The following is a 137,980-nucleotide window of genomic DNA, read 5'->3' as shown; positions in this document are numbered from 1 at the left end:
ACAGCCATTAATGAACAATGTCTGTTTTGTAAATCTAAAGAACATGCTAGTGTGAACTGTGACGGAACTTTGACTTTACAACGAAAAAAGGACATTTTAAAAGCGAATAATCGGTGTTTTAGGTGCACAAAAGCAAACCATAATTCTCGTGTCTGTCGAACAAAGATAGTATGTTCAAAATGTAAAAATAAACATGCTACTTCTATGTGTGACCCGAACTATATAAAAGCAAAGAGCAGCACCAACGATGTACCAAGTAACGTTAACGAATATACAGCATCTACGTCTACCAATTTGTTTACTAATGAAAAAGTGAGCAATATTTACCTTCAGACTGCTTGTGCACGTATCGTGTTGGGAAGCTGCGAGAATAAAGGTGATGATGTATCTGTACGGTTAGTCTTAGACGGAGGCAGTCAGCTGACTTTTATAAAAGAGTGCGTGTCGAGGGAACTGAACTTACCGGTGATAGGAACTCACAAAATCGCGATTATGACATTCGGAAAAAATGAAATGGCACCCGCGCGGTTGTGCAAACGAGTGGCCTTGACGTTGCAAGGGCTTTATGACAATAGTGAACCCATCAAAATGAGCGCTGTGGAGGTACCGGAAATTTGTTTTGACTCCCTGGTAGCACCTTCTACGTCGGATCCCCTTCTGCAAAATTTCAGTAGACAGCATCAGCTGGCAGACGCGTGTTCAAGTGATTCGGATGTTTTACCAGGCATATCCATATTAGTAGGAGCTGACGCGTATTGGAAGATTGTGACTGGAGAAGTGAAAAGGCTCTCAGCGTCATTAACGGCTACTAATACGAAATTTGGCTGGAGTATTCATGGTGGTAGTAACGAGTATACATTTGCAGCAAATATGGTCAACATACTTCATGTACAGGTTGATTCATGTGATAATAGTGACTTTGACATAAGGAAATTCTGGGAATTGGAGACTATCGGAATAAAGCAACCTGCAGATCAAATAGAATTTAATACAGACAAATTTATAAATGAAAATATAACATTCAAGAATAGTCGTTATACAGTAAACTTACCGTGGATCGAAAAAGTTAGGAAACTTGATTCGAATTATATTGGTGCTTTGAACCGAGTCAAATCCTTAACAAAGAAGCTTATCCGAAATGAGACATTGCTAGAATATGACCGAGTGATAGGAGAATATTTGAAAAATGACTGTTCAGAACTAGCACCCTTATTAACTAAAGAAAGCGAAGCTTACTATATGCCTCATAGACCTGTCTATAGAGATGACAAGGAGACAACTCGTATTCGTTGTGTATATGACGCCTCTGCACATATGCCAGGTTTTCCGTCATTGAATAATTTGTTGTGCACCGGTGAAAATTTAGTACCATTGCTTCTAACGATTTTAATCAATTTTAGAATTGGAAAAATAGGCCTTACAGCTGATATAGAGAAGGCTTTCCTGCAAATTGAATTAAATGAATCCGAACGCAATTATCACAGATTTCTGTGGTATGATAAACCCGTGACTGACTCGTCAAAATTACCGAATCTGACAGAGTATCGTATAAAAAGAGTAACGTTTGGCGTTACATGCAGTCCCTTCCTACTAGCGGCAACTTTGAGAAAGCATTTAACGACACAACCTGTAGAATTCCAACAAGTGACTGACATTCTCTTGAAATCATTTTACGTCGATGATTTAATAGTATCAGCTGACAATATAGATTCTGCTTGTCAAATTTATGAGCAAGGAAAGCTAATTATGTCTAAAGCTAATATGAACCTACGGAAATGGTCGACTAACGATATTAAGTTAAGAGAAAAAATCGAAGATGAACTAACGGCTAATAAGATGACACAAAAGGTACTTGGACTCCTATGGTACGTCGATCTGGATGAAATAGGAATAGATACTTCTATATTGAAATGTATTCAAGATGGCGGACAAGGACCTGCATCGAAACGTAATATGCTGAAGATAGTGTCCAAGGTATATGACCCACTGGGTTTTGCATCACCATATGTCATAAGAGCACAAATTCTACTGCAGAAAGTTTGGAAATTAAACTACGGCTGGAATGATGTGCTACCGGAAAATCTGGCTAGTGAATGGAATGAATGGGTTCATGAAATACAGGAACTATGGAATCTGACAATACCGAGATGTTTAGGTCAGAAAGCTTCGGCCTCTTTCACCGAACTTCTTGTATTTTCCGATGCTAGTCCTCTCGCTTATGGAGCAGTGGCATATCTTAAAACGCTTATTGAAAATAACGAAGTAATGTGCAACATTTTAGTAGCAAAAAGCAGAGTGGCTCCGATAAATAAAAGGGGTGATAAAACATTAACACTGCNGGCTGGAATGATGTGCTACCGGAAAATCTTGCTAGTGAATCGAATGAATGGGTTCATTAAATACAGGAACTATGGAATCTGACAATACCGAGATGTTTAGGTCAGAAAGCTTCGGCCTCTTTCACCGAACTTCTTGTATTTTCCGATGCTAGTCCTCTCGCTTATGGAGCAGTGGCATATCTTAAAACGCTTATTGAAAATAACGAAGTAATGTGCAACATTTTAGTAGCAAAAAGCAGAGTGGCTCCGATAAATAAAAGGGGTGATAAAACATTAACACTACCCAGACTAGAGTTGACAGCAGCTCTTTGTGCAGCTATATTGCAGAATTTCATCTTAAAAAGTCTGAATATTGACGTGAAATCTTGTATTCTATGGACAGACTCCAAAATTACGTTACACTAGATAAATGGAAGAGCCAGCAAATGGAAACCTTACGTTTGTCATCGTGTAACCGAAATTCAAAATTTGACTGTTGGCGAGTGGAGACACTGCCCTGGGTCCGAAAATCCAGCAGACTTATTGACAAGAGGACTTAAAGTAAGGGTTCTTACCGAATTAAAGTTTTGGCAATACGGACCTACCTGGTTAGTAAAAGATAGAAGCGAATGGCCCCTCAACGATAGTGACGTGTCATCAGAGCAAGTATCAGTCTTTGCAGTGCAGGCAAATATTAAGGAGGATCAAGAAACAATATTTCCAATAGAACATTATAGTGATTTTGGAAAAATATGTAGGATAAACTTCTTACGTATTAAGATTTATAAAACGTTTAAAGAAATCTGAAGAATTATTCATTGATAAAGATGTAAAAGCAAAAGAACTACAAGAAAGTGAAGAATATTGGATACAAGTTACGCAGAACCAGAAATTTGATGATGTTCTTAAACAGTGGAAGCTACGAAACAAGCTTGTTAGAAAATTTTGGGATAGATGGTCCACCGATTATCTTCAGTCGTTGAGATCTGCACATACCAATCTTAACGTGAAATTTTCATCTTTTAAAATCGGTGACATAGCTCTTTTGCATGACCAAAACGTACCTCGTTTAGTATGGAAGATGGTTAGGATAACCCAAGTATTTCCTGGAAGAGATGAAAAAATACGAGCATGCGAAGTTATGTTGCCAAATAGGACGCTCCTAAGAAGACCGATTCAACTTCTTCATCTTTGAAAGTCACGGCCGCCGGGGAGGATGTGGAAAAAGCATGCCCAGATACTGCAAAGGCGATGGCAGTGCAGGTGGTCAATGATAGATTTTGAAACGGACGTGAATCTTCGTCATCGCTTGACCTGAGATAAAAAAATGAAGTAATTTTGACAACTACTGTCAAGTTGTTTTTTACTGTTACAAAATATTAATGTTTAGATGTTCTTACAGTAAAGAGTACATACGAACCGGGTGTCTTTATTTTAACGATTAACATATAATAAATAACATTCCCCTCACAAACAAAATCCACGTTCTTCAGCATTTTTTTGACAAGATCAAAGGCCACACTGTATATATGCTTATAGATAATGTAAAGAGTGTAGTTATCAGAAGGCAAAGGATGTATCACTTTTTCTTTGAATAAAATTACATAAAAGAGAACCAGGGACGAATTTCAAAATTATGCGACCTGGGGGAATATGCCCCCCCTGTGCCTGTTACTAAACGTAAAATGTCAGCAAAAAAAACGGGTAATCGCCCCCTACGCCCTTAGGAAAATGCGTCTCTGAAGAGAACCCGACCTACAGCCAACCCTGTAACACATTGTAAAGAAAAAGAATGACCTATATTTACGTCACTGCAAGCAATTGAAACAGAGAATTACTTACATTGAAATATAAAAAAATTCAAAACCTTGAAGTTTTTGCATGAATTTCTCGTTGGATGTTAATTGCACTTTTTTTTTGTCCCCTAGAAAAGTCAATAAAAGAACAGAAACGAATTATTTTTGGTATGGAAAAATTTATACAAAAATAAATAATACAATAAATAAATAAATAAATATTACAGTGTTAGGGGACCACTAGTTGATGAGCTTGACGAAGACGTTCCTGGATAATATGCTGAATATGCTAAACTTTGAGGATCACCGTTGGAAACAGACCAAACTCTTTGGTACGGCCCACCTTGATTCGGTTCCCATCCGGGTTCGTATGAACTTGGTGGAGCAGTAGATGGATTTGGTGCCCCATACAGTGGCGCCGGGGGTTCAGCAGGAGCAGGCATCATTGACAAAGGCATTGGCATTCCTGAAAATTGATATTCGTGTACTTAATATAACATAAATTTTTAAAATGAAATTTTATAAATTTGTCATAAAATATAACGTTAAAGAAATGAAAGAAAAAACGTATTTAAAGTCGAATATACAGAGAGCGAGTGAAGAGTAACGAACGAATTCGTACCCTTCATATGTATCTACATCGTAATAAGTAACTACGTGGTTCATATTTTTTTCAGCGTTTACAAAATTCAGAGTAAACATCATATCCTCAACAGTTTAATTCTTCAAATGAACCATGGCGAATTTTTTTTGTGACGTTCTTTACAACCTGCACATTGAGCGAATTTGTTTTTTACTCACTTTAAAATTTAACAAAACCATTACTAAATTGTTTATTCTGGACAATTTCGATTACTTTTGATCTTAGATACTGCTATAAAAGGGTACAGAAATGGTAACATTACATACTGTAAATATGTAACCCATTTCATTATGACCAAAATGTGAATGCCATAAATAAATAAATATTCGATAAGTTTTTTTTTGTGGAAAAACATTGTCTTTATTTTTATTCGAGTAGTTTTTATAATGATTTTATGTATACAAAATGATCTATGTAGGAGTTATGACATGAGCGATTACTTTTTTAAAGCAAACTTATGGTTTTCAATATTTTATTCTTTCAACAAATCTACGTACTGAACCTTTTCCTTTAGCTTTTTTTTAATTATTCTATAAAAAAATCTTGGTTTTTATTTCAATAAATTCTGCCAGTCAATGACAGTGACGAATCAGTGTCTATTACCACAGATCATACACACAGTTGGTCATCTTAACGTCTGCTCCTTTGATCTCGTTCCAGATTTCGGTTTTTTTAGACCACTCCAAAATTTAGAGCCCGACGAAAATTGTAGCACTAGTACGCTCTACTGATTTTACTGGGTGGGCCATTAGTGTGAGAAAGTAAAATAACTCCCTTGTTCCTCATACTACAGAAAAAAGTTTATATAAAAGTTATACAGACTCAAGAAACCTAAATTACAAAATTAATTTGATACATACAGGGAGATGAGTAAAAACGGGACACGCCAAATATTACAATTTTTAATTGGAACATATATTTTTAAACATATGGATTTCCGAAAAAATTCTATATATGGCAATATAAATAGTTTATCATTTTAGTGCGGGGTTGCCAAGTTATGTAGAAAATTCTTCGAATTTTGGAAAAAACATGACCTCGAAGAAGTTGTATTAACTTTCAGCTACTAACACTTGGAACAAAATAATTAGACAGAGTTATAGGCAAATGTTAGACAAAATCTATATTACATAATATCGATATTTTATACAGGGCATTTTTTATAATACGTATATATAATATCATTTTTAGAAAGTTTAAACTTGATTTTCTAAAATTTTTCAAATGGAGCACCCTGTATTAAAATACAGGATGCTTGTTCTATTTTATGCACATATCGGTCCACTTCAACTTTTATTAAGCATGTTCTAAAATTGTTAGTTTTTAAGATATAGCAACATTTCTGAAAAAAACTTAATTTTTATTATTTTATAGAATACCATAAATAAATATTAACTAATAAAATTCACTCAAAATGGAATGATAAATTATGAACTGACAAGTTGACACAGTGTGACAGTTTTTTCCAGTCATTTCGTGTGACCGAAAATAATAAAATTTTGTTTTTTCCAGAAATGTTGTTATATCTTAAAAACTAACAACTTTAGGTGTAGAATATATTTAAAAATGTTGAAGTCGACTGATGTGAATAAAATAGAACAACAAAGTACAGCGTGTTCCATTTGAAAAATTTTTATAAAATCTACTTTAAACGTTCTTAAAATGATGGTATTATAAAAAATTGCCTATAACTACAAGTGTTTTTTACCATTTTTTCCATGTTTCTTTCCTAAATTCGAAGAATAACATGGCAATCCCCCACTAAAATGTTACACTGATTATATTGCCATATATAGAATTTTCTCAGAAATCCATGTTAAAAAATATACAGGGTGTTCCATTTAAAAATGTAATAATTGGCGTGTCCCGTTTTTACTCATCACCCTGTGTATGTCAAATTAATTTTGTCCTTTAGGTTTTTTAACTCTGTACAACTTTTATACAGGGTCGGAAAGTCCCCATGGTTCATCGGCCGTTACATGAGAGCGATAAAGTAAGTCATAGAAATCCGTGCGATAGAGAAAAATGGCTATAATGAAGGCGTCTAATAGTCCCCGCCCATTTTGCCCTTCCACAAATAAAATCCACTTCTTATTTGTGGAAGGGCGAAATGGGCGGTGACTATTAGACGCCTTCATTATAGCCATCTTTCTCTATCGCACGGATTTCTTTATGGCTCTCACGTAACTGCCGATGAACCATGGGGACTTTCCGACCCTTTTTTCTGTATTATGAATAACAAGGGAGTTATTTTTCTTTCTCACACTAATGTACCACCCTGTACCTATATTATTTAACACGTTCGGGTATATGATTTTATAGTAAATGAAAATTTTTTACAGTAAATGATAGCGCTAGTAGTAGACCTGTGCGATTCGTCAAAAAAATCGATTCGTTTCAATTAATAGAAATGTGTAATTATTATATTTGAATCGAATCGAATCGATTAATCCTGTGCAGTCGATATATGGATTTGAATTAATTTGTTTGGATTTTTGAATCGATCCATCGATTCGATACTCCGATTCTGCGAATCTATCAATCGATTCAAATATAAAATCGATTCGGATCTGTATACCGATTTTTTGCCCAGGCACTAATTTTGTCTAGAATTTCGATATAAATTTTGTAAAAATTAGATATGGCGTTTTAAAAATTGACTTTCGTAAATCTGTCTGATTTTAAAAAAATATTGTTATTACAATGACGCCATTAGAATTCATACAAACGATTGTTGTCATAACTGCTATATATACAGGGTGTTTTCAAAATGGTACAGATGAATCTATAGCTAAAAAGAATAAGTTGTGCATAAACATTACCTTATTAAAATGTTCACATTTTAGACAAATTTTCTACTAATGCATATGCAATTTCTCAGTAATTTTTCAAAAACTTCTTATTTCTTTTTTGCTGCAACTTTTTTGCTTGACAAAAATTGAATATTCAAAAATACGTATCAGATAGCCTGGTTTATTTAAAAAAATTGCTTTTCTCACTTTTTTGCTTTAAAACTAATCGTTTATTAACAGAAAAATTAAATTCATTATCATTCGCATTACAACTAGCACGATTGGAACTAAAAAATTGACGGGTGTCAGGCTAATTTCTGTCATTAGAACATTTGTGACTTTTGCAAGTGCTTCCTTTCATCTGCTACGCAATAATTTAATTTTGTTGTACTATAACTTGGGAAGAATTATGGCAAATAACTTTACTACATGACAATGACAATGATAAGAGTGGCATGCTGTATGTATTATATTTTTTGAATGTAGGAAAAACTGTGCCGCAGCAAGAATAATGTAAGTACCACCAGAGGCATCCAAATCGTCCAGTTCCCCACAGACAGCCTTTTTCAGAAATAGACAGTGATCTTCGAGAAACTAGGAATATACAGCCTCATCGCGAGGGGAGCACTCGTAAAAGTTACAAAAGATCTAATGACAGAACTTAGCATGACAATCGCCTACTAAAATATTTCCCAGTTGCAATCGTATGAGTTGTAATGCGAATGATATTGAATTTATTTTTTTTTTTTATTAACGGTTTGTTTTTAAGGCAAACAAGTGAGAGAGATAAAAGTTTTGAAATAAACCAGGCTATCTGAAACGTATTTTTTAATATTCAATTTTTCTCAAACAGAAAAGTTGTAGCAAAAAATAAGTGAGGGGATGCTTATTTCAACCCCTTCTAAGGAGCAGAAAGTGTCGAAAAATTGTTAAGAAATTGCATGTGCATTAGTAGAAAATTTATGTAAAATTTGACTGTTATACCTTTTTTGATTTTCAAATTACAGCCGCTATTCCATATTTTTTTGGAAACTTAGAGTGACCGTATACCTTAAGGAATGAACATTTTACTAAGGTAATTTTTAGTCAAAACGTCTTCTATTTAGATATAGATTAACTTGTATCATTTGTGCTACTTCTTTTAAAAACACCCTGTATAACATGAACCCATATAAGAAATAGTTTTGACGCGCCCTTTCTATCTAACTAATTACAAAATGCAGAATGTTCTATTTTAAGATAATACCGATAAATCATACTAACAACAGACATAAGTAAAAAATTATGAATATGTAAATAAAAAGTGCAAATTTTTTTTCTGAAAGAAGTTACCCGAATTTAGAACACGCCTTTTACGATGTAACCTCCATTTCCTTATTATAAACAAAATAATGGATACTTACCGGCTTTACCCAATAACTGATAGGCTATAAATCCAACAACTATAATAATAGCCAATTTACTCAACACTAAGGCTTTCATAGCTTTCAGTCCAATAATAGCAACAAATATTGGCATCAGTAGCTTCATTTTGAGTTTTAATAATAGAAGAAGTGGAAACAATAATTTTTTCTTCAATCCTATCACTCGAGCTGAAAATAAATTATAACATTATTTCTATAGAATATTATTTTCTATAAGTTTAAGTACTTACATTCTTCTGCAGGTGATGATATGTCCCAACCAGATCTTGGATCATAAACCACCTCTGTTTGGTCAAAAACTGCGGTGGGTAACTGAAACTTTATTCTGTACGTTTGCAAAACTTTAGCCACCCTTTTCATTATTGATGTATCAATATTCTGTAATGAGAAAACTCAATAAAATTCACAGCATTTTTAGACAACAATTAAACAACCTTCGCATTTCTTGCATCACTTTGAAGATTCAATAAATTATTTAGATACAACAGTACATTTTGTTTTATACATGTCATTTCTACACAATTGTTCAGAACAGTTGTCACCAGTTCATCCCCTGATCTAGGGTTGGGGGTGTGACCAGTGACACAGATCACCATAATCACGCTAATTATTGTGTGTCTCCACATCTTCAATGAAAAGTTTAAACGTCAATTAGTGCAAAGTCTCGCGTGGGCGCGGTTATATAGCATGCATGAATTATGGGGGTCAGGCGAGCACTTGTGACTGAATTTTTAATGCATACCCAAATTCCTTCTTTGATTTGTGTTTGGTGTAGTTCCGCTATTGAAACCGCTGCTTTAAAGAAAATAATCGAACGAAATATTATATAAAAACTCTAAATATCATTTAAAAAAATATTTAAAATGCACTTGTAACAGAGAAACATCATTTGTTTATTCAAACTTGTAGAACATTAAATATCTCCGTGTTCTTATCCGAGAAAGAAGTATTCATTTTTTTTCCGGGGAAAAAGTAATTTCATAAATAGCGGCATTTCGTTACCTGTCAAGAGAGATAATAATTATGTCAAAGTTTATCCCGTCACAGAAAAAAAATATATTTTTGTCAAATCTAGATCCAATAGTATACTAAATCAATGATTTTTGCCCTTCGCAGATTAACAGTATCCTTAATACAGGGTGTTCTCAAAGTTGAGTCATTTATTTTAACAGCTGGTAGAACTCATAAAAAGAAGTGAATTTACGAAAAATCGTTTATATAAAAGTGGTCAAATAAAGCAATTATTAACAATTATTTAAAAAAGTTTCAATTTAAAAACTTTCTAATACAAACCTGATTTATTGTCATTTTCGACCACTCCGTTGTAAAAACATAAATTGTTTGTTTACTACTGATACTGGGTATGTCTTTTTTTTTTGTAGTTGCACGGTTTTGAGTACGCTTTTCGATTTGACAGTGCTAAATAATTCGTACAGTAGTGCGTGATATTATTTTTGATCTGTGGATGTTATAACTAAATTTACGAACATCCACGAAGCCGGATGATTTTGTAAAGGAAACCTTTCCGCATAAAGCGACATGCCGCGGCTGCACTTTGTTGACACACCCTGTAAGATAATATTATGTCCACTAGTTCATTGTGTTCACATTGTAAACATGTGCCATTTTTATTGCACAAAACACCCACAAATCAAAAATAATATCACGCACTATTGTACGAATTATTTAGTACCGTCAAATCAAAAAGCGTATTCAAAACCGTGCAACTACAAAAAAAGAGACATACTCAGTACCAGTATTAAACAAACAATTTATGTTTTTACAACGGAGTGGTCGAAAATGACAATAAATCAGGTTTGTATTACAGTTTTTACATTTAAATTTTTGTAAATAATTGTTAATAATTGCTTTATTTGGCCATTTTTATATAAACGATTTTTGGTATATCGGTTTTTTTTTATGAATTCTACCAGCTGTTAAAATAAATGACTCAACTTTGAGAACACCCTGTATATTTGAATATCTATTAGGCTGTGCTAAGATTCAATTAAATATATCTTATTAACCAATTTTGTTAAAATAGTTCAGATTTCGAAATTAAAAACGTGTTACACAGACGTGTTAATAGGTTAATAAAAACTTTTTGTTTCTGCACCTTTTTCTCTAAAATGCCTGCTCGTGGAGTTACAGTTGTTTTTAACCAATTTTGAACATTAAAATGCGTATAACTCCTCAAGAATGCGTTTTAGAGAAAAAAGTGCACGAATGAAAAGTTTTTATTTTAACCCAATTTAAGTATATGCGACAAGGAGAGGAATCTGATAGTGAAAGTGGAAATAATAGCGAACGCGGTGGTAGTGATGAGGATTATATTATAAATGCTAAAAAGAACACCAGAACAATGGGCACAACAAAAACTTACATATGTAATTACCTTATTCGTAATCTGAATTTACCTAATGATGTTGTTGAATATTTAGCTGCACAGCACATGAAGAAAAAAAAATCAATCCAACTAAAGGTACCTACAAAGAGTACTGTATACCAAAAACAGAAATACGAGATTCAAAAATATTTTTCTTGGGAAAAACATTCATTAGTATATTGCAGATTCATTCAAGGACTGATGAATGAACTGAATACAGATTTTTATAAGAGAGAAGAATGGAGACTGTTTATAGATTCCTCTAAACGAAGTCTAAAGGGGGTGCTTCTCCATAATACGAATAAGTTCGCTTCTATTCCTATAGCACATTCAGTAACGCTAAAAGAGGGGTACGATAATATGAAATCAAAATCTTAACTATTTTAACAAAATGTTCAGATTTCCACTGATTTTAAGTATTTTTTGAGGTTAGGGAAAAATCCTGACATGATGAAATAATTCTGATGGCTCCATCGTCTTCTGCGGGTCAAAATACAGAGGTTACCATACCCTATTAAAAAGTATATGATTTTTTTTGTGTGCCTGTGTAATCCTTATTTGTCGTTACGATCCTATATTTAGATGAACTTTTAATCTTAAAATAATTTCTTAAAATTTCTAAAGTTTATATAAGTAATATCTAATTTACCTTTAATCCTTTTAAAGGGTAGTCATCATGGTCAGGAATTCCAGATGCTAATGTAGAATTTCTCAAAAGAGTGTCTATAAATGTAACTGTATACTTTATAAATGAATAAAAAATTTACAATTTTTAATTAAAAACCTGTTTTCTATCAAAATTATCTCTTGCGTGAATTTTGGGACACTCTTTATTTTAATAGTTGCCAAATTATCCTGACAATCAATTTAACTGCATTAGTCAATGTTCGTTTGTTTTTCTTGAGGTTAGTTTCCATGGTTCTGATTTCTGGACTGTCGATTCGAATTTCGCTCATTAGAGCATTTTTAGTTTTCATTGTGCGTAGACCGTGATAGGTTTCTTTTCTTATGTACTTGTCTTGAAATCTCAACTTGTTACCCTGACCTGTTGTATTATTCCCACTTTAAAATATAATGCATTATATAATATACAGGGTGGGCCACCTCGGTCGCTAGGGACCAGACGGCAAATGTTATAGAAACCTGTTTAGGTGGGTATGTGTAGGTTGATTAAAGCTACATTTTAAAAATACTATTTTCAAATTTATAGGGTGTCCAGGAAAAGCCTACCATGTCAAAGTTATGTATTTTTAAATGGAACACTCTGTTTTTTACTGAATTTTGGAAAGCAGCGGTGACAACATTTTTAACATTAACATTTTCGCATCGTATTAGCTATAGGATACAGGGATGGTCAAAAGTACGGAATAAAATTCATATCTTTTGAATGAGTTAATTTTTTTAAAAAACGCCGAAACACGTTAACTGATTTTGATTTTTTCCCGTCTTTCGGTTATATAATAATTAATTTTTCTTCAACCCCCTAACCCCCAGCTACCTCTACTTTTTTTTCAAATGGAAACATAAGGCATGAGGGGGCTCGTTGAAAAGCTTATAGAAAACCGAATCCAACCATACCAAATAAACAAGAAAATCACAGCTAGAGCAGGTATCAGGTCAAATGTTCGGAAATCCAGGTAGCGTGCGGCAGTTTATACAACTCTAAAAACCTTGCTATTGAAAAAATAAAACTTGTTTATTTGGTATGGCTGGATTCGGTTTTCTATAAGCTTTTCAACGAGCCCCCTCATGCCTTATGTTTCCATTTGAAAGAAAAAAGTAGGGGTAGCTGGGGGTTAGGGGGTTGAAGAAAAATTAATTATTATATAACCGAAAGATGGGGAAAAATTAAAATCAGTTAACGTGTTTCGGCGTTTTAAAAAAAAAATTAACTCATTCAAAAGATATGAATTTTATTCCGTACTTTTGGCCATCCCTGTATAATTTCTTTTCTTAACACGTGGCACCTCTAAAACCTGTAGGTAAAATAAATTAAAATTTAACTTCAGCGAAAGTTATGAAAATCTTTTGAAAATACCCTAGAAACGAGTTATATAATTAGTTCCTATAGGTACACTGGTGTGTGTAAAGAAACAATAAAATTAGTTTAATTTCTTATAACTATCTATGTATTGTAAATATTTACTTTTATGTTTATCTATATAAAATCATATTTGGCTGAAGACAGAATCGGAATAACAATGAAATATATTGAACAGTGCATCAGTTAAATGGTGAACAACCTAGTGAATAGGTGAATAACGAAAGAAAATTTATAACTCTTTTTAATTAGATAATAAAAATTACTTTTCAAAATATTTATAAGCCTCTTGGACCTTTTGAGTTTCCTTAACGTATGGTATTTATTATGTCTTTTATCATTGTACAAATTATAAATGTCCAACTTTAACTATTTTTCTTTAAATTTCTTCAAGCTCATACATATGAATATTATTATACAATTTATAATTGTATAGCAGACACGTTCTCAAAAAATTTTTTAAAATTTTGTATGCCTTTTTAATCCCCTTAGCCTCGAACATTTTTCCTTTCCTTAATGTATGAGTTTTATTATGTCTTCTTAAATCATTGTACGAATTATAAATGTGTATCAGACTCGGTCCTAATTTTTGCTATTTTTTCTCTCAAATTTATACAGGGTGTCCCTGAAAAGAATGGACAACGCTTGACTACAGGTTCCTAATAAGACTATTTAGCCTAACTTACCTATATACAAAAATGCACGCCTACTGAGATATAGCCTTCTAAATATAAAACAGATAACTTAGTTTTTTTCGAATAATTTGAAAACTGTTTTTCTTAGAAACTTCAAAGATATGCATATTTTTTTATATAAGGGCAATGTAAATATAGAATTTGGTGATAATACATATACAGGATGTTCTCTTTCTAGTGCCTGTGCGCCACTGGCTATCCCGTAACTTTTTGTGTGTGCGTCAATGACGACAGAAAAATAAGCACTATTTTAGAAGATTTTTTGCCTCTTACAAAATTTTGATATCGTTTATGGATTTCGAGTAAAATTGGCATTTTTTACACATTCAATAATATAAAAGTAGTTTAAGATAAATAGAATAGTCTAGTACGAGGTGCCGTATAACAAAGAAACAAATTCATAACAATAATTAAAAGGTTCATTATCAAGCTAGCTGTGATTTAATTTTAGTTTACCTTGTTTTTTATTGCAATTTATACTTTTGCTGAACAAACTGTTATGTTATTAGTTTTGGGTTATTGTGATGGAAATTGTTGTGCTACTGTTCGAACATATGCTGAGTTTTCTTAATCGAAGAATTCCAAATCACAACTTTTAACTGTAACATTAAATCGTGGATAATGTACGGCCGGAACTAATCAGCTGGAGGAACAAATTTTGGAAAGGGTCGAAAAAATTCCTCAAGTAAAAAAAGGCGTTTAGCAGCAGAGGTTGTCTTTCAAAGTGTTCCGTTAATAGAGTATTAGAAGACCAGTTATTAGAGGTTACTATACTAACAGGTGGATAGGTGTAGGAAATAATGCCCCTTTAAAATGACCACCTCGATCCCCGGACCTAAACCCATGTAATTATTTCCTTTGGGGAGCGTTGCGGACCACAGTTTATAACTTTTCAGTAAATACAGAAAACGAATAATGGGAAAGAATACAACATGAAATTAGTGTTATGAGAGGTAATGCACAATTATTGGGTAAAATTCATTTTAATTTTCGAAAAACTAATGCTTGCGTTTAAGAACAAGGAAGTAACTTTGAGCATTTACTATAATATTATTTTAATGTGATTACAAATATCAATTTAGGTTTATTTAAAATGTTAATGTTGACTTTCTTACGTTATTAGTTGATACTGTTTATTTAAAATATTAGTGTTGATTTTTATTTTATTGATTGATAATACCTACTAATACTAAAAATGTGTAGTTATTTTTTTTATGTGACGTTTTTTCATTATTATTCCCTGCTATGAGGCTGCAGTTATAAATTATTTTTTACAAATCGGAATGTTTGCCTATATTTAATGTATAAAAAATGCCTTTATTCGAAATCCATAAACGATATCAAAATTTTGTAAAAGCAAAAAAATCGTCGTCATTGGCGCACACACAAAAGAGTTACGGGATAGCCAGTGACGCACAGGCACTAGAAAGAGAACATAAGTTTAAGACGTTTTACTCTATATATTTTATTTATTTTAAAATATATGTCGAGATATATGAAAAAGTGAGGCGCAGACGGGGTCGGCGCACAGTGGAGTGCCCGAGCGGCGCGGCGCGCTAGTCAAAATGTATATTGTTAATAGGTAAAATAATACGCTTTGCAATGTAATTACACCAAATAACTCCTCCGTATTTTGTCAAGGTTTGTTTAAAGATTACTTTTAAATTTTAGTAACATCAAAAACTTGATTTTTTGTTATTGTTTTTGAGTCTTGAAAATGACCGTTTTTGCATTTTTTCGTACATTAAATTGTTTATAACTCGGAAACCGTTAATTTTAGGAGCATAGTATTTGCAACTATTTTGTTTAGAATACCCCAAAATACCTAAAATAACTTTTTCCGGAGCAAAACAAGTTATTTTTGCAATTTGTTTAAAAAAAAAATAGTTTAAAAAAATTGTGACCAGGTTACCGGTTGGTAACATTTTGATCCTCATTCAGGGACATCTCACGGAGGTGATTATGCAAAAAAATCGAATCCACTAATTTTTTCATACGAAGCCGCCGATTTTGCCTTGTCTATATGTCTTCTTTTATAATCTTACAAATTATAAATATATAAAAGTATCATTTTAAGAAATATACATGTGTAGCAAACTCTTTCTTAATTTTCGCTATTTTTTTCTTTATGCTCTTTATCCCCCTGAGCCCCAGATGTGTTTCCTTTTCTTAATACGTTATATTTATTATTAATTCCTTTACTAATTTATGAGGTAAGAAAGTATAGCAACTTCTCCCTAATTTCTACGATTTTTTAAATTTCTTTATGCCCCCTTAGCTCAGGATTTTTAACATTACAATATTTATGGGGCCTTTTTTATTATAAAAAGGAGTTTTTGTTATCTAATTAAAAGGAATTATACATTTTCTATACGTTTGTGTTCACTATTTAACTGGTCCATTGTAATGTTTAATTTTTCGTTTCCGATTCTGATTCGATACTACTATCGATAATATCGATACTACACTTTACTTATACCAATGAGGTAAACATTTGCACGCAGCCATGGCGAATTTAGGAAAGTAAAACTGATTTTTTGAGCAACAACAATGGAACTAGCCTTGCACCGTTTTCTATTTAGACACCTCTTTCTCCAGTTGCAAGGAGTCAAAAATGTATCAAAAAATTTTTTTTAATCACTATCTTGTTTTTTAAGATATTCAGTTGAAATGCGAATGGAGTATTTCCCCTACGTTTTTAAGCACTCTTATGATACAAATGTATTGTTGTTTAGACCAAGTTTTCCTATATTTTAGTCTTTAGCACAAAATATGTGGTTTGTGTTTGACAATTGCGAAAACTAAATGCAGCGGGTTAAACTACAGTTTTAATATTTTTTTTATATTCGGTTTTCTTTATGTAATACAGGATGTTTCTCAAATAAATGCATTCCTTGAAATGGGTGAGAGGGCACGAATGAGTAACTTTTATTAAGCAACTGATGGTCTAATAGATTACGTTTTAAAATGAAAAAATTTAAATTTTGTGTTCGAAAATGAATTACTTATCTATTCTCATTCTCTACAAAAATTGTTCAAAGTTGTTTCCATATGCTAATGAACATGCTTCCAAGCGACGTTCAAAATTCTGTCACCAAAAACACCACACCAAACATTCACTGAAAACAGGAAGCAAGAAGTATAACGTGAAGATTTGCATCACATCAATAGTGAATGTTGTGAAAATTTAGTATGCCACCTCTAGTAAAACAACATTGATCCGTAAAAAGCACTTTGTTTGTAAAATCCGGATCTTATGCTATTTGATGTCGAAACTACTGACAAAATTCCACGTGGCTGAAAATCATTGTTATATAATGCCTGAACCCTTTGTATATGATAGGGGTGTAATAATTGTTCCCGTAGTACACGCCACACGATACAGTTAGGTACACCCACTTCTCGGCCAATGTCACGAGTACTACGCCTTGGATCTTCCTCAACGAAGTTTATGATGTTTTCTTCGTTGTCGAAAATATGTTGCGGCCTTTGCCGTCCACGACCTTCATACCTCAGGTGAACATTCCCGCTATCCCCGAACCTTTCAAGTGCCTTTTCCATTGTCCTACTGTTAGGTTGTGGTCTGTTACGCTAACGAACCGCATACAAACGACAAGTCTCATCATTTAGACTGTACTGATATTCTCCGTACATTAGCACCATATCTGGTAGTTCTTGAACAGAAAACATTTTATACGCCGAGTAAGTAAAACTGCAACACACAACTAAAGAATACAAGACAGACTGACTTACCATTAAATTTGCTTGATTGTGGAAGTCAGGTAGAACGTCAGCCAATTAGAGAAGCGCTTCATGTATGTAGCGAGTCCGAAGCATTCTGACCGTGCACGTGCACAAGATGCACGTACACTTTTGGTGAATATAGAGTCTTATTTCTGTTCTTCAGTGTTTTAGTGTACGTTTCTTTACAATGTATTGTTCTAATGCGAAAATAGCTTCAACTTAAATTATGTTTACTTTGTATTCAAGTTAGCTCATAAATAGAAGTCTCTGAAACTAAAATGTGTTAATCCTAGTGGTTATTCTTTTTTCATTAAAAGAAATTCGTTATTCAAAAACACTTTTCCTTCATCTTGATAGTTTAGTTAATCGACAAAAATTGTCGCATTTAGGGTTCAGAAAATCCACAAATGATGAATGTAGACGACATGTGGTTTCAACAAGACGGCGCCATATTATGCCATATAACCCGAGGAATAATTCAATTACTACATGAGTCATTTTCTGGTCCTGTAATTTCCCGTTTTGGTTATCAGAATTGGCCGCCCAGATCATGCGGTTTAACGCCGTTGAACTTTTTTCTTTGGTTTTTTTTTAAATCTAAGGTTTATGCCAACAATCCTACAATCACTCATGCCTTGAATGAAGAAATTGAGTGCTGTATCAACGAAATTCAAGCAGCATTTATGCGAAACGGTGATGCAAAATTTCGACAAAAAATGCGTATGCGCCAGCAAAACCGTGGTGGCCATTTATGCTCTTCGATATACAACTTTATACTGTATATTTTACGGATCAATAAAAAATCTACAATTTCTATCAAAATTACTTTTTCAGTTTGACCTTACTAGAGAATTACAAGAAATTAAGTGTTGTTTTATGAAACATAGTTGCAAAATGTAACTCTTGAAAAATGACATTCTGCAAATTGTTACCATGACCATTCTCCCTCTTCATGCAGCTTCGTAACATATTCAATTTATTACTCAAATTCAAGATCAAGATCTTTTGGACAATTTTCTTTTATTCCTATTTGTCTTTAACTAGAAAAGCTAAACAATATTTGTTTAGCTTTCAATAGTTCCTTTGTCCTATTTTGTTCACAGTTATTCTCCAAATTAGTTGCAAATATGTCTACAACTTGTGCTACTAACTTCAGGATGCACGCATTAATTATTCATGGCTGCTATAAGTATGAATTCGTTTTTCACTTTCTAATCAAATAACTGGTCACGTCGCGTCACGTACTTTATAGGAGTATAAATAATGTGCCCTCTTATTAAATTTAAATCACTAATTATTTATTTCTCATAAGAACCACACATTACCATGCGACATTCAATTTTATTTCTTATGTTTGCAACAGCGCTTGCCTCCCCAAAAATTAAGTACGAAGATCTTTCTTCAGAACTGAAACAGGTAAATAAATTTTCTTATCTTTAAAATATATGTATAGATTTCCTAATAACATGCTATTAATTAATTTCAGTTGGAAGATGCTAAAACAACGGGTAACGACTTTACTGAAAATGTCAGTTCTCTGGAAGATAACATAGAGGACTATCTAAAAACGTCTAACTTTTCCTTTAAAGTTCCTATCATTGATTCTACTATTCTCTTGGATGCAAGGAAATTAGATAGCGACGAATTAAATTTGAAATTTGATTTCGGCAGTTCCGGTGATGTTGAAGGTTAGTTATAAACAATATCATAATATATACAGAGTGTTTTGTTAACATCGAAAACTTAATTTTGAAGTGTCTAATAGATCTTAAAGGTATAGCGAGTGTCCCAAAATTCACACAAGAAATAATTTTGATAGAAGACACAGGTTTTTAATTAAAAATTGTGAATTTTTTTATTGATTCATTATATTACTATGTTTGGAATAGCATATCGGGTAAATGACCTACATGGCTTTGTTGGCACATATACACTCTTTTGTTGAAATTCTCCATGACCTTTTTGCATAAATGCGGTTGAATTTCGTTGATATAACGCTCAATTTCGTCCCATATTCGAAGAAGATGATGCCTCCAGCCCAAATTCCGCACTAAACAGTGACAGGCTGTAGATGCATTTGTTTCTCAACAATCACTCGTGGATTTTCTGAACCACAAATGCGACAATTTTGTTGATTAACAAAGCCATTAAAATTAAAATGAGCCTCATCACTGAAGATGATTTAGTTCGAAAAATCAACATCCACTTGTTCCATAATCAATTCAACAAACTCTCTTCACTCTGCGTGATCAGTAGGTGTCAGAACTTTATAAGCATGAAGATATAAATCTTTCGTGAAAATACACTGTAGAGAACTTCTCGAAATGTCCAATTCTTGACCACGGTACCGAATTGAAGTTCCTAGACTCTCAGCAACACTCCCACGAACTGATTCGATGTTTTGTTGATAAAGTTAAATCACTATTCCGACCATATTTTGTACGAAACTTGCGAATGGTAGCTTCCAAACCTTCACTATTCTTAAAATATTGCTCAACAATGAAAACGCGTTGTTCTTTCATGTGGCGCTCCAATTTTATTAACCCTGAACTGTCAGCTGTCGCACTGTCTTTTTATTTTCGTTGGCAACACTTTACTGCATAAATGGCGCAAAATTCAAATCTTGCGTGATTTTTGGGACACCCGATATGTTCACATAAAAAGACAAATTTCCAGTTTTCCGTCTTATAAATCACAACCACTCTTCTTAGTTATAAACTAAATAGCTCTCAAATACTCTATTCAGTAATGTATCTATCACAACTTGTTATTTGATTACCAAATAGCAGCGGAAAAGCGAACTTTGTCCTGCGTTACTTTGAGGTTTATCTAATGTCTCTTTTAAAATTGGCAATTACTATTTAAAGTGTTTGTCAAAATGTTGAAATCAATAATTTTTTCTTGTTCATCGCAAGTTACATTAACCTATCGCAAAATATGCCACCTAAGAGATGTAAAATAAAATACAAATCAACCAAATTATTTTTCTTATTTCAAAATATTTAAGAAAATAACATTCAGCAAATTTAAAATGGCGTCTTATTAAATCGACAAAACCGACTATATATTATTATTATTATTATTATTATTTATTGGTGTTTAAATACATAATAAAATGCTTAAATAAAAAATTGCAACTCAGCAATTTAATCACCTCAAAATTCAAAATTTTATCTTTGGCAAAATTTACAGGGTATTGTTCTCGGGAATATTTTTGGGATCATTTTAAACCAAAAAATTTTATGTTTCCAAAATAGAGCGCGTTGAAATTACAAAAAAAATATATAACAATTTTTCAAGTGCCTATATCTGATGATGTTTTACGTAAATTTATAAAACTTAAACTAGTGCTTTAACTAATTAAAAAATATCACTAAATTTATACAGGGTGATTCACAGCTTATTCAAAATAAAAATTCTGGATGTACAGGGGACTCTTACAAATACAATTTTGTAAAGAAAAAATCAAAAAGGGCAGTTCAAAAATAATTTAAAAGTACACTTCTGCACGGTACAGGAAACTGGTCCACTGTAAAACCTGACCTGGCACAATGGTAGTTTTAGGTATTTTTAATATTTTGTGTCTAAATATTCTGTGTACCAGATTCTTAGTGTAAATAAAATAATTTAATTATTAAACTTATCTCTATTCAAAATTACTTTATTTAACGACTACAGTGTCAAAGTTGGCAATTATTTTTTCGAATAATTCCAACACGCTTTGTCTGATTTAAACATAATATGGTATTCGGGTATTTGTGTAGATGTTACTATTTGAAGGGGAATGAATGGGAAAATATTTCCACCCCTAAACAAATACGAACATATTTTTTTCTGGCGACCTTACAACTTCAGTTCCTCACAAAGGTAGAGGCATTTTCAAGTTTTTTTTCTCTCTTTCAAACTTTTTGTATTCTTAACGGTTTTCGCGTAATTAATTGGTCATCATCATTATCAATACAAACATGATTTAATTGTCATTAACGACTTGATTTATCTAAATATAAAATAATAATTCGTGAAGTACAAAAAGTTGTGATCGATTATACTTACATGAAATTTATTTGAAATTAAATTATTTAAATTGTTACTATCAAATTTGAATCTCTGTGGTTATTTTATTTGAAGAGTATTAAATGGATGAATTGCAGAAAAATGGAAACTGAAATAAATGCAAAATTTTTTTTTCTTCATTGTGTTACTGAAAATGTATACTATTTACTCTTATTTTCGAGAAAAAACCATTTCATTATAAGTCTCTTTGCTCCATGAACTATGATTTAGTTTTTATTACGAAATATGTCAATTTTTTTACAATTTATAATGAGATTTATATCAAAACCTCGTTTTTAATGACTAATAAAATAATTAATTACAAGATAACTATTAGAAATACAATGAAATTGCGAGGGACAAGTTATAGCAATTATTTCGGTTACTATGTCAAAAAGTAACAACTATACATAAATACTGATATATCATACATCTGAGAAAGTGTTTAATTTAAAAAACTAAAATTTTTGGATACAACTTTAATATCTCCGAGCAGTTAAATAAAGCAAATCTAGGTCACTAAGACACGATTTTTAGGTCTAAAATGATCCAAGGAACACATCCCTAATATTATGATATTGACTTCAAATAAACAAAACGAAGCCGTTGTCACACAAACGAAAAATTTTTGTAGAAATTTGTGTGAAGTTTTCTCGATAAAAGGTACAAATAGAAGCTTTAATTAAAAATTTTGTACTGATAATTGACGATTACTTTTCTAAAATTAAACAATATATCTGTGTTCAAGACTTACTGTTTTGTAAAAAAAAGATTAGAAAATATGAATAGCAATATTAACAATAAAATCATAGGGTGTCCACAATTCACGCAAACAGAGGTTTTTAATTAAAAGTTTTTTACTGATTCGTAAAGTATAATAGGGTTATTTATGGAATAGCATATCGGGTAAATGGCTTCCACGGCTTTAGTGGTACATACACACTCATTTGTCGAAATTTTCCATGATCGCTTTGAATAAATGCTGCTGAATTTCGTTGATACAGCGCCCAATTTCCCCCTTCAAGACGTAGGTGGTCGTGAGCTTTTGCCAATTTTGATCATCAAAATAAAACATGAATTCGATTATTATTCTTTTTCTCCTAAACGGTTTATTTTATCGACAATAAACAAAAATACCTTTTTTAGTCTAAGGTTGAAGCTATCCAGGTTTATTATTTTAAAGTCTTTATCATACAGGGTGTTAAAAATGTAGGCACTAAGTTGTAAAGCTTAACCCGCGCCTGGTAAACTAAAAAAGCTAAACATGTTTCAAGGACACTATTTTAAGAGGTCCTTACTAGTGTCTATCACATAAAATTTTTATTAAATTATATTAAGTTATTCAAGAAAAACCGATTTCGAGCGGCGTCCTTCAGGGACACAATATCTGTACGAAAAATTTGTATAGGAACTTGTCATCTTATTTTTTCATGTTCTATCTGCACTCGAGAGATTTCCCACATTTTCCCGGACACCCTGTATACAAATACACATTTACATTTAATATACATTCATTTAATTTAATACATTTCAACACAAGCAAATTTTTTTAACAAAAAGTGACTTTTCATTTTGTATTTTTTAGCTCGCAAAAAATCCAAGATTAAGAAAGTTTTTGTTCCCATATTGGTGTTCATCCTTCTTAAAGCAATGGTCCTTGTGCCACTAGCTTTAGGTATACTTGGAATTAAAACCTGGAACGCTATTCAACTGTCCTTTATTTCATTTGTATCTGCGCTAGTTTTGGCAATTTGGAAGTTGTGTTCCAAAGTTAATCATGACCATCCACCTGCCATCATTCACAACGCTTGGGACCCATACCATCATGATAGATCTGATGCAGCTCAGCAAATGGCGTACTCCAATTACGCTCCATCATAGTTCCTGTGGGGTATATGTTGTTATTTATTGTTATTTATTTCAAACAATTGTGAAAATCAAATATAGAACATACTACAAACATGAATAAATTTTTATTATTAGAATTAGGAAGGTACCTGAAAAATTCGTCTACCAAGGACGAACACATTAAGTTATTTGTATCCATTTTTATATTTCTTAAAAAAATATATATATAAAAAATGTTCAAATCTACAACAATAAGCTTCCCTGTTTTAAATGAAACACCCTTTATATTTACATTTACATAAATTGTAGGCTCAATTCCCATGTAATATAATGTAATACAAGGAGACACGGAAGCATCGCCACTATCAAGACAATAGACCGGGAGATATTAGACTGAAGTTCGACGACGTCTTTCTCGTTTATGCCTCTGAGAGTACTGAAAGGTAACCGAGAGACAAGTTCAATAAACTAAATTTAAAAGATGGGCTGCGGGACACCTTCATGAAAATTCAATTTTCCTATTCAAAAAAATAATGTGTACAGCGACGTATTTCTCACTTATGCCATGTTCGTAAGTCGAAGAGAAGTATCGATTTTATCACGAAATTTTTTTGGCATAAGTGTCGCAAGAGACCTAAATATTGAAAACTTTGTAAGAAAATGTGGAAAAACATCTTTATTTGTCTACCAATTTCTCATTAATGCCAATTAGAAATATGACATTATTATATTCGAAAAGCTCATAAAAAACATTGGCATAAGTCCTACTAAGGACTAAAGAAAATAGGGCTTTGGAAAAGCTGCGGAAAATTTNAAAGGTTACGTTTCAATAACACGTAAAGCTTCTTTAAAGTACGTTTGTAGCGAAAGTTTTGATGTTTTTGTACAATAAGAATACTAAATAAGGATTTAATTGGACGAAACCGTTTCTTTCACAGGTTTCAAAAGTTTATCTAATCAAATACAAAATTCTTATTACTATTTTTATTCCCATGGAAACTACATAAAATCTACCTAATATCTTATAAATATATTAATAATATAATATTTATTATGTATTTTTATATAAATACTTAGTACCTAGTATTTGTATAATATTCACAAAAAAACAATGGAAAACACAAGTGAATAGTGTTTCTACAGGATACCTACAAACGTATTTATTACATACCTAAATTACGCAGGGTAGTTTTGTTGCTTTCAAAATAAGTCAAATAAAAGATATTAAAAAAACAAATTAAAGTAGAGACTAATAGACCACTGATTTTAAAACCGCACGACAGAAATACGGGGACATTATTATTTTCTTAGGCGTCTTCACACTAGTACTCTCACACTGGGGAACAATACAATATTAGTAATTTTTTTCTGTTCTATGTCTTCCATATTGCTAACAAAATTCGGTATCTTAACGTACTCAATCGAAACTTAACAGGCAACTAAAACCCGACTACGCGACTCACTGACAACACACGCAAGCATACGACATCGGTTTCCCATGCGGTGACGTCACACCCGCCGCGCATCGGTTCAGCGGATACTCGGGGCGTCAGTTTACAATTTCTTTTGGATGAGTTATAGGCAATATAAAATTCTAATTTTTTGCAGAGAACTTTAAAAATGCAATATCTATCCATTAAGCAAAAAAAATAAAAAAATGCTGAATGAGCCCATTATATTTTATTCAGTTGTCAACCCGTCTTAAGTGAGTTGTTTTGCTCGGGTATGTATTTTATTAGAATTTATTCCTGCAGTCAGGAGTAGTGAACTCTTATTTGTAGGAAATTAGGACTCACTTAGTGTAACTGTGGCCTCACTTAAGTATTTCTGGTATAAACCCGAATTTGTCTCAGTTCGCATGCATGTATGTCGACCGTTTACTGCCACTGTCCTGCAGCTAAAAGGGTTTTAGTGCACATGTTGTATAAGTACCTAGTGCGTGCAGCAATTAATTTTCTATTGCCGATTTCCATATCTTAGTCAACACACATCAATGAAGCTGTACCCCAGCGTCTTTAATATACAGGATATTCATATTAAAACTTCCCTCCTGGAAAATATCGGAATTAAAACAAAAAACAAAAAAAAAAAATAAGACACGTCGATTTTCTTTTCAAGGGGGACACGTGATGGCGTAAGTTTTAGTATCTTGGAAGCTACCCCTTAAGCAGAAGTGTAAAAAAAACTTAAATTTTAAGAGGCTGAGAGAATGTTGAGTGACACCTCATTTTTAAGCTTTTTCAATTCTGCCCATGAAAACATATGACTTTTTTAATGTTAGTTTGGATATGGCAATAAAATCATCACTTAAAAAATAAAATGAAATATGAAATGATAAAAAAAATGAATGAAAAAATGTTATTTTATTAAATGTGCAAATTGATTTCCCTCCGCTTCCATACAATAATAAAATATTTGCTCCACTTCCGAACTAACATTTCGAAGCCATTCGTCAACAATTCGCCTACGAAGCTGCTCAAGCGAGTTCGGTCGTGTCGCATAAATTTTCGACTCTAATTGTCCCCATAGAGAAAAGTCTAAGGGCGTTAGATCTAGCGATCTGGGAAGCCACTCAACTGAACCTCTGCGTTCTATTCAGTTCTGATTAAGAAAATCACGCACAGCTACGGCATAATGTGGTGGAGCATCATCCTGCTGAAACTACACATCCTTCTCTGGCAAAGCGTAATTTTCCAATTCTTCCACAATCTTCGGGTAGATATTCGTTTCCAGTAAATTCAGATACATGTTTCCATCCAGATTTCCCGATAGGACCCTATGAGGTGGTCTCCCAGTATGCCTACCCAAACATTCAATTTCCTCGGATGCTGCGTATTAGTTTCATGAAAAATGCGTGGATTTTCACTCCAGTAGCGGCCACTATGGCGGTTGACTCGACCATCCAGTGGGAACGTACATTCATCGGAAAACAGAATGAGTATAAAAAATTTAGATTCCTTCGAGCACGATCACTCGTTTCTTCATAGAACTGCAAGCAGCGATTAGGAGCGTCTTCATTAATTTCTTATACCAAATTAATTTTGTATGGGTGACAGTTATGAATTTTTAACATATGGCAGCAACTAGGTACCGAAATTCCTGAAGTACTTGCAAGTTTCCTGAGACTCAAATTTAGTTCCATTGCAATATGACTCAGGACAGCTACCTGATTACCCTCATTACGTACGACCTGTTCACGTTGATGCTTTCTGTTTGCAACCGATCCACTTTCCGAAAATTTATGTACTAGGTCCAGAATGTACCGATGCGATCACTAAAAATCGTGCAGTCATTATTCTTGTAGAACAAGCTAATTATTTCCTATTTTTCAGCAATTGTATAAACCATTTTCACGAATTGGAATTCAATCTACTTTGTTATTATTTTACAGGATATTGTCTTGACAAGACAAGATGTGACAATCTTGTCTCGTTTAAAGTAAAACAGGTAAAAAAGTTGAGCTGATAGAGTATGAAGTTTTTGTATTGACATATAAACGAAAAATCAAAACAAATTAAAAATGTTGTTGAGGTGTTACTCAAGATAGGGTGACATTTAAAGTGTAAGATTTTTTACGCCTCTGAATGAGGGGTAGCTTCCAACACACTAAAACTTACGTCATCATGTGCCCCCTTTGAAACGAAAATCGACATGGCTCAGGTTTTCTTTGTTTTTTAATTCCGATATTTTACAGGTAAGAACTTGTAATGTATAATAATTTGTCGCTAAACTACAGCTAACAATTAATCGCCAAATGTTAACACTTGTGTCAGAGTCGTTGACTCAAAAATCCGGATCGCTACTATAAAGCTGATGTAAATCTTTGGACTCTATGCCATTACAACGTGAATCTTGAAACGCTAGTCGATCACTCCATGTTTCTATGAGAATGGGAGCTTAAAATGAGGTTATATAGATTATGATGCTACAAATCGCATAATTAAATTCAATATTTCATATCTAATATCTAGTAAGTAATAGCTTATTTAAAACTTATTTAAAATTGACTGAAAGAAAATATTTTTACAATGTTGTTATTTGTTTTCATTAATATAATTTCTATACACTAGATATTTTTATAGATATTAGCAGCCATCTAATGTTTCACTAAATTTTTTTCATTTTCTTAAAAAATTTCGTCATTGTGAATAAGTGATAAACTACACTTATTGTTTAAAGTTTATTTACAAAATAAATATAAAATAAATAATCGCATTATTCTACCTAATTAACATATGCAGAATATGCCATTTTATTAGCGTCCTCGTTGAAATTTCTAGCAGCCACAGCTTCCCATCCTGCGGGTGCGGCAGCTATGTGGGCGTGGGCGCTATCTGCAGCAAGTTTCTGACACATTTGGAAAATGGCTAAGCCTGTAGAGATTATAAAGGAAAAGAATGCAAGCTGAAGACCATTCCATGCTTTTAGTCCAAGAACACCAATGGCAAAAGGTACTAAAGTTATGGCTTTAAGCAGGATGAATACCAAAATTGGAATAAAAATCTTCTTCAACTTGGATTTCTTGCGAGCTGGAAATACAAACAGTAAATATTTTATAATTTACTTTATAGGAGAAAATAACAAAACGGAAATTCATTCAAAATCACTATTTGACACCATTTTTTTTACTGGTGTCTATATTTAAAAATAATTAAGTAAAATTTCTAAAATCATTACAAAATTAAGTATTGTTATATATAAATATATTACCTTATTATTATTTATTTATTTGATGCATTAACCAATAGCCAAAGGCAGGTTGATAAGACAATACATTGTTATAAAATGTCACAATGATAATAAATACAAGCAACACAAAGTAAATAAATTTCAGTACAAGAAAATATGTCAATGTCATCCTGCAAATTATCGTAATTGGTAAGATACAGAATAAAAATTAAAGATTATTTTAAAAAGTTAGTATCTGAGTTTGGAAGATGTAATGTATTGCTAGACCTTTAATTGCTTCAATTCTAAATACCTGATGAATATACAATACAAAATGACATAGATTGTTACTTATTCATTAAAATAAGTAATAAAAACCTTGTGAGAAGAAACTTTACAAATCCTCTCTAGCAAATTTAACTAGTATATCCGACTTTAGATTTTATAAGAGCTAAACAGGCTAAATGAAAAATGTTACTGAGCAAAGCCTTGTGTTTTTTATAACAAACCCTAGATTTTTAGAAGCCGTACTATCTTTTTAACATGTTCGGCAAATGTTAATTTATGATCAAAGGTCACACTCGGAGCACAAAAGTATCCGGGACGAGCGAGAGTTGTTCTGTTTAGTTTACAGTCTAATTTAAAGGCAATGATTCCTTCGATGATAACAATTAATATTTGGCGGAAGTTTGTTGCTGAAATATAATTCTTGGATTTCATACAAGTTATTCTAAATTCTAACTTATTGACTCTATTTGCCAATATTGTTTCGTATAATCTGCAAATAGCGAACAGTGCACACCCAGATCAACAAGAGTGTCAATAAAAAATTATAAACAAAAAAAGGGTCCATCTTGAAGAACTCCAGAACTGCCGATATTTCAACGGATGTCAGTCCTATGAGTTCTACATACTGTTTTCTTCCACACAGATGAGTTAAAAGAAAAGGTGAGGTTGACGAATTGATTTACACTAGAACCGTTTTAAGATTGTCATTACGTCACGAGTGTGTCCTAATATCAAAGACAATCGTTGGTTACGTGAAACGCACCAAAAAAAGATACAATTATGGTATAAATGTCTTCATAGTCTCAATCTATCACAGACAATCGTTCCAATATTTTATGTGTATTAGAGTGAAAGAAAATGGTGAACGTTTGTTGGGTATTAATTTGAGACTGTAGTTTGACTGCTGCAGTTAAAACAAAGCAGAGCAGACACTCAGGTTAAAAATTTGACAGTTGTTTTGAGCGTCGAAATTTCATAATTAGTAATACGTGTTAAAATTTGATGAGATATCCAGATCAAGACATTTCAATTATATGAAAATAGTGACTAATTTGACTAGGATTTTTTGCCTTAGTTCATAAGAATATTGCTTGTGACGCAATGGAATACATACCTAATAGATACAGCGGTTTTAGTGGAACTTACTAATGAGCAGGCAATGACAATATTTTTACGTCAGAGTTTTTAAGGATGTGCAAAAATATTAACAGTCAAAATTAAGTAGTTTTTTTTTAAATATACCTACAGGACTTTCGAAAAGTAATAGATAATTTCGATCAAAAATTAAGTAGTTTATTTTTAGAAAAAACACTCCAAACACGTCAATTTTTATTTTTAACGTACAATTTTTATATAACGCAGTATACCAATATCTGTGGAGAGAGTGGACAAGGAAGAAAATATTTTTATTTTTCGTTTCACGGAAAAAGCAGCTCTGAATAATTTTTCGTTGTTTTTATAGTAAATGGAGAATTTTAAGTTTGTATGTCCAGTGAAAATTTTAATTTACAGTTAAATCAATAATTGTTTGGAAATAAAAAAGACACTGTGTAAAATTAAAAGTTCAAGAAAAATAAAAAAGTTAATTAGTATGAGACAAAACGATTATACTTGATTCGTCATTTCTCTGCAGTGCAATATAATATAATCCAAAATTATCGGTCAGAAGATGATCTGAGTATTTACAAGTTGTGAAAAAAATCAAAATATTTACAAACTAAACCAGAAAAAAACTTTAATTTTAAACTGCTTTCATTAATAGTATTACTTTTTATGCAGATAAAAATAAGGACAATTTACTCTGGCATCATCTTCAATTTTTTTCATTTCTAGAATGCACTGTATATGTAAACCTAAAAGTATTCTAGTTGGCAATCTTATATTAAAAACTAGGGAAATTATTTTATCAAGACTAATTTTTTGGTCTAAAAGGTAAATGTTTTCTCTCTTGAGCACTTTACATGTAAATACTATGAAGTCATCAATGATTTTGTAAAATGATAAATGGTCGTTACTTTCGAAAAGCTACCTTAAAGAGCTTTTCGATGAAAATATATACTGGACATTTTTCTTCAGAATATTTTTATCTATTCGCTTTAAAAAATTAAGACATCGATCACGGTAGTTAAGTTTAATTAATAAATTGGGTTCTGTATTAGATGGCAATTAAATTAGAAACGAAATTTATTCCATTACTAATTTTTTTAATAGATACCTTGCACATTTATAAGGCATCTTTAGTAAAATCCGAAAAAGTCAGATACATTTTTAGATACGAATAAAAAAAATTGGAAGAAAACAGGAAGTTATTCGAAAAAAAAATAGACAAAAGCGATCACGTATTTGTACTTTTAAATTGAAATTCAATTGACGTGTTCAAAAGTTTTTCCAAAAACAAAACAGTTTTATTGAATTTACTTGTTATTTTATGAGTATATATGTTTAATGATAAATGTAATTAATGACTTATTACCTTCAACAGCTCTTCCAGAATTAAAATTCAGTTTCAAATCGATTTCTTCATTATCCAAACCTCTTGAATCAAGTGTCAAATCGCCAATTGCTGGTAAACTAATTTTAACATTATGGCTTTTAATAAATTCCTCCAATGCTTCTTCGAGAGAATTGTCTGATCTTCCAAGTATTTCATTAGAACGATAATTGTTACGAGTCACCTCTATATTTTCAGTCAACTGTAATCAAGAAACAAAAGAAAAAAGTTATTAAACCTCTTTACGATTATTTAATTTTGCAAATTATTACATGAAACTGATCCCTCTGGAGTATAGTATCCAAAAATGAAAAAGCCTTATACTGGAAGCAAGCAATAGAATCATCTTCTTCACAAGAAGACCTCATCCTTTCTACCACTGAATCCAAAGGAGTTCCTTTCCAAAATGCAGGCTTTAGTGGCGTAGCACCGGCTAAAAAAATAAAACTTAAAGCTAAGCACACTCTAAAAGTCATTGTGTATTCCGAACAAAAGTAGACTACCGAATGATTAACTTCCATTCGGTGCTTTGCTTTTAATAGCAAAGCAATCGAAAGTTCAGATAAAAATAAATATTAATGATGCGTACAATATTTTTCTGTACTTGGTTTTGTAGTATATCCTGCTAGTGCCGTGCAGTTATTTTTGTATTAGGTCACCAAATAAGTATTAATATTCTACTATTATGCGTCCCCTTGCTAAATTTTCTACGTAATGTAACATATTCACTTTATCTTGTTCTAATTATTACTTAAATCGAAATACGGCACAATTTTATTTCTACAATGTAATTAGTAAATAAAGTAAATAAAAAGATACGTATAACTTGTTCTCTATGTATATGAGAATTTTTCGACATTTAATTTTTTTTAATTAATAAATTTAATCCTCGAATCAAAAAATCGGTCAAGGGTTATTTTTCTGGGATTATTTCTGTCTCACACCAAAAAAGCATACCTATATAAATAAAAAAACCAGAAACATTTAAGTATATCGTTTGGTAGTACGTTAATATGTATTTATTTTTTTCATAAATAACGAAATACCTACATAATTGTAAAAATCTAAAATTGTGCAGCAAATAAATAATTTAAGACAGTGTGTACCTACCTATAATAACTCGATTGAAGAAAATGGGTAGATATTTCTTACTTCTAGCAGCTTTTTTATATTATTATCGCAAAACTTTTAAAATAAACAGTCATACAGAACATAAAGCACAATAAATTGATTAGAGTTTTGAGAAAGAAAACAGTGTAGTAATGAACAAGTATCTACTTTCTCAGTATAATATTTTGTAGGCAAATTTAAATTTAAAAGGTATCCCAAAATTTACGTAAGAAGTAATTTTGATAGAAAACACAGGGTTTTAATTAAAAATTGTATTTTTTTTTATTGATTCATGGTATAGCGTCATATATGAAATAGCATATGGGGTAAATGGCCTCCAAGGCTTTGCTGGCACATACGTATTCTTTTGTTGAAATTTTCCATGACCGTTTTGTATAAATGCGGCTGAATTTCGTTATTACAGCGCTCAATTTTCTCCTTCAAGGCTTGGATAGTCGTAGCCTTGTTGACATAAATCTTAGACTTCAGTAAACCCCAAATAAAAAGGTTCAACGTTCAACGACAATAAATTGCATGATTTGGAAGGCCAATTTGGATCACCACATGTATACATCCATATCTTGCCATTTAAGCACAAAAAACTGGATTATCATGTTACGATAGCGAGCACTATTGACTGTAATTTACTGACTAGACGCATTTTCGAGGAAAAATGGTCCGATGACGCCTCCAGCCCAAAATCCGCACCAAAGAGTGACACGTTATGAATTTCTTTCTCAACAACCACTAGTGGATTTTCTAAACCCCAAATGTGACAATTGTGTCGATTAAAGGAGCCTTCAAGATGAAAATGAGCCTCACCGTTGAAGATGATCAGCATCCACTTATTGTTCTATTTATCGAATTTTCTTCGCTCTGCGTAGTCAGTATAGGCTTCACCTCTTGAGTCAATTGAACTTTGTAAATGTGAAGATGCATATCTTTAGTGGGAATACGCTGTAGAGAGCTTCTTGTCCAATTCTTGACCACGGTGCCGACTTGATGTCCCTTCTCAGCAACACTCTCACGAACTGCTTCGATGTTTTGTGTTGAAAATTCAAACCTTGTTCGAATTTTGGGACATCCGATATACTTAAATTCAAGATGAAGCAAAAGTAAATACCTATATCTGAACTTGCTTTTAATAATTTAAATAAATAAAAATCAGTTATATTTATTTTATTTTTACCTTGACCTTTAACCTTTCTTACATTATTAATTTGAGTATAATATGGGTCAAATCCTCTAGTGTGTTCGTTTGACTAACAATTTGGCAGTTTTATCTGTCAATCCCTGCAGACTGTTAAGTTAAATAATTTTTGAGATAGGTTTCGCACGGTTTATGTCGTAGGTATATTACAATATAAAATTATATTTTACATAAACTGAAAACGTATCGTTTTTGAGAAAAATGCAATTATCTGTCTCAGTCAACCAACGTCTACATCGTAATATACAGAGTGTTTGGAAATGAATAAGCCATACTTTAAGGGTAGCTTCATTGGATGAAAATAAACAAGATTAGATGAAGTAAGTATTAAAATTTGTTTTATCGCCTACAACTCTTTAAGCAAGACTGTATTAGGGTAACAATCTAAATCGGTTTATTTTCATTCCATGAAGTTATCCTTGAAGTGACCATCTATTCCCGGATAAGGTGTATATTAAAGAACAGTAGCTAATTGACTTTGGAACAGGTATTGGCGCCTTTCTCAAAAATGGTACATTTTCAGATATTTCAACAGTTTTCCGTTTCTTAGAAATTATATGGCCAAAATTTGGTTAAAAAAACTTAACGTTAAAAAACTTTAAGAGATGACATAAATAAACAATTATTGAGAGGTTTGTTTATAATAAATGTATAAATGCTACAAAAAGGAATAATTCTCCGTTTCCCCGAAACCGTTCATTTGCGGACCCATGTTCATTAAGATATCTCTTTATATTTCAGGTGATCCCTCTTTCCAAGTTTGTCACACACATAGACCTAATAAACTACAGGTCTGTGGTCACACAACAGCACTTTTGACATTTTCTTCAAAAATAATGTCAAGTCAAATTTGACGAAAATAGGAAACCATCCATCCATCCATCCTTATGTGTAGGTACCTTAATCCTTAAGTTGGCGTAATTTTTCAAGCATAAACGATTGGCAGAGTGATATTTAAGAAAATCAATTCATCAGAAATATTTCGATATAATGCATGTCAATGAATTTTCACAAATTCTCTTAGAATATACAGGGTGATTTCACTTTAAACACAGAAATTGCAGGAATAGTTGCCAAAAAATTAGAGTTTGCTCTATAAACTTTTTTCCTGTGGAACGTGGTATTCGAGATACAGGGTGTTAAAGTTTTCAAAAAAATATATTTTCTGCCTGTCTTCATAATGCGCTGAACGATTTAAATGAAATTTACTACAGCATATTCACTTAATTAGACCTTTTATTGAATTAACTTCGTGGCATTAACCAGTGGTGTGCTATTGGAGGTGCCGCTCCGTTTTCCCTAGAAAAAAATACGCCACTGGTGTTTTTTTTTTTTGTAGAAATAAATGTTAAATTAATTGGGAGGAAAATTATAATCTCCTCAGGGACAATCATGCCATGATAAGTTCCTGTTTAGAAGTGTCAAAAGTGTATGGATGCGGAAGGATTTCCTTTTAAACAATTATTGTAGGACTCGTTACTTAATTACTATTTGCTAATGTTATTTTATTATCTAGTTTCATATCTTTTCCAGAAATAAAATTATATCTACAAAAAAACCGCCAGTGGCGTATCCTCTTCTTGGGAAAAGTTGGAGGGCGCTTTAGTGACTGGTTAAAATCAGTAGTTTTTCATCAAATAAACGGATTAATTTATTAGGAAAATTCAATAAAACGTAAAAAACCCAAATATCTCCCAAACGGCTGCTACTATTAAAAACCAACACAAAACATTTTTCATTCATTTAACGTAACAGTACCTGAATGTAACAATTTCTATAAAAAAAACGTCAGTGGCGTATTTTTTTCTTGAGAAGATGGGTCGACACCTCCAGTAGCACGCCACTGACTGGTTAAAGCCACAATGTTGATATTACATTCAGTAAAAGGTCTAATTAAGTGAATACGCTTTCAATTCCGTCAGCACATTATGACGATATAGCAGAAAAAATATTATTTTTTTTGTAAACTTTGACACCCTGTATTTCGAAAACCGGGACGCGCAGGAAAAAAGTTTATAGAGCAAATTCTACTTATTTTTTGGTAATGAATCTAATCCTGCAGTTTATGTATTTAAAGTGAAATCACCCTGTATTGCTTCTGACTATTAAAATAAGGTAGTGTACCTTATATCCATATCAAATACAATTAATTATTTTGAATAAATAGTAGATAATAACTAATTGAGAATGATTATTTATTTAATTTTAAATACATATTCAATTTTATATATTTTTCAATTTTCAAAATTATCATATATAAAAAGTTTCTGTAAAAATTTGAAAGATATTGCCAATCTGTGCTAGACACAAATTTTGTTCAGTTGGAATGGGAACTTTTCTTAAAATTTAATTTTCAAATATTTAACCGTTTCTAAAATATACAATTAATAATAATTCTGGTTTTAATCATTATCTTTTGGAGATTTTTTAAATATATGTATTTTCACTTTCAAACACTCTGTATGTATGCACGTATGTCGACGGTCTAGAACATCTTCCCAATTACAAGCATAACCAAATTTTGCAAGAGCACTGCCCTGGTTAATTGACCTAATCACTACTGACCCAGTAAATTATTTTTATATTTCATTGACGTAGAATATGATTGCAGAATGATGAGTGAGCGTAGCATAGTATGAGCACAAGAATAAATAATAATTTATTCTTTAAGGCATATAAAGAAGATTAGAGCTTGGTGCAGATCAGATACTCTGATCACATTACTTTGAGGTTTTGTACTGATGTTTAAATGTATTTCAATAGCGACATATGTTGAGGTTATTCTGGATCGATTTTGCCCAATTGCAACTACCTTATAATTAAAGAAATAGAAATTAAATATGACAAATATATTGAAAATTGTAAGTAAGTACCTCAGTCGAATTAGACCATATAGCTTGAAAACTAAAAAAAATTATTAGTATACATTTTAGAGCACTTTATGACGGGGAAGGGTGTGCAGAATAATAATATCAAAAAAAGTAACTCGAAAGAAGTGACGCAAAGTTGGCAAATTGCAAGTAAGTGGCAAATTTACATGCTTTTTCCTTTTTTTTTTACTGCCCACAAAAATCTAGACGACCAGCAATTAAATTACCTACAATTTAAGGTACCTAGAGTAATTTTTCACTAATTTGTTAACTGTAATATAAAGGTCAAACACGGACATATCAGTTTTCGAAAATTGCATATTATCATTGCAAAAAGCTATGGATTTGATTAAATTTCTGGAAAAGACAGTCAATTCAAGGACCAACACGTGTGCTAAACACCGATTCAATTGACCGTGAAATTGTTGCTCCAGCTATCGGTTAATTAATTTCGTTTGCTAAGTCGTAGATGTAGGTTCTAATTATTGATCTAAAGAAACGTATCGAAAAAGAAAATTTTCAAAAATTTGAAATTAACTTGCCCTTAACAACTAACAAAGTAGAATGTGCAAAACAGCGTTATAAACAAATTGTCCCAGGGTCAGGCAAAAGCCGCTCGGGAATTCGCTCTTTATGTATTAATTAGAGTTTATTTTTACTGTAATTTAATAACAGTAGAGAAATCACCTACGCCTTTTTTTATTCACAAATTGTTGCTTTACCTTATCGTCACTATTTAACCCTATTTTAGGGGATATTTTAGCGTTTTATTAAAAAACGTTAACAATTTGTCATGTGTTAATAGTGTAATCGGGAACAATTAAAATTGTCTACTTTCTTATTGTGAAATAGTTATCTTATTGACTACTCCTCTTCTCGCAACAGTTAATCATTTAATTTTTTATCGTTATGACGATAGTATGATATATATATGTATGATAGTATAAGTATGACAGAAGTACCCAATAATTATAAACAATAGTTTTTATAATATACTGTACTAAAACATTCTATTAGGGGGATTAAATAATAAACACCGACTGATTAACACACTGACTGTTATCTGGGAATGTCAGATATTAGAATACCAGGTGTGTCGTGATCAGAATAATAGTCATTTACTATTCACTCTGGCTACTCAGGTTATTGCCTCTACATTTAGTATTTGTATGGTTTTAGACGGAGATAATAACATTTTAAAATCACTAGCAGTTAATCATTTTATTAATTAAAGAACATATTTTAAAAATTTTAATTTATATTTTAATTTATATCTAGAATAAGCTAACTTCCCAAACTTAGTTTCATCCTATGACTGGTTGCTCTGGGTAACAACTTCACAAGTTCATACACTGCAAATGAATACATGTCATATATCCACATTATTATAAAATGAACAGTATCGATAATTCCAAATTAACCAGAAGTCATCCAGTGGACATCTAAAATCATTACCTAAACGTTTAACCAATTTTAATAATATAGAGTTTTGAGTTTTAATTTTGAGAGAGGCATCGGCCTATAATCAATACATTCATACAAAGAAGAATTTCTGAATGCCGATAACTAAACTAGTAGAACTTGTAGAATAAAATTGAAGATTGTTTAGTATTCATTTCGTTGATTGTAGTTATTTATTCGCAAATAGATTCCAGGAAAAGCTGACTAGCAAATGTTCCAATAAGGAAATATCCCTACCGACTATCACGCTATCGCCAATACTACCCTTTCCAGTGTAGGTTTACATAACTAAGTTTATTTGGTTTATTTCTTTGACAACTTTGTTTTCCGTCCGAGCCGATACCAGCCAGATCAGTGTAGCGTCGTGGGTTTTGATTGGCCCGTCGCATTGGCCTATCAACATTAGCCCTTAGCATTTTTAAAGGGTCGTAGACTCTCATTATAGGTTTCTTGTTTTTGCTTGCAGTGCTGGGTGGTTAATTGCCAGGGTAATCGGGCGTCACCTAAATATTTGGGCACTTGCATTGGGCTTTAGTTTAAGAGTTTATGAAAGTTTTGTATGTTTATATTTTTTGTACTAATTTCTTTTATGGAGCTCAGTCGAGTATGATACTCTAGTCTCTGGTTTTCACTATATTTTTGCGTGCTGAGCATGTGTGTACGGGCCTCCTTAAAGTGCCAGTATAGAAGGCTTTAGGAGCTCTATTATGTATGGCAGCTTTAGGATCTGTAACCACTTGAGAGCCTTCACCTCAGGTAGGAGGTACCTGGGTGGGTTGCTTTAAGAGCAAGTGGAAGAAGCATTGAGCTGGAGGTGCTATTTTAGAGAAATGTAACTCATTATTTTGAAAAAAGTGTGAGATATTGATAATAAATAAATGTAACAATTTGCATATGGAAGTGCAAAAGAAAATTTTGTTCGTCAACATGTATTAGCCGGGTTCCTAACGTTGGTAATTAGATCGCAGGGTTCTTGGGCTGACGTCCGCATACGGTTGATGTGGGCTCTAGATGGCGGCCTGGTGTGTGGTCCAGTCTGGTACTAGAAATTTAGCATTTTTGAAAACTGCGCTTTCGTTGATTGACATCGCCTCCGAGGGGTCGGAATTCTGAAAATTACTGTGGTTATTATTGAAGCTGAGGTCGCTTTGAGGTGCGAGTTTGAAGTTTTCCAGTTTTCGTAATTTACGCCATTTTTCGAAAGTATGGTGAAAATTTTAGCGTGGTCTTGGGCTGTTGGTGACTTCTCTGCGTTGATGAGCATGTTGTTTGGTACAACAGGGGACTTTGGCGGCAATCATGGCATCTTAGCGTCTTGGCTCATCAATGAAAAAGTGTTTTCCGCCCAGCGTCCTCGAATTTGTGTAACAGGTCGTCTGCGATTATTTGTCTGTGGATTCCTATTACTTGGTGGGAACTGCACCTTGCGCGAGGAATCTTCTTGAAAGATTGACGAAAATTTTTTAAACATGGGTGAAAATCGCAAGCACTCATCCTGAGCAATACGACAGTAGATCAAGCTTTAGTTTGTTCCTTGTTGATCATTTTTATTCGATTAAGATTTCTTTTTATTTTAAAATATACATTGGAGAATAATTAACGATTAACGTTTTCTCTCTCATCTATTTTTTTAATATAATTTGAGTTATGTTAACAAAAAAAATAAAAATTAGGCAGATTTTGAAATAAACTATTGAAGTTAGATAAATCAACTAACGAACTTGAGTTACCTAATCATTTTAATTTTTATTAAAAAAGAATATACAGAGTGAGTCATTAATAATCGTACACAGCTTAATGGCATATTGTTACCATCAAAACTAGTGATTAAGCCAAACATGCCTTAATCAATTATTGCTCTGTTTCGTTCTACAGGGTGTTAACGTTGAAAAAATATTTTCCTTTTTTATCTATATTTTAAGTATGTATGGACCGATTGTTTTGAAAATTTGTAGTTTTACGTTTTTTGAGGAGGCAAATACGAATATGCAAACAGTGTTGGGGTCACGTCTAGAGGGCGCTAGTTATACTGTCCTATCAATGTAAAAATCTGTCTAACTTTTTTATTTTACAATTTAGAATTTTTTAATTACAAATTATTGAACTACGTTCAATTCTAAATAAAAAAGGTGTACTAGTTACAAATCGATAAACTAAACCGTTTTCGAGATACAGACGTTTCAAGTTTTTGAGATTCGGCGGGAATTAAATTAGAAAATTAGCAGGTCTTAAGATACCAAGCCTGAATTAAGAATTAAGACAAACATTACAGCAATTAAAGATTTTATTATGCATATCTTAACAAATTATTAACTACCAGCAACTTCAATGCACTTTCTTAGCCTTTTATTAAGATATTCTCTTCTCTAAAAAATAACGACAAGGAAAAAATTACTTCTTAATCAAATTCAGTAGAAAACAATATGGTATTGTAGTGAAAACTGTCAATTTATTATGTCCATGCCTACTACTTTGGAAAAAATAATTTTCTAATTTAATTCCCGTCGAATCTTAAAAACTTAAAATGTCTGGATCTCGAAAACAGTTGAGTTTATCGATTTGTAAAAAGTATACATTTTTTATTTAGAATTGGACATAGTTCAACAATTTCTACTTAAAAAATTCAAAATTGGAAAATATAAAAAGTTAGACATATTTTTACATTGACAGGACAGTACAAATAGCGCCCTCTAGACGTGACCCCAACACTATTTGCATATTCGTATTTGCCACCTCAAAAAACGTAAAATTACAAATTTTCATAACAATCGATCTATACATACTTAAAATATAGATAAAAAAAGAAAATATCTTTTCAACTTTAACACCCTGTAGAACGAAAATGAGCAACAATTGATTAAGGCATGTTTGGCTCAATCGCTATATTTTGACGTTAACAATCTGCCATTAAGCTGTGTACCATTATTAATGACTCACCCTGTATTTAAATTAATATTTAGTACAAAATTTAGGAACATTTGTGGTGTGACGTGGCCATAAAACTAAAAAATAAATAATATGCTTTTCCAAATTTTGAGGAATAACGTGGTTTTCAATATTTAAAAGAAATGTCAAATTTTACAAACAAAATTCACGTAAATGCTTACGTGTACATTATTTGACGGTATTTTGCAAGCAAAAACAATTGGCGAAGTAAATTTTTTTGTAAATATATTGAAGAGATTTCTCCGCAGTTATATAGGTACCTACCTACGTTATTGGCGAAAATGTATACCTATACATAGGTACATATTTTTTGATGATGTTAAAATAGTTATTTGGGAAAAAAGTTTTATCGGCACGCGATATGAAATGACAGAAAGTAGTACCTATATTTCACAACAAAAGATGTAAAAACGTTTTTTTTTTCATGAGTAAACAAATTGTATAGGTTCACGAACAAAAAAGTAGGTACTTCATCTTTGAAATTATGTATATTTTTTCTATTTATTGTAATTGTCTGATTTAAGTTCTCTGATAATGTTTTACGCAGTTACTTTAAAAACAATATTCAAGAGTTATTCTATGCATTAGTTTATATAAAAAAAGTTCCTATCAACATAATATGCCCAAATATGTCTCCTTCCCATAATATAGGGCATTGAAGTTTAACATTGTTTCGTTTTTTTTATATCTCAATAATGAAATGTTTTCATTTTCTTCAACTTTAGATAATTATCTAGACTGCTCATTACAGAGAATATTTTAGTGTAATCTAAAATTTAATCACCTCACCAGGGCGCCAGTGTAGATCATAGTATCCAATTACATATTTTAAAATCTAATATGCATTTTCAATTTTATGAATATTTTTTGTAATCGTCGTTCATTACCTACCTGACAAAATACGTCGTTAGCACTTTTTGAAGTTTTAGTTCTGGAGAAAAATGTCATTTTGTTAAAAATAATATAATAACCCATGATCAATAAATTAATAAAATAGCATTTTTCTCCAAAACTAGATTTCAATTGCTAAGAAACATTTTATGTAGGTAATGAAGATTACAAAAAAATCATAACATTAAAAATATGCAGTGACGTGTACCTACTATTATTTTTTAAAATAATCGCCTACACGCACGCACCTGGTTTTTGGATATGTTAATGTAAATATAAAAGAAAAATAAATAAAGAAGGATAGACAGACTAGTCATGTATAACAGTAACGAATGTATTTAATAATTTAAATAAATAAGTAACAAAAAAGTCATCATTACTCAAATTAATTCAAGTAATTATTGTAAGCCATTTCATTTCCGGTTAAGAGACGTCCATAGCCCGGATGCTCCCATCCAGTCGTTGGAGGATGTTCCACATGATGCTCAATTTGTTGAGGGTAATGAATTACCTCATAATTGACAACCTAGTATTAAGAAATGTAATATTAAAATCATTTTCAATAAAATAAATATCCATGTACCTTAGGTTTGGCGAGTCTGAAAATGAGTAGTGCTCCTGTGAGAACCAAAGACAATAATCCCAAGGTTAGAGCTTTCCAGGTTTTTAAAGCAATTAATGCTAATGCAAGGGGTACTAGGATAGCTGTCTTAAATTTCAGACCCAATAAAAATGGAACGATCACTTTTTTGACTAGTTTTGATGATCGACCTAAAATATAATAAGTTGTAATACTTTCATTAATATATTAATACTGTTGATTCATAAACTTTACCTGTGGCAGCTAATGGAACTCTGATATCTTCAGGTTGAAATGATCTCGGTACTAATGCTCCTAACGGTCCCGATGGGCTGAGGATTAATGGAGCTTTAGCCACTAAATCGTGATTTTGCAAGAAATTTTCAAAGTTGTCAAAAATATCCTCCTGTGAGAAGTCCCGCTTCACCTTGAAATTAAAGCAATTTTAGTTTTTCTCCGAATAAATTTAAAATATTTATACACAACACACACCTCTTTACCACTATTCTTATTCTTCACAATAAGTAAGTCTTCTGTAATTTTTATTTTTTCATTATCGGAAACAGAACCTAACCATTGCAAAGCTTTAGGTTTTACACAATGGACCGAGAAACTACTAATGCAAGAATGATAAATATCTTGAACAACATCTACCGCTGAAAATTCTGCATACGCACTGGAAATAATAGCAGCTAGAATAAACGATACTGGGCCCATCGCAGCTATTATTTAATAAAAGCGAAACACGAATGACAATATAAAAAACACTGAATGAGTTTTATACATTCATTAACGGAAATAGAAACCAAACGAGGAATTAGGACTAAACGTGACTGAAATGAAAATAATAGTTATTCAATTTAAATGAAATTAATGAGGAAAATTAGGTCTTATGCTAATATGCAGCCACAGTAACCGTAATAAAAAATCGTATATTTTATACTTAGTTATAGGTACAATCTCACACACATATACAAGGTATTTCAAATTCACTTAGCACTATATTACTCTGTTACTCCTAGAAACACAAAATCGATTAAATTACAAAAGTGGTGTGCAAGTGCACTACCACTATAGTAACATACACCAAAGGAAAAATTATCGAAAATTGACTTTTTAAGATATTTATTAAAATTATATTTTTTAATTGAAATACCTTGTATATTATATCATATTTAAATATATCTTTTCAGGATTAAATTGCACAATAAATATATCTCTAACGAACGGTGAAGGTCATATGACCATTAAAGAAGAATATGATACAATCCGGTTTGGGGAAGAATGGTGAAAAAAACAAAAATTCAACAATGTTTAGTTGACTATAAATTTCTCAGAGCTAAAGTTAAGAGGGATATAAAACGATCTTACAGTGACTATATTATGAGTTTAGAACGTGATATACAACAGGATCCGTGTAAATTTTGGCATTATGTAAAATCTAAGAGGAACAGCAGCACAACTGGCACAAGCTTACTATTAGAAATGCATTTAGATGGAGCAATAGTATCAGATGGACAATCAATTACCCAGGCATTTGCTGATAACTTTCAGTCGGTGTATGAAAAGGAAAATAAAATTGAAACGCAGTTAGATATACCATCAGAAATTCATTTTAATAACAATAGTTTTGTAAATATAGGATTTGTTTCTGAACAAGATATAATAAAAGCAATTGATAAATTAAAACAAACAAAAAAAAACAACGGGGCATGATTGTATACCATATTATGTTATTACGGAATGTAAAGATATATTAATTTATCCTTTTAAAATGTTATTCAACTTAGCTCTAAATTCAAAAACATTTCCTGACTCTTTAAAAGTTACTAAAATTATACCTATATACAAATCAGATAAGAACAATAATATACGTAACTATAGACTAATAGCAATTTTGTCAAATATCTCTAAGGTACTAGAAACAATAATATTTGCTTACATTTATGATAAGGTTAGAAACAATATTTCACTCTCACAGTATGGTTTTCAACCTGGTAGATCGACCTGTGGTAACTTAATTGTTTTTGTAGATAATGTAGTTAATGCCTATACTAATAAATATCAACTTGATGTTGTTTATACAGATTTTGCGAAGGCATTTGATAAAGTTGATCATCGAGTATTGCTCCAGAAGTTAAGAATGTACTCTTTCTCTGAAAACTTATTATTATTTCTGATGACATATTTGGTAAACAGAAAACAATATGTTTCTATTAACAATTTTAGATCTGATTCATACATTGCCATCTCAAGAGTCTCGCAAGATTCTAACTTGGGATCGTTGCTGTTCTTACTGTTTGTGGATGATTTAGCTAGTGTTGTGCATAAGAGTTCTACATTATTGTTTGCTGATGACTTGAAAATATTTAAAGAAGTAGAAAATTTAACAGATTGTATACAGTTGCAAGAAGATTTAAATAATGTTTTTAACTGGTCAGTAAGAAATAAATTATTCTTTAACATAAACAAATATAAGTAAATGGCATACACATTGCAAAAGAATCCTATTAACTTTTTGTACAGCATAGATGGTGTTCATCTGCAGGCGGTTGAGGAGGCAAGGGATCTAGGTGTACTATTTGATTCGAAATTATCCTTCAATAAACATGTTATTAGTATTGTTAATCAGGCAGTAAAAAATTTAGGTTTTATCATGAAAAACTCGCAAAATTTCACGTCGATGAAAACTTTAATATCGCTCTTCAATTGCTATGTCAGGTCAAAGCTGGAATACTGCTCAGTGGTATGAAACCCATATTATGCCAAATATATTCAGTTAATTGAAAATGTACAAAAAAGATTTATTAAACATGCAACATATATAACTACTGGGCAGTATAGCAGAGGTCATAATTATCATCAAAATTTAATTAATAACAATTTATTAACTTTACATAATAGGCGCTCCTTTCAACAAATACTGTAATATAAACTTGTAAACAACATTACAAAAGATGATGTATGACTGGGTAAAATTAATATATCTATCCCCTGTCAAAAAACAAGGCAATATCGTACGTTTCATTGTGAGATTGTTAGAACAAATTACACAGGACCACAAAAAGAATCGACGAAAGGTCTTCTCGGCCAAACTTATCGTATTATATGTTTTTTGGGTCGCTGAAACCGAATCTGCAACTCATTTGGTCCCATCACGTCAGAGTTTTTTTCTAACCTCAAAAAATAGCTGAAAATGGTAGAATTCAACTAAATCAACCCTGCAACCTGTTAAAACCTTATAACTCCACATCCTTATGATCCCGAACGGGCTCGACAAGCCGTAAATTGATAACTCGCAACCGTAAAAATACATAACCTAAACCCTTTTAACCTAAAACCCCGAAACCCCATAACTTGAAAACACGACAAGGCCTCAATCTGAAACCTCAAAACCCCGAAGCTGAATAACTCTAAAACCCCAAAACTTCAAAACCAGGGCCGGCATTAATAATGGTGAAGGTGCGGTTTCGGTGGTGCGTTTGGCGGCTGCGGCTCGCGACTGCGACTGAGCGTAGCTGCTAGTCGCGCGGTGTTTACAGCGGAGCGTCTAGAAAAGCGCGACTCACATGTTAAAGTGCGGTTTCGGTGGTGCGTCTGGCGGTTGCGGCTCGCGACTGCGACTGAGCGCAGCTGCTAGTCGCGCGAGGTGGGTGTTTACAGTGGAGCGTCTAGAAAAGCGCGACTCATTTGTTAGTCTACGTCTGGTGGTTAATATAATAGGTTCTCATTGTTTTATTTATTTGTTTTAAATAGGGAAAATGAATGAGAAAGATCTTATATATTTAATCTAAGAAAATTATGAAGAACAGTTGTTAAAACAAACGTTATTGCACAAGAGGTGTGACGCCCATAATATATACAAACAACGTAAGAGGGAAGGATATTTCAATCTCCTTATTAATGCTCATTTAAAAGAAGATGAAATAAAGTTTAGGGATTTTTTCGTGGATTAAATCCTAAACAGTTTAATTTTGTTTGGGGAGTACTTCATAATTAAAAAGAGAGAGACATTTTGGAAGTTCTTCAACTAATATTTCATCTTCATGTGCAGAAAAACGCGCCATTTCTCCACTGCGACTGCGGCTAGACTGGTCACATAGGCAGTCGAGTCGCCGACGTTGCGACTCGATCGCCAGCGTTCGCGGCTGCAACGCCTCAAGGTGCGGTTTCGGTGGTGCGTCTGGCGGCCGCGACTAGCGACTGCGACTGGTCGCAAATTACTGCTTTTTAAAACTGTATTTTTTTGCCAGCTATCCATTGCATCTATTTTCGGTGAGATAGCATAAATAGCAACAATGTTATTCAAATTGTTTATAAGCGAAAAACGAACGGTTTTTTAATGCACAATTTGAGAATGTTAATGTCAAAAAAACGGTGATATTTATTAATAGGCCGCTTAATTGCGTCTTTAAGATTACAATGACGCTTTCAGAATCATGTTTGATTGAAAATTAACGCCGCCTGCACAGAGGCTTAAAGTTCATAACTTTTGGAGCCTCCGCTATAAACAAATAGAATTGTGCGAAAACTATTGCACCTACAGCGCCCACTTTTGGCACACTTTTAAAGTATGACAAAACCCTCAACTTGTCATAGGTTTTATAAAATTTTAACAATAAATCGATAGTTATAAACAAATGAAAAAGTGGGCACTTTTCTTGTTTTTTTGCAATAACTTTTTTGTTTATTAACCGATTTTAATTTAACTAGTCTCATTTTGTAGATAATTTTACTCCCTATAAGCTGTCTGAGAGTCACTTTTCGCTAAAATTGATGGGTTTCCATGCAAAGTGAAAAAACTGTTTTTCTCACTTATTTGTTTAAATAGAAAAGTTAGCTAATAAAAGTTTTTGACTCACGAGACGAGAGATGTCTTGTATTATGTTCCTTTAGACAATTTTACAATAATCTAGCGGATATGACTTTTTTCGATTTTCTCTTTTATTTTCGCTAATTTTCCTGGTGTACTTAAGTGTAGAAACCTGGTAGATCATCAACCATTTAACTTCGCCATCTGGAGTTGATTGTAGATCCACAAGATCTATTTGCCCTCTGTGATCACTATTCCTTTTTTCGATTGTTGTTTTTTTTTCAGCACACCTGCAGTATTTAACAAATGGTACTACAAATGTGATTTCATCATCTTTATTAGACCTTTTCTTTACAACTGCTTTTTCTCTACCTATTTCCATAGTTTCATAAATACACGAATAGTAGGCAATGCTGGTCATTGAATCTGCTATCGTCTCTTCCTTTTGCCAATCTACTACTTAATAAAATTTCAGTAATTCATTAACACAGAAAAATTTCTCTAATAAAAGTTTATTAGAAAAAAGAGAGCTTTTTAACAGAAAAAAAATTGGGTATGTTTCTGGAAAAGATAAAATTGATGACGTCATTAGTCGTTTCTGTCAGATCCCAAAGATAATACTTTCGATTAAAAATGGAGCTCACCTCATCCCATTTAACACCACGTGTCCCATACTATCGAGTTTGAGACACCCTGTACCGCCGTTACTGTTTTTTAGCAGATAAAACCTTTTTGCATTTAACGTACGTTATGTTAAATTCACTAGTTTTGTTTTCGGCTACTGACTACCTTTTAATGTGCCTTTTTCAAGAAAATCTATGGGGATATAACTATATATCACCTCAAATAATTTTATTGAATGTCACATTAAAATAATTTCACTAAATGCTGAAAATTATGATTTTATGTCAAATTAATTGACAAAATGAAATAGGTACCTAAGTGATAATAATTCAAGTAATATATGACGTCTTTATCTCCTAAAGTAAGATAGCTATCGGAAAATCATGACATAAATATTTTAAGATTTCTTTAAATCTATTACAATAAAGAGAAATTAAGTATATAGGATCAGTCAAAAAGTCATGGCGAAACAAGGTTGATTTTTCTTTAATGGAACATCCTGTACAGCGCCGGACTGGGAGAAAAAAGCGGCCCGGGAATTTTTCAAACTAGCGGCCTTAAGAAATTCTAAATTGACTTGGCTTGCCGTAGTAAAAAGTAAACGGGTTTTTCTAGTGTACAGTTTTGAAATAGTCGTTATTTATGTCGAATTTTCCAAAGTTTTATCCATCAATTAGTTTATGATTTCTTATATTTTTTTCAGTTGATAATTTTACATTCGACTACTTTTAAACGCTTTACTCGATAACTTTTTACTAGAGACATTTATAAATCCATCAAGCTTGAACCATAGAATACGATTTTGTATTCTAGATTAAATAAGACATGAAAATATGAGAGCTGTAATCTAAGAAATTAATTCTAGAATAAACCACAATTATTTGTACGAAAATAGAACCAAGGAAAGCGTATTGTTAAATCATATGTATTAACCTAATAATAGTATGCAAAAGAATTACTTCCATGTGAAACTTAATTTTAATCATTTCAGCAATTCCGATTAAAATCTGACAAATCTCAAAATAATATTAAGTATAGTAAAAGCTTATTTCTAAAACTTGGATGCTTTGAAGTTAGTAAGTCAATTACTGCGTCAATTTTGTTTAAAATATCTTTTATCTTTTTAAGAGTTCATAAGTATAAAGGCTTCTAATTTTTCTTGTCCGATGGAATTTCGCAACCGATTTTTGATCAATTTTAAAATACTAAACGATCGCTCACAAGCCACCTGCATAAAAGAAAGAGTTAGAAGATATTTGTATGCTAAACTAAGCGTTGGATAATTGCCTGCCAGACGATTATACTTGTTTAAAATTCTATAGCAGCACACAGCACAGTCTTTGCAAGATTTTTATTTGTTTTTCTTTACTTTGATTGTCTTTAATATTCGAAGCAATTTCATCATCATCTATGTCACCATTCTGACTAACATCGTCATCATCGTCATTACCGGTTTAAAGCTCAATATCACTATTATCCACGTCGTCATTTTGTTCGTATTCGTCCAAAGGTGACGATTTAATTTTCACCAATTATTTGTTAAATGTAGCACTTCTTCTCTTGCTCTTCGGCAGAAGTGTCTGGATTAAAAAATTGCAATTTTTCGCAGAGTTCTTCAAAGGCACGTGATTTAAAACTTTTATTTTTTATATCGTCAAAGCTTCGAGGATCTAAGAGCTCAATGTCAGCATAAAATTTATTATTAACTGTGTCAAAACGATTGTTTAGCGCAGAAATGTATGTATCTACAATAACATTAAAGGTATCAACTCGTATTAATTTAACTGGATCTTCACTTACTATATCATTTGAGATTTCACCTGGCAGTAGCTTCTTCTTTTTAGATCTTTTTGCAGGAATACCGGTTTGAATTTAAGCATCCACATTTTGCAGTTCTAATATAAAGTTTAAAAAGCGACTAAATGTTTGAATTTTTTTTTGCTTTCCATTCTAAAAAAGTTTCAGATTTTTTCAATATGTCTAATTAAATGTTCATCGGGAGTTTTCCTTTTTTTCCCTATGGCCAGTCCGGCGCTGATCCTGTATATTATTCCATATTTCAGTTCTTCTCGAAATTCTAATCAAAATTCATATAGCACATCATGTACCTAAACTTAACCGTTTTCGAGATATCGAACTTGAAAGTAACTTTTTACTACTCTGAAAATGAAAGAAAATGGCCTCCAAATTATGGATATTTATTTTGACAATAACACAAGGTAGAATATGGACATGATTTAATTTTATTATTAGTTTTTTACAGAAAATAAAGAAGCATAATAGTTCAGGGTTGATAAAAATGCATGAAACGAAAAAATGTATTTTTAATGAATGTCCTAGATATTTAAATTTTATGAAAACAGTTATGCCAGAATAAAAAAAGAGAGAAAACAAGTTTTAATAAACAACAAATATTATCTTGCTCAAAGTGTTCACCATTTACCTCCTGACAGTAATGAATTCGCTGAACAAAATTTTGTAGTGAATCTAAAAGAGTGTTGGGAGGAATATTGTAAATTTCATGCCTTATCCTTTCCTGAACTTTTCGATATTTTGCTGCCTATTTTTGTATCCTACATTTTTTATGTGACCCACAGAAAAAAGTCGGGACACCCAGCTGGCCATTCAATTGCCCTTCTGCGTCCAATCCGTTTATCAGGAAAAGTTTCATTTAGATATGGCCGTACCACACGTCCAAAATGTGAAGGAGCCCCATCATATTGAAACCATATTTGTTCTGCCGGTAAATTGGGATTGTTATTGTTCAGGATCGTCTAAGCTATGGAATAATATGTTGCAAAAGTAATAAATATCGTTCAGAGGTCAAATTTCCATTTATAAAATAGCGTTCTATGACGTGTCCATCAAACATTTGTTTTCTGTGGTCGTTTGGTGAGAACTTCTTCCATCCCATGTGGATTTTGGTCTAACCAATATCTACAGTCGTGTCGGTTTAGTTTTTGTAACAAATGAATTTTATATGGTTGTAATTTATCCCGTTTGCAATTTTTTTTAAATGGAATATCGACTAATTTTATGATCTGTTCTGTTGTATTTATTAGATTTTTCATCACATCCAACATGACATTCAAAGAATTTACTTCATTTCACTTACTGGTTTCGTCGATCTGTAACATCTCAAGTTTCATGAAAACGCTGCAATGTTTTTGAAACGGTTGATTTAGCAATTCGTTCCCGATCAGGATGCAATTCATGAAAAATAGACACTACTTCGTCACAACTTCGTCTTCTATCACGATATTCTATGATTATTAAAACTTCAATGCGCTCGGTTTCACTTACCATTTTTGCAATAAAATTATTAATACAAAATGTATTTTTGACATGTGTTGTCAAGATAATCACTATTAAACAAAAGAATGACCCGGCGCGGCGTTGTTATGGAACTAACGAGCGTTCAAATAAAAACGTGGTCGAAGTTGGCTGTGACACATTGGACGTAGGGAGTAGCTTATAGCGACCAACTTAACCTCATTTCTCAACGAGCTGTATAGCAGCTGTCAGTTTCAATAACGTTAATGACTATATAACTTTATTTTAAAGAATAATCGTGATAACAATAACAAACAATTAAAGGAGCTGCGGAAAGTGTCCCCCTCCTTGTTATAACAATAAATTAAAGCAGCTGCTGAAAGTGTCCCCCTCCTTGTTCCAAGCACTTTTCACACCTGTTCCTCAAAGAATTAAAGACATTTTCTAAGATGCTCGGGGTATTGTTAATTTCACGAATCTTGTCTATAAGTCGAGCCTGCAGATGGTTTAAATCAGGAATAGGCAGTTCAAAAATAGTGTTTTTAAGGTAAGGCCACAAAAAGAAATCACACGGCGTAATATCACATGACCTCGGTGGAAATTCATGTTCAGCATTGAGACTTATTAGTCGATTTTGGAAAACTTCCCTCAACATATTCATCGTCTCGCCTGCCGTATGTGCCCTTGCGCCATCTTGTTGAAAGTAAAAGTTTGTAATTTCGTTTTCTTCCAGCTGGTTAACAAAAGGAGCGATAATTTCTTCTCTATACCTTTGCGCAGTAAGAGTACCATTAAAAAAAATAGGTCCATAAATCCTCCTTCGATTGAGAGCACACCAAACTCCAATTTTTTGAGCGTGTAGAGGGCCCTCGACAAAAAAGTTATCTGGTTTTTCAGAAGACCACATTCTCATATTCTGTGAGTTTACGTAACCACTTAAATGAAACCAGGCTTCATCAGAAAAAAAGGTGATATTATGAAGTTCACCGTAGTTGTTTAAAAACCATTCACAAAATACAGCCCGTCGCGGAAAATCAACTTCATGAAGTTCTTGCTGACAAGTTAAACGATAGGAGAACAAACGCAAATCTTTTTTTAACACTGTGTGGCAGGTACCGACTGATACTCCCACCATTTGTGATAAAACACGTACAGAAGTTCTTGGCGCATTTTCCATTATTTGTTGGACATTTTCTTTTAATTCTTCAGTCCGCTTTTTAGGTCGGCCGCTTCCTTCTTTTCTTGTTACACTGCCCGTTTCACGAAAAACATTAACACAACGCTGAACTGCACTTTGAAAAATTTTGTACTCAACAACGCCGGGAAATTGATTTTGAAATTCTATGAAACATTCCTCAATAGAATACTTCCATATTCCATCAATCTTGCGTCCATTTCTAAAGTAGGACTCTATGATAAACACTTTTTGTTCTTGAGAAAACACCATTTTAAACGCTTTTTAAAACGAAAATATTCAAATTGATAGCGGCGATATAGCGCTTTGACAGATGACGTTTAAGTTCATTTGCTATACGCTACGCCCTACGTCCAAATTTTCAGAACCAACTTGACCACGTTTTTATTTGAACGCTCGTTATAAACTTTCAAAGGTAACTTGATGGACTATAAACTTAATGGACTAAAATATTTTTGTATAATTTATAAGAAAATGATTTTCAAAGATCCATATCTTGAGAACGGTTAAATTTAGGTACATGATTTGCTATATGAATTTAGTTTAGAATTTCGAGACGAACTGAAATATGGAACAGGATTAAACAAAAAGCAACTTTGTTTCGTCATGACTTTCTGACAAATCCTGTATACTTAATTTTTCTTTATTGTAATATATTTAACAAAAAACCTAAAACGTTTGCGTCTTATGATTTTTCGATAGCTATCTTACTTTAGGAGATAATCGACCGTTTCCATACATATCAGCGACTCTGTATATGATTTACACGTCTGCGTTAAAACAACTAGAAATGCTTCCGTAGTCAAATCAGATACCAATCCAGTATGAATTACTTTTGTCGACAAATATTAAATTTGCTTGAAAAAGTCCAGTATACCTAAAGACAAAATGCATTTGGCGACATTCTTGGATTGGGCAAGTAAATGTTGAAAATACAGAGCACCTAGAGTGTTTCCTATCCCAAAGCACGGGAACCGATGAAGCCAAATTGCGGGGAAGTGGAGCGTGCGAGGTAATCTGAGCGCGCATACTTTGAACAGGTCCGGATTAAGCAATATTGTTACACTGATGACAAATATTCATTTTTCAAGTTTGGAATTCAGAAAATAATATATTTTAATGTCTTGCTTAAATAAACCTACAAAATAATTTAAATATATTTATTGTCCTTTAAGTAATGTTGGTTTATTTAATATTTGTCTTTTAGTAGATTTCACTAAATTAAATATTTTAACTGCATGATTTATTATCACATCGATATACTATCCACATTAGTCATAAAAATAGTGGTCAAATAATGAAAATTCCGACAGAGCTAAATTTTGGTGGAGACCTTGGGTACACTATTAGAAATAAAGTATCAAAACCATCGATCCCATGTGTGCTAAAAAAGTTATTCGGGGTCAAAGGTTAAAATTTGAGGTTTTTTGGATTTTTTTGAAAAGTTTTATCAAAAAAGTAGCTCGGACATAAATTATAGATCCTAAAATTATCTACAAAAATGGTCCTTATACTTTTCTAAGAAACACTATTCCTGAGATATCGCGATTCTAAAAGTTGAAGGAGTCACGTTCTACATGATATGCACATATATGCCACGTATATACATAGTCAGGCACTTAATACAAGTAAAAATGCCTATTTGTATCTCTTATGTGTATAAACTATACCATTCTGAGAATATACACTCAAAAGAAACTCAGTCCCTTAGTCAAAATGACGCGAATGTCCTTATAATTGAAACAGCAATAGAACTATTTAACGCAACAAATACAACTATTGTAGTTAATGAAGATGTTGACTTATTAATACTACTGACTGCAAGGACTCCAGTTGATACAATTATATACTTTTTAAAACCTGGAAAGGCTCAACAGCGAACAGAAATATATTCTTCAAAAAGTTTATCTGCTTATCCAAAATGCGAAAACCATATCTTATTTTTACATGCGATAACCGGCTGCGATTCTACATCAGCAATGTTCAGAAGTGGTAAAACATCAATATTAAAAATATTATTTGAAAAAAAAAAGATTTGATTGATTGCGCTAAAACATTTACAGAAATTGATTCTTCACCTCAAACAATAATCACAAAAGGAATTCGCTTTCTCCTTGTTGTTTATGGAGCTCCAAAAAAAATTGATTATATAGATAAATATAGATATTTAACTTATCAACACTTGTATCGAGTATACTATCAAGTTCAGACATGGATGGCTAGGCAATCAACTGAACCCAGAAGATTGGGGTGGGAAATTAACAGATAATACTTTGGAACCGATTCAAACTTTACTCCCACCTGCTCCGGAAAAACTCCTAAACGCTATTTTTTGCAATTGCAAAAAATGTGGCTATAGAAGAGTAGGGTTACTGTGTTCTCCAGCGTGTACTAATTGCCAAAGCCAGTCTTGCTCAAATGTCCAATTGACTACAACNTCGGCTTCTGCTAATCAACACTTGTATCGAGTATACTATCAAGTTCAGACATGGATGGCTAGGCAATCAACTGAACCCAGAAGATTGGGGTGGGAAATTAACAGATAATACTTTGGAACCGATTCAAACTTTACTCCCACCTGCTCCGGAAAAACTCCTAAACGCTATTTTTTGCAATTGCAAAAAATGTGGCTATAGAAGAGTAGGGTTACTGTGTTCTCCAGCGTGTACTAATTGCCAAAGCCAGTCTTGCTCAAATGTCCAATTGACTACAACAGACGAAGATTTATGTGATTTCGATGAAGAGACAGCTGATTCATCTTTATTTGAACAATTTATGAACATCCAGCAAGAAGAAGAGGAAGAGGAAGAAGAAGAAGAAATCGAAAAAGACATGACTGTTGAAGTCAACTTTGAAGAGTATGAAACAGATTAAAATATCAAAAGAAATCAGAACTACTGTTAAAGTCAATAACCAATAACAATATCAATAATCATCATGCAGTTAAAAGAGTATTGTCCCTGAAAATTCCGTCATAACAGTTCGTGGCATAGGCCTACCGGGGAAACACGTTAAAAAACGCGCTAAAGTACACTATCTCACAGGTGGTGTGGAAATTTGTGCATATCATGTAGAACGTGACTCCTTCAACTATTAGAATCACGATATCTCAGGAATATCGGTCGATAGCCGCACGGTTTAAGGCGTCAGTACTTAAATCGATGTGTGCTATCTGCCCGGGTTTCGAATCCCGCGGCCGGTAGACCGTAGATTAGCTATGCTTGTACTAAGGATTGGTACCCTCTGTGCAGGTATAGTAGAGTGGAAGAATGTTGGCTTGGGTCAATGTGAGAGATTGACACCGGTTGGCATTTGACCACCCCCCTAATTAATGGGGTTTTCCAGGTTTCCCTCATTCCTGCACTGAATGGTGGTTAGGGCCTACCAACATAAGCCGTTCCTGGGCGCAAATGCGGCCTGCTTAATAATAATATGCCGCCTCCTCTCCCGCACAAGTCTCCGACTTCTAGGCTAATTCTCGTAGTTAGAATGAGGAGTAGAGATATTATTATTATATTATTATTATTATTAATGGTGATTCTTAGAAAAAAAAGTATAAGGACCATTTTTGTATATAATTTTAAGATCTATAATTTTTGTCAGGGCTACTTTTTTTGATAAAACTTACCGTTTTCGAAAAAAATCCAAAAAACCTCAAATTTTGACCTTCGACCCCGAATAACTTTTTTAGCACACATGGGATCAATGGGGACTTTTGACACTGTATTTCTAATAGTGTACCCAAAGTCTTCACCAAAATTTATCTCAGTCGGAATTTTCGTTATTTGAAATGTCTATTTTGACCAGACTACATACAGTCCTCACAAGTTCTTATCCATATTTTTTAAACAAGTTCACATTCAAAAAGTGTTTTAATACATGATACACAATTGTATTTTTCTGTAGCTTAGGTGTTATTTTTATAAGAGTTATTAAAAACATATATTATTANCTATAGAAGAGTAGGGTTACTGTGTTCTCCAGCGTGTACTAATTGCCAAAGCCAGTCTTGCTCAAATGTCCAATTGACTACAACAAACGAAGATTTATGTGATTTCGATGAAGAGACAGCTGATTCATCTTTATTTGAACAATTTATGAACATCCAGCAAGAAGAAGGGGAAGAAGAAGAAGAAATCGAAAAAGACATGACTGTTGAAGTCAACTTTGAAGAGTATGAAACAGATTAAAATATCAAAAGAAATCAGAACTACAGTTAAAGTCAATAACCAATAACAATATCAATAATCATCATGCAGTTAAAAGAGTATTGTCCCTGAAAATTCCGTCATAATAGTTCGTGGAATAGGCCTACCGGGGAAACACGTTAAAAAAAACGCGCTAAAGTACACTATCTCACAGGTGGTGTGGAAATTTGTGCATATCATGTAGAACGTGACTCCTTCAACTATTAGAATCACGATATCTCAGGAGTATCGGTCGATAGCCGCACGATTTAAGGCGTCAGTACTTAAATCGATGTGTGCTATCTGCCCGGGTTTCGAATCCCGCGGCCGGTAGACCGTAGATTAGCTATGCTTGTACGAAGGATTGGTACCCTCTGTGCAGGTATGGTAGGGTGGAAGAATGTTGGGTCAATGTGAGAGATTGGCACCGGTTGGCATTTGACCACCCCCCTAATTAATGGGGTTTTCCAGGTTTCCCTCATTTCTGCACTGAATGGTGGTTAGGGCCTACCAACATAAGCCGTTCCTGGGCGCAAATGCGGCCTGCTTAATAATAATATGCCGCCTCCTCTCCCCACAAGTCTCCGACTTCTGGGCTAATTCTCGTAGTTAGAATGAGGAGTAGAGATATTATTATTATATTATTATTATTATTAATGGTGATTCTTAGAAAAAAAAAGTATAAGGACCATTTTTGTAGATAATTTTAAGATCTATAATTTTTGTCAGGGCTACTTTTTTGATAAAACTTACCGTTTTCGAAAAAAATCCAAAAAACCTCAAATTTTGACCTTCGACCCCGAATAACTTTTTTAGCACACATGGGATCGATGGGGGCTTTTGACACTGTATTTCTAATAGTGTACCCAAAGTTTTCACCAAAATTTATCTCAGTCGGAGTTTTCGTTATTTGAAATGTCTATTTTGACCAGACTACATACAGTCCTCACAAGTTCTTATCCATATTTTTTAAATAAGTTCACATTCAAAAAGTGTTTTAATACAGGATACACAATTGTATTTTTCTGTAGGTTAGGTGTTATTTTTATAAGAGTTATTAAAAACATATATTATTATTTCCATTTCTTAAATTGTCATTTTTCTTTTTTAAATGACAGTTTGCTTATCACTCTTGGCAAGTTTAAAGTTGGCACTGCATTTTTGGATAAATTTCTAACGCCGTTTTTATTAATAATAATAAACTTCTCTTGAAAATGTAAAGAACATGTTACAGATGATTTCCCAATCTTTTTTCTTAATGGCATTGACCCATTCCAATTTCATTTCCACCAACTTTAGGAAATCTGAGAATAAGAACAAGAAAATGGGTACCTAATACAATTTTATTCAGTAACTAATCACCTGTAATTGAACATTAATGTATGTTTATTATTGCAATTATATGTTGAGGGTTCAATATTTACCATTATTTTTAATAGCCATCATGAAAATAAACACTAATTGTGACAAAAAACTAATTGTAAATAGCCGGTTGATAATATGAGCCTGTATGTTTACATCAGTTAATAACGTGGTACTAAAAACATGAAGTTAACACTGGAAATAAGTGCATGTGAGATGGAGAATGCTGCGCAAAGCCGTCGAAATGGCATAAAATATTTTTATGTTATTACTTACCTAAAGAATGAAATTTCAGCACTATTGTGATCAGATCTGCTATTATAATCGTCAATGAGACACTGCCCCATAATTGCACAAATAAAAACAGTATATTTAATAAAATATTAACAATGTTAACACAGCGAATGTCTAACAACGACTGAGAGCGTGAGGTTGGCTGGGCTGAGGTTGGGCTGACAGTTGGCTACACCGGCTTGCCTCTATAGTTCAGTCTATTTTGTCTATGATCTGTAGTTGCCAACTGCGTGCACTAAACAAACTCGATTAAAATATGGAACAAAATGAAATGAAACTTACCATTCCTAGAGAAAATGTTGAGATTGATTCCCATTAGCGCGGATACAGGCATGGCACCGACGCACCCAATTTTGACGAATATTTTCCNATCTGTAGTTGCCAACTGCGTGCACTAAACAAACTCGATTAAAATATGGAACAAAATGAAATGAAACTTACCATTCCTAGAGAAAATGTTGAGATTGATTCCCATTAGCGCGGATACAGGCATGGCACCGACGCACCCAATTTTGACGAATATTTTCCCAAATTCTAGGTATTCCCCTAATAGTGTCAGCAGCTTCAAGCATACGGTTTCGCAATTATTCCACCGTAGCAATTGGAGTATTGTAAACCAATGACTTCAAGTGACTCCAAAGATAAAAGTCCATTGGAGTTAGATAGGGTGACCGAGGTGGCCACGGCACAGGATCAAAGCGTTCAATCTATTGCTGACGAAACATTTCATTCAAAAGTGTCGTGACTTGAAGATAAAACATGCGTGCCCGAACTTGTAATGCCACATCGTCCAATAATTCAGGCAACCGGTTCTCCAAAAAGTCAGCATATGTTGGTCCGTTTAGTCGTCCTTCAAAGAAATAGGGACCCACAAGTACATCGCCTATTATGCCAGCCCAAACATTTACCGAGAACCGACGTTGAAAATGAGTTTCCTTAATCGCGTGAGGATTTTCATCGGCCCATATGTACATATTATGGAAATTCACTTCATCACGGGTAAATGTTACACAAACATAAGCAGGAAAGTCTACTTGATTGACACATTGCCGTAAAAACCAAAAACGCATTCGTTAATCACAATGCGGGGGTAAAACCTGTTCAACTGGCTGCAGATGATAGGAGTGCAATAGCTGGCGCCTTAAGATGCGATGTATGGTACCAGATGAGGTTCCGACTTGCTGTGCGAGTCGTCGAGTACTAATTGTGGGGACTTCGTTGAGATTTTACAACACTGCATTTTCAACATTAAGGTTCACTTGCTGACCACGNGATGATAGGAGTGCAATAGCTGGCGCCTTAAGATGCGATGTATGGTACCAGATGAGGTTCCGACTTGCTGTGCGAGTCGTCGAGTACTAATTGTGGGGACTTCGTTGAGATTTTACAACACTGCATTTTCAACATTAAGGTTCACTTGCTGACCACGTCCTTCTCCTCGAGGAATAAGACTTCTCATATATCGCAGCCGCTGAACGCACTGTAGGATTGTATTTGCACATAGGAGTGACATCGTGGCCATCGTCCCCGGTACAACCTAGTCCCCGCGAACGCATTTTCTCCGGCTGCACCATACACTAACACCATAACGACACGTTCGGAAATAGTAAATGCATTGTTTTATCGGTTCATTATAATACTAGTTTGTGCACAAACTAAAAAATTAAGCAAAGTAAGAATCTCGTTTTTAATGTTATCGGCACGCTGTTCTTATCTTTTACTTCTTTACAAAAATTACACTGTCATCGAGGAATTACAAAATAAATCCATTTGTGTGAAATCTTTCAATTTTTAACACTGATGGGTCGATGAACGATGCTTAATATTTAATAATTAAGTGAATAATGAATTCAATAAAAATACAAAATCAGTTGACTGCACAAATTTTTTTCAATGTAAAACCTTCTACCTTCTTTTAGTACCTATTACTAGTATAATTACAGTATATTAGATTATATACAGGGTGATTCAGAACTTATCCCAAAAAAAAATTCCGGATGTACAGGGAACCCTTACAAATACAACTTTGTAAAGAAAAAATCAAAAAGGGCAGTTCGAAAATGATTTAAAAATACACTTCTGCACGGCACTGGAAACTGGTCCACTGTAAAACCTGACCTCGCACAATGCGACCGGCATGGCGGTGTGATAAAAACGGACAAAAACTTTCGCAAGGAAAGAAATATGTAAATAGAATTTTATCGCACCTATTTTATATCGGCAAATTCAACTGCTTTTGCCTTTATTAATTAATAAAATTAATTTGTGTTTTTAAATAATAAAATCATTTGACATACCCGATGTTACAACAATTGTTCAAAATTTTATCCACCAATGTGTAAACACATTTGGGTCCGTTGTACTCAGTTTCTACGAACTAACACAAATGTTGTCTTGTTTCACCATAACACAAATGCTTCACCATAAATTAAAACGATATCCATCAACTCCGAGTACACGCAAACCATTTTTGACACTAACTACCCATTTTTGACACTAACTACTAAAAACATATTGTAAACACCACAGATAACAGGTAAATATCGCAACGACGATTGCAAAATCCGAATTCAGTATTCGGAGTCGCTGAGGCACGTGGCGAATGACGCTAGAGACTACAGTTGTCCAGCTATGTAGTGGTTGAATGTACTATAACTTCAATATTTTTTTTCTCGGAAAGATAAGGATTTTACAAAAAATTTTTTTTTACGATATTGATTCCATTTCTCATGCTGCATCTATTCCCAAATTTTTTTGGATAAGTTGTGAATCACCCTGTATAAATTATAAAGTTGCATCTCGGGTCGCATAAAAACATTTCCAAAGTTTTTAGTAAATAACACAGGGCCGGTCTTCACATTTTCGTTGAATAAATGAACTTTAATTTAGAAAAAAAAACGCAAAGATAGAACTTTTTCGTATAAGAGTTTTCTATTACAAACATCATCAGGAAGCTGTATTTTAATTTTTATAGATTATACACGCCACACCCTGTATAGTTTCTGTTTTATAACAAAACGGGACCAGATTTTGAATGACCCTCGTATAGCGTATAACGTCTACGAAAGGTGAACGTAAGAAAAACATTCAACGTAATAGAATAATAATTGAGATCATACCTACTAAGAATGTAAGCGGTAACTTTCATTGTCATTCAAGAGTCTATTAAGCAGGCACTTCTATTTACATAAACCTGTATGTTATCCATCCGGCCCCTCATTTTAAAAAATATGACTGCAAAAAAATATATACGTTAAGAAATAGAAACAATAAATTAATATGGTCAAGTAACATAACAATTCATTCCCAGAAAGCGCTGAAATCCTCGGTACTTACATGAATGAAATTGAACATGAATTTTTATATATTTACCTATGTTATTAAAAAAAAGTAAATATTGTGTAACTGAAATGTTTGCTCAAACTTTCATGGCAAATTCTGCATCACAAATTAACAAATAAATTAAAAAACTGCTTGTGGTTTGACTCACAATTATCGTTATGTAGGTAAGTAGTTTTAATTTTTGATTGTTCACAAACCTACATATAATTAGGTATGCGTGATACAGATCTTTTGCATATGGTCCGTAGGCACAGCAGTAAACATTATAATTATTGTTGGTAATTGTTTTTTTATTAAAAATTATTTTATATTTGACAAATATCTATTAGTTTCGAACACTCTCTGTATCCAAAACGGTAAGTCTCCGGACACATGGTTATAGGAACTTTTTTTGATAATTTGTGTCGAGGAATACGCCATTACGTAGGATATTCCAAGATGGAATATCCTACGTAAGTGAAAGCCATTAAATTTGTTTACAGTAATTATTAAATATCAGAAAAAGCATGTGGCACAAGAATAAAAGTAGAGCGGTCAAACAGGTCACATTTAAATATGATATACATATACAGTGATGACATCAATGAATAAATACATTGAACATAATTTCATTAAAAACGTTTATTTTATTTTACCTCTACAGCAATGTTCAAAAAATTTAATTTATGAGTTAATGCTCTAACATGAAAGTAAAATGTATAAATCCAGAGAAATGAGAGTTTTAAAAGGTATCAATTAATAATTTGTATTTTTCAATGATAAAATATACTTAGTAATTTCAATAAATCTTGTTTCGTCTGTTATTAATGTAAATTTTTGTAATGGTTTTGTGTTTCTTATAGCTAAGCTACAACTTCCTTATATTTTCTTAAACTTAAAAATGAAAACGTTAAGATGCGAAAACATTTATAAAATAGTACTTCTACCAAAGACTTATATACAGGGTGTCCCACCGGGACCTGCGTCGATCGATATCTAGGAAAGTAGGTACTGCTTCGAAAATTTTGAAAATTTGGCAACATGGCATTGTCCCTAGGACGAACACAACTAAAATATCTAGAACTCTCCAGCACTTCCGGTTATACCGGAAGTCGCCACCAACTTCGTTATTTTAAATGGGACACCCTATATATTATTGCATTTTCGTATTCTACGTGAAATTTGAGGGTCACTTTATTAAATATTCCCTATACCTAGGAGTTATAGATTTTGGGATATTAATTTTTAAAGAAAAAATTTGACAGCTGCAAGGGTCCGCGGAGATGCTAGTAACTCTTTTCAGGAGCGTGATATCAAGCGGATTGTTGGTACCGGTAACGCTAAATTATGGTATACCAACAAATTAAAACATTTAATACTAGGTGTTTCATTTTGGCTGTTACATTTTGATAACATCAAACAACTATATAACTTTGTTAACTTAAATGGAACACCCTATATTTTTTAATCTGTCGTATGCAGATTGAAATTTCCTTACAAGTCATATAATCATTGTTAGGATTACCTTACTACTTTTAGAGATATTTGCAATTTTCTAATTTTTTGACAGTTTTTCTCGTATCAGACCTGTTGTCAAATTGGCCTTGACCAGAAACACAAAATACCCTGTTTATTTTGTCTTTTTTGGTGTAATAAGTATGATAATTATACTAGTCAACAAAAAAAAAGTGAGATTCATTAATAATGGGACAGAGCTTAAGGACATGTTGCTGACCTCAATATAGAGCGATTAAGCCAAGTATGACTTATCCGAATGTTGCTCCTTTTCGATCTACAGGGTGTTAAATTTGAAAAAATATTTTCGATTTTTTTAAGTATCTTGAGCATCTTTGAATGGATTGTCTTGAAAGTTTGTACACCTATGTTTTCTGAGGTGGTAATTACGGAAATGGTAACTATTTTGCAATCACATCTAGGACGCACTAGTTATAGTGTTCCGTCGGAATAAACATATGTCAAACTTTTTTGTCCTTCAAAAATCTGAATTTCCAATAAGAAATTATTAAACTACTTTCAATTCTAAATAAAAAATATATGCCTGTTAAAAATCGATAAATTTAATCGTTTTCGAAATAAGAACGATTTACTATTTCCTTACAAAATTATTTGTTTGAACGTTGAATATACAGGGTGTCAGTATAATTTTGTTAAATATTATCGGCCTTAAAAGAATATGTTTCATTTTTTAGGACAATTCCATCATTTCACGTCACAGGATCACCAGTGCTCCCAAAAATTTGGATTCACCGATCGAGACGTATGGGGTCTTAAAATGTTCGTCTAGGCAAGAACTTTCGAGAAAATGATGGCCCTCTGAAAAATACAACATGGCGCATCAAATACTACGTCCGAAATTTCAAAATCTTGCTAAAATAGATTAAAAGAGGTTTGTGCCCGCCATATTGGATCCGTCATTTTGAAATTTCGATGCTGAAGTAAGGCTCAGAGACCCAAATACCCCCACGCCGGTACTTTAAATTGGTAATATCCGCCATATTGGATCTACTATTGTGGAATTTCGAATCATAATGGTAGATTCATAATTAATGGTCTTAGAATCACTATTACACGCATTTTAGATGCATATTTTACAAAATCCAAAACTTTTACAATATGCCATGACAAAAGTCATTATGATGAATGTCCTTTAAATGAATTAAATGAATACGAATGGGTTTTCGATCGAATATGACTTGGAAACATGAAAGTATATTCAAAAATGTTTTAACGTTTTTTTTGTTGGTTGAGATTTTGAGGAAACGCATATGTTTTCACCATTCACCATTTTATTTACTTTAAATAATGCATATTTGTTGCATGTAATGTTTCACAGAAAAATTTATTTTATTGCAGTCATTAGTTGATTATCGTGAGGTTGAATATCTTTTACATACCTGTCTGGTGTCAAAAAACATTGTTTGATTTCATATTAGCTTAATATCTTTACAAAAGAGTAAAAACTTGTGACAGCTAATAATAGAATATATGTATTTTTGAAATATTTAATTTAGTTGCAAATGTAGAAGAAAAACTGTAACTGAAGACTGAAGTAAAAAATTTAAGTCCATCTGAAATGCCGCAATTCATCAACATGAAAAAAGTATGACTTTTTAAATAAAGTGGCACTACAAGAAACATCTGCATTTTCTAAAAATCTCTACCAACAAAAAATATGGCAAAAAAGACTGTTAAGGTGTTCTAAGCAACATTTATAATTTAAGTAAAAAATGAGCTCATATTTCCATTAGGCTTCCCAAAAAATCCCCCACATCTCATTTTATTGATACATAAGTCTAATTTTATTGATATCTATATCTAAAAGTGAGGTAATTATTTAGAATAAAGTGAAATGAAAAAAAAAATGAAGGATAATAACTTTTTAAGGAAACAGAATTGCAATAAAGTAACTTCATTTTTATTCAAGGAAACTACCCTTAAAGTTTTCGCTTCCGGACACCCTGTACAAAAGATAAGATGTCCACCTTATCGGGGACGTGCCGTAAAATGAGCCATTTGCATATCTTTATAGACATCAATAACAGTCAGCACCAAATAACTGATACTTAATGATAATTTAGCTGCATGCACTGTTAAAATATTATAATTCTCCTGAGTAAAAATTTGGGAGTATCTATTTTTCGAAATTTTTTAAAACTTATTCTGTAACGAGAATTGGTCGATACCTTAGCGGAAGGGGACGTCTTAAGTGTGCCAGCAAGGTGATGGCCGAGTCAGGTATTTGTAATTCGTATTCACTTCGTGCCAGTTACTAAAAGAGCATCAAATGTATCCCAGTTGTGCGGTCCAGTTTATAATGTGATACACGCATTTGACAGACGATGTGGCAGTGGTTTAAATGAAAGTGCACAAGTGAGATTTCTTTAAAAGCATAAACTGATTACCAAAGAAATGTGCCGAATATACTACCTCATATTAATTACGATAACACATAACTTTATTTACGTGAACAGTTCGTCTAGCAATACAGTAAATGGAATACCTGAAACTTTCTCAAATTTAACGTCAGGAAATGAGTTGTGGTCAAGTCTTGTCAAGGACTGTATGCCACCGACCTTTAGTTGTATTAAAAACAAAATATATGAATATATGAAACATACTTTAGATTACCAAAATGATATACAGTTTACAAGCTTTCTAAAGTTTCCTAAAAATTCCGTGAATTATATTAAACCCACACTGTTCGAAGAGATCGTAAATGAAACGAATGATTCTTCAACAACGCTTGATGATAGTACACCCATAGAAGAGATGTCAAGGTCGTTAACCGAAAACACTATAAAATTCTTCATGACTCACGATCTCGAACTGCAACTTCCCGAAAACTTTTTCATGGGAACCACTGTAAAAATTTCACCAAAATCGTTTGAAGAAAATGGAGCAATGGTAAAATTTGAAATAGTGCCAAAATCGATCAAAGATTCGGTTGGAGAAGGCAGATTATTTTTTAAAAGAATTAGTAAGTATATGAATGAAATAAGTTACTTATTATAACACATATAGGGTAAATCAGACCCTCGGGTCCGTCATTAAATCTGAGGGATAGATAAAGCTTTTAAAATTAAATTAAAAAGTCCCTTGACTTTTTTACTTATCTGTCACAGTAGAACGGTAAATGTTATTTTTTATTTCTCGTTAAATTTACCGGACTTGTTACTCTACTGAATTTATTAATAGTTCGGTATTTTCATTTAATTCGAACTTTTCAGTATCCGCCATTTTCACATAAACATTTTTCAATAAGCAAATTCTGACATCCCTCGATTTAAATTTTGTTACACTAATTTCGAGACACACTGTAGATTAACTGTTGAAAGCCATTTCTGGTAGTAAACTAAATTTTCCCACCTTGAATAAATAATCTGGGACATTTAATCACTTTCCCTTTTACAAAAAAAAAATCGTTGGAAATTATTTGTCATGGAGAGTTTCTGGCCCTTAAAACTCATCCATACCTCACTCATGACATAATACATAAATGATAACAAGCCAGATGACCAGTTTTGAACAGTAATTTTATTTCCTTCAGGTTGGCAATTAAATTTCGTATAAAATTAAAACACAATAATGTGGTGTTCCACCGGCTGGTGATTGGTGAAACATTTCATTCAACCAATCGGCGATCCGATTGTCTCGAGCGTAAACGTAACTCTTTGTCATTGTTTATTGTGAACGAACCATTAATATTGGCGACACTAAGATTTAGGGATTTTTAGTAGACAGTACCCAGCCGTGCAATGTTGGTTTCATAAACTCGGCTTGTAATCATTTATGAAGGCTCTGTACAAATATTAACTCACAAATTATCTTATAATTCACAGAATATATTTTGGCAACATTTTGAAATTAATCATTAATAGTGTAGGAACTGACTTGTTTTCGTTAATGGCTATTCTGGTATAGAACTTTCATACATGATTACAAACCACGTTACCAGTAATTTTGTATCGAACAATAACTTTATTTCCTTCACGCTGGCAATTAAATTTCGGTAAAACTAAATCAATAAGGTTAACATGACATTGAAACAACATTCTGTTTCAACGGGTGGTGATTGGTGTATTTTTTTACCAAATTTTATTTAACGAATCAGCGATTACATTATCTCGAACGTAGATGTAACGGTTTGTCATTGTTCATTGTAAACGAATCATTATTATTGATGACGCTAATATTTAGGGATTTTTAGTTAACATACCTACCGTGCAATGTTGGGTTGCCTAAGCTCGGCGGTCACGTGGTTTGTAATCATTCTCAGGCTCCCTACATTAAATCTGAAATATTCGAACAAACTCGATTTGCTTGAGGGGGTAAAAATTACACAGCCACACACAAAAAAGTCGTCTGTACTTTTCATGCGAAATATGTTATCCGTAGTATTTTTGCCTCCTGATCACGAATCCAGAATTGAGCTATCACATCACAGGAATTTCCTAACCTCAAAAAACAGGTCAAAAATAGCAAAAATTCACGAAAAAGTGCTAGGAAACATACGAAAATTCTTTTTTCTATATTCAAATATTCATTTATATGGTTAAGACCCCGTTGAACGTAAATCCGCGATCAGAATTGATGACGAATTTTCAAAAAATAACAGATTCGCGCCAAATTTGGTACGCGGGGGTTATTGTGGTCGCTGATCACGGATCCGAGGTCAATTTTATAAAATTCAAGATGGCGGATCCAAGATGGCTGACCAATTTTTCAAAAAATAAGACATTCGCGCCAAATTTGGTATAAGGGGATTCGCGGCGTCGCTGATCATGAATTTGAGGTAAATTTTGAAAAATTCAAGATGGCGAATCCAAGATGGCCGACCAAATTTTCAAAAACTAATATATTACCGCCAAATTTGGTATACGGGGGTTTTCGGAATCACTGATCACGAATCCGAGATCAGATTTACAATATTCGCATTTAAAAATTTAATCAATTACCTATGTACTTTATTACCTGAGATTAGGTAGAAAACCCGTGAATAGATCTTTTACAGAAAAAAGAACAAGATGTAGCCGAAAAAAAGAAGGTTAAAACATGATTGGATACTCAGATTATAAAGTAAACAAAAATATTACAAAATGAATTTCGTAATTCGCCACCATTAAATTAGGTGATCAGGTGATAACATTTTTCTTTTAGATTAATGTCTCATGTCTAAGGCTGTCAGAGAGAGCCGCAATTCAATGACGTGTCAACCGAGTTGGAATGCTTTTCACGTTCATGTCACGTTAGTATACTGTTGGATTTGTTAACGTGCGGATGATGCGTAGTTAATTCCATACCTTTGGTGTTATTGTGGTGTATTGTGGACAATTGCTTTTTAATAAATAATGCGTACGTCCTACTCATGTCACATAATATAAATCGATATGGTTAAGTGTCTCAGAAAAATATTTGAGAAAATGTCATTTGTAGAGATAACTAAAAAGAAAAAGTCATATCGTCTATACAGTTAGCTAGTTAACGTTTTTATATCGCAACTATACAGTAAAGGGTTCTATTTGGCATAAAAATATTTTTATTTCTATAATTTCATGTAGAAGATGTTATTTGCAAATATATTTTGAGTTCCCTGAAACAAAAAATTTAGGAGCATCGTAAATGATTACAAGTCGCGTGACCATTAATCTTGTTTGAAACAGTAATTTTTTTCCTTCATGTTGGCAATTAAATTTAGGTGAAATAAAAATTATTAGAACAATAAAATCAAATTTCTGTTAAAACACAACATTCTGTTTCACCGGCTGTGATTGGTGAATTTTTCATGAAATTCTGTTCAACCAATCAGCGATCGCATTATCTCGAGTGTAATGGTTTGTCATTATTCATTGTAATCGAATCATTAATATTGGTGACGCCAATATGTAGGGAAGTTTAGTTACCAGTACCAGCCATGCAACGTGGGTTTCTTAAGCTCGGCGGTCACGTGGCTTGTAAACATTTATGAGGCTCTTTAGATAGTAAAGTATGCTTATTCCGTAAAATTAACCAATATTTATAAAAATAATGCAGTCTATAACTTTTTAAATGCAGGTTTTTGATAAATTTTTATTTGACGCTGGCAAAGAACAAAAAACAAGTTGTCTGGCATCTTCAGATTCAAGGGATGTGCATTCAATTATGTGGTTCTAAATAAGATGCCTTACAAATTATGACCTAACTTCACTAATAAAAGTACGAAGCAAAAAACGTTCTTAAAGATTTCTTTATTTGTTTTGTCTTAAACGCAAGAAATTGGAAGTCAAGATGTATTCGCTATAAATGACTTAATACCATTTCTTTTTCGAAGAAGTCTAATCCTCAAGATAAACCTATATATTTTTAGACCAAATTACCAAAAAAGAAATGTATTAATTTCAAATTCTGGTTCAGCCGGAAAGTGTGAGAATTTTATTAATACCCATTTACAAAATATCATTAATTAAATATTTGCGAAATAATATTATTTTTCTTACGAATTTAAATACGGTTATTTACTTTATATAATTCCGTAGGCCTATAACTCCAGTACAAATAAAAAAATAGACCTACCGCAGTGGCATACCTAGAACTTTTGCCGTCCGGGGTGGTCTCCAATTTGCCGCCCTTTCTAAGTGAATCAAATGCTGGTTTTTATAAATTAATAAACATAAATAAATAATTGCAAATGAGACAAATTATAGGTGGGGAACTTTTTTACCATTGGTTGGCATATTTAAATTAGGTAGTCATAAAGGAGGCCGCATAAGTTGATATACCTATAAATACAACTTTTATAAAAATACAAGATAATTTTTTTAAGACCACAAGAAACTTACGGGGGGTCGCAGGTTCCCCACCTATGGGACAAAACATATACCTACTTTACAAAAAAAAATGTATAAATAAATACATTCCTTTTGGATAAACAAACAAATTATACTCATATGTGTATGTAAACATATTTATATATTTACTCTTCTAACTTTCATAGTAGAAAAATCGTGTATAATGCTCTCAAAATTTATATTATTTGTACTTTCTTGTTCTATGGACAATATTGCAAGATTTTGTAGTCTTAAACCTCAATTTGGATATGCTCCTTTCGCAACACACCGATAGCAATTATTGTTAAAAATATTCTTAGCAAAATTACAATGTTGGATGCAGAATTTTCCAATCTATACTGTTGAATAATTTTAGTAGATCAAGAGGGCCTTCCCCTCCCCGTTTTTCCAACGTTTGACCACTTCTTGCAGTGCAGGTACAGCCATAAAAAATTTTTAGAGATAATATTTTCAACATTGACTGACGATGAGGAAAAATATTCGAAATCATACAGTAGTTCATAATTCGTAGAAATCGAATAGCAAACTTATGAAGTGAACAAGTTGTTTTTTACAACTAAAACTAAATATAGAAAGTGCTGCCCCAAAATATGTGCCCCTAGATACACCACTGACCTACCGCTCTTTTTTTGTTTTTGTCTACTTTAAGCTCCCAAAAGTATTTAGCTGGATGGTGGATAAGCATGAAGAGTCGGCCCCCAAATGACAACCTAGATATATCGACATGTGTACGAATCGAGTTTTGATGCCGCACTCCGCTGAACCTTGATATACAGGGTGTTAGTAAATAAGTGCGACAAATTTCAGGGGGTGATTCTACATGAGAAAATAATGGCAGTTTGCTTATAAACGTATGTCCGCAAATGATTCGTTTTCCGAGATACGGGGTGTCAAAGTTTTTCTTAAAAACTGACGATTTAATTTATTGCTCTGAAACCGGTCGAGATGTGCAAATGAAATTTGGTGGGTTTTAAGAGGTAGTTATTGCGCATTTTTTGACACGCAATTAAGAATTTTATGTTCATCATTGGCGCGCGTACGGATAATAATCTCAATTTTTTTAAAGAAAAAAATGGTACGCCACTGAGATATTACAAATTAAAAACATTTTTGGATTCCTCGTTCAATTTGTGACAAAAAATCTCTCTTGCCTTTGCTTCGTATGGGGCGCCGTTTTGATGCAAAAAAATAAAACAGCTAGAAAGGTAAAACCAACCCGAAGTTTTGGATAACCTTAAAGAGCATATTTTTTTTTTTTTTGATTTTTCGAATAATTAGGCACATTCAAAAATAAATAAAAATATGAATATTATTCTTTCAGTGTTTTCTATGAGTTACAATCACTGAAATAATACGAGTAACAACCGGGAACTGCGTCGATCGATATCCAGGAAAGTAGGTACTGCTACGAAAAATTCGAAAAGTTGGCAACATGGCAATGTTCTGGAGCAAACCCAACTAATATATCTAGAACTCTCCATTACTTCCGGTTATATCGGAAGTCGACACCAACTTCGTTATTTTAAATGGGACACTATATATTATTGCATTTTCGGATTCTACGTGAATTTTCAGGGTCACTTTATTAAATATTTCCTATACCTAGGAGTTATAGAATTTGAGATATTAATATTTAAAGAAAAAATTTAACAGATCCAAGGGTCCGCGGACATGCTAGTAACTCTTTTCAGGAGCGTGAGTGATATCAAGTGGATTTTTGGTACCTGTAATAGGTAACACTAAGATGTGGTATACCAAAAAGTTAAAACATTTAATACTAGGTGTTTCATTTCTGCCGTTACCTTTTGATAACTTCAAACGGCTATAACTTAGTTAACTTCAACACCCTATATTTTTTACTCTATCGTATGCAGATTGAAATTTTCTTTCGAGCCATATAATCATTGTTAGGGTTGCCGTACTACTTTTAGAGATATTTACAATTTTCAATTTTTTGGACAGTTTTTGTCGTATCAGACCTGCTGTCAAATTGACCATGACCAGAAACGCTCCTAAACAATTAAAATAACTTGACATTTTTCAAGTCACATTGGCAAGATAGTTGGCAAATTATTGTTATGTCTGTAATAATTTTTGTTGAAAATTTAAATATAAATGCCTGGGGATCGTTTAAATTATACTTATGAGGATTATTTTAATTGGTTTGTTGGCATTAAATTTCTACCACCCTGTATGAAATTAAGTCATTTTGAAATTATGGCAGGGAAACTTAGAGTTTTAGTTATGTCCCCTATAAATTGTATGGCTCTAACTTTATTATTGTTATATTATTTTTATTTTTATTTTTTTTTGAAAAAAATTAAATACCTATATCGAAAGCGATTAACTTTACGAATAGGAAATCTTTATGAAAGTTCAGCTAAAAATTGACGTAGAATCCAAAATTGTAATAATATAAAGGGTGTTTCATTTAAAATAACGAAGCGTTCGGTGGACGTTGAGAAGGGCATGCCCGAATACACTATTGCAAAATTTTCAAAATTAAAATTGAAGTAGTCTCTGAAATATGTCTAATGTCTCGTCACCGTGGGACACCCTGTATTTATGCATGATAAGTTTGTATGCTTATATGATGTGGTGCACGTTGAATTTTATTTTTTTTCAGTGTTGCATCAACTTTTTTTAATGATTTTTTTTTAAGTATACATCAATCCAGAGAATCCAGAAATAATAATTATTTTATTTCTATTTATTTTTTATGATGATGTGTGTAATTATTCTAAATATTTAAAAGAAGTAAAATATGCCCTTTAAGGTTACCTAAAATCTCACGTTGATTTTATCTTTCTAGCTCAATTAGTATCCGAGATAAATCTGTTTGAATGATAGTTATGAGTACGTTCATTTTTTTCCATATCTCAATTAGGCCTGGGTAAAAAATCAATATATCAATCGCAGCATCGATTCGCAGAAAAAATCGAATCGGATCGAGATATCGCATCGAATCGAATTGTCGAATCGAATCAACATGTCGAATAGAATCGGTAGTAGGCCTGAAAATCGGTATATCGATTAGTATCCATTTATCGAAAAATCGAATCTGGACATTTATGTGTAGCTCAAAATTGCTCGATTATTTTCTCTAATGTTTCCGTTTATTAAATCATCTTCGGAAACTACATGATACATTTTCATAACATTTAGTAGTTACGAGTATTGTGTCTATTGAAAACTTTTTAATTTTACCGCAATTTGGTAAAATATAATTTAAATATGTATTATATCTATCTGATCATTATACATATGTAATAATATTCTAGTGTGAGATCAGGCCCTTTTGCACAAGCATACCTTATCTATCTTGAGGGTGTGAGAAACTGTATCGTGTGGTCACCAAGCGTCTTAAATCTTGGAGTAAAGACACGATACAGTTTCTCACACAGCAGTCTATCACCTAACTTAACCTAACCTACCTACTGTGTTACGAATTTAGGCAAATAAGTATCTCACAATATATTTGGTAGTGAACTCGGTATCATACACAGCAATTATTACAAACAAATTTTTGTCCAACTCAATTATTTTATCCCCTTTGCATATAATTAACAAAAATAAATAAATTTTCAATAATTGAAAATAAAGGAATAAAACAAAAAACATTAATAGAAGATGAAATCATCACTAGATTATTTGCCTAACTGCCGATTCAAATAAATTTAACTCGACAATTACATGTTCTGATTTAATTTAGTTTGATTCGAATTGACTAGCCATTCGATATTTCGATTTGATTTTTTCGATGCATCGATTAAAAAATACAAATGAATTGGAATTGATATATTACAGAAATAAGATCCGAATCGATTCGATTCAAATAAAATTATACAATTCGATTGATTGATACGAATCGATTTTTTTGACGAATCGAAAATCGATTCTGTACTTCGCGATGGCACAGGCCTAATCTCAAGGTTAAAGCGAATTGCGGCGGCAAAACACATATGAATCGCGTTCGTACATCAAGTCGATATTAAAACATGAGATTCGATATATGTATGTAGGTTGTCATTTGGGGCCGACTATACTCCGCGGTCGAAATTATAGAGAGTGGCTCATAATATAAAAACACTATTACCATAACGCGTATAAAATATAAAATGATTTTTATAACAGTTCAATATTATTTATCTTTGTGCCGCTCGCTACGCACATCGATAGAATCTATAATCGTCTATAGACTGTGTTACACTGAACGTCGATCTATCTCTGTCTTTTGCACTTGGTAGGGAATAAGGAAATGCTTTTTTAGTGGGTGTAAACGGACTTGATTTACCCGTCCTGAAAAACGTCATAACATAGGGTAGACGAGGGGTCTAATTCCGTGGCTATAATAAATTTATAAATTAAAAAACACAACTGGGACGTTTTAAAATGCTGTAATAATTAAAATGGATCAAAGTGCCGGTTATAGCAAAGCTTAAAAAAATATTAGATGTTATGTTTTATTATCTTTTTTAAATATTTTCTATATCTTGTTGCCTTTTAAACAGACACGCCAATGGATTTTCGTTCCCGGCACGCTTCATCCCCCTCAATAGTCCAAAAGCTAGCGATGAGTCACCCTCTATAATTTCGACCGCGGAGTATAGTCATACGTATCCAGCTAAACCCTTTGGGCGTAACATATTTGGTTATTTTTTTTGTAACAAATTCATCTTGCCACTAATTTAACTTTATTACAACGAACATAAAATATTGTGATCTGCACTTTAAATAATAAAATTTTCATTCTTCAGTAGACATGAAGACGGGATATCTAGATACTAAAAATAAAAATATGATGGGTTTTTTAAATATTCGTAGGCGTAAAAAACGAGGGTAAAGGAGTAACCTTAGAAAAAATTATGGAGAAAAATAAAATATCCTTAATTCATATCAGAAATGTTTTTGTTATTTTTAATGTTAAATTGTAGGTTAGTAGGCTACGGAACAAATAAATCAAGAGAGAAACTAAAAAGCAGGTAAATCACAAAATCTCACGCTAAAATTTAAAAAAAAATCGATAGGAACATATTAACATGCGAGGATATTGAATACATGCAAATACCTACAGGGTGTTTCTGAAATGAGTGCGTTCCTTCAAACAATAAATTATTTTAGACAAAAAGTTTCATATATCGCAATTTCTGAGGATGTTTGTTTATGTAATGATGAAACTTGGACCACCGATTTTTCTAAGTAGAAGTAAAAATCTGCTATAAATACGTCAGTAACGAAGATACGAGTATCACTAGAAGAATTTAAGATCTTCCAATGAGTTAAATATGTGATTCAAATTTTGACTTTTATTTCTGAGCCACCTATGTATATAAAGTTATAAATTAATATATTAAACACCTCTTAACAATTAACAAAATAATTGCATTTATATTATAGGCTTTCACAAATTTAATATATAAAATAAAATTTAGTATCCTATTTATTACATATAAAAATATGAATGTCCAACTTTTAAAAAATATAGATCTAGCTATTATCTTCATTGATGCTTATCTGTTTTTATAATATAGAAAAGTAGAGCACGATGGATAAAACATTATCGACACTCCTTTTAAGTGAAACGAACTTGAATTTAATTGTGTCATATAAAAAGAAAGAATTTAATTTCTCAAATGCATTAAATTCACTATTGTACCATTCACCACTTTTTATTTCTAAAATTATAACGGTAATGTCAGTCAGAATTAGAAATATATTAAGCTAATTCAAACAAACTGAAATAAATAATTTTTAAAAGTCTTATCAAATGTAGTCAAACTGTTCGAGCTATTCGGCACCAGAAATCTAGGTGTCGAAGAAGATTGTTTGATAAGATCTTTAAAAATTATTTTTTTCAATTTGTTTGAATTAACTTAATTCCTTTATACTCCAGTCAAATTAAATTTTGAAAATGAAAAAAATTTTTAGTAGACATTTTATTACACTTGCGCAGACTGATAATATCAAAAAAGCAACTCGAAAGAAGTGACGCTAAGTTGGCAAATTTACGTGTTTTCTTCACTTTTTTTCTGCCCACGAAAATCTAACGACCTATATTAGTCATGTTGTAGGCAATTAAGTTACCTACAATTTAAGGTATCTAAAGTCGCATATTTCACCAATATTTTTAACAGAATTAGAAAATTGCAAGAAAAATATTACATGATTTTATTGATTTTTTGTACATTTAGAGAAGAAAATATTTAAAGCAGAAAACAATATTTTTTATTAATTTACAGTGATTGTGCGTCAACAGAACAAACTTTTTTATTTTCGATTTCTTTTAATTGTTGTCACAATATTGATTGATATTGAATTTTACGTGTCTATAAGAATCGACAAACAACTTTTATTATTAATGACTTTTTTCAAAAAATAAATTAAAAATAAAAAAGTCTCTGATCTCCCAGACGTATCCTTTATACTACCCTCCACTACCTATTCGTAATACTATTGTTTTTCTTTCCAGGAAAGTTTATAAGTCAGCGGTTAATCTATGCGCTTCTGGCTATTCTTCTGGTAATAAAATTGTTGGCAGTAAAAGTTCTCTTCGTTTTACCCACCATTGTGGGAGTCGCAGCAGCAAAAAAGTTGCTGCTGAAGGTGCTCCTATTTCTGTTCCCAGCTTTGCATCATCTATTCAAATTGTGTGCCTATGTGCCCTACGGCGCCAAACATCACATTCATAAACATCAGATATCTCATATTCATGAAATAAGTCAGCATCCTCACTACCATGGATCAAATCACAAACGTAAAGGATATGTCGAAGCTGATTCATCACAAGAAACGTCACCATTACATCACTTTTCGGACCCACACAGAGATTATCATAAACCACATGAAATAGTTGGTCATGTTCACCCAAAAATACCTTATTTCGAAAAAGAGTGAGTATACATTATTTCGATTTTATTTTTATTTTATTATAAATAAGATGACTTCAGAAGGAGCAGTAAATATTTTGATGGACTGCAACATCGATTAATTGAAGTAAACTTATACGACTTTCAAAATATTGAAAATACTCAGTGGCATCGAAGTTCTAGGGTTCTTAATGACTGTATTTCCCAGTATTTTTACGGCAGGTTGACTTTGTGTATTATTAGCAAACGAAGGAAAGTCGAGAGGATGAAATACATAAATATCTATATATTAATAACACAATAGTGATAGAAAAACAACCACCTGCTCCATGATAATTATTTAAGCTTTGTGTAAATTAAAAAAAAAGTAGTCGAATTAGAGTTTGAACGTGAAAAAATTATTTGTAGACATTTTATTACACTTAATACAATATCAAAAAACTCAAAAGAATGACGCTAAATTGGCAAATTGCAAATAAGTTGCAAAATTACATGTTTTTTTCAATTTTTTTACTGTCCATGAAAATCTAGACGACATATCGGAAAATTAATTGTTTTATGTTGTAGGCAATTAAATTACCTACAATTTAAGGAGGTTTATCTGATATGGAATTGACAAACAAATATTCATAAAAAAATTAATACTTATAAGCTTATTTATATGAAGAAAATCCTCAAAAAAATTATGACTAGTTTGGATACCTTTCCACTTAGAATGCGCAACAATTGACGAACAGTTTCCACAGCAACTTGCAGTAGCGTAACCCAAAAGATCTGTCCCGCGATTTTTATCATAGCTGTAGCCGCTGGCGCACGAATGGACCTCGGCATGAGTCAAAATTCCTAAAGGGACAGGTTGCCTGACTTTCTACGTCACTGGGTATGCCGATCGCATCGCGTACTAAACTTGATAAATGCAGCACGGTCTGTCATAATTTGTGTTGAGATTAGAGTCTGTACTTGGTAGTCTGTGCTGTACATGTTTTGTGGTTATGCATTTTGATTTTTGCTATTTTCTGTTGTGATTTTTGGGATATTTTTTGTGATAAGAGTCTGAAAATGTTTAGTTCCTTTTTTTATGTGATACAAAGTTTTTTTATATCTATGAGTACACTTTTATTTTAAGTTACCAAATATTAAACAATTTATATACTATAAAAAACAGTATACTATAAATACAGGGTATCCCACCACGAACTCCATTGATGGATAACTGGGAAACCGCTCTAAGAATTTTTTTGAAAATGGGATGGTGTGACCATGAGGCCTACCAAGCTAAAATATTTTGAAGTTCATCATACTTCTGGTTATACCGCAAGTCGATACTAACTTTCTTATTTTGAATGGAACCCCCTGTATATTATTGCATTTTTGGAAAGAACATCTATTTTTAAGTTGAAAACATATAACACACTCCATACTTAGGATTGACCGTTTCCTAGATATTTTGATTTTTAAGCAAAAATTAACAAATTCATACTGTCAGCAAAATTTAGTTTTCTCGGAAACATAGGTTAATTTTTTGTGCAAATTGGACATTTTGTAGAGGAAGACCTAATTTATCAAATTTGACATGACCATTTTAATTTTTATACAGGGTTGTCAAATTTTTTTTATCGAATATGAAGTTCAGAAAATGTGGAAAACTCTAAATTAATAAATGTTCAAAATATCTTCCTTCAACTTCTAAACATTTTTCAAACCTTCGAAATAGTTCCTTGTGAGTCGCTGCTCTAATAGAATCCGGTGATAGATGCTCAAATGTTTGCCTTACTCTACGCATACAATTTTCCTTTATTGTTACTGGAGTACTATACTCACTATTTTTTAGTGTCTCAAATAAAATAGCATATATCACCGGATTCTATTAGAGCAGCGACCCACAAGGAACCAAATAAATTTGACACCGGTGACAGTTATCATGTTGATTGTTACTTACCTGTCACGGCCAACCTAAAATATGCGAAAGAAATGGAAACATCATATTAAGAAAATGGAAATGTTTATTCGTACATAAAATGAAAACCACTGGGTTTAGGTATAGGGAAACTTTAACAAAGTTATACTAAATTTTAGTGCAGAATTCGAATAAGTTAAAATAATTAGGGGTTTCCATATAAAAATTTCGAGCTTTTCACATTTTCTGAACTTCATCTTATATATAAAATTCTCGTGTCACAATGTTCGTTCCCGTACTCCTCCGAAACGGCTTGACCGATTCTCATGAAATTTTGTGAGCATATTGAGTAGGTCTGAGAATCGGCCAACATCTATTTTTCATACCCCTAAATGTTAAGGTTGGTCCACCCCAAAATTTTTTTTTTAATTTTTTGGACAAAATTTTTTATTTTTATTTTTTTATGATGTGGCTTTAAAAAATACATACAATCCTAAATTTTCACCCTTCTACCATCAACCCCTATTTTTTAATAGCGATATTAGTAATTCAATAATTTTCAACCCCGGTCGATAACTGATCAATTATCACTTGATCATTTTTTTATCCCCGCCAGGCGTCGACCGGTGTCACTTCTGACCCAGTAAACAGAACGGAGTAGGGATGAGATCTCTCTCACACAATAAGCCGTTTCTCACTCTCTACAGTTTTCGGCCATTATTATTATTGTTTGTGCATCAATCGTAATAGTGACGTTTACTATTAACATTAATAAAAAAAATATACACGATATACACTGAATAACACTAAATATAATATAGATGGTAGAAGTGAAATTTCTTTATGAAAAATCTACTAAAATAATCCTAGGAATAATTTATATGGCAAAACAACGTTTGCCGGGTCTTTCTAGTATTCTATAAAAAAATTTATCAGTCTGAATAAAAACTGTAAAGTTTTCATGTCAAATTCGATAAATTAGGTCTTCCTCTACAACATGTTCAATTTGCACACAAAAACGGGAAAACTAACTTTTGCTGACAGTCTGCATCTGTCAATTCTTGCTTAAAAATCAAAATATCTCGGAAACGGTCAATCGTAAGTATAAAGTGTGTTATATATTTTCAACTTAAAAGTAGATGCTCTTTCCAAAAATGTAATAATATACATTTAAAATAAGAATGTTAGTATTCACTTTCGGTATAACGGGAAATATTTGAAAATATTTGCTTGGTAGGCCCTACGGTCTGTATCACACCATCATAATTTCAAAAAAATCGTTCGAGCGGTTTCCCAGATTTCCATCGATGGAGTACGTGGTGGGACGCCCTGTATAAGCAACTTTTATAACTAATAAACTTATAAATTAAAGAATTGTTTTAAACCCCCCCCCCCCAACCAACTTTACATTCTGGTTACGCCACTGGCAACTTGTATAAATAGGAAACCGATATCTAAGAAACCGTTTGACAGCTCGTAGAAATCGATAAGGTACTTGTAAGATACATAAAGATACATAACTTATATAATAATTCTCCTTCAAATTGCTGTCGTTGAGTAACTTAACCCCCATTATGCCTAAAAGCGGCAACGCCGCGGTTCTCGGCGTAGCGTATTATTTGAAATTCGCATATGTGACATATGGATGTATATTTCAAGCTTAGGCATCTAAACAAACAGAATGATCGAACGCGAGCGAACGAACGCCGAGCTGAGCGCGCCAGCCAAGTGCAACGTTGCCAAATCTAAGGGCTCACTACTTTAGTCACCAGCGAATCTACAGAAACTCTCATTTGACTTTAATTACTGTAAAATAAAGGTCGAACACGGAAAAATCAGTTTTCGAAAATTGCGCATAATTATTGCAAAAAGCGATGGATGTTGATGAAATTTATGGAAAAGACGATTAATCCAATGATCAACATGTGTGCCAAAGGCCGATTAGATTGAAATTATTGCTCCAACTATTTGTTAATTAATTTCTTTCGATTTTTTGCAACTACATAATTATTCAATTACCTTATCGTAGGCATAGATTCTAATTTATAATTGAGGGTCACGCAAAAGCCAATCGGGAATTCTCTCTTTTTGCATTAAATAGAGCTTATTTTTACGGTAATTTTTAAAAAGAAATAAATCACCTACGCCTTTTTGTTCACAATATAATTTTTTTATAACGTTAATTGTTAATTAACTATTGAACGTATCGGAACGGGATTTTAGAGACAGTTAAAGAAAGGTTTAACCTTTTATTTTCAAAGAGTTTTACATTGATAGTTCATGTACTAAACGCGTTAACGTTAATGAATGGCATGTACACGAAAGAATGAGCGCCGGACACACGCACGCGCGTGAGCGCCGCGCCGCTATCGGTGCAGTGGCGAACTATATTTTTGCCTTCAATATTTCAAATTCGGTTGAGACTCTATCTCGAGAACCGCTAATTCACTTTTGAATCTCAAATGCATTAGTAATAATCCCATAAAAAAATTAATTAACCCAAAACTATTACAAATAAAAAAATTTACAGGATGGAAAAATGTTTAATAAAACAAAAAGAAATAGAAAGACCTTCGATATAATTATGAGTAGATTTCCAGGCCCTGTTAATTTAATCCAAATACTTCGTTTATACTATGTCATACAGTGACATATGTAAGTGTATATGAAAATATAAGTGTAATTTCAATATAGTCTTACTTAGATATTTCGAAGTTATTTAAAAAAAAACATTTTTTTATGTCAACGTTGACGCTCTGTAGCGCCTAAACGAAGCAAGGATACAAGCAAGTTTATTTCAATCACAGCAAACTGCGGTAGGGACACCTTGTGTATGGAAAAATTTAAAATAAATCATTTTTGATGCCCTATATCTCCAAAATTGAGAATTTTACTCGTAGATACATATATGAAATATGATATGATATATGATATATAAGGTATACGAAATTTTATAAAAGTAAAGAAGACAATTTGCATTTATATCCATATTACATCCAATTTTACTAATTTAACAGTTATTATTAACAAATTTAAGCAAAGGTCGTAAAGAATTATTGAACAAGTGTATTTGCCGTGTGAATAAAAACAGCAAAATTATTTAACATTTTATTGATTTAATTAATTTATTTATTATACTATAAGTTACTTAAATCGTTTACGAAAAACAAAAATTGTTAAAAAATAAAATTTTCCAGAAATCTTTACAGGTATCTTACTTAGCAGATGCGTAATGAAATTTTGAATAAAAAGTAGCTGAGATTTTGTTAAATTTGACTTCTTCCATCGAAATATTAATAAGTAGGTTGTGATAATCGAAAATATATTCAAATGATGACTTAATAGAGTTCTCTTAAAAGAAATTGGATAATAAATGACTTTCTAATAGGAGTGTTTCCATCTACTCACTATCATAAGAAGTCGTAAACTGCATAATTATGTTGAAAATTGTAGTGGTAGTGTATAAGAGGGTCAGGAGGTCTTCTAAAGAAAAATTAAGTTGCTAACAATGAGCAGGAGGTGACATATAACATCATCAACGGTAACTTGATGATAAACAAAGTGGTTTATTTAATTTTATGTACAGAGTGATTCTTTATAAGTTTACAAAATGCAAAGATGTTCAATTTTGGGTGAGATATAACAAAGTTTTTTACTCCTTAAAACTTAGGTCGATCTGTATCTAATGATTCTACTGACGAAAGAGACATATTACCTAACTGTTTGCCAGATATTGTGGGTGTAATTCAATGGTGGTCTGGGTATTAACCAGCAGCACGATAACATTTAATCAATAATCCCAAATAAATATACAATAATAAGTATATCAATAGGTATATGTATCACGTACTACTAGAAATTTGTAAAAAATTATTGTTTTTAAGAATATATTCATCTTTTACTGTCGAGACTGTACATTTAAGTATGGTAGCTATGGGAAAACCTTTCTTCAAGACATGTTTCAACTAATTAAAACCGAATATTCAGTCATAACTAGATAAAAAATTAATATATTTTCAAATTGTGAATGCAATTGCTATTTTACCGTTTATTGGCAATAATTTGTGTATTATCTTTGTAGAAAGAGTGAAATTTTTAAAAATATTGTAAGGCTTTTCTATTATAATAGTCGAAAGTGAGTGTTGTGCTTCAACTTCCAAAAAAAAATGAATATAATATTTTAAGAAATACATAGAGACACGAAAGGTTAAGTGTATAGAAAATTTGTTGGTAAAGTATATAAATGCCTTCAATGAGAATGTTATTGACCATTTCGCATCTCAAAGGGATTAGATGATCGATTTGTAATACAAATCATTTAAGGTATATTAACTGTTCAAAATTGGTCTCCTTATTTCTGGATCCACGAACCGCCACTACGACATAGAAATATTTATAAAATATTTAATGTAATAAATTGTACTGAAACAATGTTATAAACATTTTGTTTGTTTGAATCTAGAAAATTAATACAGGAAAACAAATTATAAATAATAATAAAAATTTTTAATTTTTTTTCATTTGACGAAATTTTTATTCTGCTTTGGAAATAAAGTAGGTATTAAGGTATATGCAATACGAGTGCAATTTATAGGTATATCTTACTGCATCAATACGACACTGGAAATTGATGTCTAATAACTATCTAACCTAAGACAATATTTATTTATTTATTTAATACTAGAAGAGGTACAACATAATTTTACACATCTTTTGATTACAGGATGCCCTTAAGACTGTGTTCTATGTATATACTGCAATTAAATAATATTAAATTGTTAACTAATTATTATATTAACAAAGTAACATTAATAAAATAATGAAAACATGTAAAACACGGTGTAAAAGCATTGCGACGTACAATGGGAATCGAACTCTAAAACAAATTAGTCCCTATTTATTTGGTATTTTGCCACCTGTGAACAAATTTAAAAATTAGGGAAATATACTCTTGTGCCAAAAGAATCAGTTAAGCGTTATTTTTATGAAAATAGTTTTGCCTAACAAAAAATCTCAAACTGAAAAAAGCAATCAAATACAAAATATAGTATTTTTTCAGTGTGAGATGAATTGGTTTATTTCACTAATTTTAAAATTTTTTCACAGGTTGCAAAATACCCAAAAAATTAAGAGAAAAGAAACGCCAACTATGCTTCAAATAACTTCAGGCAATGACAAATAAATTAATATAACAAACTAGTCTGATAGAAATAATCGTTGTAATGACCTAAGTCCTTAAATTACAAAGTTTCAGGTATTTGCAATGTTAATAAGAAAGTGTGATCAAATTGTTCGTGTACACTTTCGTTTTCAAGTTATAACATAAACTTCAAGTTTTTTAAACTTAAACCATAGTTAGCTATGAGCTCGAAAAAAATGTCTTTTTTATGCTTTCCAACGATATAATATTTGGTATGGTTATTTTGAAACATGGGAGAACTGTAGTCGTTTTTAACTTTTCAATTGCTCGTTGACGTAGATGGCTGTTAAAATTATACGCAGTAAACCATGTACAAAATTCTAAACTGTTTTCAGAGTCACCATTGTACAACGTCTGTGATACTGATAGTTTGTTTGGGTGAAATTTTTGTTTTCTTAGTACTTTCACGACAGTTCTCTGCGACGTACCTGCTTCTAATGCAATTTGCCGTGTTGAAATTGAGGGATTTTGTGTAACACCAGCTACAGTACATTTACTTCCGCAGCTTCATTTATGTTGTTTTCTCTGCTTTTGGGTCCCAAATTGTCATACTGTTTTCTGAATGTAGGTAGACTAGGCTGTCGACGATCGAAATATTGTTCGAAGTATTGCTGTGCAGCTCGAACACAGTGTTTATTACAATGAATATAACACTCAATATCACGCTTTTCCTCGTTTGAAAAATTCATTGTCATTGGCAATTGAAACGCCTTTTAAGATTTTAAGAAAGAAAAGTAACTGTCAAATAATGCTACAGTAATTAAAAGCCTTGTAAGTAAACATTTCGATTGTTTTCACAGCCAACTACGTCGGCGAGCAATTGAAAAGTTAAAAACGGCTGCAGTTCTCCCATTTTTTCAAGATAACCATACCAAATATTATATCGTTGGAAAGCATAAAAAATACATTTTGTCTAGCTAATAGCTAACTATGGTTTACATTTAAAAAACCTGAAGTTTATGCAGGCCCGGTCTCTCCCAAGGAAAACTGTCATATCTCACATTTGAATGAATTACTACAGTTTTCGTCGTCAAAATTTTTATTGAGAAACAACTTGCTACACTAATAAGGTACAGAAAAATTAAACATTTTCTATTTTTAGATAAAAAAATGATTGTTAATAATCAATAATGACAAAAGGAACATTTATTACGATTCAGAGTCATAGTCATCTTCCTGGTCAATATTACTTTCTTCCTGGTGGTCAGTCTTACTAGCAGGCCGAAGGGAGTTGTAAAATCCATGATACAGCGGTGGTATCAAATTAGCCTTACACAGACCCAAAAGACCGCTTAATTTTTTATCAATTGGCAACAAACCTTGAATTAATATTCTTCGCGGTTGCGTGTATTTTTTGTTTATAAGTCTAGTTCTTTATGATTTTCTCCAAAATTATACACAAAAAATACTTTAATGGGAGACTATGGATTGCAGTGGATTTCTCTGATTTTGCTGATTTTTACAGCCTCTCCAGTAATATCTTTTTCCAGTTTTGTTTCTTTACTATTGGTTTAAAAGTTATAAAATCTTCTTGAGACATTTCTTTTGCTTTGTACTGTGGGGCAGTAACTTTGGCCATTTTATTAGACTGATCCACTGATCAGGACTATCAGGAGTGTACATAGCAGAGTGACGTTTTTTTTAAATTTCAATCACAGCATGCATGCTGTCATTTTATTCTGCGTGTGGCCAATTTCAAGAAAATGGTGTGTTATTTCCAAATACAAAGTCATTGGTGCATAAGCAAACATCGCAAAAACAAAACGATCACTGTTTTGACCACCGCAATTGTCGGAATAAAGAATAACCTTTCGTATGCCATTTTCTTTAACACTTTGTAAAAAGATCCATAAACAACTTCCAATTTCATCCGGTTCTCTCTTCGATATTTGCTCATGCCATACATAGCAATAGCCTTGACTGCTCCCTAAATAATATATTGTACAGTTGTATGTTGCGATTTTACTTTTATAATAAAAATCGCTGACTTTTGACTTGGGCGTTACTAACACCTTCTGCAAATTAAAGCATGCTGTTATTAGAGATTTATCATTTTTCGAAAATTTTTATCAATGTCTCAGATTTCGAACCGCAATTTTGTTTAAATTATGATTATTACAATCATCTTCCATTTTTTCTGTTCTCTTCTCGGGATCTGTATTCTTATAGGCACTACACACGGAACACTGATCTTTTTTGGCTTAAAGAAAGCTATATTAAATTTCGAATTAAAAGTATCCCTGTATTGTCTGAGTGTAGCTACTGCATCCCATTTTTGTTGTTTTGCATATTCTAAATACATTCTGTGCATTCGTGAAATACTCAAAACTTCTTCCAAGTACATTCGTTTTGAGTTTTTTCTTGTATAATGAGAAGGCATAAGTGGAAAAAGTTTTATTTGTTCCATAATGTTTTTTATTAGAGCATCCGGGTTCTTATGCGGTCTAGAGTTGTGTTTTCTTCTTCTGTCCCGTTCTACAGTACCATCTTCACCAATTTTTTGCAAAGCGGTGCTTACAACTGTTTCAGAAATTGTAAGCGTATTTAAGAACATCGTTTTGCAAATTTATTTCTCATTATTGTCATTGACAATCTTATAATTGCGAGAGAAATTCCTTCTGGAATATTTATTATGTACAGTAACCTGCTTTTTTTCTCGTTGTGTCACGCACCTTACAAGAAAATCCCACTGCCGAGTTTGATCTCCAGTGTTCCAAAATTCGTCAAAACTGACTTTTCTAGCTTCTTCATTTATTATTTTATTGCATTTATACCTGCAAGTTTCTTTACAAGGTGATTACCTTTGCAAAAATAAGTTTGGCTTTACGATTTTTATGTAATAAAAATTTCATTCAAATTTTAATTTATAAATTGATTATGTCTCACTCACGCAGCGTGCAACGCGCAAACGCGGCAGACATGACAGAAGCTATTTACATGTTGTCATCTGGATCGAGCTTGCAAGGCAAACTCTTCTATCTATTTGCAGCTCAAATTAAAGCAAAGTTATTTCAAGCACCATCTTTAAAATATTAAAAATATACTTTAAATATTCTTACCCATGCAGTACTTCTTCCGTTTTTAAATATTTATTTTTAACAGAAAACAACTCATTGGGATAGGTGACTTTGAATTGTCATTTCTCCGGCTCCAGTGCAATCTACGAATATCTAATTGCAGTTCAAATTAAAGCTCATTTCAAGCGCTATGCCGCTATCTGTAGGAATATACTTACCACTGCAATACTCATGCCGTTTTCACAGATTTTATTTACGCTATAGCTCTATAGGCTACGTTCAAACTATTATTGGTTTTAAAATTAATAAATAAAAATAATAATAAAAATAAATAAAATTATATGAATATAGGTAATAAACTTAAACCTATCGACCCAGGATACAAGATACTGGAAATCAATAATAGTTTGGACATAGTCCGAGGGCTTTAAAAAATTTTAAAGCTCTCGGTTATTATTTCTATTCTCATTTTTTCTTCCGAGCACATAACTTACCTATACGGCTATATGGTAAAAGGAGTTATTAGTTTAAAGGGCTTGCGGTTTGGAATATATATTTATTTCTCTCTTTCTATCTTGTTGTATTTTTTTGACCTGGGAAAATCACATTTCTATAAAAGATTCAATTTTCATTTTTACATTCTTATTTTTTCTTTCAATTTACGGTGGCTATATCACAAGAATTTATAGAAAATGTTCTTATACTTTTGGCGCCTCGCTAGTCGTTTGGGGGCCTATCTCCCAAAATAAGTCGGGTTTTGCCGACTGCCCGACCTGGCCAGACCGGGCCTGAGTTTATGTTATAACTTGAAAACGAAAGTACACACGAACAATTTGACCACACTGTCTCATTAACACTGCAAAAACCTGAAATTTTGTAATTTAAAATTTTTTTGTAAAATAAATAGCAACGGAATGACACGCATCTGAAGGAATTGACCGAAATCGGATTTTTCCAAATATTTAGTCAGCCATGACGTTTTTTCAAAAAATGAAAGTAACATTTAATAAGGATCATAAAACTGCACATCTTTCCTCATTTAAGCTTTTTAGTATCTCTGCTACTTTCCCAGATCCCTACACCAAACTGACCCTGTATAAAACTGTATGAACTTGTATCACCTTACTTTTTCACATCATATCCTCTACAAAGCTATACTTATGTTCTATGGCATTCTTAATAGTCCATGCAACGAGATCCCAATAAGAGGGTAATACCACCACGTCCTCGAAATCCCTATGAAACCTTGACTAGTCCTTTTTTTTTAATGTTTAAAATGTATATTTTCCTGTTGCGTGTTGGGGTAGATTTTACCCGTGGGGTAGGTCCTGGGCATATAATTTATTATTATTCATAAAAAAAATCTGATCCGACGAGCCCTCGCAGACCCAAGACCGAGTACCAGGAATGGTTCTTCACGGGTCTGGTAGTAGAGGTTCAGTCTACGAATTCATCACCACCGTTTTTCTTACCCTCGACTAGACAGGGTAATGTTTTTCAAAAGATTAGGCGGTCGTTGTCCTGTCGCATCGCGGACCATGCTAGTCTCGACCGCGCGCGGTGAAGGTCCTTCCCATGTTTTATAATGTATACATTCGCACTAAACATTCCCGAGCTCGTCTCGCTCGCATCGCGTTCTCAACCGATCTTTTCTAAAGAATATCGGGAGACCATAGGAGAGCCAATAAAAATACCTCTTCCATAGAACTCATTTTCTTAAATATTAAAACAATAAAGCAACTATTTAAGGAGAGAGCGAGGAGGATTATGTGCGATTTCCAAATGCGACTGATTTTGTAAAAGACCGCGATCAGCTCAACCCAGACCGCGACGGCCTAATCCGTGCTTCTCTAGTAAGACCGTACGTAGGGTATTTAGACTTGCGGGACGCCCTTGTGGTTCCCAAATAAATAATAATTGAAATAGTAGTACAATTTTTACTTCGAATGTATTTTATATAGCGACACCTATTTTTCAAATTATTGAAACCGGATTACGCCATGCAATAAATCGATTTTAATTTATTTACTCGAAAACGGTGCCTCATAAGAAAAACAGTCGAGATACCTTTTCTCTTCCAAATTGAACAAGGAATTCAAAAATAATTCTTATTTTAAGAAAAATCTGTGGCGTAGCATTTTTTTTATTAAAAATATCCAGAGACGTGCCTGTGCGCAAGCCACTGGTGAAACTGTAAACGATATTTTTATCGTAACACGTATATTGTTGTTAACTGTCAAAGCCTGTAAAATTTCATTAAAATATTCTGAGCGGTTTCCGCAATATTTTTGAATTTGCATTTTTTTATTAAAACTTTAACGCCCTGTAGATCGGAAACTAAGCGTTTTCGGAACATGGTATATCAAGGAAATATATCACAAATCACTTGTACTATAACCTCCTCCAAGGAATGCATCGACTTACCAAACACCCTGTAGAATCTAGTGGCAGTTTTTAATAATAACTTTAATGGTTTCCGAGTTATACATTGTTTTTTTTTTATTGAAACGATAGTTGGCCATGACCTAGTTAAAAATAGGTCGTATGCACTTTCCAAAAATATATAATATATCATACCTACTTATCTCAAAAAGTAAAAAGGTAGGTACAGCTAGTCATGATTTAAAACAAACTAAACAGAACCTAGTGTCACTGTTATGCTGTGCTGACAAAGGAGAAAAACAAATTCATATAATCAGTAGGGTAAACAGAAACATTTTACTTTCTGTTAATTAGCCTATGGTCAACCATTGTTTCCTTTTCCTATAAAAACGTAACGTTGTTATATATTTTTAGCGTTAGAGATATTAGCAAAATTAAATGAGCAAAAAAAGTCTATAAGATAAATTTTCAATATTTCAGAAAAAATAGTATAACCCTAGGGGATTACTGAAAGTACCAAAATTATAATGTTTTGTTTATAATTCCGAAAATATTTTAATATTTCTCTCAAAAAGTGGTCAAGGTTCAAGAGAACCGTATCTTTCTGCTTGCAATAATATCCCAGATAATAAATTTGCCATAGTTTTGACATCACTTTGTTCTCCAGATTCAAAGAAAAAGTATTCTAATAATCTCTCATTAATAAATATAACATCTGATATAATAGAACTTTTTACTAGTGACGTCACATACGCCAAATAATAGGCAATGCCATAGTGCACATTGTCATGAAGAATTTCTCAGTATTTTTACTAGATGGATTTTCGACCTTATGTACTGTGAACAAAAGTTCCAAAAAATGTGTTCTTTGACAATATTAGAAATATTTAAGAAGTTTCAAATCCCAAGTGACAAATTAGAAGACTTACAGAATTTATATGCCTATTTAAATTTATAGAACAATATTGAGTTTTATAGTAATTAATAAATTAAAATTATATCAGTGTTACTGGGCATGCGCTTTAAAGATAATTTCATGTGAAGTGAGCAAAGTAGTCTCGCAACAGGATATCATACAAGAAAAGTTTGGTTATGGTTACGTCTACGTCAACTTTGTGATTTTTTGCTCCTAACGTTTGTAACAATTTTTGATATATTATCATACCTAAAAGATCAGTTAGTGTGAGTGCAATTTTTGTATACCTACTTTGAAGAGAAGAAGCTGATCGAAAAAGGAGAAAATTTTGTTTCTTTTGGTTATGTACAAAAAATGCTTTATGCTTTATATATATATATATATATAATCTGAAGGAATTGACCGAAATCGGATTTCTCCAAATATCTAGTCAGCCATGACGTTTTTTCAAAAAATGAAAGTAACATTTAATAAGGATCATAAAACTGCACATCTTTCCTCATTTAAGCTTTTTAGTATCTCTGCTACTTTCCCAGATCCCTACACCAAACTGACCCTGTATAAAACTGTATGAACTTGTATCACCTTACTTTTTCACATCATATCCTCTACAAAGCTATACTTATGTTCTATGGCATTCTTAATAGTCCATGCAACGAGATCCCAATAAGAGGGTAATACCACCACGTCCTCGAAATCCCTATGAAACCTTGACTAGTCCTTTTTTTTTAATGTTTAAAATGTATATTTTCCTGTTGCGTGTTGGGGTAGATTTTACCCGTGGGGTAGGTCCTGGGCATATAATTTATTATTATTCATAAAAAAAATCTGATCCGACGAGCCCTCGCAGACCCAAGACCGAGTACCAGGAATGGTTCTTCACGGGTCTGGTAGTAGAGGTTCAGTCTACGAATTCATCACCACCGTTTTTCTTACCCTCGACTAGACAGGGTAATGTTTTTCAAAAGATTAGGCGGTCGTTGTCCTGTCGCATCGCGGACCATGCTAGTCTCGACCGCGCGCGGTGAAGGTCCTTCCCATGTTTTATAATGTATACATTCGCACTAAACATTCCCGAGCTCGTCTCGCTCGCATCGCGTTCTCAACCGATCTTTTCTAAAGAATATCGGGAGACCATAGGAGAGCCAATAAAAATACCTCTTCCATAGAACTCATTTTCTTAAATATTAAAACAATAAAGCAACTATTTAAGGAGAGAGCGAGGAGGATTATGTGCGATTTCCAAATGCGACTGATTTTGTAAAAGACCGCGATCAGCTCAACCCAGACCGCGACGGCCTAATCCGTGCTTCTCTAGTAAGACCGTACGTAGGGTATTTAGACTTGCGGGACGCCCTTGTGGTTCCCAAATAAATAATAATTGAAATAGTAGTACAATTTTTACTTCGAATGTATTTTATATAGCGACACCTATTTTTCAAATTATTGAAACCGGATTACGCCATGCAATAAATCGATTTTAATTTATTTACTCGAAAACGGTGCCTCATAAGAAAAACAGTCGAGATACCTTTTCTCTTCCAAATTGAACAAGGAATTCAAAAATAATTCTTATTTTAAGAAAAATCTGTGGCGTAGCATTTTTTTTATTAAAAATATCCAGAGACGTGCCTGTGCGCAAGCCACTGGTGAAACTGTAAACGATATTTTTATCGTAACACGTATATTGTTGTTAACTGTCAAAGCCTGTAAAATTTCATTAAAATATTCTGAGCGGTTTCCGCAATATTTTTGAATTTGCATTTTTTTATTAAAATTTTAACGCCCTGTAGATCGGAAACTAAGCGTTTTCGGAACATGGTATATCAAGGAAATATATCACAAATCACTTGTACTATAACCTCCTCCAAGGAATGCATCGACTTACCAAACACCCTGTAGAATCTAGTGGCAGTTTTTAATAATAACTTTAATGGTTTCCGAGTTATACATTGTTTTTTTTTTATTGAAACGATAGTTGGCCATGACCTAGTTAAAAATAGGTCGTATGCACTTTCCAAAAATATATAATATATCATACCTACTTATCTCAAAAAGTAAAAAGGTAGGTACAGCTAGTCATGATTTAAAACAAACTAAACAGAACCTAGTGTCACTGTTATGCTGTGCTGACAAAGGAGAAAAACAAATTCATATAATCNCATTCCCATTTGAAAAAATTTAGGGGATAGCACCCCCACTTAGGGGGTTGAAGATTTTGGTATGCTTTTTGAGCCAAAAGTTGTCCCCCTCAGAAACAAATTTGACCTGTTTTTGGATTTTGCCGAAAAGTTCTTTACTACCCTGTAATGCCTTGCGGTACGTTTTATATGGGCTACCCTGTATATACAGTCGCAGTATAGTGCTAGTTTACATAATAAACTAAAGTTTAACTTATGAAAAAATAAAAGATTTAATGAGGAAGTTGATATGCTGCAGGTTTATTATGAATGTAGAATAACCATTGTTGCTGCTTTACAATTATATAGACAACGTTATCCTAATAGAATTTCCCCTAACGGAATAAAGTTTAGTAAACTTGACGCATATCTAAGACTTTATGGAATGCTAAATAAGAAAAGAGTATGCTTGCAATGAAAATGAAGAATTGATTTACTATTAATTGTGCAAGAAAATCCGAATACTTCCATACGGGAATTAACCAGGAATCATAATTTAGCCGAGTACGTTGTGTATAAAATTCTACGAAAACATTGTTTCCTTCCAGGGTAAATTTGTTTCATTATTTTCATGAAAATGACTTGAACCAAGAATACAGTTTTATCGTTGGTACTTAAATAATGCAAATAATAATCCCAACTTTCCAAAAATGATTTTATGGACAGATGAAAGTAATTTTTCTAACGGCATGTTTAACCGCAATACATCATACCATTGGGCATTGGAGTCATGAAAATCCTAGAATTATAAGAGAAAGAAATTATTTTCATAATCGATTTCATAAGTTCAAAAATATTGGGGACATCTATAAACCTGTGGGGAATATTCATGTAAACATATCATGCTTTTAGTTTTTTTTAAGTTATGGACAAATATCCAAATGCACTTGTACCTATCCTAAAGGACTAGATACATGCTACCGCATGACAGCATTGGCAGCTCTTGCCATCTTTGCTCACACCAATTTGTCTACTAAAGGGATGGCTTGCAAATGGAACAAACCAAAGAGTAGTACAGAAAATACATTAATGATGACAGCGATGACATATCAACACGATCTCACCTGCGTATGAGGCTATTCTTTCGCAGCATGCGCATTAGGGCTAATGTTAATTTTTTACTGTATTTAAATTTAGGAATATTCATTTATATCGTTTTTTGTAAGTTTTAAGCCCATTAGTGTACCTATTTTACAAAACACGCGTTGGTTGTACTTCTAAATCCTTCTGAAAATAAATTAATTTGAAATTGTCCATTTTTATAGTATGTAAATATTGTAAATAGTACACAAGGGTCAGATTTGGTCTGTACAATTTCAACTATGACAATTTGTTGCGGGTCGTACTTAAAGAATCTATTAATGCCGAAATTAGTTCTAGAAACAGCGTCAACAGAAATGATCTTGACTTGGTACATAATGAAATAGGGGTGTGGAATCAAAACCAAGGCACAAGACCCATTAAACAGGCAGAGAGCAGACGACCATTGACCCCAACGGAAATAAAGAATATGGTATTAATGGCTGAGAGAGAGGCAGAGGTGGGCTATTTATATAATTGCTTTTTTTACAAAATATTTCTATTTTAAAGAAATAAATTTCTGTTAAAGTAATATATAGGTTAAATTATTCACTGAAGATACGTTTACTGTTCTTATTTCAGATAAAACAACATCTACAAATGCAAAAACAAAAAATCCATGAGGAGAACATCCGCCTTCAGGAGCAACTAAGTAACGCATTGAAGATTCAACAGAAATTAAAACAGCAAGCTGCAATGATGTTTAATTCTAAAATATCACAGAATGCCATTCTTCCAACGATCAATAATAGTACAGCACAATTCAGTCAATTTTTGCAAAGCCCTCCGGACACGTTTGCAACTTCCATTTCCACTGGAACGATTCTTCCTCGCTTAGATGCAGGTTAGAGTTTGGCAATATTCATAAGTAACATTTATATTGGTACATTCCTAAAAACGAGTTTCTATAAATTACAGTGTGATTCATAACGTGTGTAAAAATAACAGAGTGACGCGTAACGTGTATTTTATTTTCTTATTTGTCTTCTTTTTTCAATGTAAAATTTTTAAAACTACCTTTATAACTTTTTACCTAAAGGTTTATATTGATTGACTTTTTACATTTTTTCACAGGTGGCAAAATACCCAATAAATAAAGAAATAACAGGTGTAAAATATTAAGCTTATAGTAAATAATATACATTCAGTAATGATAACATACAGTGTGTCCTACTTAAGCATTAGCCACCCATGTAAAATTGTTATTTGTTGACCGATTTGTTTAATTTTTTTATTTGTTTGATAGATCTCAGAAAAAGGAGTAGAATGTATAACTTCGGTATTTTCGTGGTCCAGGTCATGGCCAACTGAGACGCGTTTTATAGGAAGGACAAACGAGAAGTAATATTAGCAATTTTTTTAAACAAAGACTGTACGGGATTCTTATTCAGGACTATCTAAAACCCGACTATACCAATTTTTGTTGTGATAGAATGCAGGGTGTTGCAGTAAATTAAACCTTAATTTTTTAAACCAACTGAAGATTTATTTACGAAGCACATGCATTATTTGAATATATCAGTATTATTCAAATTATTAATAAAGGAAACTTATTATTATTATTATGATTTAATACTTTTCAATACGTCGACGACTATTAATTGTTACTTTTCGTAACTGTTACCTAGTTATGTTACGGCAAGTGTCTGTAATACGTTCACAAAGTTCTCGCGTTGGGGGCCTCGTAACATAAACTTTATTTTTAACAGCTCCCCACAAAAAAAATCTAGAACATTAGAAAAACCTGCACGGTAAGGTCTATATGGATACCTAACACTATATTCCCAACATACACTTCTAGTGTTACCATCACACTACCCATAAACGTAAATAACGTCAGCAAGTTCTTCGTTACTAGACTGCATTTTACAAGAAACACTAACATAAAGTCATTCAACGTTATACAAAAATAATTACTTGATGACCAGTTATCAAATAATCAAACTTTTACTTTCATAGCTGCCTTGTTTTACATTTTTTAAAATATCTCCTAAACAAAACCCGATCTGAAAAAAAGTTATTCCTTTGTTCATGTGTAAAATTTGATTTTACATATTACTAACATTTCATGTTAGCTGTCTAGTTACGAACTACCCGGTATAAGAATTTTATAAAAATTCTTAATGTTAATTTGAATAAGCTTAAAGTTAACAAAAACGTATAATTTTAAAAATAACAAAACATAGTCGAAAAAGTTAAACTCATGAATGGTGGAGAATTGAAATCATATGAAAAGAGTTACTTATTACGATAATAATTATAAATTCAGGAATTGGTAACTTTTTCATTTTCGACATTAGGAAATGTTTCCTAGAAAGACGTATAGTCCTTTGGTGACTTCAAAAATTCATTTTTAGAAAAAACAATTGAACATTACCTATGCGGCTTTTAAATGTAAATTTTTTTTAAGGGCAACACCCTGTTTTGTGGTTTCAAAAATATAAATATGTCATATTTGGCTTGAGTACCTAGGTGAATTAAAGCATACGACATATTTATATTATTGAAATTATAAAAACCTACAGATTATAAAAAATATTGTATGTTTCATTTAAAGAACATCTTACAATTTTATATGCTATGTTAATAGTTTTTTTTCCAAAAATGGATTTTTAAAACCTTCAGAGGAAGTGATTATTTTCGGTATAGGTCAATTATTTAAATAAAATATCGAATAACAAATAACTATTGATTCTAAATACAGCACATAATATGATCATTTTTCAATTTATGCTGAAAAATTGCAAGCATCTACAGGGTCATCCATTTAAAAAAACAGAGATGATCAGTTTTATATTTGTAGTATCATACCACACAATGAGTAAATTGATCCAGTTATGTGAACATATTATATTATGTTTTTAGATATATTAATTAAATAATATTGAAAAGAAAAGAAAATGAAAATACTTATTTAAAAAATAAATAGTTACCCCTAAAGATAAAGGGGTTGTTTTTATAAGCAGTAGATTTAATTAAAAAAAGATGCTAAAGAATGTGATAAATACAGATACAATTATTACAATACAGATATATATCATATATCAATTAACATATGTTTTTATTTCTAGCTTCCTCCCAAAAAGGTTTGCAATTATCGGCGCAAAACCATCTACAGCAGCAACAAAAGCCCCTACAAAATAAGAAGCATGAGCCTTACTACGATAACTCCAAACTTTATGGAAACGATTCCCCTTTTCTGAAAGGAGTTGACATTTCTAAAGCTGCAACAATTACGTATGACCCATTCTACAGTCCAATTTTAGAGAAAATAGATAAAATATTAGAAGTGTTTGGTTTCAATGAAGAATCCTGCAAGGAAAGGCTGATATGTAGTATGTACAAAAACCCTCCAAAATATAGTCCCCACAGTAACCTTCTTTCAACAGAGCTAAGTAGGTAAGTGTTATCTAAAGTACCTGTACTTAATTCCTATGTAAAGTATATATTGGCTTAACGTACTCCCTTTATAATTTTGACGTGGATACGTACATAGTCTGTATGATTATAAAGGCCTCGAGCTATAACTCAGTTACCCATTTTTGGACACCCTGTACAGTATATATATTTTTAAATTGGATGTTATTTTCTTTATACTGGGGTACTTTTTTTTCGTGACACTAAGGTGACTGGTGACGTCATCGATATTCTTTTTAAATGAGATTGTATAATTTTTTTTGCGCGTTTTGATTGATTTATTTTTTTTCTTTCCAACCATATAAAATTTGTATGCCTTTGTATAAAGAAATTCTTGAGAAAAAAATGAGAAAACTTTCAGACTTTGACTTTATTTTACGGTGCTCGCTTTCTAAATCATATCAAATAGAAGACATATCGATTTGTTTATAATTGTTGTCACCTTTCAAGTTTATAACGAAATGAAAGATTTTAATGAGGAAGTAGATATGCTGCAGGTTTATTATGAATGTAGAAAAAACATTGTTGCTGCTTTACTATTATATCGACAAGGTTATCCTAACGGAATAAAGTTTAGTAAACTTGATGCATATCTAAGACAGTATGGAATGCTAAATAAAAAAAGAGTATGGTTCCAATGAAATCATATTCATTGAAATCATATATCATAATAGTAAATCACTATTATCTAATTGTGCAAGAAAATCCGAATACTTCCATACGGGAATTAACCAGGAATCATAATTTAACCGAGTACGTTGTGTATAAAATTCTACAAAAACACTGTTTCCTTCCAAGATGAATTTGGTTCATCATCTTCATGACAATGACTTTGAACCAACCACTACAGTTTTGTCGTTGGTACTTAAATAATGTAAATAATAATCCCAACTTTCCAAAAATAATTTTATGGACAGATGAAAGTAACTTTTCTAACGGCATGTTTAATTGCAATACATCGTACCATTGCGCATTGGAGCCATGATAATCCTAGCATTATAGGAGAGACATTTTCAATATCGATTTCATAGGTTCAAAAATGTTGGGGATATACTACTTTGATGGTTCTTTAACGGTATAACAAGAGATCAGTTACAAGAGTATTTGGAAGCATTAACAATTAATGAGTCCATATTATTTTCCAACAAGACAGTGCACCTCCTCATAATGCCCAAAAACATAAATTATTTGAATGCTACATTTGAAGACCTCTGGATTGGTATATGAGGACCCATATATTGGCCGCCATGATCCTCAGATATTAATCCATTGGATTTCTTTCTGTGGGGTTTCGTAAAAAGTTTATCTATCACCACTAAATAACATTGATCAGTTGAAAGACAGAATTAGTGCCGCAATAAATAATATTCCATATAACCTTAAATTAAATGCAGTTAATTTGAAGATGCGAATTATGTATCGAAATGGACAACAGTTTAAAGAGTAGGTACTATTAAATTTCACCATTCATTCCATTTTTTTTGCGTTTAATATTGTATTGTACTTTTTTTTAATTAATATTATTAAGTTATTGTCACATACATATTTTCCTATATCTTAACTTTCTTAGATTTAATTCAAGTTTACTAAAATTTCTTCTGTTAGGAAAAATTCTATTAGGATAACGTTGTCGATATTAATATAAAGTCGCTACACTGTTTTTTATACATTACATTCATAATAACCCTGCAGTATATCAACTAATTCATTAAAATCATTTACCTACGACCACTACTGTAAATACTTAAAAACACACCGTCTGCGATCAATGTAAGATTCCTATTACGTACGGTAAAAAAATCGCACAGTTTTCCTAGCAACCGCCTAGCAACAGTCAATACAATACTGTTTGTATTGAACGTTGCTAGGCGGTTGCTAGGAAAACTGTACGATTTGTTTACCAAGCTGTGCGATTTTTTTACCGTACGTAAAATAGGAATCTTACATTGATCGCAGACGGTGTGTTTTTAAGTATTTACAGTAGTGGTCGTAGGTAAAGTATAGTACGCAATACGTGGTGTAATACGTAACTTTTCCATTCGTGCGTAAAATGCATTTTACAACACTTATTACGTAATATACTATTATTTTGTTATAAATTATAAGTTGAAAGGTGACAGCAATTACAAACAAAACAAAAAAAAATACAATCCCAAACAAATATCGATGACGTCACCACCCATTTACAGCGAAGGAAAAAAAATTATGTCCGTATATAGAAAATAACATACCTTTACAGGGTGTGTGTATAGTACTCTTTGCGCAGTCCGAAATCGTCCTCAAAACAATTTTGATGGCTTACCTATATGGGTAATCAAAATCGTAGAGAAGTAAATAGAACCTCTTTAGATTGGTATCATCAAGACATCTAACTAAGTCCTAACTTTACAACTTTAGAAATTGCTAAAATTCCTGAAATTTCATACTTAATTGCAGAGGAGCGACTCTAATGAGCATGATACACTAAATCTTAAAGAGCACTTTTATAAACAATTTGAGGCCTTGTGCATCAAAACCTTACTTTCGAAAATTATATTCATCATACAGAAATGATATCTGACAGTCTTCTGGTTTGTTCTATAACTCGCTACAAGTTTGTGAGCCAACTTAGAAAAAAATTGTAAAAACTAAAATGTATGTATGTTTTGAAATTAATGACACTTGAAAATTGGGCTGGTATAATGCTTTATTTTTTACTTTACAACGTTTTGCAAAATACATGTGTGCTCTATAGTGGACTGTAACACACTCCTCTTTTCATGTTCGTTCTCCCTTTTCACACACTTATGCACNGAGAAGACTGTTTTGAAATTAATGACACTTGAAAATTGGGCTGGTATAATGCTTTATTTTTTACTTTACAACGTTTTGCAAAATACATGTGTGCTCTATAGTGGACTGTAACACACTCCCCTTTTCATGTTCGTTCTCCCTTTTCACACACTTATGCACACCTCGCGCCATCTGTTTGTCCACACACGAACCACATATAAAGGGTGCCACGCACTTTTGTTTTTTAACTAAGAAATCCCAACAATGTAATTATTATTAAACACATTACTGTGACGACACTTCGAGGTTTTTAAATATTAGAATCGGCGAACAACGGAAATATATTAAATTGGGAAAATTTCAGAAATCAGAAACTTGTGAGCACCCGTAATGATAATGGAAATAACGTCATATTTTGTAGTTAAGAGAAATAATATAATAATACAAAAATTTTGGAAAAAGGAAAATGTCCGAGTTTATTTTCCAGAACTGTGATAAAATAATTCCTTAAATTTTAATAATTATTGTTTATTGAATGTTCTGAGTTTATTGATGTTCTGAAGTAACTAACAAAAAATAGTGTATACATTTTTCATTGAAATTTTCAAACTTTTATATAAAATTATTTAAAACTTCTTTTGCTTTCAGTGACATGACACATTTTTCTGAGCGTTGCTCTAAAATCTATAGAAAATTTACTAAAACTTTGATTAATAAAATACAAAAGGAGCAATGTCACTTTTCGTTTTTATTATTTGTTTTACTGAAAAATTGTTTATAAAATAAGTTATTGTAGTACTGGTATTTTACTGTTTATTTAATTGACAATTTTAATAATGGTCTTTTATCCTTCTTTTTTGATGTTTTTTTTAATACAATCTCATGTTTTATATATTGAGAAAGGAAATAAACATTTCCGAAAGCTTGACAACAAACACAGAGTGTTTTTAAGATATTATCCCTTAGCACTGTTGATTGCATTCCCAAATGTATCACTGGTTTTTCTTCTTAACTAGCCAGTCAAGATATATTGTCAAATGAATAGTTACATTTAACTATGTGATAAACATTCTTTCTAGATGTGGGTGAGATATAATATAAAATGAGTTGCATTTTAATAATTGTCATTGCTACAATATGCCTTCAGGCATAAAACACACTGATAAGAACTATGTATATTTACTAAATATCGCGAATGTAAATTAATTTATTTCCCGCGACATTTTGAATCTAGAAACCAATTATTTGACATTAGACCATTTTTCAAATAAAATGAAAAACATATTTTTTTTAGAAATATTATTAAAAGTTAAATGCATTTATTCAATTTCGAAAATAATATAATAATGTACATGTAATATTTTCAGAGAGACTAAAGACCTTCAAAAACCAACTTCTACTAATGCAGCGGTAATTAGATTTTATAAATACGTCCAGGCAGCAAGAGATGGCCAAGATCAACGAGACTGTATGAAACTTTATCTAGCATGTAAGACCAATATGGAAATATAAAATTAACGATGTAATTTTTAATCCAGCTCAGTTGTAGTAGTTTTTTAATGAAATGGTTTGATTTAAGTTGTTTCACTAGGTACTAATATGTTATATGCTTATTTATTTATTTATTTATTTATTTATTTATTTATATATTTATTAACAAGTCCTTCCTTACACGTATAACTCGATTAAAAGGTAGGTTCGTCGGAGTATCAATTTCTGTCAGAAAAAAGGAAAAACAAATCGAAATATTATACAGGGTGTAACTTTGAGTGGAGGTCATATTTATACAGAGGCTTCCTTTGTCCTTTACAAACAGGGATCAATAGTTTATTTTTTCAAATTCCAGCGTAAAAACTTAATTTTTTTAACCTTTTATTAGTAATTTTCTTACCGTGCCGCTGGAGAAGCTAGTGTAACCTCAAATATCGCCTAACCTAATCTAACCTAACCTAACCTTTTGTTAGCAATTTTCTTGCCCTGCCGCTGGAGAAGCTAGTGTAACCTCAAATATCGCCGCGATTTGGTCGCAGCGCATGCACACTTCCACATCATTCGTCGCGAGTTAGTCTGTTGATGGCTTCCAGTGACAAAAAACATTTAAATTCACAGTTAGAAATGCGAAAATCACCGTTTACCAGCATACTATCTCCCTTCACATGCATAGTAGATTGCCTGTAATTCACGTATGTGTAAAACATGAATATTACAGTGGCGGCGTACACAAGTATTAAAGTGCATATTAAAAAACTAATTATAGCTCGACTATTTATTTAACTAAAAAAAAGAATTTCAGATTCGTATTCAAGAGAACGCGTACTATTTATTACCCCTCAAAAACTGATCTCCACTTAAAGTTATGTCCTGTATGTCAGCACTAGTAATAATTGACTTAGAATTTAGTTTAAAATTAATTTAGAATCACTATTCGTTTTAGTCTGTCGATTATTCAAGATAAAGATTTAAGGGATACCATGCACTAGGCGGCCTGGCACGGCCTTTCTGCCGTGCGTGCTCTCATTTATGTAACATATTCCCTTTTTACCGGCCACCGTTGCCAGGTCGCGTGCTAGCTCTAAATGATATTTTGAAATATTTTATAGCTGATGTGCAATAATCACGTTATTTGACAATTTGGTTTATTTAATGAAGGGGTATACAGAGGAGATAAAAATAGATTTAGTACTTCATAAAATAATTTTTCCTATCGGGTTTCGTTGTGGAGTTATTCGCCTTCAAAGAAAGAAGTTTGAAAAACATATTCCAATTATAACTTCTAAGTCGTTCCCATAACAACAATGAAATTTAGGCAGTTAAAGTAACTCATGGTAATATTCATTTCCAAGTTTAAACTAATATTCAATATGTCTGGATTATACAGGAGCAGACGAAATTATCTATTTATATATCGTTGACAGCGTTGCCAAACTTGACATTTTTCTGCCATAGTTCGATTCCTCTCTCACTTTGCTAAAAAAAAGGTATACCGTATATCAGTCGATATCTTATTTTTGTGAAAATCGAATTTCATTAACAACATATATTTATTGTATCAAAAATGTGATACTAACATTTTTGTAAAAATCTTGGTTTCTATAGAATTAAAAAAGAGATCTGTTAAGTAAGATGTTCAATATGTGCACCTTGAACTTCAATGCATTTTCTGCTCAAACACCTCTGCTGTACTCGAAATAACATGTGGTGATCATTTCTAATGATTTTGGTGTATGTAGTTATGAGATTTAATAATTCTTCCCTACTATTTACAGGAGTTTGATAAAAAAAACTTTTAAGAAGGCCCCAAAGAAAAAAATCAAGAGGATTAACATCAGGAGACCGAGGTGGTAACGGAAAAAGACTATCTCGACCGATCCATCGATCGGGAAATATGGTATTTAAATAAGATCTTACTGCCCTGCTAAAATGGGGTGGTGCACCATCGGGCATAAGCCACATGTTATTTCAAATATTTAAAGGGACGTCTTCTAATAACGGGTTAAGGTGTTCTTGCAGTAAATGTACCTATATTAACCTATTTATCCCCATTTAAAGTGTCATCAATGATATGTGGTCCCACTAAGTAGTTTATACCCATCCATACAATATTGATAAATTTTTGTTGGTGTTTTGTCTGAATAATAGCATGGGGGTTTTCGTCACTCCAAATACGCAAATTCTACTTAGAAAGCTGTTGGCGTATATCCGAACAGCTTCAGAAGCATTACATTCTACAAATTCATACATTAGATGATTATCTGCAAATACTTTATAGCTAAAATATTGAATCAACAAATGGTGTCAAAATGATTTATGACAAATATCTAACTGCTAATTATACATACTTGTTGACAGTCATCTCAATTTCCATAGAAACTAAAATTTTTACAAAAATGTTAATATCGCAAAGATACATGTACATTGTTAATAACATTCGATTTTCTCAAAAACGGTACAAGATATCGACTGTATACCTTTTTTTAGCAAAGTGAGAGAGGAATCGAACTATGAAAGAAAAATGTTAAATTTGACAACGCTGTCAAAGATGTATAAATTTAAATGGATAATTTCGTCTCCTCCTGTATAACCCGGGCATATTGAATATCTGTTTAAACTTGGAAATGAACATCACCTTGAGTTACTTTAATTGTCCAATTCATTGTTGTCATGGTAACGACTTAGAAGTTATAATTGGAATTTGTTTTTCATACTTCTTCCTTTGAAGGCGAATAACTCCACAACGAAGCCCGAAAGGAAAAAAAATATGAAAGATTACAACTATTTTGACCTCTTCTGTATATCCCTTCATTTTTGACATGACTTTTCTGGACACCGGATATAGTGTGCCCTTTTAAGATCCAAATATATTATTTATTAATAATTCTATATCAATATGGCGTTCGAAATATAGACCACAAAAAACTATTTTTGTATCAATATGTATTTATGAAATTATATGTCCAAATATATACAGGGTGTCGCGCTTAAACATGGTACAAGCCTGTAACTTCCTTATTTTTTCAGCATCTCTTAAAACGCCTTATCACCAAGTTTCATCAAATTCAATACAGCTTCAGGCGAGCACTCCATGATGTCGCGAAATGTGATACAAGCCTGTAACTTCTTTATTTTTCGGCTGATATCAAAAATTATTTTTATAGAATGTAGGGTAAAAAAACTCTAAATAACTGTACTACTTCTGTTTTTTTATTAATGCAATACACGGCCAACTAGTACTCGTCTGAAAATGTATCGAATTTGATGAAACTTGGTGATAAGACGTTATAAGGGATGCTGAGTGAGAATACGTAATATGTTTTTTGGAAAAAAAATCGATAATACGAATTAGCTGTTTTGACGTCAAAAAAGCACGTCCTAGTCGGCCGTGAATTGCATTAATAAAAACAGCAGTATCACAGTTAGATAGAGTTTTTTCACACTACATTCTAAAAAAAAAATTTGAAATCGGCCAAAAAATAAGGAAGTTACAGGCTTGTATCACATTTAAGCGCGACACTCTGTATATAGAATATTTATGAGACAAAAAATAGTAAGAAACTTATTTTGTCATAAAAGTTGTACGTCACATATTTCAAAGCACTCCAAAACATTTGGTAACGAACGTTAACCATCATTTTATATTCTTAAATGAAAGATACATTAACCAATAATGTATTTAAAATTTTAAGTGAACATATTCATTTGCTGTACCTCTTACTCTGTGTGTCTTTGAGAAACGTAGGATGATATTTTTCAGATTTTTTTAATATAATTCTATTTTTTATTTTTGGTTTCTATAACAAGATAATCTTTTTATAAAGAAATATACTCAGTACCACTAATATGTAAATAGGTTATTTATTCTATTATTACTTATTTATCTAGGCTATCAGGAATAACAAGCAAATTAGGCAGATATAATTTCGATGTGACAATAATCTATAAAAAAAGTTTTAACATAGAATGTTACACAAATAAATAACTTAAGCCAAGATATGGTAATAAATGGTCACGTGAATTAAAATCCAACACATAAAAATAGTTACTATTTATTTCGAAATGCTAGTCAGTTGGCAATTAAAATACATGCCAACGATTCGTGGTAATTTAATGTTTTATAATTCTTTTAAGTGTAAAATGTAAAAATCGGAAAGGAAAATTTTGATTAAATTAGATTGTTTTATGTAGTTATCTGTAATCCCTTCTGTAGTTATTTAAAATGTTATGGTAGATTTTAAGTTTTTGCAATTTGACTATAAATTGATGGTATTTTTAATACTTATGTAGACCATTTCCAAGAATAAAAGAATAATCTTTTTTAATAATACTTTTTTCCAAAATTATTGGAACATGAAAATCAAAGTTTGTTAGGTATCTACTTATACAGGGTGGCCAAATGAAAACGAAACAGAACCATTTTCAGGAACTGCGTCAAGATTGTAGAAAAACGCTCAGATCCGTCGATTTTAGATTAAAGGGGGACATTCTTTGCTGGTATTTTTGACTCCGCCACTTTCACTTCCAAGCAAGGGTAAGCATCACCCCAAAATATTTAAATGGCATTGGTTGTTGAGTAATATTTCTTTTGAAAGCTCTTACAATTCTCTTTACAACATACTTTAAATTTTATAATTCCGCCCAATACTTTGAAAAAATGTACATTTTAAAATTTAAATTATGTTTAGTTGCGTACTTACTACTTAGTTGATTAAATGTTCAAACTAATGACCGCTTCCCATCAAGAATAAATATTTTGTTCGAAACGTTCGCGCACATTCCGAAGCATTTCCGGAGTGATTCGACGGCATTCGTCGACGATTCTTTGACGCAAATCTTCCAGCGACGCTGACTGTGTTTTATAGATTTTACTTTTTAGGTATCCCCACAAAAAGAAATCAAGGGGCGATAAATCCGGTGATCGTGGAAGTCACTCAATGCTGCCTCTTCTCCCAATACAATTCCGTAGAAAATGTTGGTCCAAATACTGACGGACAATTAACGCATAATGCGGAGGAGCACCGTCCTGTTGAAAAATCAAATGAACTTCATCATACTATGGAACATTTTCAATAATATCAGTCAAGACATTGTCAATAGCGTCTTTCAGTAATTGCAAATACATTTAGCCAGTCAAATTACCAGATAGAAAAAAAGGATTCATCAGCTGGTCACCGAAAATTCCAGCCCATACATTTAATTTTTCCGGTTGCTGTGTATGCACCTCGTGAAAAACTGGGTTTAAATCGGACCAATAATGGGAGTTATGACGATTTACCGTCCCGTTCAAGAAAAAACTGCATTCATCAGAAAAACGGATGTTTAAAAGGAATTTTGGATCGTTCCCTGTTCGCTCACTCATTATTTCGCAAAATTGCAAAGGGTGGTCATAATCATCTTCATGAAGTTCCTGAACTAAATGTATTTTGTATGGATGGAATTTATTCTTCTTCAAAATGGTTTGTATGCTAGTTCGATTGATCCCAGACACAGATGCCAGCTGCCTCGTACTTAATGTAGGATCAAGATGAACTTGTCCCGAAACTGCAACTTCACCAGCTTCATTAACTATAGGTTTTTCAATTTCTCGGTTTTTATTGGCTACGTTCCCTGTCTCTTGAAATTTTTTTACTAACTCTAGAACATACTTCCTCCTGACATGTCGATCTTGCGAAATGATATCTACCCTTTCCGCAATGGAATAAACCATAGTGTTTAATTTTCAAAAACACAATTAAATAAACTACCAACCAACGCTTCCAAATAATACTAGAAAATAATATGGAATCCACTAATTTTACGTTCATTGTGTGTGTATAGCATTCATTTCTGTTTTTTACAATTGTGTTTTTTACGAAAGTGATAACAAATCGCCAAAAACCAATGTAACGCAATAAATACAAAATTTATACCATTGGCGTACTTAACTCGAATGACTGACATTTTTACCGTTACTAATTGTTTGTACATAAGTTTCAACTTTAAAATCAAAATTCTTAATAAGTATTGGGCGGAATTATAAAATTTAAAGTCTGTTGTAAAGAGAATTGTAAGAGCTTTCAAAAGAAATATTACTCAACCCCCAATGCCATTTAAATATTGCTTGGGGATGAAAGTGGCGGAGTCAAAAATATCAGCAAGGAATGTCCCCTTTTAATCTAAAATCGACGGGTCTGAGCGTTTTTCTACTATCTTGACGCAGTTCCTGAAAATGACTCTGTTTTGTTTTCATTTGGCCACCCTGTATACAATAATTATTGTTTTAATTGCCTCATTATTTGTGTTTAATTCATTATTTATATGTATAAGATTATAACTTGCAACTTTTTGTGCAAATCATTATCATTTCTAAATTATAATTGTATTTTTAATTACTATAGAATTGAAAAAGACAGGAGCGCTGACGAAACGTCGCCAAAGTATTAAGTAGGTACCTAACAGAAATATGTCCTATTAGCTTGTTATTCTTTGTACATAGTCAGAATAAGTGAATGAGGAAATTTTGTATGTTTTAATGTATTGTTTATAGATACTTTATTTATTTGTAAATACTTACTAGGTAACTTTTATTAACTATGGAGTCATTGTGTGATCTAATACGTCGGTACAACATTTGGTGAGATAGAATTCCAAGAAAAGAATAAGCCAATAAAGTTCTATTATCGGAACTACTGTAGCAATTTAGCGCTTTTAAATTTTCCCCTAATGCCTTCCTACCTCGGGTGTCGATTACCGTGGCATGGGCGTGCCTTGAAATTTTCCGCCAATGTTTTTCTACCTCGGGCGTCGAATGCGGTTAATTCCAAGAAAGTCACGCAGGGTCTTCTTGGAATTCTATCTCAACAAATATCGTACGGATTGTACTACATGTACATTTTATTTAGATACATCAGATAGGTTCTTAACTACCATTTTATTACCGTAACGTATTTAAAAACAGTTGCAGATAAAATTTTGTAATTCAGTTCGAAATTTATGAGACACAGGCCTAAAATTTTAATTTTTATCGCATTAAATACCATATACCTTCTTATTATATAAATATTTTATTTTCAATATCTTACTAAGTAAGTACAAATTAATCATAATAATAATAATGACCAAAGAATAACTACTGCTTTCATGTGTTACATTTTTTTTTGTTGATAAATAAATTTCTCTGTTCTTATTGGATATTTCGGCACAAGTATAAAAATTAAGTTAAAAGCAGTCAGTAAATACTTGTCAAGGTATAAATCTGAAAACCGTGTTAAAAATGAATAAATAACTGTTTGAGGCAAATGTGTCGTTCCTATGTCATTTTCCAATTTTATTTTATTAGACAAAAATAAGATTGAAGAATTGAAACGAAATAAGTACCTAAGTTAAGAATCTTAAGATAAGGTTTAAAGATTATATTCTAATCAGAATTGCTCATTTTTAAATATATTTATTTATTTTTATATGTATATTTATTTAAGATATTTATTTCTATTTACTAATTATTTGTGCGTATGTACTAATATGTAATTGTATAAACATATCATTTGAAATTTACTTATTATCCTTAATCTCCTAATGATAGAGCTAGACCAATTTTCTATTATTAAATTAATTGTTATTAAACTAAAAAATATATTTGTACTGCCATTGTAATTAATAAAATATTGTTTCGTGTAAGTTTAATAAGTGACATAACTTCAATTCATTTCTGAATATAATCTAAGTAGTCAATTATTAGTCAAATAATATAATAAACAATTATATTCATACAAGCACTTTGACAGGTCCCTAGTCAAAACTTTTGTTTAGAAAGGAGAAATATTTTGAAACACAAATTAGAAAAGTAAACTGACTGTAAATTCTTGTTTCTAGTCATACACTGTGTCCCAAATGTTTACGTTTACTCCCCCTATCCCGCACAAGGCCCCCTCCCCCCAACTTTTCTAAATTACACGGTATGGCTTGTGATACCTCATTTGAAAGACAATTTCATTCTCTTTACAGTAATGTAAAGTTTTCTGGAACATTTTAGAAAACAAAGCAGTTACAGCTATTTTTTAACTGAACCAACATTAAACTCAAATTCAAAAAATTACTTAATTAAATAAAGTTTGTTGGGTAATAATCATGGAAACCGCATTTGTCATTTTATAAAGTAAATTTGGCTAAAAAATACTCGATTTGTCAAATTCGTTCATTAAATATTTAATCAAATAAAAAAATAACGATTTTAATGATGAGAGGATAGGCACGTCATTCGATTAAGTAGTTTATTTAGTTAATGATACATTTAAAAACAGAATGCCAGTATTGAAATCAACTGTGCTCCCATCAGGACCCCCCAAGAACTGCAACTAATGACAGTAACGTTGTTGAAGTATGCAAAGTTTTGTGGAAGATTCTCATACTTCTGTGCGTAAGGCTGCTAGAGACATGATGCAAGTAGTAGATCATCTATTTGCCGAATTAGAAAAATGAACTCTTTCACACTTTACAAAATACATTTACTGCAAGAGTTACGTGAAGATGATTATGATCGAAGGCTCACTGGATGAAAGAAGAACACACTCAGAGACCTCAAAAAATAAATACGTGAGCTGGTATGGTACGACCATTATTGGTCCGTTTGTAATTGATGGTAACTTAAATGATCAAAAGTAAGTACGAACAAATGTTACGTAATCAAATTGTACTTGCTTTACAAAACTTAGACATTAATTTTGACAAAATATGGTTTCAACAGGACAGTACAACACCTCATTTTGGTATTGGAGTTCGGCAATTCGTGGATCAAATGTTTCCGAATAGATGGATTGGGAGAACGGGTGCTATTGAATGGCCAGCACGCTATCTTGACATAACACCCATAGATTACCTCTTTTGGGGACATTTAAAAAATAATGTTTAAAAACAAAGCCATTAAATCACAAGCCATACTGCCTAATTTAAAAAAAGGGGAGGGACCTTGTGGGGGGAATAAATGTAAACATTTGTTTACACGTCAAAAAATGCCAAAAGGAATGTATTTATTTAATCTTGCTATTCCGGGACCTTTGGGCCACAGTATATAAAGCGTGTAACGCTATAACATATCAAAAATTAATCTCGAGTATCTTTCTCGCGCAAATTTAATATATGTATTTTCCTACTTAGCCATTTGTTTTAAAAACCTTCGTTTTTGAGATAATGTTGAAGTTTTTTTAAAAATATGCAACATGTTTCTGAATATCTACTGATTACTGAAGATATTGAAACGAAACTTTGTGTACGTAATACTAATGTATTTTATTAATATAAAATTGCATTCAATATGACAAAATTAAGTTGTATTTCAAATCTATGGCGCAGATGTGAGGTAAGCCAATTATATTTTCCTCAGAAGTTATAGCACACTGAAAAAGAAAAATTTGTTTGTCAGTTTTAAAATACAGGTTTTATTTGAAATGTAAATAATATATTGTGTGTTTTGCATAACTTTTCTTCCCGTTTTAATACAAATTATCAACTTATAAAAATGATACATTTAAATAAATATACAATTTATTTAATTGAATTTACAAAATGTGTTCATCTAAAAATCTAAATACAATTTTGGAAATATCTACTCTTTTTTTTTATTTTGAAAACTTGTACTTCAAAAAGGAGGGTTGCAAAATAACATTTGCATATCAAAGTTGATAAAAACTTCTATTTTTATTATTCTATTTATATGTATTATTCTATTAAGTAATTTATGATTCTATTATTCTGTTATTTTATTTCTATTATTCTAAACAGCTTCAAATCTTCTTAAACTCCTCTCCTATATTTTGAACTATATTCCCCTCGTCGTAATATTTTTATTTTCGTCGGTTTATAATTGCTCTTAATGAACAACTATTGATTATACAGACCGGGTTAAACTAATTAATGAAAATAATTGGCAAAAGCCCTAACGTAAAAATAGAAACTAAAACTGGTTCATTACAAGAGGATAACGAAGATAACGAAGACGAAGAATGCGACAGCGATGAAGCAGTTTTACATAAGAAACCTAGATATGGAAGTCCATAAAAAATTGTTAAAAATAATAAATAAAAAAGTTGTTTTTTAATTATAAATAAATAATAATAAATATTGATATTTTTTTTATTATACCTTTGCAGCTCCAGAAAATTTGTTTCCGGTTGTCATCAAATTTAAATTTTTAATTTCATTATATTACAAATTTTTATATTTTATTCCAAAAAGAAAAAATTTCAAAGGAAACATATTTTTCTGGAAAATATTAAAAAGCGCATAATTATTCGTAATATACACCCTCGAAAACCTATAAAATTATACGTTTGTTCTTAAATATTCAAACCTCGGAACACTATACATATAAGATTTTTCCAAGAATTTTCCGCAATTTCTATAATTCACTTTTGTTATTTAAAAATGAATTGACCATTCTTTTGACTCGAAAACATTAATTTTCACATAATCTGTACTTCATTTAATACAGGAAATTATTGGAGAAACAGCAATATTGTAAGAAAATTAATTTTGAACAACTTTTATTTGAAACTTTTTTTCGAAAAAATGCATCTTCATTGAGATATTGGCAGTTTTTGGACAAAAACGCAATAAATCGTATATACAGGGTGTCCGGAAATTCGTGTCAAAAATGAAGAAGCATACAGTGGAGGTCAAAATAGTTGTAGTACTTCGTTGTGGTTATTCGCCTTCAAAGAAAGAAGTCTGAAAAACAAATTCCAATTATAACTTCTAAGTCGTTACCATGACAACAATGAAATTTGGGCAATTAAAGTAACTCATGATAATGTTCATTTCCAAGTTTAAACTAATATTCAATATGTCTGGATTATACAGGAGCAGACGAAATTATCCATTTAAATTTATACATCTTTGACAGCGTTGCCAAATTTCACATTTTTCTTTCATAGTTCGATTCCTCTCTCACATTACTAAAAAAAGCATACCGTATATCAGTCGATATCTTGTACCGTTTTTGAGAAAATCGAATTTTATTAACAGCATGCATTTACTGTATGAAAAATGTGATACTAACATTTTTGTAAAAATCGGTTTCTATAGAATTAAAAGAAAACTGTTAAGTAAGATGTTCATATGTGCACCTTAAACTTAAACTTCCTCCAAAATGAATTACCCGAGTTATTAGAAAACATCTCTATTAATGTGCGGCGCAGTTTGTGGTTTCAGCAAGACGGTGCTCCCCCACACAATGCAAGAATTGTCACAGATTATTTGCACGCCACATATGGCGACAGGTGGTTTGGAACAAATGGACCAATTTGTTGGCCTGCACGTGCACCAGACTTGACTCCCCTTGATTTTTCTTGTGGGGTCATTTAAAAAATATTGTGTATGAAGAGCCAATAGAGGATTTGGCCGATTTATGCAACAAAATTCAGGCAGCCTGTACTGCAATTGACCGTCACACATTATCGAGTGCCTGTGATACCGCACTGAGACGACGATTCGAAATGTGTATCTACCAAAATGGAGAAAATTTTGAACAGCTCCTTTAGTGTATTAATTCATTTTAATCATTTTTTACTTATAGTTTATTTTAATTTTCTTGAATAAACGTTTATTAGTAAGTTAATATTCTTTAACAATAGTAAGATGTACTTTGTACCTTTATTCAGTACTTATTAGTGATATTATTTTTGCAAAATGTCTGAACTTAAAATTCTTTTTTTTTTCAAATCATACCGATTTATTAATTCCTAATATTTAAAGTAAAAGTCAACAAAAATGTATTTAAAAAAATATGGTGTTCAAAATAAATAATGGGATATCTCAAAAAATACTAATGTTGACGAAAAAGTGTATATGACAAAAAACGTTGAAAAAATACTACTTTTAGATGGTTATATTTTTAAAGTATTTGGAGGAGCCACTCTAGGCATTAAATAAGAAAAACTGTTTAAATGAACATAGTTTCTAAATTCGTAACCGTTATATGCTGTTTACATGTTTAAAAATTGTTCCAAATGAATTTGATTTCACGTCAAGATTTCATATCAGAAAAGCTGAATTTGAGGGTCACTGACATAACGTATAAATATTTGTGGAATTGTGAAGAGGTGAGGACTCGAAACGAACACCCTGTATATTTCTATAGTTTATTGTAATACTAAAAAGAATCTAAAACAAACCATTTCTTTAAGTTACATTAAAAAATATTGTTTCGTAGAACACCCTGTATAATTAAGTTTTCGACTTATGTTTGTATTACAGTCATTTCGGTTTTTCTTATTATATGTATATGTATAAAAATCTATAGTATTTGCTGTTTTACTCTGGGCGGAAATTTTAATGTCAATGCCTACATTGCTGGTTTTAACTTTTACATATTACTTATGGAATCAAATCTTGTAATAAAACATCCGAGTCAACCAAAATGAATACATTTATAATTTCTAAATATTGTATCAAAATGGGTTTTTTGTTAATAAAAAATGTATATTTTTACATATTCCAATATGAATACAGAAAGAGATCTATCTGTAATAGGTAATGAAAAAGATATAGCCTAAAGAATGTGCTAGTTATAGACAGATTTGATTGCTTGATAACTGTTAATCTTTTAGTAGGAGCCCCATTCACTTCCTTCATAGTTGATGATTTTGCCCGTGCGATAAAACTGTTTCGAGCAAAATTATTCATTTAATATAAGCGTAAAACCGACGTATTTACCTGTCAGTTTTCTCCCATACACCTTTGCAACAATTTTGTTCGAAACAATTTTAACCGACTGGCAAAATCGTTGAGAACAAACGATGTGTGACCTCTAGTACGTTACGATTATGGCACACTCTTTTTATCATATCTTTCTTACTGTTAAAGATAGATCTATCAAATCTTTTAACACTTTAATCCTAAGAAAGCGATCCATCCCAATACACAGGCTGTTCTCAACACAAAAATACACAAGATGGGTTTATATCTCTGAAAATCAGATTACTTCACAGCAAGTTTAGAAAATCTATTTTATTACAAATTTATTTACACCGAATAAATTTGCTATCTTATATAAACCAAAATATTTAATATTTTTCAATCTATTTTACTTGAATATGTGAAAATTTGAATTTCAATATATTATCATGAGGCAAATAATGGCATAGAAAATATTTAAAAACTGGATAACGTTGATGGATGGATTTTGATACACATTTTGAAGAAAAATATGTAGATTTTTATCTTGTACTCTAAGGATATAACTGAGATAAAAACATAAACGCATATACGAGTAAAAAAAATAAATACTTTATTATAAATAAATTAAATAAATATAAGTATTATTGTGGTTTGTATTCGGGTTGCAATCCAAGCGGTAGAGGCATGTCAAAACTTCTTCCATATCCTGAATGGCCACCACCACCACCATGATGACCATAGTCCTCATGGGAGGAGGAGTGAGAATTGGAATGGGTGTACACAGGCTTGGAAACAACTTCGTATGTAGTTTTTCCTCCACCACCTGATAACGATTTTAGTCCAATAATGGCAGACAGCAGTAAGGATATAAGACCTGTCATTAACGCTTTTCCAGCTAGGGCAGCCAAACCACCCATTGCCAAAGCCATAAGAGTACCCTTCATCATAGCGGCGGCAGCTAAAATCATCCCCATTCCACCGCCACCTTTCTTTCCACCGCCTCCGCCACCTCCGCCACTGCCCTTACGGGCTTGACCGGAAACAGTGTTGTCATTTTCATAGAGATTGAGTTTTACGGAATGCGAACTTAAATATTGCTGCACCTTTTTCAAGAGGAATGCATCCAGTCGAGCTTCAGGGTCGTTCGGGAAGTCTCTGGCAAGATCTGCAACAATGTCAGCTGTGTTAGCTCTGGCGCTACTATTTTCCCGCACAATATAAACTCCGGGGAAAACACTATAGTTATCATCTTCATTAAGTTTGTCCACCCAAGAAACAATGTCCAACTTTAAACACGTTGCAGAATAGGAGTTTTCACAGTCTTTGGTTAATGCTCTTTTATATTCACTTCTATCACTTTGTTTAACCTCGTCTGCTACGGTAAAACCCAACAAAAGAACGAATACTACTACATTGTGTGTACACCACATATTTAGTGTTACTCGTTAATACTGTAGTGATGAACTGATGACTTCTATAAAATTCGTAGCTGCTTATATACTGGAACATCTAGATTAAAATGTACGTTTTTTTATCATCTAAATTAATGTCCAAGACTTAGATGAATGGAGTTAGTGGAGCACAAAGTAATTGTAAGCGCAGGTGACGGGCATAAATTCGATACCTTTTTGAACAGAGTCGGCATCTCCTAACATTGGCATTTATTTATTTTTCTCATGTTACACTGATTCTATCTGAATTCAGATTTTTAAATATTTTTGATTTTTAGCTTATACAATACAATAATACAAAACAATAATATGATCCTAGTTTTTTTTCTATTTTTCTATGTCAAATATAAGTAAAAAATATATATTATTTTGAGGGTATACATGTATATTACATTATTTATTAATCAAAACTTTAATCCAATTAATATATTTGATAAATTAATAGATATTTAAGTTTATGCATTTTTAGTACACAATTTTACGATATTCGTTATTTCAACTTCTCAGTTCTCATTCTAGGTTCTTTTTGAAGCCAGTACCCATCGCTATAACATACAGGATTTGAATGTAAAAATTAGCATCACCTACCAACATTTTTTTCAAGTAGGGATCAACTGCAGATGTAATAGATACATGTCATTTTTTCTTAAACTTTTATTTAAAAAAAAAATTTCAATGAAGAGTAAAATCAAAGATTTAAATCAAATTGTTAATTATTTTTAATAAACATATGTAAATAAAATTTACTTTATTGTATTTTATATTGAATTAATGTTAAGGTTTTTAAAATATCATTAATAAATCATACGTATACGTGGCCCTCTGAAAAAACAAAAAGCCGACTCTGATATCTACGGAGTTAAGTGGCGAACAGATTTCCGGATGTACCATCACCGCACTATTTCTCTTATTTTTTAGAAACAGTTAGTATTCACACTTTTTATAATTATTATGATACGTTTTAAACTAGATGAACTCGCTCTAGACATTAATTCAGTACCCCACCACCTCTATTCACTTATTAGTAAAGAGAAATTTGATCTTAATCTTTTACTTGGACTATTTTATTTCGCTTTCACCATACTACAAAGAGAAATTGATAAATATGAAAAGTCTCAAATGGAAATACTAAGCTTCTTTGTATTTCAGCTGTTCCGCATGGAATATACTTTAGTTGACAATAGGAACATTTCAGTATAGTAGCTATTCAGTTTTTAAATATCGACACGTATTAGTATTATGACTTGTAAAAGTATACAATATTCATTTTTTACTATAAAGTTTTTAGCACAGATTAAAGGAAAAATATTTCTTTAAAACTACTAACACTATATTATGATTACAAATAAATAAAGTTTGAATTATTTATACAGTAATCTACAACCAGAATTTATATTAACTTAAGTGTATTTTCAACAATTTACACTTACATTATAACAAAAGTAATAAATAAATAACATATAAAGGCATCACTTGATTTCAGGGTTATAATCTGGTTGTAACCCCAGAGGTAAAGGCATATTAAAACTACGCCCATAAGAAGAGTGACCATATCCATGACCATGATCTTCATGAGACACAGAATGGGTATTCGAATGAGAATATATTGGCTTTGACACAATTTCGTACGTTGTAGATTTATGTCCATGTGTGAGAGCTTTTAATCCAATTATTGCTGACAATAAAAGTGAAATTAAGCCAGTCATCAGAGCTTTACCAGCTAAAGCTGCAATACCACCAAGAGCTAAGGCCATTAACGTCCCTTTCATCATAGCTCCTGCAGCGAGTATCATGCCACCCATGTTACCCATGCCGCCGCCACCTTTATTGCCACCGCCGCCTCCACCTCCCCCACCCCCACCTCTAGCGGTTTCCACAGTGTTTTGATCCAATAAATGTAAACGAATGGAATGACTGTTGAAATATGAAGTTACTTTTTTTATTAAAAACGCGTCAAGTCGGGCATCCGGATCATTTGGAAAGTCTCGGGCTAGTTCGGCGACCAAATCTGCGGTATTAGCCCCAACACTGTTATTTTCTCGAATCACTGAGACACCTGGTAAAACACTATAATCGTCTTCTTCATTTAACTTGTCCACCCAGGATAATATGTCTAATTTTAAACATGTTGCTGAATATGCATTAATACAATCCCGTGATAAAGATTTTTTGTATTCACTTTTCACAATCTTTGGTTGTGATTTATCTTCGGCTGAGACACATAAACATAAGAACAGTACTGATAACAATATTCTCGAGAACATTTTACTGTTGCAATTCTGCAAACGACTGATAATACAATTGCAATTTAACAAGTTTATATAGAAAATATCTAGTTGGTAGAAAAACGTATCATCTTATTTTCAAGAAACTATGATTACGATACATCATGAATGGAAATTGTTCTCCAAACCCGTTTCCTGTAAATGAAATACATATAAGGGTGATTTTTCATTAGAAGTTTAGTCTCGATGCGAGGAAAATAATTTTGATATGATTCTAGTACAAGTATACCATAAAAATCGAATTAATTGCGTAGCTGTTACCAGAACTTATTTCTTTCGCAAGGAAACAGGTATTTAAGAATCTGCGATTAAGAAAGTTGATGTATGAAATGTTCTAAATTAAAAAGGATGTCATGATCATCTGCTCCACATTTACCATTTTTCCGGTATACACGAAGACTTTGTATTTTTAATTAATATATTATAAATTAGGCCGATAACAGGATTTAAAATGTTCGCCTCACGAGATGCTAACTGTTGAAATTCGAGTATTATTTAATAATCAGTAACTGTAAGGTAATTTTTTTGTACAACTTTTTTAATACTCTTACTTTATCTAGTGCGTAAGTTATTATGTTTTCATATAATTTTAATGCAAAAATTTTATATGAACGTTTCAAATCAATAAAAATCATTCCAATGTCCAATGAAAGTTGAAAATAAAGCTTTTTTCTAATATCCATTTTTTGCCCTCTCTTGCTAATTAAAATAAAATTAAATATTATATACATCCTCCGATCCTAAATAACCTATAAGCAGATATAAGGTTCCTGATTTTTTTTCTTTATTTCATCTTACATAGGTAATTAATAATAATACAATAAAATCGTTTACCAGCAAAAATCAATACTTGAAAAGGTAAACGAAGTAACGCCCACAAGATTGACATAATGTTTTTGTTCATGTCTTTTACCGTTCTTCATTAAATATATATAAAAATATTATATTCAACTAATTACTATACAGGGTGTTTCAATTAAAACTTCCCACCTGGAAAATATCGGAATTAACAAAAAAAAAGCCTTAGACACGTCGATTTTCTTTTCAGCACGTGATGGCGTAAGTTTTGGTGTCTTGGAAGCTACCCCTTAAGCAGGAGCATAAAATACCTTTAAACTTTAAATTACACTCTATGTGACATCTCATTTTTAAAGCTTTTTTTTAAATTTTGGTTTGGATATGACAATAAAATCGTCCCTTAAAAAATAACATAAAATGTTAATGAATGAAAGAATGTTATTTTATTAAGTGTTCAAATTGGTTTCCCTCCATTTCCATACAATAATAAAACCTTTGCTCCACTTCCGAACGAATATTTCGAAGCATTTCGGGTGTTATCTGCCGACATTCTTCAACAATTCGCCGACGAAGCTCCCCAAGTGATTTCGGCCGTGTTGCATAAATTTTCGAGTTTAGGTCTCCTCATAGAAGAAAGTCTAAGGTCGTTAGATCTGGCGATCTCGGATGCCACTGAGTTGAGCCTTTGCGTCCTATCCAGTGATTTAGAAAGTTCTGATTAAGAAAAAAATGCACAGCTCGTTTCCAGTAGATTCAGATACATGTTTCTATCCAGATTTCTCAGTAGGAAGAAAGACCCTATATGGTCTCCCAGTATGCCCGCCCAAAAATTCAATTCCCTCGGATACTGTGTACGAGTATCATAAAAAATGCATGGATTTTCATCACCCCAGAAGCGGAAATTATGGTGGTTGACTCGACCATCCAGTTGGAGCGTACATTCATCGGAAAAACAAATTGAGTATAAAAAATTTGGATTCCTTCGAGCACGATCTCTCACACAGAACTCAAGCGGCGAACTTCACGGAACTACAAGCGGCGATCAGGATTGTCTTCATTAATTTTTTGTACCGAATTAATTTTGTGTGGGTGATACTTATGAATTTTTAAGATTCGGCGGCAACTAGGTACAGAAATTCCTGAAGTATAGTTCTTCCGAAGTCAGTTGAACATGCATAATAAAACCGAGCAATCAAATTTAATGAGTTTCATGGGCGTTACTAAAAAAGTTTTCTGCTAAAGGTAGAATATTATAATAACTTGTATATAATTTGAAGAAAATTTCTATTATTATTACCGACAACATATTTTAATTATTTATGTCCTCAAACAATTTTATTATATTGATGGTAAATTTCGTTTTGTTCCATTTCAAAAGGTCTCCAAAATGCCATGTTGTAATAACATTAGTAGAGTAGTTTCAAAATCTCATGAGCCGCGAAATGCGCAAAATGCGTGGCGTATTCGCAAACTTCTTCAAATGAGCACATTGTGAAAACATTGACTCAAAATTAGACCACGTGCCTCATTACAACCAGAAATGAACTAAGGCGCTCAGGCATCCATAAAGTCGGCTGGCGAACGTTGGTCATATATATTTTTATTGCTTCAATTAAAATAATAAAGAATGACATTTTATTATGATATTTGTAATCGGATCAAAGGCTTGTTTACGCTACGAGAGCTCGAGATAGACTGTGAATGATAGATGTAATGTTTTTAGGACGTAGAATAATTTAGGCGACGGTCGGAATTATGTTTCTGCGNTTTTTTGGCTTGCCGCGGGCTATGCTTGCAGTAAATAGCAAATATGGGCACGTAAATGTAAACGAGTTATAGAAGAAGAGAAAAGAGAAGATTTTTAACGGTTTTTTCGATATATCTCGAAAAGTAACAAAGCAATCGATACTTTCAAAAAATCTGTCGATAGATCTTTTTAAAACCTACAACTTTCTCATTTAAAATTTTTCAATCCGTGCTATATTTTTTTAGTTATTTTAGAAAAACCGTTTTTTTCAACTTTGCGATTTTTTTTAACCATGTTCGCCATATTGGATCGAGTTTAAAGAACAAGAAACTCAATTTAAAATTTAATTTTCTATACGGTCATATTTTTTTTGTCCAGGTAATAATTTCTGTAAGCATTTCTCTATAATGCTTGGACTATATATGGTCTCCCAGTATGCCCGCCCAAACATTCAATTTCCTCGGATACTGTGTACGAGTCTCATAAAAAATGCGTGGATTTTCATCACCCCAGAAGCGCAAATTATGGTGGTTGACTCGACCATCCAGTTGGAGCGTACATTCATCGCAAAAACAGATTGAGTATAAAAAATTTGGATTCCTTCGAACACGATCTCTCACACAGAACTCAAGCGGCGAACTTCACGGAACTACAAGCGGCGATCAGGATTGTCTTCATTAATTTCTTGTACCGAATTAATTTTGTGTGGGTGATACTTATGAATTTTTAAGATTCGGCGGCAACTAGGTACAGAAATTCCTGAAGTATAGTTCTTCCGAAGTCAGTTGAACATGCATAATAAAACCGAGCAATCAAATTTAATGAGTTTCATGGGCGTTACTAAAAAAGTTTTCTGCTAAAGGTAGAATATTATAATAACTTGTATATAATTTGAAGAAAATTTCTATTATTATTACCGACAACATATTTTAATTATTTATGTCCTCAAACAATTTTATTATATTGATGGTAAATTTCGTTTTGTTCCATTTCAAAAGGTCTCCAAAATGCCATGTTGTAATAACATTAGTAGAGTAGTTTCAAAATCTCATGAGCCGCGAAATGCGCAAAATGCGTGGCGTATTCGCAAACTTCTTCAAATGAGCACATTGTGAAAACATTGACTCAAAATTAGACCACGTGCCTCATTACAACCAGAAATGAACTAAGGCGCTCAGGCATCAATAAAGTCGGCTGGCGAACGTTGGTTATATATATTTTTATTGCTTAAATTAAAATAATAAAGAATAGGGCATTTTATTATGATATTTGTAATCGGATCAAAGGCTTGTTTACGCTACGAGAGCTCGAGATAGACTGTGAATGATAGATGTAATGTTTTTAGGACGTAGAATAATTTAGGCGACGGTCGGAATTATGTTTCTGCGGATATGAAGGTCAAAGCTCATAAGATTTTAAAACACTTGTAAACCAAATATCCCTCTTATTTTTCCCTTTCGCAATTGTAATATGAATGATTCATAGAAGAGTGCCTATAATAAATTAAAATTATCTGAATCACACCAAATTCCGCATACCCGCACTGCACTGCTAGGCGACTAGTCGACAACTGAATTTTGATAACGCAATGGACCAGAGAAACAGTGCGCATTGCTCTTTGCCCACACGCTCATTCTTCAACTGAGCGTATACATTTCTACCACCTGCACTTTTCGTTCGACCAGATCTGTATATGGGTATGGCTAAATAAATGTGGGAACAAGTTTTTCAAATATTTCAATGCTGAGTTGCTGCTTAGCGACCGAGCCTGGTACATACCTTGAAAATATTGATTCTTCAATTGACTTCGGAAAAACTATACTTGAACCTGAGATGCGACCCAGGACAGCTACCTGATTACCCTCATTACGTACGCCCTGTTCACGTTGATGCTTGCTGTTTGCAACCGATCCAATTTCCGAAAATTTATGCACTATGCGAAGTGGTTTTGTCAGGATGACGATCATTAAAAATCTGTGCTGCCTGCCGTACACAGTCATTTGTAGAACAAATTAATTATTTCCACTTCTTCAACCATTTTCACGAATTGGAATTCAATCGACTTTGTGATGATGTTACAGGATACTGTCTCGACAATACAAGACGAGACATTATTGCCTCGTTTAAAGAAAAACGGATAAAAAAGTTGAACTTATAGAGTATAAAGTTTTTGTATTGACAGATAAACGAAAAATTAAACAAATTTTTTATCGAAATTGTTGAAGAATGTCGTCGATAACGCCCGAAATGCTTCGAAATGTTCGTTCGGAAGTGGAGCAAAGATTTTATTGTATGGAAGCGGAGAGAATCCAATTCGAACACTTAGTAAAATAACATTCCTTCATTCATTGATATTTTGTCTTATTCTGTATGTGATGATTTTATTGTCATATCCAAACCAAAATTTAAAAAGTCCAATGTCGTTGTGAGCAGAACTTAAAAAAGCTTAAAATGAGGTGTCACCCAACATAGGGTACCATTTAATATTTAAGGGTATTTTACTTCCCTGCCCAGGACACCAAAACTTACGCCATCACGTGTCCCCATTGAAAAATCGACACCCTGTATTAATTAAGTATGTACAATATATTCAACAGACAATTACTTGAGTGATTTTAAGACAAAAAGTTCATATAAACATTGATCCGCAGATGTTTCGTTTTGACAGGGTGTTAAACTTTTGTAAAAAAAATTGTTATTTCGTAAATATCTTAAATACCATTTACCCAATTTTGTTGTTTATTGGCAGTGTTATTTGTAGTGCTAGTGTAGGGGCTAATTTAACCCTAACTAATAGTAATAGTAATAAAAAACTCACCCTATAATGAAACTGTAAACAATGAGGTTTATAATTGACGTCTTGATTTGTTTTATTAGAATTTTACATGTAGTTTTGTTCCGAATTTACATCAATCAGAACTGCCTAAGTAGTGAAATCCATTGATTTGTTTCGCTATTTTGAAGCAAGCGATTCGAAGTATCATGGTTTACACCACTGCAGAGAGAATTGAAATTGTCACTCACTATTTTCAAAGTAATGAAATGGCCCGGGTTACAGCAAGAATTTTTAATGAGACATTATTGTCTCGTTAAGAATCTCTACGTAATAAATTTAATATCTAAATTCATAGAGACTGGATCCGTTGCTAACAAAAATACATGAAAGGCAACACTCTGTTACTGACGAGGCAGCACAAGTTGCAATTTTGGGACATGTTGAACTGAATCCCACTTCAAGCACCAGAAAATTACAAGCAACTTCAGGAATTCCACGTAGTAGTCTTTAGAGGATCTTGAAAAAGCATCAATTCCATCCCTATAAGATTCATCTCGTGCAAAAGCTCAATGAAGATGATCCAAATCGCCGTATACAGGCGTGCAAAAATTTGGAATAATCTCAATTTTTTTATATTTTACATGCTTTTCTGACGAATGCACATTCTTTCTTAAAGATTACGTCAACATACATAATTGCAGATACAGGAGTGAATATCACCTCAATTTGCTTCAAAACTTCTTCTCTCGCATTGTGGAGATTCTTGAAAATGACAGATCAGATTCCAGAGAATGATGTATTTTTTCAACAGGATGACGCTCCGCCACACTATGCAGCTGCTTTACGTGACTTTTTGAATCAACATTTATATTTATAAAACGAAACCTACCTCTTCGCCACCGAATAGTGGTAACATATGATGAAATAACCCTGTGAAATATGACAAAATATTCGGAAATATGTTAAACAAAGGTTTTATTACTGTATGGAAGTAAATGGGTGGCACTTAATTAATTAAAACTTGTTTGAAAACTTTTTTTCGATTTATTTCACCGACACTTCCAACAAGTGTTTTACGTTAATTTTAAGACAGAACAAAAAAATGTCTGCATATTTGTAAGAAATACCATTAAAATTATGTGCCACTTAACCCCCGTGCCATTTAAGATTCTTGAAGGGGTTGCCAGCCCGTTTAGGGGATGGTCCTACATTCATGAATTTACTATCAAAGCAAAATCGACCTGTTTCGGGGGTTTACGGAAAAACCTGGTGCATTGAAAATATTTGAGGTGGACTGTTTTAATTGGGCCACCCTGTATAAATGAGAGATAATAAATTGTAGATACAGTTCGTACAATATTTGTTCAGATAGAATTTCAAGAAAATTATCGAAACTTGGCACTGTAACAATTTACCGCGGCAGGGGCGTGCCTTAAAATTTTCCGCCAATGTCTTTCTATCTGGGATGTTGAATGCGATTAAGTCCAAGCAAGTGACGCAAGGATCTTCTTGGAACTTTATCTCAACAAATATAGTACGGACTGAACCATCCTGAGCAGGATGTCCCAGGTATATCCCAAAGAATATAAATTACAATGGGATCTCCTTCCTATGTTGCAAAATAAAATACACTAATAAAAATGTACTGTAAGAATATGTCTCGAACATTCGCTCGTGGGAAATGCGAGATCCTGGATATAACTTTTACTATTAGGGTTAACTTAAAACGAAATATTTATATAAACAAATAAGAAACTTTAAGCGGTTTCTTTGATACACATCCATTTTTTCACATAAGGGGGACACATTGTGTCTTTTAACATAAGCGTTTTATCAGGACCGCTTGCACGGGTTGGTAGAAATGTGTAAACGACAACGTTCATGTTTGTATTGTTCCAATGCGGATACTGCCGCAACTTGTAAGAGCGCGGCGCGATGATCTCAAGTCCAACTACCATATACACGTTAATTTTCTATTAAAATAAGTTAAATAACCCAATAAACCGTATAAAACTAACTACCCCAAAAAAAATGTCATTTTTTCGAAATTTCGCTTATATGTATAACCTAAGTTGAAAATACATTTTTTAGATACACTGTTAAACCCTTCACAAGTTTTGTTTGTACTTTTTTTTGTTATTACCATAGCAACGTCAGTATGAAGGATGCTATCTTGAAATTTTTAAATTGTCATAACTTCTAAATGCCTTAATCGATTTCAATAAACAATGACATTTTAAAGAACTATTAATAAAATTTATTTTTATGATATAGGAATAAAAATATTATTTTCCTGCACAACGGTAGGCGACGCTAATGAGAAAAATTTTGTAATTGTCTCCGTTTACTAAAAAAATTAAATGCAACGATATAGGTTTTTTCACGGCTTGATAGACCATTCATTATGGAAAACAAATACACAAACCGGTGGTCGATATCTTTTTTCGTTTTCAAGTTATTACTAAAATAGTGAGGTTGTGCTAGAATATCCTCCTTTATTTAGTTCTCTAAATAACATTGACATAATTCAAGTCAAAGTCAACTATGCCAATCTTGTCCTTAAAAATAATTACTGCTTTATTTTGAAATTTTTTTGATAACTGCAATATTTCATTTTTTTTATTAATTTCAATTATCTGAGTAGTTATAAAGATTATTGTTTCTATAACGAGGCAGGCTATGCCCGATGAAAATAGACAACTGGAAAATTATGCCAAACAAAATGTGACAGCTCTTGCTGGGTGCAAAATTAGTGTTATTTATGTTGGAAAAGTACTTTTGAACAAGGAAAATGCCTTTTACGAATGTGAAAACGTATGATATTTTGGCAGTTTATTTACAATGTTTGAAAAATGCCGTTATAGCTTCAAGAGAATACGCTTTGCGATACCTTGTATAATACGCTACTCCAGAGAATTATTTCAGCGTTTATCCAGACGCCACTACATTCTCTAAGAAGGCATCGCCGTGCAAGAACGGAAGATAATACTATTAATATGTTGGCTTGTGTCTATGTAAATCCCCCAATAAGTCTAAGGGAATTAGTTAGAGACCTGGGAATTTCATATGGAACACAAGTACTTTTCTCACACGAATGACACTAATTTTGCACGAAGCAAGAGCTGACACGTATCGTTTGGCATAATTTTTCAATAATCTATTTTCATCGAGCATATCCTGCCTCGTCATAGAAACAATAATCTTTATAACTCCTCAGATATTTGGAATTAATAAAAAAAAAATGAAAAATTGTCCCTACATATTAAAAAAGTTAAAAATAAAGCAAGTTCTTTTTAAGAACAATATTGGCATAGGTTTACAATTAATTACAATTTAATTTTGGCTTGGACTATGTCAATGTTATTCTAGCACAACTTCACTATTTTAGCAATAACTACTAAACGAAAAAAGATATCGACCTCCGATTTGTGTATTTGTTTTCCTTAATAAACGGTCTATCAAGCCATGAAAAAAAAAATATATCGTTGCATTTAATTTTTTTAGTAAACGGGGATAAGAAAAGAAGAAAACTTTTCTCATTAGCGTCGTCTACCGTTGCGCAGGAAAATAATATTTTTATTCCCATATCATAAATATAAATATTAATAGTTCTATAAAAAGAGCCGTCGTTTTTTGAAATCGATTAAGGCATTCAGAAGTTATGACAATTTAAAAATTTCAAGATGGAGTCCTTCATACTGGCGTTGCTATGGTAAAAAAAAAAAAAGTTGAAACAAAACTTGTGAAGGTCTTAACAGTGTATCTAAAAAATGTATTTTCAACTTAGGTTATATAAGCGAATTTTCGAAAAATCGACAATTTTCTATAACACAATAGCAGTTGCACCCTCTAGCGGTGAAGTTACAAACTTGAAAATATTTTAAATCAATTTCTTATAGTCCTATTTGTCAATAGATTTTTTACCTCATATTCGTAGCACGTCTAATGTCATATATACAGCCGCTCGATACCGTTAATGGATCACCCTGTAGAATATAAATATATTCTTCTTCATTTATTTTTTTTTCAACCAAGCCTCAAAATATAATTGTTTTTGTTCACTAAAAAGAACCCTTGTACCAAAGGAATGCCACTCATGTACGTATTTCTTTAAATATACAGGGTGTATCTAAATAACACCGAAAAATTTCAAGGGGCGATTCTCCGATGAAAATTAATAGGGGTCTTTGGTTAAAATTTTTTGAAAAAACCCTCCCCTGAAAAGTTACGCCCCTCCTAAAATTACAAAAAAAAAATGTTTTTCTTTTTTATCTTTCACGTACATCAAGCTAAAGAAACCAAACTTGGTGAACATTGTCTGTCAATAAAACTACACTTTTTGAATTTTTTTCAACCCTGAACTATTTTTGTAAGGGGTTGAAATAATCAACCCCTATGACATTTTTTCTTATAATTTTTTTTTCGATAAAATTTTTTCCTTTTAAAAAATATGTCTAAAAAACCCCATTCATTTACTAACTTTTTGATCTCTTCAAGTTTCTTCGAAAAGTTAAGGATTTATGACAAAAAAAAATAAATGTATTGTAATGTATTTTTAAAAAGATGAGCTGTTTAACGCGAGTGTATTTTGCCGAAAGATCTAGTGGCCTGTTCTTTACAATGGAATCCGTAGAAACAAATGTCAATGTCATTTATTGTCATATTAAATAACATTTTATTAAAAAACACTCAACCAAATAGTTGACCTATGATTCTACTAGGCTAAGAAGTTTGGAACTTAGACTAAAAGTGAACAAATGATGAATAATGTTATAACAGTAACAAAAAATAAAAATCTGTCGGATATTGACAATACAATCTACAAAAAATGTTGAAAATGATTGCCTTCAGCTTCAATACAAGCATCTACTCTTGTTCTCATAGAATTGCGTATGCGTTCAAATATTCCTGGTGAATTTTTTATCGTTTCACACCCTGCTACAATGCGGTTTCGCAAATCATTGATATCTTCAACTGGCCTTGAGTAGATCAAAGATTTCAGATATCCCCATATGCAAAAATCCAAAGGATTAAGGTCAGGGGAGCGGGCTGGCCAATTTACATATCCTCCTCGACCTATCCATCGATTGGCATACACCTCATCCAAGTGACGTCTTGCACGTATACTAAAGTGGGCTGGTGCACCGTCGTGCATAAACCATAAACGTTGCCTAATTTGAATGGGAACTTCTTCAAGAATAATAGGTAATTCTTCGAGAAGATGACAATATGAGTCACCATCTAATCGTCGTGGAAGAAAATAGGGACCAATTAAATGATCGTCGATAATTCCGAGCCACACATTTAATGAAAATTGATACTGATGATTTCCTTCAAAAAAGTCATGAGGATTTTCCTCAGCCCAAATATGATTGTTACGAAAATTTCTAATACAGTCTCTTGAGAAATTCGCCTCGTCAGTAAATAAAATATTTCTTAAGAACTGCGGCGCTTGGCCGATCATATTAATAAGCCATTGACAAAAAACCACACGTGGTAAAAAATCTCGAATCAGTAACGACTGCACCCGTTGGAGATGATAGGGATATAACTGTTGTTCTTTTAAAATTCTAAAAACTACCGAATGGCTTACATTTAGGACACGAGCTATTTTCCTGGTACTAGTTTCTGGGGATTCCTCAATTAAATTAAGTACGGCTTCATCGACAGCTTCAGTTCTAACTTCTCGGCTACGGCCACAGTCATGACTTCTCTTTTCAAATTTTCCAAGTTCCCGCAAGCGTTGGTGAATATTTGTGAACGTAGTATGGTGGGGTAATCTACGCTCTGGGTACTGTTCAGCATAAAGTCTTTGCGCTTCCAATGCATTACCGTTAGCATACCCATATGTAAAATGCATATCTGCCATTTCTAAATTCGAATAGTTAACCATATTTTCGGTTTATTAACTAATATTTTCTACACAAAATCATGAAACTTGTGAAATAGTAAGAAACAGTAACAATAAATGACATTGACATTTGTTTCTACGGATTCCATTGTAAAGAACAGGCCACTAGATCTTTCGGCAAAATACACTCGCGTTAAACAGCTCATCTTTTTAAAAATACATTACAATACATTTTTTTTTTTTTGTCATAAATCCTTAACTTTTCGAAGAAACTTGAAGAGATCAAAAAGTTAGTAAATGAATGGGGTTTTTTAGACATATTTTTTAAAAGGAAAAAATTTTATCGAAAAAAAAATTATAAGAAAAAATGTCATAGGGGTTGATTATTTCAACCCCTTACAAAAATAGTTCAGGGTTGAAAAAAATTCAAAAAGTGTAGTTTTATTGACAGATAATGTTCACCAAGTTTGGTTTCTTTAGCTTGATGTACGTGGAAGATAAAAAAGAAAAACAATTTTTTTTTGTAATTTTAGGAGGGGCGTAACTTTTCAGGGAAGGGTTTTTTCAAAAAATTTTATACCAAAGACCCCTATTAATTTTCATCGGAGAATCGCCCCTTGAATTTTTTCGGTGTTATTTAGATACACCCTGTATGTGCAACTCTATTCAAGATTTCAGGGTCGGCCGGCCTTATTTTAATTTTTTATTTCATAAATTTCATTCGAATTTTTTTACGAAAGTTCTCTATATGTACAGTACGTTCGATATTTGGTGAGACAGAATTCCAAGAATACCCTTGCGTCACTTTCTTAGAATTAATTGCATTCAACACCAGAGATAGAAAGACATTAGCGGCGTGGCATTCACCGTAGCAGCTTGCAGTGCATACTGTGTTGTGCAGTTACGAAGGCGTATTTCTTCGTAAGCGTATCGTCCTGTGCGTTATCAGTGCAATTTCTTATAAAAATAAATCAAGTTCAGGTGGAGGAAAATTACGAACAATCGGCGGGTGCTAATAGAGAAGACTGATATTCCCGTTATAAGGTTGAACTATCTGGACAGGTGCCAAGGTAGACCAATTGAGTCTTTTAGCTGAAATTACAATCACACTGCCCATGTTACCTTGTTTTAACAGTTGGACAGACAATACCAGTGACGGTTTGCTATCAACCATATCTAAAGGCAATAGATTGTTCACGCCGGTGGTGAAATGAGTTTTATCCCTAATTGTCTGTTGATTTTGGGCACGTGGCTTTGAGCCTCCCATTCTACCATCCTGATTTAAATCCAATTGAAATTAGAAGCTGTGAAAACTCTGACAGAAGAATTTTTATCAGTTATTGTCGAAGAGTTAATTAAATGTTGCCAACATGTTGTTAAAGTTGAAGACAATTATTTGCAAAAGAGATTCGAGGCGATGTGGTAGTAGAAGACTTGATTACAACAGCTTCTGATAGTGAGAGTTCTAGTGATAATGATTTCGAAAATTTATCAGATTAAGGGATGTAGTAGATCACTTAAATACATCTTTCTTTGTTTATTCCTTTTTGTACCAGCGTGTTTATAATTGTATTATCTTCTAGTTTATTTATGATTTGTACCCTTCTGCACTGTAAAAGAAATAAAAACACATTTTAATTCAAAAAATTTACTTTATATACAGGGTGTCCCACCACGAACTCCATCGATGGATATCTGGGAAACCGCTCAAAGGATTTTTTTGAAATTGTGATGGTGTGATACGGCCGTAGGGGCCTACCAAGCTAAAATATTTTCAAGGTCATCGTACTTCCGGTTATACCGGAAGTCGATACTAACTTTCTTATTTTAAATGGAACCCCCTGTATATTATTGCATTTTTGGAAAGAGCATATATTTTTAAATTGAAAACATATAGCACACTCCATACTTGACCGTTTCCGAGATATTTTGATTTTTAAGCAAAAATTGACAGTTGCAGATTGTCAGTTTTCCCGGAAACATAGGTTTATTTTTTTGTGCAAATTGTATGTTTTGTAGAGGAAAACCTAATTTATCGAATTTGGCATGAAAATTTTCCAGTTTTTATACAGGATGGTCAAAAAAAATTATCGAACATGAAGTTCAGAAAATGTGGAAAACTCGAAATTTTTAAGCGGTTTCCCAGATATCCATCGATGGAGTTCGTGGTGGGACACCCTGTATATTTACCTTGTATATGTATATTTTAATATTCCGCCGCGGTAAATTGTTCCGATAACAGAATTTTATTGGCTTATTCTTTTCTTGGAGTCCTATCTCAATAATTATTGTACGTACTGCACTTAGAAATCATCCCATAAAAAACTGCATGAGTCTCAAGTTTCATTTTTAAACATTATCACCACTTCAATTTTCACGAGCTGACAGGGACTTGACAAACCACAATTTCGTTGCCCCACCATTGACGCCGCATCTTTACCACATGTCTGCAGCGGTCATAAATAGTCTTGGTCTAACCGATACCCATTTTTATATATTTTTTCGCTGCAAAATTTAATTTTATAGCACCAATACCAGTAACCTCATTTGGGAGTAAGACATAGTTTTTCGAAAGTTTAATTTACTTTAAGATCAGTTTGAGTATCTCTTTATTTCTGTGCAGTAATTACGACTGACTAAATTTTTTATTGAAAATTTCGCATCAGTATTTCATATCTAAATGACGTTATTTTAAATACTTTACAATAAAAAGAATAAAAATTTTTCATTCAAATAGGTATCCTATACTAAATTACTTTGGAGTTTTTTTGACATGGAAGATGATTTATTTTCATTTATTTTATATGATTCATAGTAAAATTCAATAAAATGTTTTCATACTTTAGATTTTTTGGTAAACATTAAAAGTTGGACTTATTTTTTTGTTTACCGAAACGAAGCATTTTAAAACGCTTCGAGCACATCAATGCAACAGCAATAACAAATCAACATAAGAGGCATGCTTTTTTACTATTATAATTTCAATTAATCGATTTCGAATTATCAAGTTTGACTTTTAATTTTATATTAATTTTTAATTTTGTCAAAAGAAAATTTTATACATATTTAAATGATTATTTTAAAACAATGCTCCGACGGCAAAAAAAAATCCGGATTTCTTTTTTTTCTAGAAAGTACACTGAAAAAAATATTGTTCATAGTATTAATGAACGGTTGTTATTAACTTATTTTCATTGGCTTAATGAAAATTTGCATCGTCTCAATAAACAATTGCTTATGGACTAATGAACTCGTTCACTGATATTATGAAAGTGTATTCTTTGGCACACTGAAGTCATCTTCATTGGCTTAATGATTATTTTCATCTTCTCAATCAACAATTGTTTATGGACTGATGAACTCGTTCATTGCTATTATGAAAGTGTATTCTTTGGCACGATGAAGTCCTCTTCAATGAAGTATTTTCATATTACATAATAATAATGAAAACGGTTCATTAGTATTATGCATATCTTCAATTGAAAAAATAAGTCATGAAGTTTTACATTATAACAAAGCCAACAAGTTATCAATGCAATGAATTTGTTCATTAATAACAGCCCCACTCGCAAATCTACAACGGCCAAAATTTAAAAATAGCAATATGTACTCTACTCGCGCGGTTTTCACTCAATCTTCGTCTTGTCAGCTTAGGGGTATACCCGTATGCAAATTGCGACTATATTGTGAGTGTTTAAAAAAATTTTAGGAGGGCACACAGGGACACAGGTAAGAGATAAATTTATTATTATGGTATGTAGGTACTTGGAGTTAAAATGTTTAGTTTGTAGCACCTATATACCTATTCCGTTGAACTATACCAACATATATAATTATAAACTAGAAATTTTCGAATTTCGAATCCATTTTGAAGTTGAAATAAGGCACCTATAGGTATAGCGATAATAATCCTGAAACCAGCAAGTATGTTATGCTTTATTTGTAAAGATAGCTTTCCAAACGTTCCGAGATTAACAATCCATTTCAAACGTTTTCATAATCTAAATTCCAGTTGTACATTCCGATGCCTAGAATGCAATCAAAGCTTTCAAAATTTTGCTTCATTTAAAAGACATGTTAATCGGATTCATTCTACTAATAGAGATGATTATTCGGAAGAATCATGTTCAAACAACAGTAGTTTTAGTGAAGCACAAAATTTAATAAATATATCAACAGTTAAGTCATTCCCAAATGACCAAGTTGAAGTAGACTCTGCTGACTCTACAGATAGACCCATACCCATGCAATCCGAACCCGAAGAATTGCAATTTAATACATTTCGGAAAGGAATGACTCACGCTGCTTCAACGTTTTTACTCTTTCTTCATAACAGTGACAACTTTTCTAGGAAAGATGTAATTACAATTCAAGAACATGTTAACAAATATATATTGGAGCCGTTATTAAATACGTTCATAGCTTTTGCCAGGTTTTACTTCGAAAAAAATGAACCACATCTCTTCAATGAATTTTGTACTCTATTGTCAAATTGTAGAGATCCATTTCAATCCTTAAAGACAGAATACCTATTATACAAATATTTAAGAACCGAAGGTTACATTGACAATCTTACAGCAGAACAATTTGATACTGTTTGGAAAGCATGTTGGGGATATCGACAGCACTTCATTAAGAACTCAAAAGCAACTTCTGAGATTATTGCGAAATGGCCCTTCTACAAAACCCCGGCTGGATATAGGCTGGTAAGAATTGTTGAAGTTGTAGATGTTGTAGATGTGATGTGATGAATTGACTTTTGTTTTAGATTGATATGGATTTCAAGTTAGCGTTCCGTAGTTGTAATGTGGATGGCTTACTGGAACACTTTGATGGAGTTTTGAGAAAAATTTATACTTTTTTGACGACAGAAAACCATGTTAAAGACAAGTCAGTAAAAACTCTACTCGAAAAATTAGAAGACGCCACAATCTCAGAGAGTAAGTCAAATTACATCAGCTAGTCTAATAAGTAATAATCATTTTCCTACATTAGAGCTGTCTTTATTTTTATGTACGTAATCTTATATTACTAATTTTACATGTAGGTACTAAAGCGCTTTAAACAATAATTATTAACTATTTCTATTATTGCCTTTCTAGACGGACGACATGCTGCTGGTATTTGGGCATTACATGGCTACTTAGTTCCAACGACAAAAATTATCAAAAAGGATGTGACGGGGAAAAAAACAACCACCAAATTCACCATCAAAGATTCACAGGAGTCTGTGATTTTTGTCGGCGATAATCTGATTGAAGTCGAAGATAGAATCAATCATCTCAAGCGAACCAAGCAATCACTTCAACCATCAATATACGGTATTGGTAAAAACATTTTCGAAATCGATGAAATTTTCATACATTTTGATGAGATTCGTTTCAAATTTACTAATATTATCCGGGCTCTCGATATTTGCTTCAAATTGATATATCTTTTCGACTTAGAATTCCCTCTCGAGAGTGAAATGTTCTTTAGCTTTCTAGAATTTCATGTTTACAAAATTAAGCCTACTTGTAAATACCCAAAGGTACAAATCTTATGTAGCTATTTAAATACTAGCGAATAAAAAATTCGAAAGTTAATTTTTAGTTATTTTTTACCTTATTATTTGTTACTAAAATTTAAAAACATGAAAGCTCAAATTCATTATGAGAATGAATAGGTTCATTGACTGAATGAAATCCAATACATTAATACAAAGAATACATTCATTGTATCAATGATTCTTTTCATTAGATCGAAAAACGCATTCTTTTATTTGAAGAATTAAGTTCATTGTTTCAATGAACCTTTTCATTGTCTCAATGAACCTTTTCATTAGATCGAAAAACGCATTCTTTTATTTGAAAAAATAAGTTCATTGTCTCAATGATTCTTTTCATTAGATCGAAAAACGCATTCTTTTATTTGAAGAATTAAGTTCATTAATACAGAGAATATATTTCATTAGCTTGATGCAGGAATTCTTTAAATTGAAGAATTGGGAATCATTGAAACAAAGAATCACTTCCATTAGAATAATGAAAATCTTCACTAGCTTAAGAAATTTTGTTCATTAACTAAAGAAGGTTACTTTCATCGAGTCAGTGAAGCACTCTTCATTGTAACAATGAATTTCTTCATCGGCTGAAAATCTATAATGAAATTTATTGCCTTAATGAAGTTTTTTGTTGTATTTAGGCAAATTTTTGGTTCAGTGTACGCCGCCATTTTAGATACACCTATATTTTATTTTCGTTTCTCACAAAATTATGTTTACTATAAAATAAAATATATAAGAATTACAAATATAGTGTAATTAATTGCCTAAATAATTTATTACCTATTAAAAGAAATATTCTTAATAATTTAATACTTTCAACAATGTTATAATTAGAGTTCGAGGATACGCGGCTCTTAACCTTCCTGAAGTCTTACAAATCTAGCGGTCCGAAAAATACTGTTATCTTTTGGAAGAATTCTATATTTTAAATGGTTTGAATTTGTTTGCAATTAATATGATGAAATAATAAAATTTTTAATGACCTGTATATGTAAAATAACCCAAGCAATCAGCCCCTTTGAGATAAACCTTTCGACGACCTCTTTATTTACGGTTAAAAAATAATTTTCATTGCAAAACAATTGCACTTTAAGAACACGAGTTTAAGAAAGAATGAAATAGAGAAAACAATACACATTCTTGACAACGACTGTTTTCTACTTGTTCGCCTCGATTTGTCCTCATTCTGTCTGACCACCCTATTCCGCGGCGGACTGCGGTCGTTCCGTCCGCGCGGACAGTCCGCCTCCTATTTGACCGAGCCTTAAGAACATAAATGTACATATAACTATGATTGCAGATATTAATTTTTTTGCGCATTTCCTTAAATTTACTATTTTAAAACATGGCGGTATTAGTCTACGTCTACGCATTATAGGCCGACAGAACTGAGAAGATTTTACTCCTTTTCAATATGGTTGACTTGTTCATCAAAGTTACAATTTTTTATCACCTTAAAATCTAGTTATAAAAGTTGTGTATCATTACTGATTTGTATTATACTATGCCCTAGTTATAATATTATGTTCTATTTTATCACATCTACAGGGGTAATTAAAAAACTAAAGAACATCTTCTACATGCAAAACATTTTTATTAATACATTCTACTAACTTAAGATAAATTCTAAATAAGTATTTTTTAATTAAGACACACTTGATTTGATGTATTTTTAAAAATAATATGTAGTATATTGTAGTAAGTAATACAAAAAATATTAAAAAAGATTGAACAGGTAAAAAAAAACTTATACTTCTGTACCATTGCGAATATTTATTAATGACATTTTTCGAAACAACTATCTAATTTTTTATATTTTCTTAGATAAACCATAAAATAAATTAAAATAGTCATACAGCTACTTAAAAAAGTAGTTCTGTCAATACCACTATAATAGCAAGTTAGTACTAATACAAATTTGTTATATATATTGTTTGAAATGTTAGTTACCATATCAATAAAACTAATTCTATAAAATAATAGAGAAATGCTGGCTATTATACTGGCAACTATTATATCAGCAACTTGACCTTTAATTTTCACCAAATGTCTGCATTTGTGAAATTTACAGATAATTTTATTTACTTGAAAATTATACGAATTCGTAATTTGAGTTTTAACAGAACAAACGAAATTATTCTTTTTGTTAGTGTATAATAATACATATATGGATTCAGCGTTAGGCAACACATTCTTCGATTGTATAGATATGTAATTTCTGTACATGTTTAAAATTATAAATTAAATGATGATGTGACATCTATTTTGGAAATATTTTTATTGTCTACCCACAAAACTAGCAAAAACATTTCTATATATTTTTTAATGAAGTTACGAAAAGTGTTGTGACTTATTATGTTTTTTTAAACATCAACTCCAATACTGTTAACACCAGATAAACGGTTTTACTTTAAATTTAATCAACTCCCACCAGTTCCATAGTTAGCACGATTTCATCGATAACACAGACCGACAAAAAAAATCTTGTGTTTTTGAGATGTGACCCTATATTTAGTAAAATTTTTCGCTGAATCGGAAAATGATAAAAAAAATTCTTGCGTGCAGATCCCTCGCNAAATATTTAAAGGTGAAAAACATTTATCGATTTATCAGCGTCAAAATGTCGTCAATACCACATTGAGTTGTATTTCAAGAATTGGTATTGTAAAAAACTGCTATTGACTAAACTTAAAATCCGCACCTTTAACCGACCTTGAAACTATTTTTCTGATCCTATACAGGGTGTATCACGGTGACGGCCCATTAGAATTATTTCAGACTATTTCAATTTGAATTTTGGAAACTTGGGATACAGCGTTTTCGGGCATGCCCTTCTCAACTAAAATAATGGCGTCCACGTACCACTTCCGGTTATACCGGAACTCGCTGTCAACTTGCTTATTTTAAATGGAACACCCTATATATTATTGCAATTTTGGATTCTACGTGTTATTTTACGTGGACTTTTATGAAGTTTCCCTATTTCTAAAATTAACCGTTTTCGAGATATTTAATTTTTTTTCTAAGCAGAACATTTACAGTTTTTAATAAGATATATCTCAATTTTCCATCAATGAGCAGAACAAAATTAAGAAGAATTCTAAAGAATCAATTTCATACACAGTAATACACAATTTTAATTACTCGTATGTATGTTGATAATAATGCACTAAAATAAAAAAAATTACTTAAAAAGTCATAAGTGTTCACTATGACCCCCATTAACAGCTAAGCACTTGTGGATTCTAGAGATAATACCATCAGGCACCGCTTTTGCTATTTCAGCTCCAGGCAATTCATGGACCGCTCTTCGTATTTGAGCAATCAAATCCTCTTTTGAAGCAACGGGTGTAGAATAAACTTTTTGCTTTATTACTCAACATAAAAATCTAATGGAATGAGGTCGGGAGACCTCACTGGCCAATTCCACAGTCCACAGAATTTCAGTCAGCTGTTGATCGATTTGATTGTGACAGTGAGGTGGAGCTCCGTCTAACTGATACCAACACTTCCTTAGTTGGTCTAAAGGTGTATCATCTAGAAAATCTGCCACAACCGTTTGCAAAATATTGAGATATCTGTCAGCATTTAAAATTTCTTCGTAGATATGGTAAGAAATTTGCTTATCTTTAATTAGACAAAACAAATTTACACTAAATTTATTTTAAAAGTTTCTTTCCCAGATGACACGAGGATTTTGAGATGACCACAAATGAGTATTATGTCTATTAAAAATACCTTCTCTCGTAAATTTTAACTCGTCTGTCTATACAGGGTGTCTCATAATTAGCTGCCAACCCTGAACAGGCCGATTCTATGATCAAAACTAAGTAAAAAAGTTCATATGAACATGGGTCCGGAAATGCTTCCTAAGGGCACAGGGACCCATTGAAGAGGGAGGAATGGAAATCATTTTTTTGCAATATCTCTCAATCGCGTTGTGATAAATGAATGAAATTTGGTATACACAGCTAAATTTCAATGAG

At 32.3% G+C, this 137,980-nt stretch overlaps 8 protein-coding genes across 8 annotated transcripts; 3 read left to right on the top strand and 5 right to left on the bottom strand.

The window, feature by feature from the left end:
- The first annotated feature begins 204 nt into the window (after nt 1-204).
- On the top strand, nt 205-2,421 carry LOC111692162. The gene has a single exon (XM_023455957.1). It carries the CDS (start codon nt 205-207, stop codon nt 2,419-2,421), a length of 2,217 nt encoding a protein of 738 aa, XP_023311725.1.
- Nucleotides 2,422-4,335: 1,914 nt separating this feature from the next.
- Nucleotides 4,336-9,599, bottom strand: LOC108914020. The gene is made up of 4 exons (XM_023455956.1): nt 9,408-9,599; nt 9,204-9,351; nt 8,953-9,141; nt 4,336-4,580 (listed from the first exon to the last, which is right to left on the bottom strand). The coding sequence occupies exons 1-4, from the start codon at nt 9,597-9,599 to the stop codon at nt 4,336-4,338; spliced, it is 774 nt and encodes a 257-aa protein (XP_023311724.1).
- Nucleotides 9,600-19,165: 9,566 nt separating this feature from the next.
- On the top strand, nt 19,166-23,773 carry LOC108914019. The gene is made up of 3 exons (XM_018719710.1): nt 19,166-19,255; nt 19,326-19,527; nt 23,478-23,773. Exons 1-3 carry the CDS (start codon nt 19,166-19,168, stop codon nt 23,771-23,773), a joined length of 588 nt encoding a protein of 195 aa, XP_018575226.1.
- Nucleotides 23,774-27,964: 4,191 nt separating this feature from the next.
- LOC108914018 lies at nt 27,965-31,663 on the bottom strand. The gene is made up of 3 exons (XM_018719709.1): nt 31,460-31,663; nt 31,170-31,389; nt 27,965-28,269 (listed from the first exon to the last, which is right to left on the bottom strand). Exons 1-3 carry the CDS (start codon nt 31,661-31,663, stop codon nt 27,965-27,967), a joined length of 729 nt encoding a protein of 242 aa, XP_018575225.1.
- A 10,397-nt stretch (nt 31,664-42,060) lies between these two features.
- On the bottom strand, nt 42,061-42,972 carry LOC108914017. Its single transcript, XM_018719708.1, has 4 exons — nt 42,748-42,972; nt 42,511-42,676; nt 42,259-42,446; nt 42,061-42,201 (listed from the first exon to the last, which is right to left on the bottom strand). Exons 1-4 carry the CDS (start codon nt 42,970-42,972, stop codon nt 42,061-42,063), a joined length of 720 nt encoding a protein of 239 aa, XP_018575224.1.
- A 22,282-nt stretch (nt 42,973-65,254) lies between these two features.
- Nucleotides 65,255-100,980, top strand: LOC108914016. The gene is made up of 6 exons (XM_018719707.1): nt 65,255-65,822; nt 76,139-76,559; nt 93,502-93,667; nt 93,790-94,051; nt 96,279-96,606; nt 100,764-100,980. Exons 1-6 carry the CDS (start codon nt 65,255-65,257, stop codon nt 100,906-100,908), a joined length of 1,890 nt encoding a protein of 629 aa, XP_018575223.1. The 3' UTR covers nt 100,909-100,980.
- Nucleotides 100,981-114,134: 13,154 nt separating this feature from the next.
- On the bottom strand, nt 114,135-114,996 carry LOC108914021 (serine, glycine and glutamine-rich protein-like). The gene has a single exon (XM_018719712.1). It carries the CDS (start codon nt 114,969-114,971, stop codon nt 114,183-114,185), a length of 789 nt encoding a protein of 262 aa, XP_018575228.1. The 5' UTR covers nt 114,972-114,996; the 3' UTR covers nt 114,135-114,182.
- Nucleotides 114,997-116,461: 1,465 nt separating this feature from the next.
- Nucleotides 116,462-129,716, bottom strand: LOC108914015. The gene is made up of 2 exons (XM_018719705.1): nt 129,572-129,716; nt 116,462-117,204 (listed from the first exon to the last, which is right to left on the bottom strand). The coding sequence occupies exons 1-2, from the start codon at nt 129,714-129,716 to the stop codon at nt 116,462-116,464; spliced, it is 888 nt and encodes a 295-aa protein (XP_018575221.1).
- Nucleotides 129,717-137,980: the final 8,264 nt, after the last annotated feature.

The sequence above is a fragment of the Anoplophora glabripennis genome, unplaced genomic scaffold (assembly GCF_000390285.2).
Source record: "Anoplophora glabripennis isolate ALB-LARVAE unplaced genomic scaffold, Agla_2.0 scaffold999, whole genome shotgun sequence".
In the NCBI taxonomy this organism is placed as follows: domain Eukaryota; kingdom Metazoa; phylum Arthropoda; class Insecta; order Coleoptera; family Cerambycidae; genus Anoplophora; species Anoplophora glabripennis.
Note: the sequence above shows the minus strand (reverse complement) of the source record. Positions and strands in the feature narration are given on the sequence as shown.

Excerpts from the sequence above, each read along its gene's own strand:
- LOC108914015 (XM_018719705.1), bottom strand. The coding sequence starts at position 129,716 with ATGGGAGGCTCAAAGCCACGTGCCCAAAATCAACAGACAATTAGGGAT. Across the intron at positions 117,205-129,571 it reads TGTCCAACTGTTAAAACAAG|CCGAAGATAAATCACAACCA; the intron begins GTAACATGGGCA and ends TATGTGTCTCAG.
- LOC108914018 (XM_018719709.1), bottom strand. The coding sequence starts at position 31,663 with ATGACTTTTAGAGTGTGCTTAGCTTTAAGTTTTATTTTTTTAGCCGGT. Across the intron at positions 31,390-31,459 it reads TCCAGAGGGATCAGTTTCAT|TTGACTGAAAATATAGAGGT; the intron begins GTAATAATTTGC and ends TCTTGATTACAG. Across the intron at positions 28,270-31,169 it reads TTCTGGAAGAGCTGTTGAAG|CTCGCAAGAAATCCAAGTTG; the intron begins GTAATAAGTCAT and ends TTGTATTTCCAG.
- LOC108914016 (XM_018719707.1), top strand. The coding sequence starts at position 65,255 with ATGTGCCGAATATACTACCTCATATTAATTACGATAACACATAACTTT. Across the intron at positions 76,560-93,501 it reads ATACCTTATTTCGAAAAAGA|TTCTAGAAACAGCGTCAACA; the intron begins GTGAGTATACAT and ends TGCCGAAATTAG. Across the intron at positions 96,607-100,763 it reads CTTTCAACAGAGCTAAGTAG|AGAGACTAAAGACCTTCAAA; the intron begins GTAAGTGTTATC and ends TAATATTTTCAG.
- LOC108914019 (XM_018719710.1), top strand. The coding sequence starts at position 19,166 with ATGCGACATTCAATTTTATTTCTTATGTTTGCAACAGCGCTTGCCTCC. Across the intron at positions 19,256-19,325 it reads TTTCTTCAGAACTGAAACAG|TTGGAAGATGCTAAAACAAC; the intron begins GTAAATAAATTT and ends AATTAATTTCAG. Across the intron at positions 19,528-23,477 it reads CAGTTCCGGTGATGTTGAAG|CTCGCAAAAAATCCAAGATT; the intron begins GTTAGTTATAAA and ends TGTATTTTTTAG.
- LOC108914017 (XM_018719708.1), bottom strand. The coding sequence starts at position 42,972 with ATGGGCCCAGTATCGTTTATTCTAGCTGCTATTATTTCCAGTGCGTAT. Across the intron at positions 42,677-42,747 it reads ATAAGAATAGTGGTAAAGAG|CGGGACTTCTCACAGGAGGA; the intron begins GTGTGTGTTGTG and ends TTCAAGGTGAAG. Across the intron at positions 42,202-42,258 it reads TCAGACTCGCCAAACCTAAG|GTTGTCAATTATGAGGTAAT; the intron begins GTACATGGATAT and ends TCTTAATACTAG.
- LOC108914021 (XM_018719712.1), bottom strand. The coding sequence starts at position 114,971 with ATGTGGTGTACACACAATGTAGTAGTATTCGTTCTTTTGTTGGGTTTT.
- LOC108914020 (XM_023455956.1), bottom strand. The coding sequence starts at position 9,599 with ATGTGGAGACACACAATAATTAGCGTGATTATGGTGATCTGTGTCACT. Across the intron at positions 9,352-9,407 it reads GTGATGCAAGAAATGCGAAG|AATATTGATACATCAATAAT; the intron begins GTTGTTTAATTG and ends TTCTCATTACAG. Across the intron at positions 4,581-8,952 it reads TCAGTTATTGGGTAAAGCCG|GAATGCCAATGCCTTTGTCA; the intron begins GTAAGTATCCAT and ends ATCAATTTTCAG.